Source organism: Prosopis cineraria, unplaced genomic scaffold, assembly GCF_029017545.1.
Source record: "Prosopis cineraria cultivar Desert tree isolate PC_DT_omini unplaced genomic scaffold, ASM2901754v1 PC9, whole genome shotgun sequence".
NCBI lineage: Eukaryota > Viridiplantae > Streptophyta > Magnoliopsida > Fabales > Fabaceae > Prosopis > Prosopis cineraria.
Window position 1 is genome coordinate 22,577,429 of NW_026555340.1, and position 144,179 is coordinate 22,721,607.

General features: G+C 28.8%; 8 protein-coding genes and 3 pseudogenes across 11 annotated transcripts in view; 4 read left to right on the plus strand and 7 right to left on the minus strand.

Moving 5' to 3' along the window:
* Positions 1-13,436, minus strand: part of LOC129320188 (LEAF RUST 10 DISEASE-RESISTANCE LOCUS RECEPTOR-LIKE PROTEIN KINASE-like 2.1) — a 15,416-nt gene extending 1,980 nt beyond the window's left edge. Inside the window, exons 1-3 of the mRNA XM_054965457.1 lie at positions 12,386-13,436; positions 9,765-9,797; positions 7,232-7,255 (exon numbers count right to left, since the gene is read on the minus strand). Of these exons, the coding sequence (XP_054821432.1) occupies positions 7,232-7,255; positions 9,765-9,797; positions 12,386-13,262 (934 nt within the window). The 5' untranslated portion in view covers positions 13,263-13,436. The remainder of the gene's footprint in view (positions 1-7,231; positions 7,256-9,764; positions 9,798-12,385) is intronic.
* LOC129320190 (rust resistance kinase Lr10-like) lies at positions 13,027-17,443 on the plus strand. Of its 2 annotated transcripts, none has more exons than XM_054965458.1 (3): positions 13,027-13,164; positions 15,370-16,140; positions 16,244-17,443. In XM_054965458.1, the coding sequence occupies exons 2-3, from the start codon at positions 16,029-16,031 to the stop codon at positions 17,338-17,340; spliced, it is 1,209 nt and encodes a 402-aa protein (XP_054821433.1). In that variant the 5' UTR covers positions 13,027-13,164; positions 15,370-16,028; the 3' UTR covers positions 17,341-17,443. The 2 variants fall into 2 exon arrangements, with proteins under 2 accessions (XP_054821433.1, XP_054821434.1); XM_054965459.1 differs by having other exon boundaries at positions 13,034-13,164; positions 15,581-16,140.
* Positions 17,444-45,371: 27,928 nt separating this feature from the next.
* Positions 45,372-54,508, minus strand: LOC129319681 (PR5-like receptor kinase; annotated as a pseudogene).
* Positions 53,518-58,708, plus strand: LOC129320189 (rust resistance kinase Lr10-like; annotated as a pseudogene).
* A 10,629-nt stretch (positions 58,709-69,337) lies between these two features.
* On the minus strand, positions 69,338-77,385 carry LOC129320279 (LEAF RUST 10 DISEASE-RESISTANCE LOCUS RECEPTOR-LIKE PROTEIN KINASE-like 2.1). Its single transcript, XM_054965645.1, has 4 exons — positions 76,572-77,385; positions 76,072-76,104; positions 75,013-75,036; positions 69,338-70,775 (listed from the first exon to the last, which is right to left on the minus strand). The coding sequence occupies exons 1-4, from the start codon at positions 77,383-77,385 to the stop codon at positions 69,526-69,528; spliced, it is 2,121 nt and encodes a 706-aa protein (XP_054821620.1). The 3' UTR covers positions 69,338-69,525.
* Positions 77,386-77,617: 232 nt separating this feature from the next.
* LOC129320280 (rust resistance kinase Lr10-like) lies at positions 77,618-79,746 on the plus strand (annotated as a pseudogene).
* A 12,225-nt stretch (positions 79,747-91,971) lies between these two features.
* On the minus strand, positions 91,972-101,438 carry LOC129319880 (LEAF RUST 10 DISEASE-RESISTANCE LOCUS RECEPTOR-LIKE PROTEIN KINASE-like 2.7). The gene is made up of 5 exons (XM_054964976.1): positions 100,571-101,438; positions 98,698-98,730; positions 97,602-97,625; positions 95,542-95,571; positions 91,972-93,335 (listed from the first exon to the last, which is right to left on the minus strand). Exons 1-5 carry the CDS (start codon positions 101,436-101,438, stop codon positions 92,065-92,067), a joined length of 2,226 nt encoding a protein of 741 aa, XP_054820951.1. The 3' UTR covers positions 91,972-92,064.
* Positions 101,439-101,447: 9 nt separating this feature from the next.
* On the plus strand, positions 101,448-103,916 carry LOC129319881 (rust resistance kinase Lr10-like). 3 transcript variants are annotated; one of them, XM_054964978.1, is made up of 3 exons: positions 101,448-101,647; positions 102,007-102,607; positions 102,713-103,916. In XM_054964978.1, the coding sequence occupies exons 2-3, from the start codon at positions 102,022-102,024 to the stop codon at positions 103,801-103,803; spliced, it is 1,677 nt and encodes a 558-aa protein (XP_054820953.1). In that variant the 5' UTR covers positions 101,448-101,647; positions 102,007-102,021; the 3' UTR covers positions 103,804-103,916. The 3 variants fall into 3 exon arrangements, with proteins under 3 accessions (XP_054820953.1, XP_054820954.1, XP_054820952.1); XM_054964979.1 differs by lacking the exon at positions 101,448-101,647 and adding an exon at positions 101,662-101,816; XM_054964977.1 differs by lacking the exon at positions 101,448-101,647 and having other exon boundaries at positions 101,868-102,607.
* A 10,424-nt stretch (positions 103,917-114,340) lies between these two features.
* Positions 114,341-115,853, minus strand: LOC129319884 (PLAT domain-containing protein 1-like). The gene is made up of 2 exons (XM_054964980.1): positions 115,765-115,853; positions 114,341-114,963 (listed from the first exon to the last, which is right to left on the minus strand). The coding sequence occupies exons 1-2, from the start codon at positions 115,837-115,839 to the stop codon at positions 114,535-114,537; spliced, it is 504 nt and encodes a 167-aa protein (XP_054820955.1). The 5' UTR covers positions 115,840-115,853; the 3' UTR covers positions 114,341-114,534.
* Positions 115,854-130,999: 15,146 nt separating this feature from the next.
* Positions 131,000-132,415, minus strand: LOC129319682 (PLAT domain-containing protein 2-like). Its single transcript, XM_054964773.1, has 2 exons — positions 132,341-132,415; positions 131,000-131,335 (listed from the first exon to the last, which is right to left on the minus strand). The coding sequence occupies exons 1-2, from the start codon at positions 132,413-132,415 to the stop codon at positions 131,000-131,002; spliced, it is 411 nt and encodes a 136-aa protein (XP_054820748.1).
* Positions 132,416-138,213: 5,798 nt separating this feature from the next.
* On the minus strand, positions 138,214-139,924 carry LOC129319885 (PLAT domain-containing protein 1-like). Its single transcript, XM_054964981.1, has 2 exons — positions 139,835-139,924; positions 138,214-138,830 (listed from the first exon to the last, which is right to left on the minus strand). The coding sequence occupies exons 1-2, from the start codon at positions 139,907-139,909 to the stop codon at positions 138,402-138,404; spliced, it is 504 nt and encodes a 167-aa protein (XP_054820956.1). The 5' UTR covers positions 139,910-139,924; the 3' UTR covers positions 138,214-138,401.
* Between the last annotated feature and the right edge of the window lie 4,255 nt (positions 139,925-144,179).

The following is a 144,179-nucleotide window of genomic DNA, read 5'->3' on the forward strand; positions in this document are numbered from 1 at the left end:
TTCCTAAATTCAAGAAAAATGGCGATCATGGGGCTTGAACACCAAGCCAAGATCATCTACAAATAGAGAAGCTCTCTCTCAATAGTCATCATCAATATCAATAAACTATCAGTCTCAAACTCTACGTCTATAGCTTTATTTTATTTTTTTCTTTTATCATGTAGTTTTAGTTTTTATTTTTTTGTTGTATGGCTGGAATAGCCTGTCATCTTTTTTTTAATTAATGTATCTCTGCTTCTATTTATTTACATTAATTTTCTTTACCTTGCATTCTCACATCTGGGTAAACTATGGTAAGGGAGCCCAAGTCCCCACGTTTGATTAAAAGTCAGGTTCTTCCATCCTTTTGAAACCTTGCATCTCTGGCACTTCTTGTGACACCATGCCTAGTAATTGATTGCTTTTCACTAACAATTTTTGGCATACCCGGTAGGACTCGTGTGAAAGGAATGCCTAGGACACATAAGGATTAATATGTTGTTGGAAAGAATAGACCTGAGTCTTACGACTCAGAGAATGTGGTTGCACACGTAGAACGTCAAGTATGAGCTAACGAAAGGCAAAGAGCTCTGTTGCAAACTTTGAAGGAGGGGCTAAGGAACATCTCTACTATGTTGTTTAGATCATTGTAAGAGCAAGCTCCAATTGGCTTGCACCTTCAGAAAACAGATGGACTCAGGGGGTAGTCTCCTAAAATGCCATTCGACTAAAAGATCAATAACGAGGACCGTTATAACATCCCTCAAAAGATAAATGGTAGGTCTAATTCAATAGCAGACCCATTCGACCATAAGGGTTAGAGCCATTGGAGCCAGCACCATCAGGGTTAAAGCCATTGGGGCCAACACCAGAGGGGTCAGAGCCACAAGGGCCAAAGTTATTGGGGCCAGTACCACAGGGGTCGAAGCCATTGGGGCCAACACCAGAAGGGCAGGAGCCACAAGGGCCGAAATTATTGGGGCCAGCACTATCGAGGCTAAAGCTGTTAGGGCTAGCACTAGAGGGGCGAGAGTTATAAGGGCTAAAGTCATTGAGGCTAGCACCACAAGGATTGGAGTTGCCGCCACCATCAAGGCCAAAGCCATTGGGGTCAGCACCAGAGGGGCTAAAGCCACAAGGGCTGAAGTCATCGAGGCTAGCACTATCACGGCCAAAGCTATTAGGGCCAATATTAGAGGGGCCAGAGCCATAAGGGCTGAAGTCATTAAGACCAAAGCCACAGGGGACAGCATCAGAAGGGTCGGAGCCACAGGGGCCAGAACCATAAGGGTTAACACCATAGGGGCTGAAGTCATAGGGGTCGCAATTAAGAGACCAGCACCACAGGGGTTGCAACCACAAGGGCCAACACCAGAGGAGCTACAACCATAAGGGCCAGTATTAAAGAGATTGAAGTCACAGGGGCCGCAATTATAAGGCCCAGCGCCACAGGGGCCAAAGTGAGAATGGTGAGTTTTGCAAGGGCTCTTTCCACGAGAGCTTTCTCTTAAAGGGCTCTCTCCACAGGGGCCCTATAGCAGCTAGATTTTATAGAACTAGTCCTTAAAGTCCAAAAACTCAAAAGGCCAATTCTAAAACCAGCTCTTGAGGTCCTAAACCTTGAGAAACTTGATCTTAAGCTAGACCACATAGTCCCTAATCCTCAACGACAAGAGTGTCCTTCAAGTAAAGTATCAGATCAACTGTCAATTAGAACAGGAATGAGCCAATCCTCTAAGACATATTACTCACGCAACGCTTGAAAATGAGGCCAATGGAAACATCTATACAAAATTGGCCTATAAAGACTTCGACCAATTTATATGCGAGGGGTACTGTTTGCACTCAAATTATGAATTTGGAGGCCTAGGTCCAATTCAACTTAATTGACTTTAAAATAATTATATAAAAAATATTTATAAAGCCTTAGTCATTAAGTCAAGACCATGATAGAGGAAGTGCTTCCTAAATTCAAGGAAATTGGCGATCATGGGGCTTGGACACCAAGTTAGGATTATCTATAAATAGAGGAGCTCTCTCTCAATAGTGATCATTAGCATCAACAGACTATCAGTCTTAGACTCCATATTTGCTACTTTATTTTATTTTTTTTATCATGTAGTTTTAGTCTTTATTTTTTTGTTATATGACCGGCATAGCCTGCCACCTTTTTCTTAATTAATGTATCTTTACTTCCCTGCATTTACATTAATTTTCTTTACTTCGCATTTTTACATCCGGGTGAATTGTGGTAAGGGAGCCCGAGTTCCTACATGTGATTAAAAGTTAGGTTCTTTTCTCCTTTTGAGATCCTACGTCTTTAGCACACCTCATGACACCACACTTGATATTTGTTGTTCACTCACGAACATAGGTCAACTATAAGATGATTTTTTTTTGCTAAAATGACCAAAGGATTATGAAAGAGATGGCAGACAAACAAAATAGCAGAGAGAAAGGTCAGTGTTCAAATGAGGAAATGAAGGTGTGTGAAGCATTTAAAACCTTGTAAACAGATAGTACTTCGAACAAGAAGTGCTAGTAGAGGTTCTTCTTTTAGTGCTTCACTGCTTCTTTGAAGAAGCAATGGCAAAGGATTAACCTTTTGTAGCGCTTCTTATACAAAGGACTAATCATTTTAACATGGTTAATGCTCTAGGTAAGAAGCGGTTACTAGATATTTTTAAGAACTTGGCAGTTTTTTTTTTAAATTTTTTACTTAGCCCCATTTTTATTAGTGTCTGCAAAGACTGTGTAGCATAGGGACATAATGGCCTTACAAAGGAATATTAGAGCATTCAACAACACAGACGTGGATGTCTCAGGTCATTAAGAAAAAACCTGAAACTTATAATTGAAAGAAGATGAGAAAGAAACCCATAGATCAAGAGACCACATGAAGATGAAGGGGAATAAAAGCGGTTAAGAAAAGAAAGGATAAGCATCCAGTAAGAGGAAAATCTTTTCTATTAAAAAAAAAAAAGGAGGAGCTCTTTAGAAGAATCATGGTACCAAACCATGTATTGTAGGCAGAATGTTTGCTATGGTTGTGTAAAGCCAAGGCATATGTAAAGAGAATGCCTTAGAAGAAGGGATAGAGACTCCTAGACTACAAGGCCAAGGAAGTATATTTTGTCGGACACAAGCTTGATCAAGGCATGATTAAGTTAATGACCAGACATGGCGATTTTCCCTAATTAATTGTTATGTTTTTATAATATTGACCTTAGTTAGTTAGATATATCCTTTAGTAGGTGGACTATTTGTAGCCTTTGGAGGTATCCTTATTTCTATAAATACCCTACAATTCAATTCTAATCATTATGATTTATCAATGAAGCTTGCGCACTATTTAGCCTAATCCTCTCCCTATGTCTCTCTAATTTCTCTTAATTCCTCTTCGTCCCTCCTACTTTGTCTGTTCTTCTGTTAATTCCCTCTATCCTTCCCTCATCTCTATCCTTCAGAATTATTCTGATACAACATTAATCTAGTTGAGTAAAGAATGTGTTTATATGATTTTATATCATGAGTATGTTTTCATTCTCAGATTTCCATTATCATTATGTAACATGCTTGCATTCTCTGTCCCCTGAGCGATGAGATGGCTGGCATTGTAGTGTTGTCTTGGCTACTAAGGGTTTCTGTTCTCATTTTTTATTTTCAAAAACTGTTTTATAATATAATGTTTAAAATTGTATTTAAACCAAAATAAAATGAAAACCTGTTTGGTTATGTTAATTAAAAAAGCAGTTTTAGAATTTAAAAAATAGACTGATAGTCATGGTTATAGGGAATTAATGGTGGTGATTAATAATAAAAATTAATTAAGGTAACTATAATTTTTAATAATTAAATGTAATGTATTTTAAAAACAAGAAAAATAAAAAAAATAAGTTAAAGTTATTTATATTTTTTTAAAACAAAAAAATAAAAATAATTTTAAAAATAATTAAATAAAAACTACTTATTCAAATAAATTTTTAAATTTTTTTTAAAAAAACAGAAAACAAATCGGCCTTAAAATTGCCCCAAAATGTCACCCATTGATACTAACTATATTAGGTATGGTAAGGACAAGGGTAAACAAGGTGGCCTCTTGAGTTTGAAACTTCGAAAAAAGTAAAGGTAGACAATTATTTTAGGATCTCATTTAAAAAGCTTTATAATGTTATGAGCCACGTTTGGGAGTATAATCCATTTCAATAGTCATTTGTAATTTTCAGAGACATTACTTTATGACCATAAATATTTATAAAAAAATTAATTATTTGGTATTTATAATTTTGATTTAATTATAATTTAGTATTGAATTTTAACTTATTGTAACTTAATCCTTATAGTTTTAACTTGATTGTGACTCAATTTCTAAACTTTGCTTCTTATAATTTAGTTCATATAGTTTCAACCACTTAAATTTTAGTCTTTACATTTTAAAAAATAAAATTACAAAGATTAAAAATATTTTAAACTTTTAATATTTATAACATTATAAATATTAAAAGGGTTTAGTAATTTAAAATATTAATAATAAATTTTAACATATTTTTAATTTTTATAATTTTATTTTTTAAAAATATAGATATCAATATTTAAGTGGTTGAAACTATAGAAATTAAATTGTAAGAGGTAAAATTTAGAGATTGAGTTATAAGCGAGTTAAAATTTTAGAGGCTAAGTTATAATGAGTTAAAATTTAAAGATTATGTTATAATTGAATTAAAATTATAAAGATTAAATAATTAATATTTTCATATTTATAATTGTAGTGTTGTGAACTCTGTGATCCCAACAGACGCTAATCAGACCATTGGCCCATGCAGATGATGGATCCCAGGGAGCCCTCATAGCCAAAGTGTGGGAAAGAGGAGCTAGAAGCAGCACGACCTTGACGGCGAGGACGGGACATTAATGAAGTAAAATAGCAACCAAATACTTCTGTATAAAATTTATAACAATCAATAATTAATTATTATTAAAATTTAAATAAATATTTATTAATTTTGGTTAATTTTTTATCAAAAAATATTCATTTAAATTTTAATAATAATTAATTTTTATTTATTTTTCATTTGAATTTTGACAAAAATTTGTTCTTAACTAATATAAATTTCATATGGAAGCCTTCGATCCTCCTCTTTTTAGATAGAGCACTCTCTCTATTTCTTTTCTGCTACATTTTCTATTCTGTTGCTTATGTTTGTTGATGTTTTTTGTTATTCAATCCTGTAACCGTCTTTATTCATCAATATACAAATCTGGGATTGAATATTATATTTTGATCATAACATGTACTTGTTGTTGGTTGATTGAAAGTATGAATGTTAGTTGATGAACTTTAATATTTTGAAAGAGTTATTCCGTACGAATATGATGCATTATTTTGTTTATATGGTAAATTCTAGCAAAAAAAAAAAATGCAAGTAAAGCAACTTAAATAAGGCAAGGTAAATGATCTAGATTTTGTTGCTTGATGAGTTTTGGAATTTCAAAGAGTTCAAGGGTCAAATGGCTTTGGAATTTAATAACTCTTTTTTCCCCTAGTTAAGGGACTTGTAGAGCTTTAAGATGGGTTCTCGTTCAAGCCATTTGCTGTTTTTCTAATTATTTATTTAATTTATTTTTATTTTACTCATTTCTATTTTTTTATTATTTTAATTTTTCCTCTCTATGTTTACCCAGGATGATTTTGAACTCTTTATAAAGTCCTTTGCAAATTTGACACTACTTAAAAGTAAAGAATTGCATCAAAATAAATTAATTTTTTGGGAGAATTTCAATAAAGACCCCTTAACCACACTTATTTAAATTTAAAATTTCTAAATTTTTAAAATTATACTGTAGTCCAAGGATACTAATTTGATATTAAATGTTTAAGAGAAATGACAAAATTATCCCTCATTTAAATTAATATCAGAACTTTCTTGCTTCACTTGTTCATTGTCACATTCACTTGTTAATTTATTTACTAAATGTTGCTAATTGCCCTACTAAACTTGTTTTTATTTTAAGTGTTTAAATCATCTTAAGACAACTTGTTGATTCCTATACTATATATTGTTTATTTATGGATTGTTATTCATTGCTCTACTTCACTTGTTCATTTCCTTGAAATGAACAAGTAAAGTAGGATAATTAATAATATTTTGTAAGTAAATGAAAAGTAAAGTAGAAATTTTTTATATTAATTTAAATGGAGGTTAATTTTGTTATTTTTTAAAAAAATTTAATATCAAATCAATACATTTGAACTGTAGTGAAATTTCAAAAATTAGGAGCTTTGAATTTAAATAAATGTGGCTCTACAACATCGTGTTTCCCTCTTGAGTATTCTCTTTGGGTAGTAGGACTTGGGCATCGACTTAGGTGACCAAGTGTTGCAACGCCTCCCTCTTCAGCTTCTGCCAGGTATAGAGGCATTTGTGTGGTGTCTCTAGCTTGCTGTCTTTTTTTTTTCCCATTTTTTAATGGCTTTTCTGATGGAAAGGCCATTTGTCAGTGTGAAAATAATCGAATCTAAGGGGCTTTCTAGCTTTTGTCTCTACTTGGAGGTGTTTTTGATGGGTAGCTGGACAGATCTGGATCTTAGCACTTTGATTCACATTTTTGAGACATGGAGAGCTTCGGCCATCTCTATTCTTTTTCGCTCTACTTTTCTATTGGCTTTGGATGGCTCTATGTGGTGGCGGCGAATCTAGAGTGCCAATGAAGGGACTTTTGCAATCTATTAGGCATGGTATTTTAGTTTGTGGTTGCCAATTCATCTTCTTCCTCTTCTTGTTTTTGCCCAATTAGTTTGTACCCATGCTTGTTTTGCTGGTATGGGTTCTCCTATGGCTCATCTTTTACAACATTGTTGGTTGCATCTTTGCCAATAAAAAGGGTGGTGCCACCCTTTATGGCCTTTGGCTTTTTCTTTCTTGTGGGTTCTAGTGAACAGGCAATGACAATTTTGTTTAGTTGGCGGCATTAGCAAGAAAGCTCCCTATGTTCTGTTGGTTAGGGTTAGAGTTCTTTTGTGTAGGCATGTTTATTGGGGCCTCTTTTGTGGGCTTTTTTTTTTTAGATTTGTTGCTTTGTTCTCTTTGTTTATATGAAAATAAATAAATATGATTAAGGAGTCTTTATTGAAATTCTCCCTAGTTTTTTCCCCTCTTTGCCCCTCGTGAATGGATAAGTTTGTTGAGAGGATAAAGTAATAATTAAAAGTATAAAATACAGAAAACGTATAACAAAAATCATAGAACCATACCTTTTCGAATCCCATGGAGATAATCTGTAAGAAAATTTTATATTTTACACAAGTCAACAACGGCAACAATGTGCATAACAAAACAAAATAACCACTGAATCTGAATAGATTGATGAAAGATATTTATTTTAAATAAAACTAAAATGGTGTGGTAGATTGTATGAAGTTTAATAAAGTATAAAGGTATATTTTTGTCTCTGAAATATTTTTCGAAAAGCACCGAGCACTCTAACATTTTTGTTGGAGCAATTTTGCCTTTAACGTTATCAAAATAAAATATTTTTTTCTCATTCAATCAAATTTTTTAATAGTCAATGTTTAAAGTTAACATTAGAATTTTGAGCTAGTAATGCACCTTTACCCTTTAATAAACTATGATAGTAATGCTAGGTTTGAGCTCTAGGTATTTTAATCACATTAAAACATGAAAGGGAAGAGTTAAGCAATCTTTGTGATATCCTTAATAAAAAAAGGGTAAAGGTACATTTTTATCTTTGAAGTATTCTTCGAGGAGTGCCAGTATCCTAAACTATTAATTAAAATAATTTTTTTAAAATAATTAAAATAGAGTTTTTCCTTTTTTGTTAAATTCTCTAATGGTCAATTTGACAGTGAGGGCAAAAATATTACATTTTAATTATTTAAAAGGTAAAATTTCTCCAACAAGTAGTTTAAGATGCAAGGGCGCTCCGTGGAGAATATATCAGAGGCAAGAATGTACCTTTATCCAAAAAAACTATGATAATATCATCGACTTATTATCTTGGGTCAAGTTATAATTTCTTTTTTTTTCTTTTTTTTTACCAGCAAGTTATAATATCTCAAATAAGCTAAATCATATTGAAATATAAAATTAATTATGCTTTTAATTTTTTTATTTGAGAATGGTAGAAGATCATGGCAAACATTCTTATAGCTATAGCTATAGTTATGGTAGAATAACGAAAAAATGTTAACGGGTAATTTTTAAGCCAATTTGAAAACATGTATCTTTCAAGATTATTACTTAAGATAATGAACTTTTAGTTCCTAAAGTATGTTAAGTTTTGATCCCTTAAATTTAATTTTTATCAATGTGATCTTTTAAATTTATCTCAATTATCAATTTATTTTTTATTTTTTAAATAGTATATAATATTATTAAAATTTTCTAGCATGAATAATAGAATATTGATGATAGCAATATAAATTAATGAAAAAATTTTAATTATTTATGTAAAAAAAACATGCATAAAAATTTTCAAAAACAAAAGAAAAAAAACACAACATAAGAGACTAAATTAATAAAAATTAAATTGATTTTAGGTTTAATTTTTTCTCAGTTAACTTACATATGTATGCCAAGTCATTAAAATAATTTACACATTAAATAATTTGTGAGTAAATTTGTTTCTTAGACCCTAAAGGACTAACATTATAATTTAAGAAAATATAAGGGACTGAATTAATAAAACTAAACTTGAAGAACTAAATTAATAATTAAGATAAAGTTAAGGAACTAAAAGTTTTATTGTCTTGTATGGATAACTATACATAAATAACAACTAGTATTGTATAGATAATATAAATTTTATAGATAACAATAATTAATTCTTTTACAGAAAATAACTAAGTCATTAACTTTATCTTGCAAAATATAAATTGGTTAATTTAATCTCTCAATATTTTTTTAATTCTTTTTGTCTCTTTACTGAAGCAAGTTGAAATGTCAGCCTTGATAATTAAGTTAATGAAGTTAATTAAAGGGAGAAGTTCATTAAAGGAACATGAATATGGCATTATTACAAATGAGACCCAAATGAATCTAAAATTTTACTGCAAGAATTTGGACTTGAAATGAAATTAAAATGTAAGGCAAAATGATTGAAATACTTCCTTCGTTAAAAAATATAACACATTTTTTGAAGGGTTGAATATTAAAAAATAAAAAGCATTTTTAATATTTCAAGATATAATTAATATTTTTTTCAAATGTACCCCTAATAAATAGATTACTTTATATTTATTTTAAAGTAAAATGTCCTATTAAATAGGAATAAATATAAAAAGATAGTCTTAGTTGAAAACAACTAATTACTTTATTGAGGGTAAAATTTAGTTAAAAATACTTTATATTTTTTAACAAAAGAAGTAACTTTGTTAACTTTACATGTTAATTCTTTATTATTACTTGTTAAAATCTTTACATGTTAATTTCCTGACATTATTTAATAACTTGTTAATTTAATTACTATACTTGTTAAGCATGTGTTTTTACTTGCTAATTCTCTATAGTTACTTGTTAAGATATTTACCTTGCATGTTAAGAAAGTTATCTCAGTCACTTTGTCTTTACATTTAATTTCATTTCAGGCTTAAATTCTTGCAATGGAATTTCATATTTATTTGAACCTCATTTATAATAATGTCACATCTATGGTCTTTAATAAAATTCTCCCTTAATTAAATTTGAAAGCACAAAAAAATGTTTACAATGCTTTGGTTAGAAAAATGTGTAAGTCTATTAACCCAAAATTTAATGGAAAATTGTTACCTTCGCCAAATATGCGCAACTTTGAGAGCCTTCCTGCATCATCACTCAATAATAACACATGATATCAACTGAATATCCAGAGATCATATCATAACAAGGTGAGAAAGTGCCAAGTAAATAAAAATTCATTAATTAATCAATTAAATTATATTTATATCCTGGCTAACAATAACAAATTGTTAAATCTGATTTGAATTAATGGTTCCTTTGGTTAATTTGGGAGAAAAAATATCTTTTAATTGGATATAATATATTTACACATATAATGTGACGTGTTCCTTTTTTATGTTCAACAAAAACTTTAAAAATAAGTTATACTATTGGTGACATATGAATACATTTACCTCTATTTAAATGATAAACTTTTAAATTTACATTCTAATCTTTCTTATAATTAATGATTATAAATATAAGTAATATTAAAAAAACATAATTAATATCATATTACGTACCTTATATTAAATACCAAAAATTTCTTCTAGAAGATATTTTATAATAGGGATTGAAAGGAATATGTGTGTGTGTGTGATTATTACCATTTATAAATGATGAATAATACCATTGGCATTGGGCTTCATGTATTGTAATGCCTAGTTATAAGGTCTTGTTTTTTTTTTCTTGGGGAATGAAAATGAAAATAAAAATAAGAATGAGAATAATAAAATATCTAAATTACAAAAATCATTTTCTAAATTATAATATTATATTAAATATTTTCATATGTTAAAAATACTCTTTTCTGATTTGTAAAATTATGTTCGTAATTCATTAAAAAGATAATATTTTATTTATTAATTGAAAGCACAAATAGGCAATTTAGTCGTTGTAGAACTCATTCTTTGGAATGATTGCCCATTCCATGGCTTCGGAATAGGCATTCCAGAGTTCCTGGAATCATCATCCACAGTTCACAGGAAAAATTAATCTGCATGTTTTTACAATTTATGTTAAGGTGTAAAAATATCTAGAAATTTTTTTCTCCATAAACTTTTTGTATTTTTAAGATAACAATAATATATGAATACTCATTGACTCTATAAAAGATACAAACATCCCTCAATTCATTAAAATAGCATAACGTTAACCATTAAGTTACAAGGATATAACTTAACAGATTAAGAGATGTTGGTCTTTTTTTATAAAATTAATGGATAACCATGCATTATTATTGACTGACTTAATGATATTAGTAGTTCCTAAAAAAAATTTATGGGTATTTTTAATCCTCATAATTTTCTTTAATTTTGAATTAGGTCTACAATTTATTTTGTTTTAATTAAATGTTTGTAGTTTAATTGATTAAATATGTTAATCTCTTGAAGTTAAAATTATTAATGAATAATTAAATTTTTCAAAAAAAAAACTTTTAAAATTTATAGAAAATTTAATTTAACACTTTTGACTAAAAAAATCTAATTTAATAAATCTTTTACATTTCTATTTTTTTTATAAAAAATCTATCATTGCAAAAAAATATTTAGAAGGCATAGCCTAATTATATTAATTTTTTAATAAAAATATAAAATTTTTTAATATCATTTTATAAAAGGAAAATTTCAAAGATTTTAACTTTCAAGGGTTAACATATTTAATTAATCAAACAAACAAAATAAATTACAAAAATTTAATTCAAAATTAAGAAAAATATATAAAGACATACAAATTAATTTTCTCTAATCCACAAATTAAACGTGTATTAAAGCAATGAAAACATCATTAAATTACTCAAGCCATTGATATGATATTCAATACTATGACACGTACATGCAGAGTCAAGGGTGGGAGGCTCCTCTTTCCTTTCCATCCTCTTCAACTTCTCTTCTTTTTTACCCACAAGATTAATATTTTGGACATTTGAGAATTGATCTTTTATAAAAAATTTATTTTTAGTTTTTGTATTCAATTCGATTTTAAATTTGTCAAATTAAATTTTAAAAATTTGAATTTGAATATTTATTTTTATAATTTAATATTTTATTATAATAATAATAATGATAATAATAAAATTTTATAAGAGATTCCTAATCAAAATAATTTTACAAGAGATTAAATTTAACCTTTCAAATCTTGATCTAATGATTTAAAAAAAAAAAGGGGTGGTAAAGGAAGATAAGAAAATCCTCACCCAAGTCCAAGAGTGGAAGCAGAAGCTCTATTTCTATATCATTTCTTTCCCTCTAATCATAACTAGCCTATCAAATTTATGGCTAAAACAAATAATACAATGATGATAATGGTTATGATTATGAAAGTGGAGGAAAATAATAAAAAAATAGAGGGTTAAAATATACTTCGATTCTCTAATTTTATATAATATTTTAATTTAATTTTTTGATTTGAAAAAGTATATTTTCAGTTCTTCAACTTTAATATTGTTAATTTTAAATGATTATTTTTTATGTTAATTATTATTATTTAAAAAAATTAAACTTTAACACAATAATATTTGAAAATGCTTAGTCATGTATTTTAAAAAATTAAAATAAAATTAAAAGATTAAATATATAGTTGAAAAAAGATTGAGTTTGAAGAATTCCATGTGGGATTCAACCAAAGGAGACGCTAGAGGTATACCACACTACTAATCTGGTAAAAATACTGAGAAAAGTAAAGCAACTTACGGCACGGGATTTCATATATTTCCATCATGGGACCGATGCAGAAGTTTAGATTCTGGATGAACGTCCGATTCGGAGTGCATTGCAGGCTTTTAGTTTCAGGGCTGAAATTACAGTCCTGATAACTAAATGGACAAGGAGGAAGATCAGCACAAGCTCGTTCCTCCCATGAAACCTCAAATCCATAGGAAAGCAGTCTGTGAATATCAGCATAGGAGAAGTTTCCCATATGTAGCAGTGAATCCCAATGTGAAGTAATGAGGGTCACCATTTTCACATCACACCCAGATTTGAACTGATTGGCCTTCAAGTCTCCAACCACAGCGTAAACATGACCTCCTTCGGATTCCCAATTTGCGTCGGCTACGACGCCTGTGTCTGTGTATTCTCTCCAGGCGAGTGAATCTCGGAAGAATCTGATCCGTTCCTTCCAAACTAGATCGCTGCAATTCAAATACACCACGTGCTCGAATGTAGGTTCACTGCTCAGAGATGTGCCATAGGGATGTTTGTATCCCTTACGGCTGAAATTAGATCGGAATAAGAAATAGCGAGGGAGGGTGGAGAAATTGTCCGCCTGAATGCCTGGATCTACGAGTCGGATTGTGTAATTGTTGTAGTTTATTGCCAGAACAGGGAATTTTCCGTCATATAAATGAAGGAGAGTGACGTTGTTTTCACAGGCTAACTCGTATCTGGGGTCGCCGCAGTTCGCCGGGTCATCTGGTAGTCGAAATGGATGTGAGATGTTTGTGATAATGCCGCAGCGAGACGGAGCACAGGTATTGTTCAGATCTTGAGAACTTATTACTCTTTGCGTTATTAGAAGCAGTGCGTACCACACTAAATTCCAACACATCAAGCCTTTCTCTATACCCATTTTTGAGAATGATTATGCAGCTGCTTCACTTCTTAATTCTGAGCCTCTAAAATCACGTATGATATAACTATCAAGACATGGAGGGTTTTCACTTTTGATCACATATATACGACTTTTCTTTGCATTTCCCCCTTTACCACCTCAGTTTCTGTATCCTCTTTTTTTGGCCAATACCTCAATTTTTATATCACCATTGACTTTTTCTTGCATAAACATTTTCCTTTGCCGACATCATATATTTCTACGCTGATTTTATTTTTTAGACACATATCATGGGTGATTTAGCTGTCAGGATATGGACATTAGAATAATTTAATGGCAAAATCTTTGAAAAGATTGATCAAATCAAATTAATAGTTTAATTTGTTGTCATCCACCAATTATTTTTCTATAGCCAAAAGCCACATTGTGCTGGTGGGCTCTCTAAAAGCAAAAGAAGCAGAGATGAAGAAGAAAGTTGTACATGTTTTTAAGGCATAAGTAGCACTTTTCTCTAGGCTCAATTCAGCCCACCTATTCCAATTTTTAAGTACAAATTGGGTTGATGATGAATTTCATTCAGGATATAATGAAGACTCTTTAGTACAGTTTGCATTATCAAGACTTAAGACAACAATAATTTTTTTAAGATAATTTGATTTTATTTGTACTGCACTCAAAGAATAAAGACAATAATTTGACTTTATCTCTTTCTTTTTGGGCCGATACCTCAATTTTTGTATCACTATTGACTTTTTCTTGCATAGGCATTTTCCTTTGCCGCCATCATATATTTCTACGCTGATTTTAGACACATATCATGGATGACTTAGCTGTCAGGATATGGACATTAGAATAATTTAATGGCAAAATCTATGAAAAGTTTGATCAAATCAAATTAATTGTTTAATTTGTTGTCATCCACCAATTATTTTTCTACAGTCAAAAGCCACGTTGTGCTGGCGGGCTATCTAAAAACAAAAGAAGTAAAGACGAAAAAGAAAGTTGCACACGTTATTTTCAAGGCATAAGCAGCATTTTTCTCTAGGCTTAATTCGCCACATCTATTCCAATTTTTAAGTACAAATTGAGTTGATGACAAATTTCATTCATGAATACCCTTGAGTATGGTTTGCATTACCAAGATTCAAACTAAGACGACAATAATTTTTATAAAGTAATAATTTGACTTTATCTCTAGTGCACTCAAAAATAAAGACAATAAATTTTAATTGATGGATCTTTTTTTGAATATCCTACATGAGTGATGGTAAGGGGTATTTATAGTTATTAAAGTGATACCTTAAATTGATACTTTTTAGAATATAAAACTTTCTTTAAAAGTTATAACCAACATTGGTTCATAGCCTATATATTGGTTCATAAACAACCTTATGTTAATTCATAGACATCCTTATCTTGGTTCATGAACCTATATAGTTTAACAATTAATGTTAATCAAAGGTTACTTATAATAACTTTTCATGAGAGGAAACATCTTTTTTAATTTGTAGAGAATTTTCTTGAAATATATTTCCTTTCATCAAGTGACACCTTTTAGTTTTATAATTCTCTAGAAGTGCCTTTAAAATTTTGAGAAACATAACCTTGATTTTCTACATAATCTTTTATAAAAATAATCTTTAATTTATAAAAACATAACTCTTTAATTTATAAGGACATGACTTTTTAAAAAGATAACACTTTATTTTGAAAATATTTGAACAGATTGTTTTTCTTCTTTATCCCTAGATTTTCGTTAATACCACAGCTTTTTCTTCTTTTCCTTTATATTTCCCACTGGAAAGTTCATTTGAAATTTCTGCCAAGTGACTTTTCATTGCATCTCCCTTTGCCATCTTAATTTCTGTCTGACTAGTGACTTTATAATTTCTACACTGATTTTATGTTCTAGACGCATATCAGGTGGGATTTAACTCTTAGGATAGGGACATTAGTATTAACTTAATAGCATTATATGAAAAGTTTAGTCACATATATCAAATTAATAATTTAGTTGTCTTCCACTCGTCAATAACTTTTTCCAATGCTATTATAAGCTAATTGTTTCTTCTTCTTTTTTGTTTTTCAATCTTTTTCTCAAAGTTGTCTTGATACTTCTGTCTAGATTGGAGAAATCACCTCCCCAAGTTGGAACCCCGTTCACATGCGTTCATTTTGGATGAGGCATGCGACATGTTATTTAATACTTGTGCAGACTGAAATCTGAATCCTTGTTTCAGATAAAGGGGAAAAACTTTCCCATTCAGAAAAAAAGGGAAAAGACTTCGATGATGATGTTTTGCCATTACAGATTGTTGTTGTTGGCTATAATTCAGGTATTGGTGTTGCTTCTGAAACTAGGCAATGGTGAAATTGTTCCATGGCATTTCAATGGAACGGCGATTGAGTTCCCATCAATTCCTGCTCTTAAAGGAGTAAGTCTCAAAGTCGTAGACATGTACTATGATTACCACGTCTTAGCCACAAGAGATCCAGAAGGTTGTCTTCCCAAACTCTTTCTAAAGCTCTACCACTCATCCTTTTATCCTTTCCTGTTTAATCTATTGTATCCTCGGACTTCCCAAACATTCACAAATATTACTTTCTTTGATTGTTCATCGGCCAAGTACTTGGAAAACGTAAACTTACCGCCAAGACAGAACGTGTCTGTTTGCCCCATTTTTGCCTTGGACTCAAATGATATTATCCTAGATTGGGACATAATTTTCTGCACCAAGATGGTTGAGTTATTTTCGCCAATAAGCGCATTGCCCCTTCGGGCGAATGAATTACGATTCCAACTACCTGTTGGTTTTTTTTTTGGGCCAAATCCAACTACCTGTTGTTGAAAAGCACAAAACCAGGAAGATATTTAGAGTTGCTTTACCAGCTACAGGTGACAATAGTTGACCCTGCTTTTCTGCTAATTTTTTCATTTGGTGTGGGATATTCCTTAGATTGAAACTGAATGTTCAATTGATGGACCGGTTTAACTGCAGGTTCAATTGTTCTGATGTTGATGTTCATTGCGTGCTTTGGCATATTTCGCTACTTCAAACAGAAAGGAGATGATCAAGCAAGACTCGAAAAGTTTCTGGAGGATTATAATGCACTGAAGCCTACTAGATTCTCACACGCTGATATCAAAAGAATTACAAATAATTTTAAGGACAAATTAGGTGAAGGAGCTCATGGAACAGTCTTTAAAGGTAAGTTATCTACTGAAATTCAAGTGGCTGTCAAAGTACTCAATAATTTAAACAACAATGGTAATGACTTCATTAATGAGGTGGGGATCATAGGCAAAATTCATCACATCAATGTTGTTCGTCTGTTGGGTTTTTGTGCTGATGGCTTTTACCGTGCTCTTGTTTATGACTTTTTTCCAAATGGTTCCCTCCAAAAGTTCATATCTACTCCAGACAACAAAGAAAATTTTCTTGGATGGTTAAAGCTACAGCAAATAGCTCTTGACATAGCCAAGGGGATTGAATATCTTCATCAAGGTTGTGATTACAGAATTCTTCACTTTGACATTAATCCTCATAATGTGTTATTAGATCTCAATTTTACTTCTAAAATTTCTGATTTTGGTCTAGCTAAATTGTGTTCTAAAAATCAAAGTACGGTGTCAATAACAGCAGCAAGAGGAACTTTAGGTTATATTGCACCAGAAGTTTTCTCTCGAAACTTTGGAAATGTGTCATATAAGTCAGATATCTACAGTTATGGAATGTTATTATTAGAAATGGTTAGTGGAAGGAAAAATGTTGACACAAGTAAAAAAACTTTGCAAGTTCTATACCCAGAATGGATCCATAATTTGATTGAAGGAGGAGATATAAATATTTGCATAGAAGATGAAGATGACATGAGGATTGGAAAGAAACTAGCAATTGTGGGACTTTGGTGTGTTCAATGGCATCCGATAAATCGTCCATCTATAAAAACAGTTATGCAAATGCTTGAAGGAGATGTAGATAAATTAAAACTGCCTCCCACTCCATTTAACTTTGGTGGATCAGCTAGTACAAGTACCATTGTTCCTCCGAGACACTTGAATTTAGAGTTAAAAGTGATTCATGAATTAGAATAAATATGTATATCATGGACGGGTGGTTTATCCTTTTTTACTTCGATTGAGAATAGTTTGTAATGTTTTTCATATTTATTCAATAAATGAACCCTTTTATCATCTATGTATGGGAATTTGTCTTTTATATTTAGCCTAAGTAATATCTTACACACTATTATCAAATTAATGTGGTAGATAATAGAATACAAATTTTAGTCTTTTATATATAAAAGAAATAACATTTATCTCTATATTTATTTATAATTCAGAGAACTTGATCATTATTATTATTATTATTATTATTATTATTATTATTATTTTATATGGTATTTATTTTTAATTTTTTGGATTCTTTTTTATAGTATTTTGGTCAACTAATAATTAAAAATAAGTTTTATTAAATGTTGAATAGAAAAATTATATTAAAAATGAATTTAAAATTTTAAATATTTATTAGGGAAAATTACATCTAGGTCTCGTGGACAAAAGTTTATTATCAAAAGGTCTCACAAATTTCACAAAATACTCTTAAGTTTCAAATCTTGCTTGACAACTTCACTAAAGATATTAACAACTTAACTAAAGCATTGACAATTGGGCAACGATCATTTACAACTTGTCGTTGTCCAATTATCAATGGCCAAAGACATTGATAATTGAATAACAATCATTTACAACTTGCCGTTGTCCAATTACCAATGGCCGTTGCCCTTATCAAGTTGTCAATGTATAGAATTTGAGATTTGAAAGTATTTTATAAAATTTATAGGACCTATCAATAATAAACTTTTATCCGTGGGATTTGGATGTAATTTTTCCTATTTATTACGGACTTGTAGTTTAAGGATAAAATTATCATTTAATTTTTTTTTTTAAGTTTTGAGAGATATCATTCATATTTACCTTAACTTATAATTCATTATGCAATCTTATAAATTTTGAGGTGCTAAAATTTTTGGAGGATTGATAATTTCTTTCTAACTTTATTTACTAGTTTGGAGGTCCCTCTTTAGAGGGATCTGGTTTCAGTGCTTAGCAGCTTGCTAAGCATTGACGTGCTCATCACCTAGGAAAACATCGCCTAGATTTTTTAATTTTAATTTTAATTCTATATTTATAAAAAATAAAAATTTATAAATTTTTTTATAAATATATTCATCATCAATCTGGACAGTATTAATTTAATTTGGATGGTTCAATTTAATGTTATAATTTTTATAAATTAACTATCTAGATATACTCTGGATAGTCCAAATTTAATATTAAATTTTTATCTACAAGGTATAGATTTAAAGTTTTTATTTTATTTTAATTTTATATTTATTAAAATAAAATATTATTAAAAAAATTAATATTAAATCTATCTTGTCCAAAGTATATCTAGAGAGTTAGTTTATGAAAATTATACTATTAAATTGAATCACCTAGAATCTCAGATTGAATCAGTACTGTTTAGGTTGATGATAAATATATTTATAAGAAAATTATAAATTTTATTTTTATAAAATTGAAATTGAAATTAAAATTAAAATTAAAAAAAAACTTAGACCATCTAAATTTTTTAATCTAAATGACCCAGATGTTTTCCTGGGTGATGAGCTGTTGTGCACCAAAACCAAATCCCTCTTTAGAGGGATGAATATTCTACATGAAATCGAAAACTTGACACTTTCATTTCACGGTCTCCAAGTATTTATTTTGGAGTACACATCATCATCCATTTTTGACATGCCTTATATAGCCCTATAGGAGACAAGTTTCCAATTATCATATTTGGATTTGGTGAGTGGTAGGTCAAATATCATATTTAAATTTGGTGAGTTATTTAGGTTCACTCACTCGATGACTTAATTAAAGTCATTAAATTTTATCAATATTTAAAAATTAATAAATATATTTTTTCTTGAATTTAAAACAATTTTCTAAATTAAAACAATCCTTACATATGTTATCCTCCAAAAATTTAAGATTTGAAATTTTTTGATTATTATATAACAATATTTGATAGATGTTCAATTAAATTGAACGATTGTTATTATATCATGTAAGACATTTATTGAATGAGCGGACTAATGTTAAAGCCCCTCCTCCTAAAGCCATTTTTCCATTACGCTTATCCAAACATTGAAGCTTTTCTCCATGCTCGAGTTTTAGACTTTTGCACAATTATTGGAGAGTGGAATATCAATTAGTTAAGCCATTATCTTCATAGAGATGTGCTTAAGCTTATTTTCCGTTGTGCAACCTCCTAATTCCCATGATGAAGAAGATGTTATTTATTAAAGACCTTCTAATGATGGTAACTTCACCATTAAATCTACTTATAGAGCTATGGAGAATTAGTGCAATCTTGCTAATTTAAAAATTTGATCTAGAATCTGAAAATGGCCAACCTATAAAAAAAATTAGTTGTTTTCTTTGAAAAGCTGCTTGGAATTGTCTCCAAATCAATTATACCTTCACTGATAGGAACAACTCTTGTCCAAGGATTTGTCCTTATAGTTGCAACTCCCTAGACTCCTCAATTCACATCTTACATGATTGTGAGGAAGCTCAAGAAGTTTGGATAAAACTAGTTAAGCTTTCTAAATTTAATATCTTTTTTTCTCTTTCTGTATAGAAATGGATAACTTGAGATGCAAAAAATGATATCAGATGTTCAAACTCAAGAGCATCACATCAGCAAAAACTTTTTACACTGTTATGTTGAAATATTTGAAAGACAAGATGCAAGAACATTTATTTAGAAGAGGATACACAAGATAGAGATGTAGCATTTATCAACAAAAAATAACTAGTCAATGATACCAATTTACAATCCAAGATCAATTGCTTATCAAAGGAGGTTGCAAGATATGAAGTAAAATGGAGCCCTCTTGAAATAGGTTGGGCTAGATTCAACATTGATGGATCAGTTAACATCAATGGGACTACAGTTTGTGGAGGCTTGATTTACAACACCCATAGAAATTGAATTAAAGGATTTTTTAAATATTAGATTAAAGGATTTTTCAAATATTTTGGTTATTACCCAAGCACGACTATTGAAGTACTAGACATTTTGGAAGGAATCAAGCTTTATTGGGATGCTAAACTAACTAAAATTAACATCTATTCAGACTCTCTAAAAGTTTTATCCTTAATTCAATAGAACTTCTTCAAGAATCATCTCTATTTTAATTATAAGATTAGAGATTTCGCTATTAAAGATTGAACAATTATTTTTGACCATGTGTCAAGGTAAGCAAATAGATGTACCGATTTACCAATGATAATTTTGAATTAATGATATTTCATGAACCACCTACTAAGTGTAAAAATATAATGTATTTTGATATGATTACATAGTTTTTTCCTTCTTGCATGGGTTTTCCATGGCGATATATTAAAAAAAAATAAAATGGACTAACAAATTCCCAATTTTCAAATATCAATGCCATGCGGAAACATTAGAGGCATTTTTTTAACCAGAAAATTAGAGGCATTAATTTGTTTTCGAAATCGTTGTCCAGCTATTATTATGGTCTTGTCAAATTATATTAAAACCTTTGAAATTTTTGTCATCATTTTCTAAATTTATTTTGTAAGTCTAAAAGTCCCTTTCTGCGTGGATGAGTATTTTGCAGACGTCGATGTGAAAAATTTGACATATCAATTCATTGCCCTTATCTATTACTCCAATATTATGAATGCATATTGAAATTTATCTGTAACATCAACGCATAAAATTCGGGTGGAAGATTATTCAATATTTTTGTTTTCCTCAGCAAGGAAGGTTGTTAATTGATTCCAACCTCAATTTTCCAACATCTTGTACGCTAAATTAGTCTGAGAAATATTTTACACAACACAAAAATGGGTTATATGTTCGGGATTGTTACAATTAATACCAATTCAATATATAATTTACAAGAAATTACACTATTTATAAATTAAAAATAGTATGCTTTTTTCTCAAATTTCATCTGATGCTTTTTTCCCCATTACAGCCTACTTTTTGAAGATATCTTTAATTATAAATTTATTTTGGACACACATCTAATTGTTTTATAATTCTATTAGGGGTCCTTTTAGCAGGGGACAAATTTTCAACCAAATATCAACTTCATGTAGAAAATTAGGGTCATCTTGATTGTTATGTCTTTTCAAAACAGTAATTTGAAGATCTTATCTCATCTCTTTCTAACATATTTTCAAAGTCTTGAGGTCTCTATTTTTAGGGACGAGTATGTTCTACGCACAACATGAAAAATGTGATATAATACTTTTGCCGTCATTGTTGAATAATATCATGATTTTTCTCTGTTAATGTCCAATGTTTCGAACACTGAACATGTGGGAGGTTCGATCATTATCCTCAACACCAACATGACAATCAACTATTGACAATAATATCATGACTTTTTTGCACCCAAGTTTTAATTTACACGAAATATTAATTATCATCCCTCTGTAACATATTTTTGTAATTATATGAAGGTCTATCTTGTAGACAAAAATTTTTTCAAAAAAAAAATAAACAGTAATATGAAGCAAAACTAGAGCATCTATCTTTAATGAGATCTACTACATATTTATTTATTAAAAGTAACATGGAAAGCCAGAGATATTTGTTTCCATTGTTGTTGTTTGATATTATAGTTTTTTTGAATATTCTTTTTCAAAAAAATTATCATTTTTTAAACTTGTTTTGTAAGTCTATAGGTCTTTTTTAGCTAGCATAGGATATGAGTTTTCTATACCTAATGTGAAAACGTTGATATATTTGTGGAAATCTAAAAATATTTATTTTCACACGTATTGTGGAAACTGAAGACAATAATTAGTCCGTCTTTGTTTGTTGACTGTCTTGTCTGACATGTCATACATCACTTTAAATTTTTGGATATGTGATGATCTCTCTTTCTAACTTATTTTGTAAGTTTTCCACACGTATTGTGGAAAACTAGAGATATTAATTGCTTCGTGTTTATTGTCAACTGTTTTATTTGAGATGTCATACATCGCTTTGAATTTTTGGAGATGTGATAATCTCTCTTTCTAACTCATTTAGTAAGTCTACGAGTCTCTTGAAATTATGAGATGGTTGGTATCCTATGTAAAAATTTTGATATACTCTTCGGTTTTTATTTGTAAAAAAAATTATTATTATTTATTATTTTTTATAAATAAAATCACATATTTTAATAAATATTTATTATAAATTTTTTAAATTATCCTCATAATTTATATCAATAAAAAATAATTAATGTATGTTTATATTGATTAATATAAAGCATTTTAGTTTAATTTTATTATTTTTCAATATAATTGTTATGGTTAATTAACTTTTTTTAAACTATGTAATATATATATATATATATATAAACGAAAGGAATATATGTTTTCATTGATATTATTAGTGTAATGATTTTTTTTTTTTGTGTACCAAACTTTTTTTTATACATATTTTTTTGCACTTAACTTGTAAATAATGTGGAAGAGGTAGAACGAAAGACTTACTTTTGTAGTCATTTCCCCAATTTTTGGGCCAATTTTATTTGTAGTCATGTTTAATTTTAATAATTTCTCAATGTTCTATATTTTTAAGAGAGATATTATCATCTATATTTCTTAACTAGACTATTACCAACCATGGAGGGCAATTCTTGCCGGGGATGAATAATTTTTACACAAGGGGAAAAGTCGTTGAGATATTTGTTTTTATTTGTTTTCTAAGTTATGACTACCTTAATTTTTAGACACATTAATAATATTGTTATGTCTTTCTAACATGATTGAGGTATGTACTACTACTAGTGACCAAATCTTATACACCTTTTGTCCTAATTTATAAAGCACTTTTAGACCAAATCATGTATATTAATAAAGTTCATTAAATAAGTTTACAACCTTATTTTTTCAACATAAAAATATAAATTTTTAAAAAATATTCATTTAATATTCATTTGTAAAAGAATATTATAGATAGAGAATATAATAAGAATGATAATATTAAAAAAGGATTATTAATGAAATTTTATTTTTGTCAAATTATCTTATATTTTTAAAATGATGGGACCTATTAATAACAAACAAACATCAGGGTGATAAGGGAGAGAATCTTTAATATTGAGAGACATAATTGACTCATAATTGAGTTTATGATGCCTAGTTAATTAAATGTTGGAATAGTTAATTTAACTGAGGGTAATTAAGTAAATTTAAGTAAAATTGGGTTAGGAGATGGTTCGAGAAGATTAATGGGCCCAATATGTTGTGGTTTGTAAATTGAGGAACAAGCTCAGAGTAAAGTTGGCCCATCAGGGGCCTACAAGGGAAAGAAAACTCAAAATGCCCTTTATTATACCACACATCGTAGCATATGTTGCTTGCATCATAGTGCTACGTGCTACGTGCTATGCGTGCTACGTGACTCATTTTATGCATAATAACACACATAATAGAATGCAAGAAACAAAGGAAAATAAAGAAAACATGAGGAAGGAGGCTAAGCTCTACAAGGATTTAAGCATTTCAAAGTTCTTGGGTGTTTTAAGCTTGAGTTTACTAAGGTAAGCTTTTATTAACCTTCCCCCTTCCTCTTTACTCCATTTTTCTGCTAGGATTTTCATTGGAAGAGTGATTTTTCTGACCTATAGTGTAACATTCTAGAACATTTAACCCTTAATTAGCTGGGTAAATGAGGTTAATTAGGTAAATAAATGTGGTGTGTAGTTATAAAGAGCTAACAAATGTTTTGGGTTGTGGTTTCAACTTTAGGTTAAGTCTAAAGCAAAGTCGAGCCACTCGAACATCAAACAGTAAGAAAGACAAAGAGAAATAACTCTGTGTCACATGTCACAGCGCATACACAACATGCTACAGTGCATGAACTATTAGAAAGTGAGGAAGGCTCCTTTGTACTGCATGTCGCAGCGTGTGGTGCAAGCACCCCAATGCATGGTTGCATTTTTGTAGAGATAAGAACGTGAAATTGACATAAAACATAGGAGAAACAAAAGAGGAAACAAGGAGCACATGAAAACCTCTATTAGGATTTGGGATTTGAAAGTATTGAGAGTATTTTGAAGCTTCTAAACACTAAAAGTAAGATTCATAAACCCTTTTCCTCTCTTTCCCTTACATTTTCTTGATGTTAGAAGTTAGAGTTTGCTTGAGAAAGATGAATGTCAATCCATAGAGGCTATGAGTCCAAACTCATTGACTTAAATAGAGTTAATGAGAGTTACTTGGGTTATTTAAACTATAATTTATAACATTATGAGTTTTGATAGTTATAGGGTAATAAATACCTGAAAATCTACCATAAATAAGGTGGTTAGAGCAATGAGAAGCCATTAATTGCTAGTTCAGAGTTTAATGAAGTTTATATGAGTTAGATGAAGCTAATAAACCCTATGAGTATCCTTGTACATAAGGAGACTGAGTTTTGAGAGTTTGGAAGTGTTGAATTAGATATTGAAATTATCCTAAAAGAGGTATTAATGATTAATGTTGTGATTAAGTGTAGAGTGACCACAATTTAGCACCATTCGAGCTTTGTGAAAACTTTAAAAGTGTGCAATTAAGGGATAAACCTTTGACCTTTCAAAGGTTTAAGGTAGTCATGGAAAAATCTCTCTTGTGCTTTTGCATGTTAATCAATTTATTAAATTATATTCTATAATTGAATCATGAAAAACTATTTGAAATGCAATAGTGGTATAAAATATTTGAAAATCAAAATTTGCATGAGATAGTGAAAAATGAATGCATGATTTTGTGAAGTTCAATTGTACGGTTTTGTGGAGTTTTATGAAATAATGTTTATGGAATTCAATGACATGATTTGTGTGGAGTTCAATGATAAGGTTTTTTTGGAGTTCAACAATGTAATGTCAGTAGAGTTCAATGATGTAGAGTGTAGTATAGTGTTGATATGAGTTGTATGTGAGTTCATATGTGACATGAGTACAATGATAATAATAAGCATGCATGTACATTAAGTGTTTTGCATGCCATGTGATATTACGTTTATACATCTATAATTATGAGAAGTAGGAATTCGCCTAGAAAGAGGAGTAATAAGTTTAAAATCCATGAAGTAAAGTTAACATTAGAGCCATGTTTAATTAATAGCCTACAGTTTTAGTCAAAGGTATCAGAAAAATATAAGGAATGTGTTAATCTTGCATAGCATCATTTATGTCATATGGTTGCTAAGTTTGTAATAGAATTATATTATGCTTAATAATGAAATTGTTAAATGGTTGATAGTTTTGTGACAGTGATATTTATGGTATTGTGTGATAACCTACATTGGCCTGCGATAATTGTGGCATGAGTTGTGTAGTTGAACCATAGATTACATGTTTTACTGCACCCCTTACATGTTTTAATATCAACTAACATGTATTTGTATAAAATATATATGTAGCTTAGTTACTGAATATTTATACGCACCCTTCTCTTTTAACATTTTATAGGCACTAGGTTTGGTTAAGATAAAGGAAAAAGCCTAAGGCTTAAGAATTGATAGTTCCTATTGTAATGCCTCTTATTTCTATTTACTATGTGTAATTAATAATGATATTGTCAATTAGGAATTCATTTTGAATAAACTTGCAATATCATCAAATGCATGGTTGCATTGTTGTATTTTAGGCTCTAGACTCATTATTGGGTAAATGGTATTATTCTAATATGGTTGAAATACTAATACAAGTATGGGTATGGTTATATTGATATACATAAATGATTTATATGAGAATTGAAATGGAATTTATCTTTACCTATTGTTTTGAGATTAAGGAGTTGAGAATTAAAATTAAGATTTATGTGTTATAAGATTGTGATAGTATATTGCATAGGTAGTCTTGAGTTTATTGAGTGTGACATAGGTGTTAGGTTGAGCTTTTGGCATATAGATTGAATTTTGGACTCCTTTGTTAAGATAAAGTGTGAAAAAGTCATTAAAACATGTTTGGGTGTTCAATATGAAATTGTTTGAGGTTAAAACCCATGCCATTAGCTAGTTTATGTAAAAAGCTTTCTATAGACACATAGATCACCTCGATTAGGTGTCGAATGGTGAAATGAAGCATGCCAGAAACTCAATCCTGTGCTATCAAGAACATGAAACGCACTGCGATACATCGTGCCTGCATCACAACATAAGGCACAAAGAGGACATGCCGAGATGCACGAGATCCACGCTGCAGCGCATCCTCTGCTTTGCTCATGCACTTTGTTTTCAACTAGATTTTTAAGGTTTTAACTTCTAAATGGTATCTTATACTTTCATATATGTATTTTCTCTGATTTACACAAGTCTATTTGTTTTTATATTATTCAATTTGATGAAAACTTAAGATTCTACTTTTATTATTTATGGCTTTAATTGATGCAGAATGGGGAAGGAGAAGGGGGAAGAGGATATGGAAAAGAGAGAAGGAGATTAGTAGAGAGAAAAAAAGAAGAGAAAAACTCAAAAGAGAGGCAAGATAACAATAATTTTTATTCAATCAAATATGTGTACCTATCAAATGAGTTAAGTTACTATTTATAGGCCTCAATGTAACCTTAAAAATTAATCATAGAAATTCTAAAATTAAATAAAAAAGATAACAATAGATGAAAAGATAATAATAAATGTTAAAAGATAACAATAGTTCAAATTAAAATAAAATATGTGTAATTAATATGAGAGCAAAATATCTTTAATTTTCAAATCTGCAATATCCTTATAATATCTTTACTTATTTCTTTTTAATTTTCTTTCCCCCTGACTAAAAAAAAAACTCCCCTTTGGAGAGGTATAGAATTGGTAAGACTCAAGCAAGGTGGGATCAATCTGGCAAAACTTCTCTTCAGCAATCCAAGTAGCATTTAAGTCTGAGAAGTCTTTTTAATGAATAAGGTAGCCGTAAACAAGACCATTGGTGGCTAATACAATTTGTTCATCCATGATCACATCAATCTTGTCCCTAGCGGGTGGAACATTTAGAAATAGAAGGGATTAGAGCATTGTGAGGTTGTATACCTACAGAATCATCACTAAACAGTGGGGAAGGCTCAAAAGTGCCTTTATAAGAAACAAGATCCTCAACATTAAAATTTAAAACTAATAGACATATCAAGAGGTAATTCAAGTAAATAAGCATTGGGACTAAGTTTCTTGAGGATGTGAAATGTCCCAGAAGCCTGAGTATGCAACTTTTTGAAAGAATTTTTACAATAACGCTCAAGGAAAATATGAGCCATAATATAGTCACCTTCATTAAAATTTTGAGTGTGACGATAAGCATTAGCTGATAATTTATATTGATTATTACTAAGTCTTAACTTGCACTTAATTTTAGCATATAATTCATAAAGGTAATATGCTAGGGATTCTGTAGGTTCAGAAGTATAGGCTATCACAGGGAGGGGTACAAGTCAATGGGTTGTGTAGGGTTAAAAATTTGGACTATTTCAAAAGGATTTTTTCCTATAGATTGATTGACTGAATTATTATATGCAAACTCAGCTATAGGTAAGATTAAATCATAATTCCCTGGCTTATCTTCGACTAGACTTCAAAGTAAGTTACCTAGACTATGATTTATCACCTCAGTTTGGCTATCATTTTGGGGATGAAAGGCAAAAGAGAATTTCAATTAGGTTCCAAAGAGTTTCCAAAGTTTCTTCCAAAAATAGCTAACAAATTTGAAATCTCTATTAGAAACAATGAAAGTAGGTAACCCATGCAAGCGTATAACTTCTCTAAAGAATAGCCTGGCTAAATGGGAAGCATCAGTGGTTTTATTGCAAGGTATAAAGTGGGCCATTTTTGAAAACCTATCCACGACAACTAGAATAGAGTCATGTTGTTGAGTAGTGTGGGGTAATCTTAGTACCAAGTCTATGCTAAGATTTTTACAGAGTGCATCGGGGATATATAAAGGAGTATACCAACCAATATTTTGTTTCTTAGCCTTAGAACTGTGACAAGTGTGATATTGTGACAAAATTTGAGTAATGTCACGTCTAAGAGAAGGCTAATAAAATCTATCCTCGACTAAAGCAAAAGTTTTATCTCTACCAAAGTGGCCAGCTAATCCTCCCGTATGAAGTTTCCAAATAAGGAAGTCTATCAATATGTTTGAGGAATACATAACTTAGTATCACAAAAGAGGAAATCATCCTTAATAAGGAAAGATGTGTGGTCATGATGAGCTCTATTACTAACTTCTTGATAAATGACTTTAAGTCAAGGCATGAAGTGTAGTCATCCTTTAGCCTTTTAAAGCCTACAATACTAACATTCATAGTGTGCAAAAGGTTAATCCTATGACTTAGAGTGTTTGCAACCTTATTCTCAATTCCTACACGATGTTTAACAACAAAAGTAAACTCTTGAAAGAATTCAACCTATTGGCATGTTTGGGGTTTAGATAGTGTTGATAGTTTATGAACTTAAGAGCTTGATGGTTAGAATACAAAGCAAATTGTTGAGGGAGAAGATAATATTTCTAATACTTAAAGGATCTAAATATGACATAAAATTCCTTGTCACACATGGAATACTTTTACTTAGCTTCATTAAGCTTTTTACTAAGGAAAGCTATAAGGCGACCATCTTCATTGAGGGCACCTCTAATTCCTACTTCATAAGCATCACCAGCCACTTTAAAGCACTTGGAGAAATTAGGGAGGCCTAGAACAAGGGCTTCGAATAATTTATCTTTAATATTCATAAAGGCTTGTGATGTAGTAGGGGTCTAATGGAATTTATCCTTTATAAGTTAATTAGTGATAGGGATCATAATAGTACTAAAATCCCTGATAAATTCCCTATAGAAAGATACTAAGCCATGAAAACTACACACTTCTTGAAGAGATTTAGGTTCAAGCCACTCACGAATAGCCTTGACTTTTTCAAGATTAGCAGCTAATTCTTTTTTAGAAACAATGAACCTTAAGAAAATAACTTGCTTTTGTAGAAAAGAGCACTTAGAAAGATTAACATAAAACTTTTCTTTCCTTAGGGTAAGGAATACTTGGCAGAGATGAGATAAGTGCTCATCTTTGGACCTACTAAAGATCAAAATATCATAAAAGTAGATAATTAAAAATTGGCCTAAGTAAGGTCGAAAGATGTAGGTCATAACCTTCATAAGCATACTAGGGGCATTGGTTAGACTAAAAGGCATGACTAGCCACTCATATAACCTATCTTGTGTCTTAAATGCAATCTTCCATTCATCTCCTAGCCTAATCCTAACCTGGCGGTATTTATTATGAAGATCAATTTTGAAAAACCAATTAAAACCTGAAACTAGATCAAGCATATCCTTAAGTTTAGGGATGGGAAACTTACTTAACAGTTATCTTATTAATAGCTTTACTATCCACACATATTCTCGAAGTTCCATCTTTCTTAGGTGTTAGCAAGGCAGGAATAGCACATGCACTAAGACTATGTTAGATATAACCCTTCTTCAGCAAACAGTTTTACTTGCCTATTAAGTTCCTCTCTATCTTTAAGGTTTATCTTATAGTGTGGCAAGTTAGGAAGTTGTGACCCTGAAATTAAGTCAATAACATGTTAGATTTCTCTTATATATGGTAAATTAGAAGGAAGCTCATCTAGGGTGATGTTCTTAAATGCTTCCAAGAGACAAATTATTTCTTTTAGTAGCTCAATCTTTATTAGGATAGTAATCCTATTAAAAAAATTAGAAACTACAACAAGGATAACATTAACCTCTTTGAACTCTTAAGCAAATTGTTGATTTGTCAGGAGGTGTAAGTCTTAGAGCTTTGATTAGGAATTCTTTGAATTCTTAAGACTCTTATCCTTTGATTTAGGTTTGGTAAGATGTAGTAGAATAGTTTTGCCTTCATGCCAAAACACGTAAGTGTTTGCTCGACCATAACTGGTGACATCATGATCATAAAGCCAAGAGCGTTCTAATAAGATGTGGGAAACATCTGTAAGGATGACATCATAAAGGATCTCTTCTTCATAATCTTCTAAGTGAACAGGCACATGACACCATTGAGTAACAAACAAGGAAGTATTATTAACCTAAGCTACACGAAAAGGTTTTGGGTGGGGTTCAGTCTTAAGGCCAAGTCAAGCTACTCCCTGGCCGAAAATCACATTCCTCTCACTTTCACAGTCAATGATTAGTTTACATAATTTATCTCTACATTTCACAAAGGTGTGAAAGATAATATTCCTCTTCCAAGAGTCCTTAGGTGCAGGGATATGTAATCTCTATGAGGTTAAACCACAATTAACTTTAAATTATGGTAATCCAGGATTTAACCCTTAAGGATTACCAAGTTGTGAAGCTTAATAAAAGGAATTTCTCAAAATTATTTTAAAGGAATCTCAATTTTTGACAGTTCAAATATCAAACATGATTTCAGGACTCCAAATCAAAGTTTCAGAAATAAAGCATAAACTTGAAAATAAATTGGGACCTAAATAATGAGTCAAATCTCAAAAAAATAAATTCTATCTAGAAAAATAACCTGTGTGCCGTGGCTTACAGCTCGTGTACCACAATGTGTCTCCTCTATGCCATGCGTCGTGGCGCATTGCACGAATTTTGACAGATCAGTGCTATCATTTAACAACACAGGAGTGAATTTCCGACGCGTCCTGAATCTCTGTCTGACGTTCGATTAAGGTGGTTTTGGTGTCTACACGAAGCTTTCTCCTAGATCTAGCTAATGGCACCAGTTTCACATTCAAACTCATTTTCTATAAAAAGTTAGACACCAAAACCCATTTTGATCACATTTTCACAAAATCTAAAAAATGGGGTGTCCTAACTCAACCATACGTGCCAATAGCTTACACCAACCATCTAATCACACTCAATGAACTCTTGTGGACTCGTGCAATACATTACACACAATTAAAAATACATATCTTATAAAATCACCGCTCGACCCTAATTTTCACAAAATAATAGGGGGAGAACAAGTTGCACAAAATCAACTATTTCATTTCAAATTTCTCAAAATATAAATGTTTCTACTTGCATAAGTATTTTAGCCCTATCTAGGGGTTTACAACTAAAACTCACTATTCCAGGGTATAAAATATACTAGTTAATCACAAAATCATGTAAGTAGTGCATAAATTATGACAATCAATTCTATTTGTCAATTACATTAACAAATATACATGTAAGTAACAAGAGAGATGCATATAGAGAATTACTACATAAATCCTAAGCTTCTGTATGTTTTTCTTGACTTGGATTCGATGAGCTAGGTCCTGAAAATATTAAGAATTAAAGGGTGAGTACAACTACTCAATAACCAAGTTTCATTTAACCCTTACAGTTACATATTAATTGTAAATAGATGCAAGACAAACAAGTATATGTATCACATAACACTAGGCCACGGTTCACAAAACTAACAACCATGTGACCGGACTTGTCACAAAATACTATATCATGTTATTTCATAAAAACACAACTTAAAGTTGCAAAAATAACAACCATGTGCCCTTAACACATGCCGAACTACAAAAATAACAATCATGTGGCTGGACTTAGATACATGATCATATGCCAACCTTATATCCTCCTATTACCTCCGACATAAAACTAGTGGCTATCTCGCAGCTATGTCCTTCACAAACTAACCGAGCCTTTCACTTGTAAGGAGCTACCGAGCCAAGGTTAACTCACTCACTTATGTAATCTGGTTTTTTCTAATACTAACAATCATAGGGTGTCATACCCCTAATCTAGCCTCTTTATGAACCGATGGAGACTAGTTAGGTTCGAGTCCCTCATAGAACAAGTGGGACAATATCGAAACAATCATGGAATAAGGGCTACCTCTTGATTTTAACGGTCGATGCCAAGGCTAGTTCCCGATTTTAACGATCACCGCCAATACCACGTGGATTTCAACCCATCTACTCTTCTCCCTAAGCGAACTCCCACCAATGACTATGCTATGCACATGTTTCACATAATATGCATTTTGATAATTAATTCATAACACATGAACTCACGTAACTTAATACTCCACAATTTAATACATAATACAATACAATTCTCTACCTATAGTAATACTTCACAATCAATTTTGCAAAACATCAAAGGTGGAAAAATCAAAGTTTTCTTTCCTAAAAACCATTTCATAAATCAAGTACTTTGCCAATATACATCATCAATTTAATACATAAATCACATTTTACAAACACAATTAGCATTCAACTATAAAGATTAAGTTTCCCTCGGTTACCTCAAACCTTTAAGAGGTCAAAGATTTACCCCTCACTATAACAACTTCTCAAAGCTTCAACAAGTTTGAATGGTGCCAAAAATAAACCTCTCTACATTCATACCATAAGAACATCATTATTATCTAACTCTTAAAGCTTTATCAACATAAAACTCCACACACATTATTTTTAACCAACTCATAATCACTACCTATTCATGTCTAATAGGCTTATTAAGTTCTACTAATGTACATTATCATTAATGACACTTCAAGCCATCATTAATGCACATTAACCTCTCCCAACTACCTCATAATTATCAATTTTTGGATATTAAATGCTCACATAGACCAACCGATTCCAAAATCATTAATGTGTATTTCAATACATTAAACAACTGTCATTAATCCCATTTTAACTAATGAAATCAGACCCATACTCCTATGGACTAAAAATTTATCTCCCAACTCAAATCCTACCATAGATCATCACAAATAAGGGAGAGAAAGAAAGAAGAAGGCACCATAATCTTAACTTAGATGTTTAAAAGCTTCAATCTAGCCTCAAGAGAACCCAATGCCGTGCCTCAGTAGAGCCAAAGTCAAGCTCTTCATTTCCTTCTTCTTTTTCTCTTCTATTTTTGCATAGCACACGAACTGATTTATTAGAATTTTGGCAATGCACCACGGCTTATGGCATAAAGGAGCCCGTTGCATTTAAATTATTTTTGTGCGTCATGGCAGACCAATTATGCACCGCGACGTGTGGCACATAAAATAATTCTTCACTTTTTCTTCCTCTTTCTTTGCCCGGATGGCTCGCCATCAATCCAGACCTACTTTTAGGGCTAAAATTACAATAATTATGCCAAGTTAAGCCCTTTGACCACACAGTTCATTAACTCACTAATTACCCTCATTAGGTTAATGAATCAAGGTTAACATTTTTTAGATGTTACAAGATAGATAGGAGACATCACATTACCCCAAAGTGTTCTGACTCATACTCTTTCGCAATAATCTCTTCATCCACATCAAAGTTACACTCAATGAAATCTGTAACATCCTGATTTTTATATAATAAAGAAATTGTGGAATTTAGGTTTTGAGGAAAAAATGATAATAATAGGAATTTATATTATTTGAGGTTATTTAGAAATGATATTATGGTTAGGTATTTAATTATAAATTTAAAAATTTAAATTTAAAATCACATAAGCAATATTTAGTTAAGATATAATACATAAATAATTTTTTATTGTGTGTTAAAAAAAAAGAGAAGGTAGAAGGAACAAAAAAAGAGGGGGTGGAAGGTTGTTGTTTCTAAGTCCCACATTGGTTAGATGAGGGAAGAGAAGAGGTGTCTTCATGTATAAAAAGGAGGGGGTGTGTGCATTAGGAAGCATGAGAGGCTAAGATGTAATTTAGAGGAAATTGCAACTTTTGGCCCAAAGGTTTGAATAATTAAATTCGAACCTATAGTTTTTTTTAATATAATTTTGGGACCACAATCCTATTTTTATATTATTTTTCTCTCTTCCTCTCACGTTGCTCGGCGTTTTTCTCGCAAGGGGGGATTATTTTCTTTTTCTTCAGGTATGTTCTAACTTTCCTGTTTAGATTAGCATTTAAAAATTTATTTAATTACAAAATTAATTTTATAGTTATTTTCTAAATAATATTAGCTTTCTAGTGATATGATTATTTTATAGGATAGAGTAAATATTCTGATTAGAATTTTTTTCTATAGGATAGTTAATCTGATGATATGATGGATTAAAAATATAGGTTAAAACTCTTAGGGATATAATAAATATTATAGAATACTTTCTTGAGGTTGAAACTCATGTTTAAGAATTTTTTAGTTAAAATCTAGATCTATATGGTTGAATTTATGTGGAATCTGAGATGTAAGGATGGACTTCTGATTATTAAATATTTATTTAAGTATGAATAGGTATTTTTGAGGTTATAGAAAGGTGATTTGAGGCTTCAGGATAATTTTAAAATTTTTAATTTATTTTTGGATGAATTTTTAGAATATAGAAGGATGAAATTGTGATACTAGAAGTGATTTGAGGATAAAATAGTTTATTAGGGTATGAGAATTTTAGAAAAGAATTTAGAAAGTTAAATGAGGCGTAAATCTTAAATTAGTGTTAATATGGATTATAGATCTAAGACTTTCTAACTATTTAAATTAGAGTTATTTATTTTAATGTAAAATTAATATATAGTATTGTGAAATAATTATGTAGATTATATTGACAAAGATAGTGGTGAAAAAAGAGTTGTGAAGGGGAACTTATTATTCAAGACACAAGGTAACCATTATTAATGTGTTGTGATGGGTGTGTTTGTGAATGGTTATGTGTTGTTTTGTTGTTTGGAAAAATTATGAATTATTGAAAATAAATACTGTATATACTTGTTTGAAATTATTGCCAAGTGGGTTAAAAATTTATTTTTATTTATCATGATGAGATATTATTGTTCGGATATATTCCTGTTTGGATATTTGAATGATGCATGACTTGTCAGGGTATTTTAATGTATGGTGTTAATGGGAATTTCTGTTCGGTTAATTATTACCACGTGGTAAGCCCTCATTGGACCCAATGAGTGGCGTGTCGCTTGGTCCAACTCACCTTTGGCCGGGTGATTTGGCGTCCGAGCATGGTGAAAGGAGGATATAAGGTGCAGTCATGCAATTAAATACTTGTTCGGTTTGTTTGAAAATATTGTTTGATTAAATGTTTTGTGTGCCCACTTAGCAATCGCATGATTAGTTACATCCGCATGCATCATTACATATTAATTTTTGGTTACTGGGACTTTTAAGTCTCATTCCCCATGGTTAATATTTTTACAGGAGCGAGTCCGGCCGAGAAAGCACCAGAGGTGTAACTATGGTGTATTAAACACCATCTTTTACGTTGCCTCTTATTTTGGATTATACAATGTATCTTGTGCCAACTTAGGACATATCTTCTTTGTGAAGCATGTAAACTCTAATCCTTTTTATTAAAAGTATTTATTTGACCAAGAGGATTATGTTTGTCCCTCTTGATTCATGACCTAATTTAAATATCATGCCATGAGAATCCTGTCTGTCCCTCATGGTTCTAATTGCTTTTTGAGATATTTTAAGACCTGTGGTATATTGTCTTGGATGTATCGCGGTAAGAAAATTTTCTACCATGATAATTGTTTTAATAATTTGCAAAAAAATCGGTCTGTAAATTTGAGGGTGTTACAAAATCTACTACTATATCAAGAATATCCTCAGTAATCACATCATCCTCTTACTATTCAAAAAGTAAGATGGAAACCAAAAACACTTAATAGCTAAGCTATTAGGACGAAAACTAGAACCTATAAATTCATGAGGCTTCCTTAAGTTGCTCCTAAAATCAAAGGTTTAACCAAAAGGAAGTTCAGAGCTTGATTTAAGGGGAAAACCTATAGTTCAATCAATAGAAGAAAGGTTTCAAGTTTGTCGAAACTTTGTGCGTTGCATGGTAGGTCACCTAATAGAGGGGTACCTAGATAAGTATTCTATCTCACGAGCTTTATGGTAAGATTTCTCAAGGATTTTAAGAAAGTTGTTCTTGAGCTCCCTTTGAATGTCTTAAATTAAGGAGTTGACCTAATAGTTGGCTCCTATAATAGGCTGGCACTTACTTTTCCTTCAACTTCATCTTCATTTCAGCCCATTTAGTTATTGACAGTTGACCTTGGTGATCCAGGTTTCTTTAACCAGTCTGCCAGTATTTTTGTGTGAATCCAATGATCATTTTAGTGAAACGTATTTGTTGGATGTCATTTATATCGTACTACTTAAAGTAATCCTGTAACATTCTCACACCACTAAATATTAACAAATAAAACTCATGATAATCAAAGGATTAGCTCAAAGAGTGATTACCAAGCTTTAATTCAAAAGTAAGGAATCCTATGTTTTCTAAATGACAATGAGTTTAAATCAATTTTGGAAGCATGGGATACTTCAGAGGAGTAAAAGAAGTCAAAAACAGTTGAAAAACAAAACATGTGCTGTGATATAGGGCAATGCGCCGTGGCTTGTGCACATTGCACTGTGACATGTTGCTCTCTGTACCATGCACCACGGGTCAGGTATTATGCACCGTGGCATGTTGTATGAAAATTTAACTGATTCTGCTATCATTTGACAGTAGAATTGAAAAACTTCCGACGCATCCTGATTCTCTATTCGACATTCGAATGACGTGATCTAGGTGTTTACGGAAAACTATTTACATGAACCAGTTAATGGCATGGGTTTCATTTTCAAAACAAGTCATACTAGAAAGTTGGACACCCAAACACATTTTAATTACTTTTTACAACTTTCACACAAAATAGGTGTCCAAAACCCTCAACAAGTACCAAAAGCTTTTCCTAACATCTGGACCATGTCAAATAGACCTAGGACTACTAGTACAACATGTCACAAGCACTAAAAAAATAGTATAATAAAAATTCACTCCTTAATGTCATTTTATCAAAAATAGAGGGGGAGATAAATTGTCATTGCATTTCACCCAAATTATTATTTTTATACTTGCACTAGTATTTTAGCCCTATAAACACACATATCTATCAACATATATAAAGACTAAGGGTCCAAAATATAAATCTAACATTTCCAATAATAAAATAGTACAAGTGCAATGGCATGCATCCTAGAATTGGCAAATCATATACTATTACACAAAGCAAACTAAGGAATATGCTAATTCCTAGCTTCTTTAGCCTTCTCTTCTTAGCACCAGAGCTAGAGCCTAAAAAGTATTAAATGAAAGGGATGAGTCTAGCCACTTAGTAACTAAGGTAAAACCTACCTTATGCAGTTATATATCAATCATAAACCAAGTACATGCATAAGAAACCAAGTATGCAAAACAAGCTCACATATATCATAATTTGTCCTTTATCATTAATTAACCTCTTTATCTCTCATAAATTAGGTACATTGTCACCATATTCTCGGATATAAGATATGACCCATTATTCACGCAACTTGCCACCACTTAGTATGTGTGACACGTCATATGTTTACTTAGGCAATGGTCAACCAACCTTATATCCTCCTTATTTCTTCAGACAGAAATCGTGGGCTATAACACTGATTAAAGCTCTGTTCGTGTGATTGGACTACTCAAGCTCACCAATTATAAGGTGTGACCCAGCCAAAGATCACAGCACTCACTCTCAGACCACGACTTCCCCTATTCTTGAATCACTGGGGTGTCTCATACCCTAGGCTATTCTCCTCATTGAACCGATGGAAATAGCTAAGTTTTAGTCCCTCGGTAAACTATGAGATAGTCCTTTGATAAACTGTAGGATAAAGCTATACCTCCATACATTGGAAGGCAATTTAAATACCATATGGATTTTCTCTACTCCTAGTCCCTAGGCAAACTTCCGTCACTGATCATGCTATAGTCAATACTCACTTATTTTAACATTTTCATTTTTGTTTACTCATAATCACAACAATCACGTTAGGCTCGTGACCATGTGCTACCTAAATGTGTATTCTCATCATCTTCTCAAAATCTATTACTTATTAACACACATCATTTTTTCTAAAGACATATGCATGTTCATATTTAAAAATATCTTAATTAGGCATTTGCATTTCAAATCACAATAACTTTATGCACATTCAATTTTTCATATACTCATCGAAACAAGAACATGCTTTTCACATTGAAAATTAACCCATACATGCCGTACTCATAATAGAAATCAATTTACAATCAATTAATATATAACTACCTAAAGTAGAGTTTCCCTCAGTTACTTTAAGCCTTTGAGAGGTCAAAGATTTATCCCTCAATCTACTAGCTTTCAAGCTTGAATTTTAAATCCAATAGGTGACCAAGAGCCAAACATTATAATCAACAAAGTTGAATTTCATCAACATTACCAATTCAAGCAATTACACCATCAATCCTTTACTTCTAAATTGCCCAACATTCACTCCACAAGAATTTGAGCCTATCCTTTGGGGTTAATAATTACCTTTAGTCCCCAATAACATTAATGAGTCATTAAATCTTCATTAATGGCATCACAATCTTTCAACCGCCCATAATAAATGGGATTTTTAGATATTAATGGTGTCCAACAACCCAAGACACTAAAAATTATTATGCTAGATTTAGATACTCTAATCTACTCCCATTAACTCCATTTGAATCAATAAATTCAAACCCATAACTCATATGGATCAAAAATCCACTTTCACTATCAAATCCTAACTACAAACTCATAAATATGGAAGAAATAGGAAGATTAATGAGTGTAATACTTATCTTGGGTGTTTGTAGCCTCCAAATTGGCTCTAAGGTCATCAGTATTAATATCACACTCATTAATCCTAACTACAAACTCATAAATATGGCTTTAAGGTCATCAGTCTTAATATCATTCTTAAGATTTGACTCTCTAATCGAATGGTCCATATACTCTTTCATAGTCCTTTCAAGGTTATGAAAGTTGTTAAGAGTGCTTTCATTGTTTTAGGTCATGATGGATTTTATAGTCATAAGTTCTTGGTCAAACAAGTCTGTTTATTAAGAATGTCTTGAATGGTCATCTAAAGCCAGCAGGTGTTATACTATTACGTAGGGTTTAGGGTGGTTCTAATATTCTATTAGATAAAAGGCCCTTAAGTTACCTATACCAAAAGGTGAAGACCCTATTTAACAAATTTAATCTTTTGGGAACTCAGAAACTCCTCAAGGATTATACTTGCTAAATAAGTAACTACTTAAGTGAAGTTTTATAGCGACCTTTGAGGGCCTAGAAACCCCTAAGAGAAATTGATAGAAACTTTAACTAACCTAGGGTAAAATTTAACCCGGGTGTAAGGCCAAACTGTGTGTGAGGTGGTTGTATCCTAGGTTTATAAATATGAATGACGTTGAATAATAAAATAACAAATTAAAATGGATAATAATCAATATAAGTTAAAAGAACTCAATAGGAAATGAAATAAAACTCAAAATTTTATGAAAAGTGACTCTCTCTCTCTCTCTCTCTCTCTTTTCTCTGTTTTTTTTACTCTGTTTTTTTGCCCTTCTTTTTTTTTTCTCTCTTTTTTTCCTGCCCTCTTTTTTTTAAAGTGCAAATCAAATGAAGAAAGGCAAGAAAAATATGGAAAATAATTAAATAAGAAAAGGAAGGGAACAAAACAAAATAAGAGCAAAAGAAAGAAATATGGTAAATGGCTTAAGATGAAGGAAAATTGAAATAATCAAGAATAATGAAAAAGGAATTAGGAAATGAAACAAATAGCAAATGAACAAAATAAATACCTCCAAAGTAATATCTAAAAGATCCAGAGATTAAAGTTTAGGATCAACGAACCTTACCAAGTAATTCAAGGAGCCTTAAGTTATAAACTTATCTCCTAAAGCATATTCGTATGATGATTCTTAGTGCTGAGAAGGTATTTTAGAGTGGGTTTGGTAATAGAAGTGGTGTGGGAATCTTGGCTTTGATATCAATTGATGCAGAACGAGGAAAGAGAAGGGGGAGAGAATATAGAAAAGAGAGAAAGGGATTAATAATTTTTATTCAATCAAATAGGCGTACAAATCAAATGAGTTAAGAAAATATTTATAGACATCAACCCAACCCTGGAAATAAATCCTAGAAATTCTAAAATTAAATAAAAAGATAATAATAAATGAAAAGATAATAATAAACGTTGAAAGATAACAATAATTCATATTAAAACAAAATATGCATAATTAATATGAGAGCAAAATATTTTCAATCTTTAAATATGTAATATCCTTGTAATATTTTCACTTATTTCTTTTTAATTTTCTTTTCATCACTAAAGTTTTAGGAGAATTTGGACACTTGGCGTTGTCCAAGTGGTCCCTTCTTCTACCATGGTTATACTGTTTTAAATTGCAATTAAATGATTTTGTAATAAGACATGGTAACATATTTAGATTAGTCCTATGATTATCATGGAGATTATGATTAAGTATAGGTTTAGTAAGGATAACCTTACACATTGACTCTTCGGGTAAAATTGAGGGGCATAAATAACCATGAACCCAATTTTTTACTTTAAGAAAGTGAAGGGCATTTAAGTAAATCGATGTCATTCTCTTAGATATAATGATATGTTTAGATTGATGGGAATTTGTATTTGGATATGAACAAAATCCTTCATTTGAATACATAAAAATCTATGAATTTGGATTTGATTCAAATCCAAATCAATTTCTTGCAATAATTTCTTTACAATTTAAAATTCTATCTACACCCTAGTAATTTGAAACTATAATCACTTCAAATATCTCTTTATCTTTACATTTTTACTATTAATACCTCTATGATTTTCATATCTTTTCTTATCTCTTATTGATTAAAAAATAAAAATAAACTCATCATATTTAATTTTTATTTTTCTTTTTCGAATCTTAACTCATTTCTTTTCTTTATTTGAAATTTTAAACTACCCAAGTAAATGATTTTAATTATGTGAATTTAAAATATAAGATTTAAAATACAAGATTTTAAATTTAAAATTTAAAATTTAAATTCAAACCCATTAATACAATCACTACCTAAAGTTTAAGTCTCTTAAAACTTTATTGGCGCATTTCCTCATTTCTTGAAACATTTTAATAGTTTTTTTTTTTAAAAAATATGCATGCACATCTGCGGCGTCATATAAGGATCACACTATTTCTGCGATCCTTATATGTCATTCTCCTTTAATAGTTTTAGTACATGTCATTACATCATATTTAAAAATAAAAATAACATGCTAAATTACTATGGAAAAATCCGTATTATGGCAATAATTGAAGAGAAAATGACGAATGGAGACTGTAACAATAGGGTCTGGAGACTTCTTGGTTCATCATGCTATTGCTCTAGGCACTCAAAACAAGTATATGTTCGAGCATCATTGACCAATTCCTTATCAATTTTGATTAATTTCAATATGAACAACACTTCAACAGATTCAATTGACTAGAGAATATAACAAGTACAGACTAAAAGAAGATATTTGTAATAAGTGGAATAAGAAAATTCTTTTAAACATAAACAATCTTTCACTTTCCCATTCACATGTACAACGGAATTAAACATAGATAGATACCTTAAATTTAGAAATTATAGTCAAGGCTCAGACCAAAAATAAAAAAATAAATTGTAGGCAAGGACTTTGGTTTTGGGTCTTAAAAATAAAATAAAATAAAATGTGTCATGACAAAAATAATGCTCTCCCTCCGCTCCATCCCTTTGCTACTGCCAACAACGAGAGATTGAAATTCCATACAACTTTCTTTCCCAGAAGATTACCAAAATGATGGGAAGCAAAAGTCAATGAGATTGAAAATGGATAATTTCGAGTCGATTCACTTTGGGCTCATTTATCAGCTCCTTTCTCTTATCAAGCCCATAGACCAAATCGTAGAAAGGTATTGCTTGATTTTGTGGGCCATTCCAACAGGAAAGTTGATGTATGATGACAATGTAAGTAGTTATGACCCTTTTGGCGTTATGGAATTGAGGGGATGGGAATGCATATGGAATTTAAATTTTTATATGTTTGGTTGACAAAATTGGGTTGAATTGAGCTTCCATTTCCACCAAAGCTTGGATCAATGGACCGTGAGATGGAATTTAAAAGATTTGGAAACCAAAACTTGTAGAATGTAGAAATCAACCCTGAAACATAAGCTTGTAGAAGCTCGTCCTCATCTTCTTCTCTACTTCCACGGTGATGATGGGGTGGGTGCAATGATGACGACGGCGATTATGTCTTTTTGATATCTTGATCTTCAATTCTTCCTCGTCTTTGACTTCTCTAGCTTCATTTTTCTTTGTCCATAGCCAGATCTTCTTATTCTTTAGGTTCTTCTTGTTCTTCAACCTCTCTGACTCATCTAGTCTGACTGATTTTATGGAAATGGTGGTTGTAACTTCCCAGCACATACGGTTTGATATTGGCAGGGGTTGATTACTTTCGTAGTGATGATGGTTGTAATAACCTCGAGTGGCGGCGGACTGGTAGGTTTCTAGCTTATGTTTTCTTTTCAAGAAAGGGTATCTTGGTCCCTTAACATTATAAATATATATTTTGGTCAAAGGTTATAAGCATTAACTCCAAACATATTTTTAAACACTATTCATATATATTTTCATTTCCATCAAAATCATTGCCAATGTACATATCAAGCAAGCCCTTTTCATAAATAAAATTATATTAAATTAAACATGTTTTTAAAAATTTTTATAATTTATATTTTTATTTTGAAAAAAATAAAATTGTAATGTCAATTTAATAAAAATTTTTAGTATATGTAATCTTACCTAAAAATATTTTATAAACTTGGATGGAGGGAATAGTAATTGCTTTTATGCCTTCAAATCAACTATAGTGTATATTTTCAGAACTTGCTAACTTATGTTTTTCTTTTGGTCAATACTTCTCTTTTGTATATAAAATATACACTTAAAATTTAAAACTTTAAAAATAGTACTAAATGTCATTATGTCAACACGCTCTTTTAACATGAATTTATCTTATATACAAATTCTCTATATGTGAGTATACTACATATATTAGCAAATTCCTAATGTCATTATAAAAACTAGAATACTGAGGAAGGAGGTATAGCATGATCCAGTAGCAACATAGCCACACTCGTAGGCCTCTGCACAAACTGAATAGGAAGGAATGTTACCATTATTACCACGCATCTGCTTCTGAGTGATCCCATTGTATAAGAACTGTGCCTTAAACTTGCCAATCTCTCTAGCTAGGAACATCTGTACTTCCATTACCACATCACACATTGTGTGTGTGTGTGTGTCTTGTATCCAACCAAGCTTTCCTTAAACTGAAATTTGATTACATCTAAGAAATCAAGTTGTTTCTACTTGTCTTCTGTGTAGTCAACTGCACCCTTGCATTATTTTATGACATTATGCTGCAATTCATATAGCTAATCTCACTTAATTAGTAAGACAAGATGGCTTTTTCTTCTTCGTTGTTGTATTACATGCCAAAACTTATGCCTGAGGTCCCCCATGTGTTTGTCTATGTGTGTAAAACAAAACCAAATAGCATTGGCTTAATAAAAAATATATGAATTGTTGATGAGATCAAATTGCTTTGACATAGCATTGGCTTCCTCTAACAAGTTCTATAAAGGCTCTATGGTAATATGACAGGGTTAGTTCAGTTCATGTTTTTTTCTTATTAATGTTGAGTTGATTTGTGAGTGTTTTTTGATGATATTACACGAAGAAAAAATTTAATTTCAAAACAAGCTATAGAAAACCAAATATATGGACTTTGTTTATATATATTATGAGTTTGAAAAGAGAGCTCACCATAAAAAATTAGTCTATGAAAAAAGAGAGTATAATGAACTTATTATAAACTCTACTTTTTATGTGTAGGAATATCATAATAGCTTATTTGTTTCTTGCATAAGAAATGGGTCAATATGAGGTTACGTGGGAAACTTGCATTGCATACAAATAAAGGAAATAATTTAGCAGTGCTTCTTCCAAAATTGATTGAATGTGCTCAACTCTCTAAGGTGCTCTGGGTTTTTGTGTGATAGTCTATAGATAACTCAGCTTTATTCCAACACTAATATAGTGCAAATGCAAATTGTGATGGTCCATGTCTCAAAGGAACCATCACAATGGAGGACTGAAGAAGATTTAGTGTTGAGAAACTGGCATCGAAATGACTGCTGTTACTTTTGACTTAGATAACTTTGAATATTTAAATTGTTAGGTTGATTTAGTTAATATTTTTATTAATCTTGTATTAATTATATATTTTTGGGAGATCATAAAAATAAGAGGAAACAAGCAAAATACTTTTTTTTTAAAAAAATACACTTACTACATTAGTTTTTAAAAAAACTCTACTTTTCACATCAATTATTTATTTAACCAATGTAAAAAGTCAATTTTTCACATTGTTTTTTTTTTTACACTTCTCACAATAACTAATATAAAAAATTCAAAATAACTAATGTAAAAAGTCATTTTTGTAGCAATGTATTATGAGAACAAGTATAAAAGGAGTTCTCATTCTAAAATATTACCTATGTTAAGAGAGAGAGCATCTTAAATTTACAAATTATACTTTTCAAAATGTAGGAACATAACAATTTATTGGTATCTTTCACGAGACATGAATTCATATGAACTAGCATACAAATGTAGGAAATTTAGCAGTACTTCTCCCAAAATTGATTGGATGTTCTCAAATCTCTTAGATATATTTGCATACAACTAATTCTACCTTCTTAAAGACTTAAACAGTTCGATTTGTTACATTACAAACACATAGAATTGCAAATGCAAATTGCCAGAACTCTAAAGGGAACCATTGACTCAAGAAGTCCATTCAAAAGCGACACTACTGATGATGCATATCCTAGAGAGGCGTGGGATTCCAAGAAGGATTCATATGAAAATTTAATGACAGTATCAAAATGGTGCCAATACATTAGATTCAATCATCTTCAAATCTCTCGTGTCCTAAAAGTACTCAGAGGTTTCTACTAATTAGTTATAATCTCTAGAGAGTTTTTTTTTTTCTTTTTTTTTTGACATTAAATGAAGTTGAAATGATATATTACATGCATGGCAGATTATTTGTTATTGTATATGAACTTGGGCGAAAATAAAGTGTTTCACATATTACTACACCATTATATAACAAAATGAAAACAAAATTCTAAATTATTACTGAAAATATCCAAATCATGGCAATAACTAAATCTTGCTCAAATACTAATTGGTAAGTGAGACTTAACAAGGTATGTACCACTTTTGACATCCATTTTGAATTGCAAAGTATCATTTTCCATTACTTGTGCCTTCACCTGAATTATTATGAGAATGTGAAGAGGTAGCGAATGTTGTTTGGGTAGAGGAGGATCCTTCATCCACTGTAACACTTTCATTAGGATATAGAAAAGGTTTTGGAGGCATTTCAAGACTTCTAATATCATCTACTTCTAACATCTCTATTACCTTTTTCATTGAAGGACGATCAGCAGGTTTTAGTTGTATACACCAGAGTGCTATCATAAACATTTTCCTTGCCAAATTCTTTTCCTCTCTTGTCAAATCTTCTAATTCTATATCTTTTTCTTCATCAAATTGGTCATAAATCCATAAGGGAAAGTAAAGTTGGCTTGAATGTTCTGCATGTGGGTTCAAATTCCTTCCTTCGACTCGCCATTTCCATTAAAAGCATTCCAAAACTATAAACATCAGCCTTATAAGAGACTCCCCCAATATTCTTGTAGAATAATTCAGGAGCCATTATCCTATAGTTTCTCTTGCTGCAGTCAAAGTGACAATACTATCATCCACAGAATATAATCTTGCCAATCCAAAATCTGAAATCTTTGGAGTAAAGTTGTCATCAAGAAGAATGTTATGGGGCTTGATATCAAAATGCAATATTTGTATATCACACCCATGATGAAGGTAAGCAATTCCATGAGCCACCCCTAATGATATCTCATATATTCTGTGATAGCTCAAGGAGACACTTCCTTCTTTGGAAAAAATATATTTATCCAAAGAGCCATTGGACATGAATTCATAGACAAGAGCACGCTTTGTTCCTTCCACAGAAAAGCCAACGAGATTTACCACATTATAATGGTGTATCCTTCCAATAGTTGCAACTTCATTGATAAATTCTTGGCCATTGGATTTGGTATTACCCAATATTTTGACAGCAACATCAATTCCACTCTTTAGCTTCCCCTTATATACGGTGCCAAAGCCACCTTCACCTAACTTGTTTTTGAATCCACCAGTGATTGCCTTCAAATTTTTGTAGGAGTACCTTATTGGAAGGAGGTTGTGAAGTCGTATAAAATCTTCAATGTTCTCATACATTGATAAGTGTCTTTTGCGACATGTGTAAGTTAATAGGACAATTAGGAATATGATACCAAACAAAAGCCTCGATGTGATGAATGGCAACACAAATCTACCAATGACTGCTCCTAATCGCCTGGCAATATTTGATCTGCTAAAATGACCATTTACAAAACTGGTTTTTTCTTTCCCACTATTTTTAATAGACCTGCACATTAATATTTCCACAAAGTCAATGGAACTGGTCAGTCTTAAAAATGTGACTGGTCTGATAAAGCCGATGTAAAAAGGTTTTTATATGAAAATAATTTTTTTTTCTCTTCTTCGCCGGTTACAACTAATAAGTATAATCGTGCAGAAATGTTTTTATATTTAAATAATTTTTTTATTTATTTACTTATTACACTAGTTACAAATATAACCAGTGTAGAAAAGTTTTTTTTTTATTTTTTAAATATTCTTTTATTTATTTACTTATTTTTTTTTGGTTTTCTAAACCAGTCCAAAGTACAACTAACTAATATAGAAAATGTTTCTTAAACCCTTTTCAAATCCTGCCCTTAAATAACTATAATAAATGCTTTCATATGATCTTCAATTATCGTTTTCTAGCTAAATCCTTTTTTTTTTTTGGGGATGAAATTGTAAGAAAAGTTAGTGGGCTAAAATTCATTTTGAAAATTTTAACAAGAAAATACAAACACTTTTTAAAACAAAGATTAAAGAAAGAGGGTGGGGGACAAAGGTCTTCCTTGCTATCATGTAAAGTTGTTCCTATAAGTTTTTGAAATAGAATGAAGTTCTATAATGTTGCATTATAAAGATAAAACTTAGGAGATGTTATAGTGTTTTTTCTAAATAAATTATATAATATATATATATATATATTACTTATGAGACTAAAGTAATAACTAAACCAATAAAATATAGATAAACAACGGCAATAATTATAATAACTGGACCATAAAACCTTACCATCACCAATTCCATAATCAAAATCTGCAAGAAGATTATACAAAAGTTAAGAACGACAAGGTAACATAATAACAAAATAACTACCGCAAAGAATGATCATCAAAAGATTCATTTTAGTAAAATCAAAAACATTGATATCGATGCTACAATTTATATTTTATTTCTAATTACAAATTATTCATCTATTGCAACTTCAGACTCTCTGTTATTGCATGAGAAGATTGTATGTAATTTACGAACATATAGCTATATTTTAAAACTAGACATGTAACATGATACATTGTATGATTTATTTTTATTTTTTTTAAAAAAAGAAAGTTATACTTCTCTTTATGTCTTGCAAACAGTGTAGCTTTTTTCAAATAAAAGTAGCTTTCTTGACGTTTTGTATGATATATTGATATTGACATAAATTCTGTATTATGAGTCAAAAGGGCAAAAACAAAAGAAAAAAAGAAAATTTCTTTTATACATTAGGAAAGGAAAAACACCAAAGTAAGATAGAACTCAAAGTTACATCACCAAGAATGCTACTGAGGAATTCAACAGCAATCGGGTGAAAAAAAAAGGATCACGATTGATATGAACCAACTCCACACATTTGAAGTAGAAGCTTGATGTCACACTCGCACACCAAAAATATATATATATATATATATATTAAAATATAGATATTTTAATAAAATATTATTAAAAAAATAATATTTTTAACAGTTGTTTTAAGCAGCGACAAAAAGTTGCCATAACGACACCTCTAGTACTTCTGTCGCTAATTCTATCAAAGGTAACAAAACCAGTCGCAATAGAATAATGTTGTCACAGAAAACAAAAATTCATTGCCATTAAAGAATAATCGTCCCTGAAAGTTAAGAATTAATAATAACAAATGTCACTGTTGAAACTATCAAAAAAGTTGCTGCTGAAAAAAAAATTGACAAGTAAATTCAAACATGCGATCACTTTAGGCAAGTGAAGAGGTGCATTCCTACCGCTGCAGCTGAAAGTAATCCTTGTCTTTATATAACAATATTTGATATACACTTATATATTAATCAATTATATCAAATAATAATACGTTGGACCTATTTTACACCTCAAAAATTGGGATCTATCTGATAAGTTGATATGACACTGGACGCAAATTTTAGCTGGAGGGTTTCTTTCAAGGAATTTATTTATACTTAAATATATGCAAATTTTTAGCATAATGTAATGGAGTTATTTTTTAAAACAACTAAACTAAAAAAAAAATAATGAGTATATAACTACACATATCTCTCCATTAAAGTTAAAATATATGTTAGATAAATCTCTTTTGTACATTTGATACTTCATTTTTATATATATAGCTGTTAGTTGACCGTTAAGTTTGACCTTTAAACTTTTAATTTTACCAAAATATATTGATTTTATTAAATAAAATTATATTAAATGTATAAAGCTAAATACATAAATCTTGCCTATATATTTGTATAAATTTGTGTTATGTGTCTATGTTAGTTTATATATAGCTTTTGAATTTACTTTCAATTAATAATAACTCTTAAGTAAATATTTTTGATTTGTTTTTACATTACATTTTACATTTTTAATTAGTTTTTATTTTTAAATGATAATTTATAAGAAACTTATACACATTATTATCTATTTTTTTATTATTTATGTCTCAAGATATTATCAAACAAAAGATCATATAGCCTAACATAGATTTATTTCATATATTCTAAAAATTAAATATAGAATTTTTAGTATCCCATTCATGATCTTCTTTTCATCTTTCTCTTCCCTACCAATAATGGAATTTGGAACCTTTAAACTAGTATCAAGCTTCAAAACTTAATAAATTTTAATTGAAAAATTAGATTAGTTGAATACACAAAATTAATATCTTAAAATGTTAAATATTGGATTAAACAAAAAATAAAATGATAATTCTTAAGTAATGTAATTTATTTTTTTAAAAATATAAAAATAAATAAAAATAAATAAAAAAATATAGATGATCATGCATTAGACTATAATTATTTATTTTTTTAGCTAGTTTAATTAAAATTTTATTTTATTTTTAATTTACAGTAACTCTTAAGTAATGTAGTTGACTATTTTTTTACACATTACTTTTTTAATTAGTTTTTATTTTTAATAATAATTTCATAAGAAAATTTTATACAATATTATCTATTTTTTTTATATTTATGTCTCAAAATAGCATCAAACAAAACCAATATAGCATTACATACATAGTATATTTCATATATTCCAAAAATTAAAAATAGAATCTTAAAATATTTCATTTCTCTTCTTTCTTATCATTAACTATTGAATTGGGAAACTCTAAACTAACATCAAACTTCAAAGTTATAGGAATTAAAAGTAAAATTTAAATTAAAAAATTTAGATTAATTGAAATATCATTATATGGATGAATAAATTTAACTATCACATGTATAATTATTACAAACAAGTAGTGTTATTATTTAAAATATTAATTTAATCATAAAACATATGAAAATAGAGACTCATTACCATATCATATTCATTCCAAATTAAAATATTAAACAATAGGTCTTTGAATAAATTTATTACTTCACATAGGGGCGTGCATTAGTCAATTCATGTTAATTTACCAAAATCAATAATCAAAATGGTATAAATAGTTGGACCGAATCAAATCAAACATTACTTGATAAGAAAGATTGACTTGAAATAATATGATTTGACTTGATTCTTTAATCCAATTCATTAGCATTAAATAATACTTTAACCTTTTTAAAATAATTTCATTATATTAAAGTTTCAATTTAACTATAAAATATATTAAATGAAAACTCATTACCTTATTTTATATATTCATCATAAAATTACAATAATACAATAAAATTAATGTATTAAAATTTAAATATTAGATTAAACAAAAAAATAAAAGAATTATTAATTATCATGAAAGTCAAACTTTCAACGGCGACAGTTAAAGTACTGAATGTCACACTTTTTGTGGCAACTTTAAAAAGTCTCTATTAATTGTGAACCTTCAACAGCAACATAATTTAAGACTTTTAGTAGTGACATGCATTTATTTCTATTGAGAGCTTGACATTCAGTGGCGACTTTGATTGTCGTCACAGAAGGTCAAACTTTTAATAATAACTTTTATTGTCATTGTAAATTGTTCACTTTCAATGCCGATTTTTGAAAGTCATCATTGAATTTTTTTTAATTATAGGTAAGAAATAAAAATAATTTCTTGAAATTTATTTGTAATTTAAATATTTAATTGATATTAATTTTTTTATAAAGTACTTATTTTGTTGATAATTTTCTATAATTTTTGAGGTCATTTTTAAAATTTCTGAACAATTAATAGTTAAAATTAATTAACTTTTGTTTACAGCATGTAACGATATAATAGCTTTCTCTAATGTTGACTATTATTTTTTAAATTGGTAAGAACCCTGCGACCTATAATTCACTCGATGTTTTTAAACCATTTGTTAGATATTGATTTAATGTATAAGGATCATTTATTCGATGTTTTGAAATCATAAAAATGAGATTAATGGAAATTAAAATATAAAGACTAAATCGTAAATTGGATAAAATTTTAAAGAAAAAGTTTTTGTCTTTCAAATTCATAGAAGTTAATTTAGCTTACTTTATAAGATGATGATGATGATGATAAATAAATAAATAAAAGGCCATTACTAACACACACACTATTAGAGTTCGTTATATCATTATATGTGAACCTAGTGTTTGTACTAAAATTTTCACAGAATCGTCCAAATTATAAGAGCACACTAGTGGTGATTCTTTCAATCGTTTGAAGAGTACACTAGTTTTTGAGAAAAATAATTATAAATTACTTGATACACAATAAAATAAGATTGATAAAAAATATGAAAACATAAGCTTGACAATAAAAATAATATTTTTGTCAAATAAAAATAATATTTATGTCATTAAGTAAGTTACTAGCTATGCATCTATCACTTAATAGAAGAAGTAAATAAAAATGGAAATATTAAGTCAAAATTGTTACCTTCCATTCGGTCATGGAGCCACTCTGAAAACGACTTTCCTGCATCACCCAATAATAAAAGATGATAGTAGCTCAAAATTAACATGCATTACAATGCATGTATATTAAGAGAGAGAAAAATGGGAGAGAAGGAATAATATTTAATTAAAAAAAGTAGGAAGAATTTTAATAAAGACCTTGGATCAGACTTATTTAATTAAATTCAAAATCTTAAATTTTTAAAATTTCACTGCAATTTAAGAATATTAATTTGATATTAAAATTTTAAAAGAAATAATAAAATTGTTCTCATTTAAATTAACATCAAAACTATCATACTTCACTTATTCATTACTTCATTTTAGTATGTGGTTAGATAATTTTTTGACTAATTTTTTGAGTTATTAGCCAAACACTTGAAAAAGCAAAAAATCAGTTTTTTGGTTAAAATTGAATTTTTTTCAAAAGCAAGGAATGTGAGCTTCTTCAAAAAATGAGCATTGGGAAAAATTATAAAGGAAGGCTCAAGAAAAAATTATAAAAAAAGGCACAAAATTTTATAAAAATAAAATCAAACTCTTTTCTTTAAAACCAATCTCTTTTCTCTTCTCTCTTTTTTTTTAGTAAAATTCAAACTTTAAATCCTCAAAAAAGTTATTAACATAAGTTCCTATCAACCACCACCCTCCACTTAGTACTTATTATAAATTAATTCAAATAAAATATTAATTGGTAAAAAAAATTAGTTTAAAATTTATGATCATTACAAATATTGTTGCAATGGTTCAAAAAGAGAGAGATTTTGTGTCATTTGTTATATTGTTAATTTTTTTATGTTGCTAAAATTTTAAGGACATGCTTAACATCGTCAAATATGGCTCATATTTATGATGTTATTAGAGATCAATTTATATATTATCATCTTCATTAGTAATTGTAAAATTAACGTTTGGTATTTAAGAATTAAATCTCTTTCTTTTATTAAATTTATTTGAACTAAGATATATTGAGTTATTTATTTACAGAAATTAAATTGTTAATATTAATGTAATTTAAATTTTTATAATTAATCAGATATGTAATTTAAATAATATATTTTACTTCTTAAATAAAATTTAATAAATTTGATAATATTAGATACAAATATATTAATAATTTAATTTTGAAAAGTAATGTCCTTTATAGTAGTTTGTATAGTTAAAATTGATTCTGAATAAATTATCCAAACATCTTCAATTTTGTTAAAATTAATTTTAGAAAAACAGTACTTAAATAGATTACGTTATCAATTATGATTAAAATCAACTATTCAGTCAATTATTTTCATAATCAATTACCTAACAAAAATTCAAACAGGCCCTCACTTGTTCATTTACTTGTTCATTTTTCTAGAATGGAATTAAGTGAAAGTCTAGCAATGAACAAGTAAAGTAGAGCAATGAACAGCAATTGTATCTAAATGAACAACATACAGTATATGAACTAACAAGCTATAGTCTTAAGATGAACACCTAAAATGAAAAAATAAGTTAAGTAGGATAATAAACAACATTTCATAAGTAAATTAACAAGTGAAGACAATGAACAGATAAAGTGGAGAAGTTCTAACACTAATTTAAATGAGGAATAATTTTGTTATTTTTTTCAAAAATTTAATATCAAAAACTGCAGCAAAATTTTAGGAATTTAAATTTACGGTCTTTATTAAAATTCTTCCTTAAAAGTATAAACATTCAGATGAATAATTTTAAAGACAAATTATTCTATAATTTCTAAAAATAGGTAAAATTATTTTATAAATAAGATGTAGTTTATATTTTTATTGAATGGTGTTGTGATTATGGGGGAAAAACGCATCACGTAATCTAATAATCAATGTAAAATATCTAAAAGAATCGATATAAAAAATCCTTGATGTAATAGTAAACACACACACACACTTACTATTGCTATAGCAGCAGAGGTTGTCCGGGGTTGAAATGGCAAAAAGTGCCGTCTGGACAATGAAGATCACAGGCTCGGTTCCACCAAGAAAGCTCAAATCCATAGGAAAGCAGTGTGTGAATATCAGCATAGGACTTGATTCCACCTGCAGGAAGCAATGATTTCCAATCTAAGTCGATGGGGGTCAGCAACATGAGACGACACTGAGGTTGAAACCGCTCAGCCGGCAATTCTCCGGCCACGGCATAAACATGTCCGCCTCCTTCCCAATTCAAGCAGGGAGCCGTATCCACGTACGCTGCGTCGCCCCTCACTGGATCGCTGCAGTTCAGGTACCCTACCAGTTTATTAAATAAAACATGTTGCTATTAACGTCAAAGCTATAATATCGTAAGGATCCCAATAGGTGAAGGAATAGCGAGGGAAGGAGGAGCAATTGCCGTCCTGAATGCCCGCATCTACAAGTCGGATTGTGAAGTCGGTGTAGTTGATTCCCAGCACTCTGTATGTTCCTGCTACTACCCGGTATGTTCCATTATAATAATCATCGTATAAATGAATGAGAGGGACGCTGTTTTCACAGGCTATCTCTAACTCAGGATCGCCGCAGTGGGGAGGGTCATCTTGTAGTCGGAATGGATGAGAGATGTTTGTGATAATGCCACAACGAGACGCAGCACAGGGCTCACTAGTTTGCTCTGCAGAACTCAGAATTTGATCCATGAGAAGCAGAGGCAACCACACTAAACCCAACAACTCTGTGATCTTCTCTCTCTCCCCATTCTTCTCTATTCATCTCAATCACTGCCTTGCTTCTCAACCCAATTCCATCTTTCCTTTTTATATCTCTCTACTTCCTCTATTCCCTCCTTCTGAATAATTAAATTGACTAACGATTTCTGTCTCACTTCCTTGCGTTTTCCTATTGTTTCCCACTTTTACCCCTTCCATCTTTCTTTCCCGACTTTCTTTCTCCTTTGCTTTTTTATAAATATTTTGGTGGCTTTATTTATTCACAAATTGAATACTCAATGACTTTATTAAAGTTAGAAATGTGTTTTTAGTCTTCCTAATTTTATAAGATTCTAGTTTATAAAACATCTTTTCGACTTTTACATCCTTAGTTTTAATGATGTGTTTGTGCCACTTGTCATTATTATAAAAAATTAAATTTAATATATTAATATTTAAGAATGTTTTGCCATTATTGAAAAATTTAATGTCAATATTTTTTTAATTAAATTAACAGTATTAAGGCGAGATAATTAAAAAAGTATTTTATAAAATTAAAAAATTAAAATAAAATTATATAAACAATAAAGTTAAAGGACAAAATGTATATTTTTTTGCTTTACTAAAATATGTAGTGCGATGGTTAACAAATCTTCCTTCAAAATTAATAAATAATAATATTTAAATTATTAAATATTAGACTATTAATATTTTAATACTATATTATTAAAACTAATGTAATACTCTCTTTGTTTAAAAAAACATGAAGCATTTTTAAAAAATTTTATTTTTAATAAAGTAGTTACCTGCTTTTAACTAATTCTATCTTTACATATTTATCTCTATTAAACACCGTATAATAAATATAAAGTCATTATAAATAGGGACATTTTTAAAAAAAAGACAATGATTATATTTTGAAAGACTAAAAATGTCTTGTATTTTTAAATATCTAACTCTTTAAAAATCTTATATTTTTTAATGGAAAGAGTATATCTTAATTACTTATTGACCTTTTGTCAAAGGAATTAGTCAAATGACATTTTTTTAATATTGATAAGAAATAACATTAATTTCTTAATATTTATTTGTAATTTTTCAGACTTACTTGGTGTTAATATTTTGGTAAGAAACTTGTTTGTAATTTCTTAATCCATCTTTTTATAATTTTATCAGTCAACTGACGCTACGATGCGCTTGACTTTAAGATTCCCACCTTGAAAAAAAAAAAAAAAGGTTCACGGTCAAAAATTGGAATTTAACCTTTTTTTTTAGCCGACTTTTTTGGGTCGTAATGATTTTTCTTTGCATTTTCCTTCCCCACTTTATTTCTGCCTGGCCAATGACTTTTCCATGCACATCTTCCTTTGGGGCCTTATTTCCACGCTAATTTTAATTATCCTCCAGACTTAGGTCATTTATTTGCTGGCAAAAAAACAGTAAAAGAAAAATAAAAATCAAATCACGTTTGATATATTTTTCTGAGTATTCATTGTTTCTGAATTCCTTGTTTGCTTTATTACTAGATTTATTTGATGTTTTAGAGTCAAATCTTATGTAACTGTTGATTTCAGTTTATAAAGTATCTTTTCAATATTCTAGATAATTTTCTATGCCACTTGTCATTATTATAAAAAATTAAATTTAATATATTAACATTTAAGAATATTTTTTCATTATTAAAAATTTTAATATCAATATTTTTGTTAATTAAATTAACAGTATTAAGGCTAGATAATTAAAAAAATATTTTATAAAATTAAAAAATCAAAATAAAACTATATGAATAACGAAGTTAAAGGATAAAATGTATATTTTTTCCTTTACTAAAATTTGTAGCGTGATGATTAACAAATCTTCTTCAAAACTAATAAATAATAATATTTAAATTATTAAATATTAAACTAGTAATATTTTAATACTATATTATTAAAACTAATGTAATATATCTTAATTACTTATTGAACTTTTGTCAAAGGAATTATTCAAATGACTTTTTTTTTATTGATAAGAAATAACATTAGCCTCTTAATATTTATTTATAATTTTTTGGACTTACTTGATATGAATTTTTTCGTAAGAAATTTGTTCTCAATTTCCTAGTACATCTTTTTATAATTTCATCAGTCAACTGACGTTACAATACGCTTGACTTTAAGATTCCAACCTTAAAAAAAAAGGTTCACGGTCAAAAATTGGAATTTAACCTTTTTTTTTTTTCCAAGTAAAGCCGACTTTTTTAGGTCAACCTTAATGATTTTTCTTTGCATTTTCCTTCCCCCCTTTATTTCTGCCTGGCCAATGACTTTTCCATGCACATCTTACTTTGGGGCCTAATTTCCACGCTAATTTTAATTATCCTTCAGACTTAGGTCATTTATTTGTTGGCAAAAAAACAGTAAAAGAAAAAATGAAAATCAAATCACGTTTGATATATTTTTCTGAGTATTCATTGTTTCTGTATTCCTTGGTTGCTTTATTACTAGATTTATTTGATGTTTTTAGAGTCAAATCTCATTAACCGTTGATTCCAGGACCCAGTCAGTTATTCCATCCTACAACAATAAATTCAAATCTTTGCTGTGGATCATTGCAGAGCTGTTACTTACGTACCGTAGCAAACAATTTAGGCTGATTCATCCTTTGGTTACAATGTTTTGGCATCACAGATTCTTCTTATTGGGGATAATCCAGTTGTCATTGCTACTTCTGAAACAAGGCAATGCTCAGAATCAGCATGTGCGTAGTGCTGAGAATCTTCCATTCCATCTCCATCTCCATGACGATGGCACTGGGGGGACAACGGTTGAGTTCCCATCTATTCCGCTCTTCATGGAGTAAGTCTCGAAGTCGTAGACATAGACCATGAATCCCACATCTTGTCGGCATATGATACAGAAGGTTGTCTTCCCACACTCTTTCTACAACGTCATCTCTACAATTCATCCAATATCCATCCTTTGGAGTATGATTATGATGTAAATATGGCCGAAAATGTTACTTTCTTCAATTGTTCTTCGGCTGGGTCAGAATATCCATCCAAGTATTATTGCCCAATTCGTGCTCTTGGCTCTGAGGACAACGCCCTGCAGCAGGACCTAGTTTTCTGCACCATGATATTATGGTTAAGTTCTCCAATACCCGCAAATGCTCTGCAAGGTGACTACTTGCGAATCAGATGGATCCAACCAAAGGTCGAAAAGCACAAGACCAGCAAGATACTCAAAAGTGTTTTGCCAGAAACAGGTGACCATAGGCTGTGATTTTCTTCTTTTTTTTTTCATTCATTAGGTTCTGGGATGCCGCTTTGATTGACATTGAATGTTCATTTATTGTGCTCATATAACTTCAGGTTTGATTGTCCTGGTTTTGCTGTTCGTTGTGTTCTTCTACATATGTCGTTACTTCCTAAAGAAAGGACATGATCAAGTTAGACTTGAAAGGTTTTTGAAGGATTACGAGGCACTTAAACCTACCAGATTCTCTTATGCTGACATCAAAAGAATCACAAACCATTTCAAGGATAAATTAGGTGAAGGTGCACATGGAACAGTCTTCGAAGGTACGCTATCGACTGAAATTCAGGTGGCTGTCAAAGTACTCAATAATTCAGACAATGATGGGCAAGACTTCATTAATGAAATGGGCACTATGGGCAAAATTCATCACATCAATGTTGTTCGTTTGTTGGGTTACTGTGCTGATGGTTTTCACCGTGCCCTTGTTTATGATTTTTTCCCAAATGGTTCCCTCCAAAAGTTCATATGTTCCCCAGACAACAAAGAAAAATTTCTTGGGTGGTCAAAGTTGCAACAAATAGCTCTTGGCATAGCCAAGGGGATTGAATATCTTCATCAAGGCTGTGATTATAGAATTCTTCACTTTGACATCAATCCTCATAATGTCTTATTGGATCATGATTTCACTCCTAAAATTTCTGATTTTGGTTTAGCAAAATTGTGTTCTAAAAACCAAAGTGCAGTGTCAATGACTGTAGCAAGAGGAACATTAGGTTACATTGCACCAGAGGTCTTCTCTCGAAATTTTGGAAATGTGTCTTACAAATCGGATATCTATAGTTATGGAATTTTGTTGCTCGAGATGGTTTGTGGAAGAAAAAATGTTGATACAAATCAAGAAACTTTGCAAGTTTTATACCCAGAATGGATCCATATTTGCTTGAGGGAGGATATATAAATATTTGTGTAGAGGATGAAAAGGACATTAGGATTGCAAAGAAACTAGCAATTGTGGGACTTTGGTGTATTCAGTGGCATGCAACAAATCGTCCGTCTATGAAAACAGTCATACAAATGCTTGAAGGAGATGTAGATAAATTGAGAGTGCCTCCTACTCCATTTAACTTTGCTCCATCATCCAATACAAGTAGCATTGTTCCTCCAAGATCATTGAATTTAGAATTAGAAGTGATTCATGAATTAGAATAAATATATACATGATGTGCTAGTGGTGTATAATTTTTAACTTGATTGCGAATATTTTGTAACATTTTTCAAGTTTATTAAATAAATGAATCCTTTAATTATTTGTGTATGCTAGCTTATCTTTTATATTTAGCCTAGTAATTATATGTTACACAGCATTTTCAAATTAATGTAGTAGATAATAGACTATAAAATTCTCAGTGCAGAGGAAGATAACAAATCCAATTAACATATGACATTTTTTATAGAAATTAATGTTATGAAAATTGGACCAATTATTAAATTGGTCGAGACACCTACTCCCAGTTTAATGATTGAATTTACACAAAATATTAATTATCATCCCTCTTGTAACATATTTCTACAATTATATGAAGTAGGAAACAAATTTTCCACCAAACATAGATAGTAATGTGAAGGAAAACTAGAGACATCTATCATTGATGAGATCTACATATTTGTTAAAAGTAATATGAAAAGCTAGAGACATTTGTTTTCTAAAGTTTAAAAAATAAAAAAATAATAATAATAAAGGCTTAAGGCTAAACCCTGAACTTTTTATATAAGAGTTAGATTTTAAAAAATAAAACATTTTAAAAAAATTAAACTTAAAAATTTAAACCTTTAAAAAACGGGTCCATAAAAGTTAAGCTCATAAGGGTTGATTTCATTCATTTTTCAACTTTTCATAGTTGCGTACGAGTTGATGAGAGACTGAAAGTGGGGCCCATAGAGTTAGAGAGAGAAGGCGAAGGGCTTCTCTCTTTTTTAATAACCTAATCTCCTTGCATCTCTTCTGTGGTCTATTCTTTCTATTATAAGAAGCTTGAGAAATAAATCATGCTCCCTCTATTTAAAATATAAAATATTTTTAATTAAACTTTTTAAATAAAATAATTATTTATTTTTAAACTAATATTATTTTTTTATATTTATCTATATTAAGCATCTCACAATAAATATAAAGTCATAATAGGGACATTTTTGAAAAAGAAATAATAATTACACCTCAAAAAATTAAAAATGTCTATATTTTTTAATATCTAATTCTTCAAAAAATGTCTTACATTTTTAATGGAGGAAGTATCATTTATAACTTAAAAATAATGTAATTTTTTAAATATATAAATGTATATAAATTTTCATTTTGTGTAAAAAATCATATACTAAATGAGACGATGAGACCTTTGAAATTGAAAAGCAGGTTAGAGAGGAGTAAAGTAATAATGTCTCAAAAAATCGGAGACATCATTGCTACAAGATATGGCGTTTTTTCTTTTTTCTTTTTTATTTTTAAAGTTATGGCATTAAATATATTCTGTTGTGTGGACTAAAATGTACAAGATGTCGGAAAATAAGGATTAGAACCTGCTTCTGAGGGGTAAAAAATGAATAATATTCCATCCGAATGCTATGCATTGATGTTACAGATAAATTTATATTTTCAAAAGTTTATATTTTTTGTAAAATATATTTAATAAATTTTATTAATATACATAATTTTATTTAATAGTATCTTTTAAATTGGAACGAAGGAATATATTTCGGAGGAAGTAATTCTAGTGGCTCTCTCTATCACTACACGTGCCCTTTTAATTGTTGTGGTCCGGTACATTGAATAAGTATGGTTTATTTAGTGATGTGACTTTTTCAGTGCAATGAACTTTTCTTATTATTTCATTTTGTTTATAAGATTCAGCTGTTTCTCTGCATAGGGGGCCTACCAAATTTAATGAGCAAAGAAAGTATGACATTCAGCTAACTGTGTTCTTTGCATGAGATTCATGAACTTGCAAAATAAGTTAGAAAGAAAGATGATCACATTTTGAAAAATTCAAAGCTTTGTCTGACACATCATGAAGGACTAATCAATGTCTTTAGTCTTCCACAATGCGTGTGGAAAAAATGTTTTTAGATTTTGACATAGAATATATATATATATATATATATTTAAAAAAAAGTACCAAACATTTTATATTAATAAATGAATTATTTTTTTAAATTATTTTTTTAGAAAATAAAAATTCCTCTTTATTAATGGAGGAAAATTTTTACTCATTTAAAAAATAATTTTAAAAAAATATCGCACTTATTAATATAAAATATTCATCATTTTTTTAAATACACTTTAATGGTTTTTTTTATAAATAAATCAACGTTTTCACATTAGATATATTATACTTATATATCAAAGGACAACAATGAAAGCAAAGTCTCCAGCTTTCATGTTACTTTTAACAAATATGTAGCCAGATATCATCTGAGAAATATGTTCTATTATTTATAATTTATAAATAGTATGATTTAATTGCTATAAATTTTATAATTGATTATAATTGACTAATTTAGCGTACAAGATGTTGGAAAATAGGGATTAGAATTAATTAACCTTCCTTGCTGAGAAAAAAAAATTATTGAATAATCGAATAATCTTCCTCCCGAATTCTATGCATCGATGTTACAGATAAATTTCAATACCAATTCAATATAAAATTTACAAGAAATTACAGTATTTATAAATTTCTAAAATATAAATAGTATAATTTATTTCTCAAATTTCAGGTAATGTTTCTTTCATTGCAGTCTAATTTTTGAAGATATCATTAATTGTCACTTTATTTTTGACACTCATTTAATTGTTTCATAATTCTAATTTACACACAAGTTTTAATTTACACAAAATATTAATTATCATCTCTCTTGTAACATATTTCTACAATTATATGAAGTAGGAAACAAATTTTCCACCAAACATAAATAGTAATGTGAAGGAAAACTAGAGACATCTATCTTTGATTGATATCTACATATTTGTTAAAAGTAATATGAAAAGCTAGAGACACTTGTTTTCATAGTTGTTGTTGTTTGATACTGTAGCTTTTTGAATATACTCTTTTCTTTAAAAAAATTATCTTTTCTTTCTACTTAACTTGTTTTGTAAATTTAAAGGTCTCTTCTAGCTAGCATATGATATGAGTATTTTATATACAATGTGAAAACGTTCATATATTTGTGGAAATCTAACAACATTTGTTTTCCACACGTATTGTTCCTCCAAGATCATTGAATTTAGAAGATTGCAAATCCAATTAACATATGATATCCTTTTTATATAAATTAATGTTATGAAAATCAGACTAGTTATTAAATTAGTCAAGACACCTGCTCCCAATTCAATGATTGAATCATCATTGAATATGAAAAATTTCATATATTATCTTGAATAATATATACTCTTTTTGTTTAAAAATATAAGTATTTTTTGAGGAGTTGTATGTTCAAAAATGTAAGATATTTTTAGTCTTTCAAGATGTAACCATTACCTTTTTTTTAAAAGTGCTCTTATTGACAATGATTTTATATTTATTATGGGTATTTAATAGGGGTAAATATGAAAAAATAGGATCAGTTTAAAAGTAAATAACTATTTTATTGGGAGGTGAGATTCAATTAAAAATACCTTATATTTTTTAACGGAAGGAGTACTTAAAATTTAAAAATAATTATCCATAATATTTAAAATAGTATATCTAAGGGCAAAAAATTATATGATAAAAAGGCAACATTAACACTCATTTGTCTTCATAAAAAATTTATATAACTATTTTATAATTTATAACTTATAGTTTCAGAGTAACTAATCATTATTATTTTTATATTGTACTTATTTATAATTTTTTGAATGATTTTCTAAATTTTTTGATCAATTAACAGTTAAGATTAACTTTTATTAATGATAAAGGTAAAATTATTTCATAATTTTTTTGTATATGTTGAACATCATACAAAAAATTGAATTTAAAGTCCCAGAAAGTAAAATTATATAAATTTTTTGTGTAAGTTTATCTCTCATTCATTATAAAAGTATTTTAATAATTAAGATTAAAAATAAAAAAAATTAAGTACTTTATTTTTATGAAAAATGAAAACTTTATTAATATATAAATATTTTTAAAAATGTGGCTTCTGTCTTTTTTTAATAACCTAATCTCCCTTTCATCGTTTTTGTGGTCTCCCGCTCTCCCATTCTCTCTATTATACGAAGTTTAAGAAATAAATCGTATTATTTATAATTTATAAGTAATGTAATTTTTAAAAAATATAAATTTTCATTTTGTGTAAAAATCATATACTAAATGAGACGATGAGACCTCCGAAATTGAAAGGCAGGTTAGAAAGAAGTGATAATGTCTCAAAAAATCGGAGAAACATGATATGATATGGTTTTTTTTTTCTTTTTTTCTTTTTTATTTTAAAGGCATGGTATTAAACATATTATTTTGTGTGGACTAAAATATTTCTGAGACTAATACATGATGTAGAAGATGTCGGAAAATAAGGATTAGAACCTGCTTCTGAGGGGGAAAAAATGAATAATCTTTCATCCGAATGCTATGCATTGATGTTACAGATAAATTTATATTTTCAAAAGTTTATATCTTTTGTAAAATATATTTAACAAATTTTATTAATATGCATACTTTTATTCAATAATATCTGTTAAATTGAAACAAAGGAATATATTTCAAAGGGAGTAATTCTTGTGGTACTCACTCTACATCACTACAAGTGCCTTTTTAATTGTTGTGGTCCGGTGTGTTGAACGAGTATGGTTTTTTTTGTTTCTCAAAAACATTAAAGTTAGTTTAACATTAATTATTTTTTAAGTTTTTAAAATTTTTAAAAGTTGGTTACCCTTATTAAACTTTTTATTTTAAATAAATACTCAAAATGGACAACAAATAAAATTTCTAATTCAAATAATAAACGTTAACATACTAAAACACCAAATCTTTATCCAAAGTTAAATAAATCAAACAATTCTTCTTGAAATCTCAATAAGACAATAACAAAAAAACATTACCAGCAACGTCAGCATCACCATTATGCAAACGAGCTCCTATTTCAAGTAATAAAATATTAAAATGCATAAATTTCTAGTTCAAATAATAAAATCTCATGTTATATAAGCCCAAAAGTCCTTTCTTTGTTAAAAAAAAATATAATTTCAAAGCATTAACCCACATAACATAAATCAAACCATTTTGTAAAGTCCAAATTAAACAAATTTTAAAGTTTAGAAGAACCAATAATCATCTAAATTGAACAAACGAGACCATACCATTATGAAAAGTTTAATTAAAAACAACAGAATAACAGCTAAATATTTTCATAATCATTTATAATACAAAAAATATCAATAAAATTAACATAATCAACAAATATTTAAAACAAATGGTAAAAGTGCCTGTGAAAGACGATGCAATTAAGCCATTATAAGCCCTTTTTTATTTGAAATTCAAAAATTTAAAGTTTGGTCTTAGTAATTTTTGAGCTTAAATAAGTTCAATTATTTTACCGACTCTAATAAAATAAAAGGTATGAAATTAGATAGTATTTTGTCTGAAATAATAAACACTAACGTGAAACAATTTTTTTTTTTCTAAAATGACAAATATTTTGAAGCTAACAGAGTACAAAAGATGGAAGGTGTGAAAAGTAGTTCCCATCACTGGGGTCCAATGTTTCATTCTCGGGCCGCTGTACGTGTGCCCTTTTTTGAAGTGTAATGAAAAAATTCATTCAACTCAGTGGGGAAAAAAAACTGTACAAGGTTCGAAAGTAAAACTTAAAAAACAAAATTTAAGAAAAATTACATTAAAGACTTGTAAGTAAAAAAGTATATTAAAGTGTGATTAACGATGGCGCCAATCTGAGAAAGGACACTGTGAAGGACAAAAACTTCATTAGATGGACAAATATTTTTGAAAAGGAGCGAATATTAAAAAAGAAGAAGAAAAGTTTGAAAAGTTATTTCCATAATTCCATTATAATGGTCCAATGCTAAACATGATTATATCATCGGCGGAAAGAGAGAATGTGACGACTCTGCTTACGCACTTGATGAATTATTTGTGGGGTCCAATATTTAATTTTTCTCGAATTCTTCACGCGCTCTTTTAATTGTTGTGGTCCAGTAACATGACCAAGTAGATATCGTTTATCTAATGCGATGACTTTTTCAGCGCAATAATGAACATCTTTTATTTGATTTTGTGTATGACATCCAGCTAGGCGTGTGTTCTGTTCCATTTACCAGAATTTTATTTGTTGAAAGTTGATTTAATAAAAATTAATTTAATAAAATATGATTGTTGTAATAAAATTTATATTTGAATATATTTTTAAAAAAATTAATTTAATAAATTAAAAATTATTTAATAAATGATGATTTATACTTTTGAAATGTACTTTTAAATATATATTAATTAAAAAAATTGATTTATGATGATTGTAATTTTTGTTATACAAATGTATTATATTAAAAATGTTTAAAAAATATCAAAAATTTAAAATAACATAAAATTTAATATGTTAAATTTTCATGCTTATTTACATGGGATTCTTTTTATTTATATGCTCATAATATTATAGAGCCATATAGGTTTAATTTAAATTTAAAAGAAAGATTAACATGATCAAATGTTTGATTTAAAAATTAACAATAATAATACAAAACAAAACACTTTAAGAGAAGTTAAAAAAAAAATAACAATCCCTAGAACAGAGGCACTTGAGCAAGCTTGGATGTGGAGTAAAAGGCGTATGTTGTGTTAGAGCATTTGATTGTGGCCTCCTATTATAGAAGGGAGGCAAAGCACATAAGAAAGAAGAACATAGTCGAGAGGGTAGCAAGGTAAAATAAGTAGTTATATTTCAAATTTGAGTTTCAAAAACTATCAAAAGTCATATCTTCCAAATCTACATTCAATCACATTTTTAATCCAGACAGCTTTTAACTTTTTAAAAGTGCCAAAATGCTTCCAACAAGTTAAATATAAAGTTCCCAAACAGTGCCTAGTTATTCTCATAGTTGAGTACTGCTATATTATATATTAAATTACAAATTTTGTAATATAAATATAGATAAAATATACAATTTTTTTTAAATTTTGAGGCAGTTGTACAGAACCTCCTTCACTTTCAAAATTTTAAAATTAATTTCCTGGACATTTTATTTTTTATTATATATTCCTTCAATTTATTTCTTAATTATCTTACTAATAAAATTTACAATGTCATATTAAGAAAAGACGCGTAAGGCTTATATAATATTTATGTAAGCTAGCTAATAATAATTTCATAAAAATTTTATTTCATATTTTTCTATTATTAGTAGTGCATAATTTTCTTATTTTAAAGGTCAATTTTTTATTTGTGTGATTTTTCTTTAAGTTGTGTTAAAAAATAATTAAAATATTTTTACCTTGTCAGGTGGCTTGCGTATCTCATTAATTTGACCTATCAAATTTTATTAATAAGAAAATAAATTTATTTGTGGTAAAGGGGCTTAAAAAATATTTATTGGCGAGTAGCTTTCAATTCAATTCTCTCTGTTTTTTTGGACCAACTTCAAACCCGTAAGAAAATTGAGGCCCAATCCAAAGGCCCAAACAAAAAAAGAGGATCAAACGTTGCTGGAATATTGAGATTGAGCGTGGGTGTGGCTAGTTTTTCATTAATCAAAAATCAATTTGTTAAAATTTTATTTGATAAAATTTAATTTAATAAAAATTAATAGTTACTGTAATAAAATTTATATTTGGATACTTTTTTTTAAAATTAAATTTGATAAATTAAAAATTATTTGCATTGTATATCATGAAAATACGTTTAAATGTAAAATTTATTAAAAAGAATATTGATTTCTATGATTTATAATTTTAGTCATACAAATGCAATATATATTTGAAATGTTTGAAAAATATGTGTAATAAAAATTTTGAATAACATAAAATTTGATATATTAAATAATAAAAATAAAAAATATAAAGCTAGATATATTGAATTACAATTATATAAATAGTTGAATGTACATTAATATTAAGAATTAACATGATTAATTTGACTAAATCATTTCTTAATTATCTAACAACAGATGTGACATAAGAGTTATTTTTTAATCAATTCTCATTTTTAATTTTTTTTCCTTTTTTACGAAGCCAAAGCATTTGGACGAAATGATAATGCAATATCACTCAAAAAGTTGAATGTGGTTTCGGAACGGTTCGAACAACAATTTCAGTATTCAAAAAGTTGAATATGCTTCCCAAAAGTTGGTTCATATAAAATTATAATGCCCGGATAACATGGGCTTTTAAATTGTGAAAAAGTACTTTTTGAATATTAAATGTAAAATAGCCAAATGGACCCTCAGTTTGGTTCAGTTGAAGGCGTGTACAACTTATTTATCACGGTTTATAATAACATTGTTTACGTGCAAGTTTTTGATAAATTAGTCTAAAGAATTATGAACTTTTTCTTAGTCTACTTTATATATATATATATATATTTACAATAAATATTTTTATCATTTCTCATGCTCTACTTATACATAATTAACATTGTTGACGATAGTCAAACCAAAAAAAGTTTATTATTGATGATAGTCAAATATCCCATCATATAAAGTACGCTACGAAGAATTCTAGCAAAAATTTGTCATAAATGATGAATTCTATATATTTTAAAAACAGAAAACACTAGCAAAAATTTGTCATAAATGATGAATTCTATATATTTTAAAAACAGAAAACACAAGCATTAGTTTTGATAGGTTTCATCAAGTTTTGCTTTTAATTTTTATAGTTTTTTAAGTGATTTCAGTGGCTATAGACATAGTTTTAGTGAAGATTGAGTGGCAGTTGTCCTGTAGATCCTTAATGATGTTAAACTGCAAAGACTGTAAAAATTGAAAACATTAAAAAAAGCTATAAGAATTAAGAGTAAAATTTAATAAAATTATAGAACTAATGATTATATCTTTTCTCTTGAAAAAATATTTTATAGGACCCATGCATTATCGTATAAGTACTTTACTAGTTATGGTTTATAACAACATTGGAAAAAACCAATGCCCTCTGCTCCATGGCCCTGTTGAGAGTGGAAACAACAATAATCTGAATTGAACTGTTATATTTATTATTTAATTTATATTATGATATGCTGATCCACGTGAGGAGGTACAATAGGCGTTTGTAAGAAAACAGAGAACAGAGATGGGGAAAGCAAAGATAATATACAAGTACTTTTTTAAAAAAAAATATAAGATATTTTTAATCGAATCTTATTTTAATAAAATAGTTATTTATCTTTAAATTAATACTATATTTTATATTTACTCCTATTAAATACTTTATAATAAATATAAATTTATTCATTTAGTAGTGACACTTTAAAAAAAAAATAATGATTACATTTCGAAAGACTAAAAATACCTTATAATTTTAAATATTTAATTTTTAAAAAAATACTTTACGTTTTTTAATTAAGAGAATATATACTAATGCAGCATATTTATGTAAAAGAGCCAAAAAGGAATCATTTCGCGTGACTTTGGAGATATAATAATAATAATAATAATAATAATAATCTTTGCACACATTATTGCAACATGATCAATAATGAAAATGAAATGCTATATTATGAAAGAAAAACCCAAATCTGGGCAAAACAACGATCATTCGATCAAGTTATCAAATACAAATTGATGACTGCCAAATATTATTGCCCATCACTTGCACCCTCACCTGGAATACTATGACAACAAGGCAACGAGCCATGATAACAAGGCAATGGATAGTGACAACTCTTTTATTTTATTAATTCAGATCACAAGCAATATAGTAATTCGACAATAAAAAAAAATATTAACACCAAATTGCCTTTGAACTTTAGAGCTATTTTCTCTATTTTGTAGGATTTTTGAGCAATAAGACTCCTTATATGGTACTCAATAATTATTTTCTCAGTTTCCCTAATATCTTTTTACGAACCACTACGGGCTTGTTTGGTAAGCAAAAATTGTGAGGAATGAATCAGAATTGGAAAAAGATTATTTGGTAAAGCATGTTTGATAAATGTGAGTCTTGATTCTTAAGAATTCATATTCAAAAAAATTTTCTTGAATTGGATTCTATCAACGTGATGATGGAATTGTTACAATTCTTTAAAATTATTTTCATTGTACCATTTTGCCCTTCTTCTCACTGCTAGTTTAAAATTCATATATTAATTAAAATTATATGAGGATTCTATCTTTATATCAAATATAATTTTAAAATTTAATTTTATTTCAATTTTGATTCTAATTTTATCAAAAACTTCCATCATACTGAATAAGCCTAAATGTTCCAAAGGCTATGAAATGTTTTGCTCCTGCCCCAATGTATTCTGTTTTTTTAGATGCTGTTCTTTAATTTAGGTTTAATTCTTGTGGAGAGCATTTGAATATCAAACTAAGAAGAAATTGAGTGTCATAAAAAAACATGAAAACCAAATTATACACAATAACGTTAGACCTCAGAGTGAACGGTGTACATTTTGATCATTTCAAATATAAAAATCAATCTGTAACTATTATAACTGGGAAATGAATAGCATGTGCTTGTATTAAAGATTTTCACTAGTGATTACTTTTTCAACAATACATTACAGGAGCTTATGAGCTTGAAAGAAATATTTGTAAATCTTGTATCATTATTAAACATAAAAAATAACATGCTAAATTATTAAAGCGACACCTAAAACAGGGCAATAATAGCATTGTTAAATAAAGTACAATTTGATAAGTGAAACTTTAATAGTAATAATGTACCTTTTTTTCCAGTTGCTAAGTGTATTACTTCACATCACTTGTATCTTCATCTATTAGACTGCTATAAGAATGACATATTACAGAGAAGATTATGAGATTGAAAGATATTAATAGTCATTATAAATGCCATTACATCATCATCAAAAATGAAACAAACAAAAATGCTAAATAAAACAATACCAATCAGGGCACTAACCAAGTATTGTTATCAAATACAAATTGAGAAGTTGAAGATATAGCTTTGACCTCCTTTTTTCAATTGCCCGCTATTAGCTCCCATCATTGGCAGCCCCATCGGGACTACTATGAGAATGGGAAGAGATAGTGGATGTTGTTTGGCCACTGTCAAATATGTCATCCATTAAAATTGTTTCAGATGAGTACAGAGAAGGTCTTGGAGGCATTTCAATACTATTAACATCATCCGCTTCTAACATTTGTATCACTTTGTTCATTGAAGGACGATTAGTGGGTTTTAGTTGTATACACCAAAGTGCGATTATGAACATTCTCTTTGCCAAATCTTTTTCCTCTTCTGTCAAATCTTCCATCTTCATATCTTTATCTTCATCAAATTGGTCATAAATCCATAACGGGAAGTAAAGCTGGCTTGAATGTTCTGCATGTGGATTCAAGTTTCTTCTTCGACTTGCCATTTCCATTAGAAGCATCCCAAAACTATATACATCAGCCTTATAAGACACACCCCCAATATTCTTGTAGAATAACTCAGGAGCCATGTACCCTATCGTTCCTCTTGCTGCAGTCAAAGTGACAATACTATCATCAATATCATATAATCTTGCCAGTCCAAAATCCGAAATCTTTGGAGTGAAGCTTTCATCAAGAAGAATGTTATGGGGCTTGATGTCAAAATGCAATATTTGCATGTCACAACCATGATGAAGATAAGCAATTCCATAAGCCACTCCTAAAGATATCTCATATATTTTGTGATAGCTCAAGGAGATGCTTTCTTTAGAAAAAATATATTTATCCAAAGACCCTTTGGGCATGAATTCATAGACAAGAGCACGTTTTGTTCCTTCTAGGCAAAACCCAACAAGATGTACCACATTGAAATGGTGTATCCTCCCAATAGTTGCTACTTCATTGATAAATTCTTGGCCATTAGCTTTGGATTTGCCCAACATTTTGACAGCAACTTCGGGTCCACTCCTTAGTGTCCCTTTGTAAACAGTGCCGAAGCCTCCTTCACCTAACTTATTCTTGAAACCTTTGGTCATTGTCTTCAATTCCTTGTAGGAATACCTTATTGGAATGAAGTTATGAAGTCGTATAAAATCTTCAATGTCTTCATACATTGATAAGTGTCTTCTACGACATGTATATATTAACAACACAGATAGGAATATGATACCACATAAAAATCTGGTTGTGATGACTGGCAAAACAACCCTTCCAGTAGCTATTCCTAATGTGATTCCAATATTTGTTAGACTAAAATCATAGTCACTATAGTGATGGTAAGTCCCCATCTTCACTATTTGGCGAAATCCTGCACTTACGTTATTTTGATTTAGATAATGGGTTTGGTTAGTCACAAAATATGACCACATCTATATCAAACAGAATGTGAAATGAAAATAAATTTAAGAAAAAATAAATAAATTTTATAGTCTTTGTAATTTACCTTAATATTCCCTATAATTTAATTATTCTTGAGTACGAGAATATTTCTTTAGAATAGTTCATTTCTGAATATTTCTTCTTGAGGACGGGAATATTCATAACTTTTCATCCAATTATTATAAATTTAGACCTAATTTTCAGATATTTCATCTTTAGCAGATGTTAAAATTTATATACACTATAACTAATTACAAATTATATAATTATGTTGGTTAAAAATAGAGTGCCTTTTCATTTTCTTCATACTGTTTTAAATGGCTGAAAATAGGGGGTACCGATGATGGGGAGCAACTTGTCGATCAACATAAAGACCAGAGCTACATGCTTTTATTATTTTATTTTTATATTCAATATTAAGTATTGATATTTTATTTGACCCATACCCATCTTAATAAATAGGGATGTTCAGCTTATACTCATTCCGATTGATTTGGTATCATCCCAATTATATCGGAATGAGTCTCATCTTAGCCAAAAAATAATTGAGATAAGACTTCGCGAGATGGGACAAAATAGGGATTCAGGATGTGATAGGATGCGAGATTACCATCATGACGTCTCATCTCGTCTCATCTCAAATATTATATATATTATTTTTTCTTTTAAAAATATACATTAAATATATAAATATAATTTATACTTATATTAATTATATAAATTATAATTTCAATACTTGTAATTCTTGTATAAAACTAAAATTTTTTATATTGATAATTTTAATGACATAGAGTAAATAGAGCGATATTTTTTTATAATATATGAATTATACTAATACAATTTATTCTTATCTATCTATTTAATAACTTTTATTTATATCGTATTTCTTATTTTATTTTTGAAAGATTAATTTAGCATAGCACATTTCAACTAAAGTAGAATAACAATAATTTGATGTTGTATTTGGCTTGCCTATTGTTATTGCTCTTATAGCCTAGAGATCATCTATAATTGCTATCATAATATGTAGTTGTGATTAATGTAATTCAATAATTGACTTTAAATTATTATAATTTATGTATTGGTGTTGTTTTGATTTTAAACTTAATAAATTATACTCCCTCCTTTGAAAAATATAAGACATTTTTTTAGGAATTGGATGTTAAAAATGTAAGGCATTTTTAGTCTTTTAAGGTATAATCATTGCCTTTTTTTCAAAAGTGCCTCTATTAATAATGACTTTATATTTATTGTAGGGTATTTAATAAGGGTAAATATGAAAAGATAGGGTTAGTTAAAAAGTCGGTAACTACTTTATTGGAAGTGAGATTCGGTTAGAAATGTCTTACATTTTTGAATGAATGAGTATGATTTAAAATTTTAATAAATATTATTATATAGATCTTTTTCTGACATTGTCTGATTTATAGGGACAACAGGACGTCTCAATCTTGTCCCGTGAACACCCCTATTAATAAGAACAAGAATAGCTAGATATGAATTCTCTCCTCTTCCTTCTAATCCTCTTCAATTCTTTTCTCTTTTTAGCCATTAAATCAAGATTTAAACGATTTATATTTGATTTTCTATAAAATTATTATTAAAATATAAAATTATAAAAATATAAAAAATAAAATTCAAACTATGAAAATTTAATAAGAACAAATTAAAAATATAATAAAAGTAAGTTGAAGGAGACCAAATTTAGATTATCAAAAATCTTAATATAATGAGTAGAAATTAAGAAAAGGAGAGAAAGAGGATGGGAAGGAAGAGGAGAGAATCCTCCCCTAGCATAACTTGTCAGGTTCCACCTATATGTGTATATTTAAAACACCAACCATAAACTACATAAAAAGAAAAATAGCAACACCAATTTTTTATTTGATTCATGCCTGCATATAATATATACACATTGGCTCTTATAAAATATACCTATCTTGCCTCTTATAAAAAATACCTATCATATATGATATACTTATTATACATGATATATATAATTTATTAGTTTATTAAAATATTTTTATTGATTAACATTAAGTTTTCAATTTTCATTGATAAAAAAAATGATGCGTGATGTTTATATGTACATATTAGTCTATTGTTTTCTTTTTCTTTTTTAAATTAAATCATTTGGAATAACACATGATTTTTAAGATTGTCTTATGTGTATGTCAAAATGTTTTGAAAAATTATATATTATATATGTTTATTTAATTTTTATAAAAATTTAAATATTTATTCTACCTCTCATCAAATCTTAATATTCAATGAAATCTAGTTCTACATAATTTATTATAAAATAATTTGGTGCTTGTTAAAAAAAATTAGGTACTTAAACTTATATAATTAATGTATCTTTTTTCAGTCTAATCAAAATAATCGAATTTTAAATATAAAAAAAATCAAAAATATAGATAGTTATAAGATAAAAGTGGTGACTTTAAAAACCATCTGATTTTGATAAAAAAATTGTGAATATAGGTTTAAGTATTAAAAATATTTTCTTTATTAATACTTAATTAATTAGTTTTAAATTACTTAAATTAAAAATATTTATTAAATTAAAAAACTTGGCACCCCTCAAATCTAAAGTCTAATTCCGCCCTTGTAGCTAGTTAAAGCTTGCAAGACAACTGGACAAGAATTTTTGTATACTTGACCATCTTCTAACACTTTTTAGGAGTGTGTTTGGTTGGGAAGTTTTGGAGGGAAGGGGAGTTAATTTTTTTAACTATTTTGCTTTTATCTATTTTTTAATATTTCAAATGTACCCAGAGCTAAAAAAAACTCTTTTTCACATTAGATTATGCTTTACTCCCAGACTTCAACTGACATCATTGGATTTTCTTAAAAAATTACAATTCATCATATTTTATTATATTTTTAAGTGAGTTATTTATTTTTTTATAAAAATGTTATCATTATAATTATTTATTTATTTTTTATTTACATATTGACAATATGATAGGATAGAAGTGAATTTTTAAGAAATCATGCAATTTAAATTGAGGTGTAAAATTATTTTCTACAATGAATAATTAAAAAAATTAAACTAATGTATAAGAATATAATAGTAAATTAATTATTACCTCATTTCTCCTCTCCTCTTAAACTAAATAAAAGATCTTTAAAAATCCCTCTTCTCCCCTCCCCTCCAACAAAATCAAATAAGATAATATTAAAATCTTCCTCTTCTTTCCCTTCCATCATCTCCTCTCCCTTCCTCTTGAACCAAACATACCCCAAAGGGTTGGAGGATAAGGAGGGACCTCCCCTTCTTGATGAACATATTGACTGTATCATAATTAAAGTGTAATGCATGTTTTTAGTTTCATTAAAAAAAAAAAAAGCTTGCGAGACACCTAGTTATTCTTTACATAGATTAATTCACATAAAAAATTAATTAAAATATTATGAAAATCAAAATAAAGGCTTAACACCAACTGACGCCAAATCAAGTAGTAAGAATGGGAAGGAGTATACCAAAAAAAAAAAAAAAAACAGAGAGACCTAGTTTGCTAGTGTTTTAGTTAGTCAATTAATTAATTAATTTAATTTATTAAGTTTTTAGTTTTAAGAATTTTGAAGTATTATGTAAACTTGGGAAAAAAAAGTAGGGAAAATGACAATTGGGAACCATCAGAATATTAATGACAATTACTGGCTGACTTAAAATTATTAAAATCTCATGAATAAATCATGATCTTTACTTGCAATCAAAAAATGCTAGTAGTCAGTTAAGAAATTAAGAAAATACAATAACAATTATTTATAATGTCAATTAGAAATTTACAAGAGGTGGTTATGAATCAGAAACCATTCACTTATAATTTTTTACCATCACTTGAAAAATTAATAAAATATATTTAAAAATATTTATAACATTAGCTGGGAATTTATAAAAGTTGATTATGAGTCTCAAGCCAATCAAAAAAAAATAAAATAACTATTAAAAATAAGGATGATGGTTTGTTATTAAAATTTTAATAATTTAAAGTCTGTAGTTATCATTAACATTTTTATGGGATTCCTAATTATCAGTTTTCCAAAAAAAAGTACTATACAAAGTTAAAGACAAATATGGCATAAATTAAAAGGTTGGAAATCAAATTAAAATAAAAAGTAAAAAGAAGGGAATAAATTAATGAATACCAGAATCTTACCTTTATAAATTCCGTATATATAATCTGTGAGGAAGTTTTGTAGAAGTCAATAACGGCATGGATAGGTATAAAAACAAAATATTAACTACTAAATTGAACGATGATGTAGTTTCTAAATTCTAAAACCCTCCCATTTATAGCCTTTGATAATATACTATTTTCTTTTTAAATTTACAAAAATATTGCCTATGTTTTAAACAACACCACTCACACAGAAATTTATTTTCATTTTAAGCAAATCTAACATAATTACTAAGAAACTTTATAGTTAACTTGCTTTTATTTCTGGCAAAAAAAAAAACTTGCTTTTATTTATTTTTAAAGCCCAAAAGTTAAAACATATTAGTACTGCACATTTTCCCTTAAACTTGCAAGGAGGCAGGGACCTATAAGTCAGACTTTAAATAAATAGGTCTAATTCCGACATGACTTGACTTTAATTTTTTTAATCATGCTTCTATCGTAATCTTATATTTAAAAAAAAATAAATTTAACTTATTTATTTTAAATAGGCTTGATTGAAAGAATAGGCTTATTTTTTTCATAAATAAGCCAGGGCAGTTCTAACCAGATCCGGCCGAAGGCTCCTTTGGCCTATTTCCACCTATGTCAATTAACATACAATTTTATGATTTAAAAGTAATTAAATATTTGTTATTTTTTAAAAAAATAGAAATTATTCATTTTAATCCCTCGATAACATCTTTTTTTCATTTATGAAAAAAATTGTCAGACTTAATGGGTGAATTAAAATAAGATTATATACAAATGCTCTTTGAGTCTATAGTTTAGTTTTAGTAAATTTTTTTATAAATATCTTTTTGTTAGAGTCAACCTTATTTAATATAGGATTACATATTAGAGGCATGTCCTGATCCTAGTAATCTGAACTCAAGGTATTTTTTTGTTAGAATCTATCATATTCAAGACAAGATCGAACACCAACGAGAATTCAAACATTAGTTCAACGTATTGTAAGGGATTAGTTTCTCCCCTTAAACCCAAACCTCATTAGTTATTAAATATAATATTAACTTAATGTTAATAGAACATAATTACCTTCTGCAAATATGCGCGTCTTTGGCAGATGTGCTACATCATTAAAAAAAAAAACAAGAAGAAGAAAAAAAAATAAATAAATGGCATAACATAATATCAACAAAAGTATATATTTCCATCCTGCTTGCATGATGGGAGGATGGGTGTGAATAAAGAATTAAAAAAAGGAGTGCAAATTAATCAGGAGTAACAGTATTTTTCATCTAATGATTTGTATGAATGAGAAAAGAAAATGAGGAAGATAGAAAAATAGAGATGGATAGTTTTTAAAAAGAGAAAAAGTAAAGCAAAGTTATTTTATTAATTAAATATAAAATATATTTAAAATAAAAGATGTGAAATTTGGGATAGTTTGTTCATTTGATAAGATCTTACTGTATTTAAAATGTTTATGAGAGTTTTTGGAGCAATTTCTCTCAAATATAATATTAATAAATATTAACTAAAATAAAGATGTAAAAAATATCGAGTAAATATAAGAGAAAGGAAAAGTGACTTACGGCAACCGATATTATCTATCGCCATGGGACTATTACAATTTGTCGGACGAGGCAGACATTGGAGGGTTTGAGCGTCAGGACCGAAACTGCAGTCATTGTTGTGTGGACAAGGAAGAGCGGCACAAGCTTGGTCGAACCAGGACGACCAGTCAATTTCAAAGCCATAGGAAAGCAGTGTGTGAATGTCAGCGTAGGACTTGATTCCACCAGGCACCAATGACTCCCAATCTGAGGCAATGGCGGCCACCATTTTCACACGACACCCTGATTTGAAGTCGCCTGCCGCTAAGTCTCCGGCTACGGCATAGAGATGACCTCCTTCTCCTTTGGATTCCCAATTTACGCAGGGAGCTGTATCCACGTACGCGGCGTCGCCCCTCACTGGATCGCCGCACTTCAGGTACACCACCTGCTTGAATATAGGTTCCGATCCATACGCGTCATAAGCAGCGTCGTAATAGCTGAAATTGGATGGTGATAAGAAATAGCGAGGGAAAGAGGAGCAATTTCCCTCCTGGAGGCCAGGATCTACGATTCGGATTGTGAAGTCGTTGTAGTTGATTCCCAGCACTCTGTATGCTCCATTTTTCAAAGGAAGGAGAGTGATGTTGTTCTCACAGGCTAACTCGTATTTGGGGTCACCGCACTTGGCTGGATCATTTCGTAGTCGAAATGGATTTCTGATGTTTGTGATAATGCCGCACCGAGACGGACTACAGGATTTGTCCTGCTCTTGAGAGCTCATAACACGATGCATTAGAAGCAACGTGGACCACACTAAACACCAAGGCCTCAAGCCTTTTTCTCTTGCCATCCTTCAGGATGATATGCAGAATACTCCGCTTCTGAGCTATGTGCCTCCCGATTCAATTCACTTAATGACTTTTCTTCCCAACTCAATTTCGTAGTACTTCTCTATTTATAATTCTGGAAGAGTGAGCAGACTTTCTTTTTCTTCACCGCTTAGACTATTTTAAGTTTTATCTCTCAACTGTTTGTAGTATATTGGATATTAGTAAAATATTTGAAAACAGTCAAAGATAACATTTTTTTTTCTTTTGTTTTTGTTTTTTTTTTTGGCAAATTGACTAGAAATATCTATTTGATTGGGTGAGTTAAAAGCTCAAAAAATACGTACCAAGTGACCAATACTTTCGTTGCCTAAAAAATTATATAAAACATTGATGTCTAGATTAGTCCAAATTTGTTGCTATAAAGTAGCAGAGAACACGGCTTTCATTTTGAATGAAAAGTGGGACATATTACTTCATACTTAGATAGGATTCCGAGTCCCAGTTTAGATTGGGAAGAAAGACAAAAAACTCTTGTTACAATGTTTTGGTATCATAGATTTTTGTGGGTGCTGATGATGCAGGTGTTGGTGCCGCTTATGAATCTGGGGAATGCTCATGAAAGTGCTCCCTTCCAGCTTAATTTTACAAATGAGAACGTGACCTTGGTTGAGTTCCCGGCAGTACCAGCTCTCAAAGGAGTGAGACTCTCCGTCTCATCAATAGACTATACGTCCCGCATCTTAGAAATATATGATTATGATGGTTGTCTTCCCAGACTCTTTCTACAACGTCTCTACAATTCATCCATTTATCCTTTCCAATTTGATTATCCCGATATATCCTACAATCTTACTTTCTTAGATTGTTCTTCGTTTGCGTCGAGCTCATTCTGTTCATCTAATATTAGTATCCCCAGCTTGTGCTGCTGTCCGATTTATGCTCTTAGCTCTGAAGATAGTGTCCTGAATTTGGACGGGGACCAATTAATTTACTGCACTTCGATGTTTCAATTAGTTTCACCGATCTCCGAAGAAGATTTTTTTTTTAACTCCTTGAGACTCAGGTGGCCTAAATCCAGCAAACCCAGCAAGATTCTCACGATTGTTTTACCATCTACAGGTGATAATAATTGACTTCGCTCTCTTTCTATTGGGACGTTCATTGGATTGAATTGAATGTTCATTTGTATGCTATTGTGTAAATAGGTTCCATTGTGCTTGTGTTGCTGTTCGTTGTGTGCTTTTACATGTGTCTCTGCTTCAAAAAGATAGATGATCAAGTAAGACTGGAAAAGTTTTTGGAGGATTACAATGCACTCAAGCCTACTAGATTCTCTTATGCTGACCTTGAAAGAATTACAAACCATTTCAAAGAAAAATTAGGTGAAGGTGTTCATGGAACAGTCTTCAAGGGTAGGTTATCTACTGAAATTCAAGTGGCCGTAAAAATACTCAATCATTCAGAAACTGATGGTAAAGACTTTATTAATGAAGTGGGGACAATGGGTAAAATTCATCACATCAATGTTGTTCGTTTGTTAGGCTTTTGTGCTGATGGATTTCACCGTGCACTTGTTTATGATTTTTTTCCAAATGGTTCCCTCCAGAAGTTCATCTCTACCCCAGACAACAAAGAAAAATTCCTTGGATGGATGAAGCTGCAACAAATAGCTCTTGCCATAGCTAAAGGGATTGAATATCTTCACCAAGGTTGTGATTATCGTATTCTTCACTTTGACATCAATCCTCGTAATATATTGTTAGATCACAATTTCACTCCCAAAATTTCTGATTTTGGCCTAGCTAAATTGTGTTCTAAAGATCAAAATACGGTGTCAATGACAATAGTAAAAGGAACTGTGGGTTACATTGCACCTGAAGTTTTCTCTCGAAACTTTGGAAGTGTGTCGTATAAATCAGATCAGATATTTACAGTTATGGAATGTTGCTACTAGAAATGGTTGGTGGAAGGAAAAATGTTGATACAAATCGAGAAACATTGCAAGTGTTGTACCCAGAATGGATCCATAATGTGATTGAAGGAGGAGATATAAGTATTTTTAGAGAAGATGAGGATGATATTAGAATTGCTAAGAAACTTGCAATTGTGGGACTTTGGTGTATTCAATGGCATCCAACAAATCGTCCGGCCATGAAAACAGTGATACAAATGTTAGAAGAGGAAGTAGATAAATTAAAGTTGCCTCCAACTCCATTGGACTTTGCTACTTCAAGCAATGCAAGCACCATAATTCCAAGAAGACATTTGAACTTTGAGCTGGAAATGATTCACGAGTTAGAATAACTTTATACATATATAATAGCTTTATATTTGTATGTGTTTGTATAAAATTTGAGAAAATCACTCCAAGTTTCTGGTAAGGATTTTAATTCTCAAGAGGTCTTATGAAATATATAAAATACTCTTAAGTTTTAAATTTTATGTAATTACAACTTGACATAAAAGATGATAATTTGACAAAGAAAAATGGCAATTTGATATTTAACTCGTAGTCAAATTGTCATTTGACTTTGTTAAGTTATAGTTGTATAAGAATTGTGACTTGATAGTAATTTGTACATTTATGGGATTGTAAAGTAATTGAAATTCTTATGTGGAATTTTTCAATTATTTTCCTTAAAAAATTTACTTTTGTTGATAATGTAGGATCTGTAATGTGATTTTTCAAGTTGATTTCATAAATAAATTGTTTTATCATCCATGTGGCAATTTATATCTTTTGTTTAGCATCAGCATAGTAATATTTCGCATAACATTATCAAATTAAAATAGTAGATATAGCGTTGGAAATACAGGTTGAGTTATATGAGTTGGCTTCAATAATCAATCATAAGGGTTGGGTTAGAAAAATATTAGCTTAAATAAAAACAAGTTTTTTCTAACTCAGATTATATAACCTGTGAATTATATAAGCTAACCTTAATGAGTTAGAGTTGACCTATTTGACTCATCATTTTTTAAAAAAGTTAAAAAAGGAGAAAATTTTATGAATATAAACCACATTAAATATGACTTGCTTAGCTAGATCAATTCATATATTTTGTACAAATATTATATATTAATATTTTGGTATGTTTAGAATAAATCATAAAGGAATATCAAATTGAAACTTATCATTTAGATATATTTTCTTTAAAATTTATGAAAAAAAATAAATAAGTTAGTGGGTTAGCCCATTTAACCTGTTAACCCTCAAATGTTGGGTTGGATTAAAATTTTTTCAACCTATATAAAAATAGATTGAACTCAATCTAACCCATATTTTTTTCAACCCATGTAATTTTGGTTAGGCTATATTGCCAACTCTAAGTAGATAATAGTAACCAACGAAATTGGGTCTAATTAAAAAAAAAAACTAGTAATAGAATTGCTTTTAATAAGAGAATAATCATGAGAAATAAAAAAGAGAGAGTAGATAATACTATTCTTTATAGCGATATTTCTTATTTTCTTTATTTCATTTTTTGGCTGCATAGGATGATTTGAATCTTAAAGACATTTACCCATGCTAAATTTCTTGTTTTTTTTTTTTGACCAACCCACGCTAAATCTCTTGAGTTGTGTTATATATTATTTTAAAATGACTCTTTCTATCAAAATAATAAAGAGTGCGACATTGTTCTTTTGAATTCAATGGAATGCTTAGGGACCCACCTAATTATCAGACAGAAGCCTACTCATAAATCACAGGAGCATAATTCACACTCAACTCTGTTTGATATAATAAAAGAGTTTTTAATAAAATTAAAATTAAAATTAGAATTGAATTTGAAAGTATGTTTAGTATGATGATGAAATCTTGATATAAATTTAATAAAATATGTGTACTTAAAATAAAAAAAGACCAAAGTGCCCTTTCCAAAATTTAAAAAAAAAAACCCTTATCCCCATCAGCCCATGTTGAATTAAAAGAATTAAAAGATTCATTTTTAAATTAAAAAAAACCTTAGAATAGGAAAAAACCTTATCCCCATTGCCGGATCTCAAGTAATTAGAGACTTAGACAGTTTAATTTAAGATCAAATTTTAAGGTATGCAGCAATGCAATGAAGTCAACATATTCAAATGCTTCAGGATATTGGGTGGAAAGGTAAAAAAAAAAATAAAAAATTTAAAAGAAACAACTGAAATTTATATAGTTAAAAAAATATAGCGTACAAAAAAGTCATGACATTAGAATTTAAAACAGAAACTAACCGAAAAAAGAGTCATATATATATATATATATAAAAACAGTACAATCAAAACTTGACATTATATTATTACATGAATATATATATATATATATATATTCATCCTTGCAAAAATATAGGCTTCCGTGTTTATAAGTCAAGTTAAAAATGCATTATATACTTAGTTTGAGATAAGACCTTCATAATCTTAAAAAAAGTTACAAAGGGATTCTATTATCCCGTAAATATTGGTGCACAAGAAAGTCACGATATTGGAGCACATAAGACAAGTGCAATAAATTGATATGTCAAATTTTCATATGGTAAAGAGACTTATAGACTTGCAAAATCAGTTTAAAAAATGATGACAAAATCTTCAAAAGTTTTGATACTTTGAAAAGACCTTAACAATAGCTAGACAATGACGTCGAAAACAAAAGCCTCTAATTTTTTCACATGATATTGATATTCTGTTGAAAACTTGTCTCCATAAAAGAATTATAACTCAATTAGAAAATGGATGATAATATTGTGTGTACTCCAAAATTAATAGAATATATAAGCAAATAAATTCACTGCAAAACTATATAAATTCAAAAATATTTAGAATTTTAAACTCATTTTTTTATTTAATATTTTTTTAAAATTTTTTAAAAACGGTATAATTTAATTTTTTCTATTAAAAAAAATTAATTTTAACTGTTAATTAATTAGAAAAGATAAATGAGAATAAATAATGACTAATGTCTCTAATTTTCACAATACGCGTGGAAAAACAAATGTTTTTAGATTTCCACAATTATGTCGACATTTTCACATTAGATATAGAATGCTCATATCCTATGCTAGCTATAGAATACCCTAAACTTTCAAAACAAGTTAGACATAATTGAAACGAATTTTTTCAAAAAAGAATATTTTCCAAAATAAAACTACAACATCAAACAACATTATTTACACCCATTTTAAAACTTTTAAAGAATATTATACTAATTGAAAGTTAAAAATATCAACGCAACTAACAGAGAAAACTTGTAATATAAATTTTCCATTTAATCCCTGCCTTTATATATATATATATATATATATATGTTCTTCATTTTTGTCATATAAAAAATTCGTCTTCTAGCACGCCCCCGATAATAGTGGTAGTTAGGGTGAACCTCCTTTTTGTTTCTCAAAATATTATATGACCATTAGGCCACTAATACTACAATTTGCTAATGTAATGCCAAAATATTATAGGAGAACAACTAGCCAGGTGCAAGATATCAATATTGTCAATTGTCACAAATGAAAGTTTTGTTGAAGTATTTGTTCTTGGGGAAAATGACAATAATAAAACTCTTTCAAATTATAAAAATAATAATCCAATCCTTTAAAATACCATAATTCTATTAAAATTTTTAAAAATTTATGTGTCAATAAATTTTAAATTAAAAAAATTATTTTATCATTATTAAAAAGTTATAATTTTTATTCAATTCTTGTAATTTTTTAAATATAAGTTTTTATTCCTTAATCAAAAATTATAATTGAAGCTTGTTATTTTGATATTTTATTTTTCAATAACAAAAATTATACTTGATAAGTTATACTTTTTTATTTAACTTTTGTGATTCACAAAATAAAAATTATTATTCTTTAAGCAAAAGTTGTTATTGGGATTTATTATTTTTAATAAAGGTAAAATAATTTTTTTACTTTAAAATTTATTAATATAAAAATCCTTATAAATTTTAGTAAAATTATGATTTTTGAGAGATTAATTTATAATTTTTATAATTGGGGAGAATTTTATTTTCACTTTTCCTTATTTTTTCTAACACGTACTCCCTTCGATCTTATTTATAAATTATTTTTACCAACTTTATCAATATCAATATAATAAAAATATAAAGAATAAAATTTAACAAAATTACAAACATAACCCTTAAAAAGTAAATAAATTATATAATATTTTTTTCTCTTTCTCTTACTTTTTAAAGGTAGTTTAGATATTTTATTTAAAATAAAACATTACTAATAATTCAATAACTTATAAAAGGGTATTTTCTCCGTTTAAAAATATAAGGTATTTTTAACTGAATTTTACCTCCTAATAAAGTAATTACCTACTTTCAAACTAACCCTATCTTTTTAAATTTATTTCTATTAAACATTCTATAATAAATATAAAATTATTATTAATAGAAATACTTTTAAAAATAATAATAATAATTACATCTTAAAAAATTAAAAATATTTTATATTTTAAATATTTAATTTTTTTAAAAATATTTTATTTTTTTAAATAGAGGAAAAAAATCTCAAGAGACTTCTAAACTTACATAATAAGTTAGGAAAAGATTCTCGCATTTCCAAGAACTCAAAACTACGCATGACAAGACAGATGACGCCAAACGCAGACTAATGACTAATTTTCCACAATACGCGTGGAAAACAAATTCAGCTTTCAACAAATATATCAACGTTTTCACATTAGGTATAGAATACTCCCATCCTATGCTGGCTGGAAGAGACCTCTAAACTAACAATACAAGTTTAAAAAAATCACAAAATTTCCAGGGAAAAAAAAAAGAGTCGTCGACATGAACAAAAACATGAATGTGTCTGGCTTTTCATATTACCGGAGACATTAGAGAAAAGAAAGACTGCTTCACAAAATTATATTGTAGATCTCATCTGAGAAATTAAATTTGTTCTATTATTTGTAATTTATGAATAGAATAATTTACTATAAATTTTATATTTTGTATAATTGATGATGAGACCTCCGCAATATATAAAAGAAAATAAAATGTCCACAAATAAAAAGTTCCCTGCAAAAAAAGAGACAACACATTGGTCAACAACAGTGAAACCAAAAACCAAAGTTTTCTACAACGCGTAAAGAATACTCATCATCCCCCATTGCATTGAAAAAAAGAGTCTAAAAATAATAAATAAGAATGACCAAGTCAAGTTAGAAACATGTGATTATCTCTCTCATGAATGAAGACCATTGACAAAGAATTAAAATTAGACATGACTAAACAAATTGGTCCAAATAGTGGAAAAATGACTACAAAAGCAAGTCTTTATCCATCGTTTCCACATTATTCACGCGTTAGTGCACAAGAAGTCAAGAAAGTTATAACATTAGCTAGCAACAATGATAACGAATATACCAAGGTTTTCATATAGGATACTCAAGTATCTCATTCCAAGAGACTTCTGAACTTCCAAAATAAGTTAGAAAAATATCGTCTCATCATTTCTAGAAATTTAAAGCTTTGTATGACATATCAGACAAGAGAGATGACAAAAAATGTTTTTAGATTTTTCACAAATATATCAACGTTTTCACAATGCTATAAACTTATATTATATCTTATGCTTGCTAGAAGAGACCTATTATTAAGTAACTAACAAAACAAGTTAGAAAGAACTGATACAATTCTAAAAAAACCGAGTATTAAAAAAGCTATAACATGAAAAAACAATAAATGAAAACAAAACGTGTTCGGCCCCAATATTACATATGAATTTCAATTTGCTTTGACAATAGATATCTACCATTCCCCGGAGGAAAAAGAAAAAGAATTTAGATCAAGCCTTACAAAAGTGGACCCCAAGAGCTAGAAAAATTGTTTGGGAGGGGGAATTTTAATATTTTAATATTTTAATATTTATTTATAATTTAATATATTTTTTAAAAGACTCATCAAAGGTTGTATTTCTCTCTTGTTTTAATAGAACTTTTTTAAATTTAAGACAGATTTGATAAGTTAATCTTCCTTCTTTGATTTCAATAAAATATAATTGAAAATGATTTATAAAGTATTTTTTTTTATTTTTAAGCCATTAAGTGTGCCAATAGCTTTTTCATTGATATATGGCGAACATGCTGGTAAATAGGGAATTAGAACACTAGTTTCCCCTCCAAAAAGCAACAAAAAAAAATCCCTGTGCGGTCTGTTGAAATTACAAATGAACTCTTGAAAATTAATCCACACAGCGTAAACACCAATTTTACGGAGGGAAATAAATATTTTTTCCTTTGTTTAGTTAAACTTATTTCACATAACGCATTCTTAATTTCTTATGCAACTCCATTTGGTACTATACAATTTTTTTTTGAAATAGTATTATGTTAACAATATATATAACATTTTTTAAATCTTTTCAATATAATTAATAATATTTTTAAAAATACCTTAATTAAAGGTATAATTAAGATTTTTTGATCGAAACATAATATCATATTAAATAAGAATGAATATGATAAGATTGTGTAATTTTAAATGATATTAATTAACTTATTAGAGGGTGTGAATTCGTTAAAAATATTTTATTATACAGGACAGAGGGAGTATTTAATATACTTAATACACACATAGAGTATCTATTAGGAAAAATAACAATAAAATCTCTTTAAATTGTATAAATGATAATTTAATCTCTCAAAATATCATAATTTTCCTGAAATCTTTAGGAACCTTTTTATCATTAATAAAATTATCTAAATTATTAAATTATCCTTGTTGAAAATAAATAATTCACAAGTTTTATTTAAATATTCACAACTTTCTTTCTTATATTCGCAACAATATAATAGCCAATAAGAAATTAACATATGAAATTGAGATTTGCTATTGTATTGTTGTAAATATAAGAAGAAAAATTATAAATATTTAAAAAAATTATTAATCATTTATTTTCAACAAAAATAATTTAATAATTTATATAAATTTATTAATGACAGAAAAATTTATAAAGACTTTAGAAAGTTTATAACATTTTAAGAGATTAAATTATTATTTATATATTTTAGAGTGATTTTATTGTCATTTTTTCTATCTATTATATCTATACATAATGTAAAATGTCCAATAAACAGTACTAATCAATCATGAAATATGAACAGTATTACTCGTTTTATTAAATTTTGTAAAACGCACAGATATTATCTCTTTCAGTCTAGGCTTACTCTCTTCATCTCTATGTATAAAATATTTTTAATTGAATCATATAAATTAATAAAAATTAATTATTTAATTAAAAGTAGAGTAACATTTTAATTTTACCTTTAATTATTATAAATAAAAAATAAATATATTTTTAACGTAAATTAATAAAGTATTTATTTATTTTAATTTAATAAGGGTCAATGTGAGTATGTTGTAAGTCTAGAGAGCTCTTTCTACAGGGACAATTATTCTACGCGCAATGCGGAAAAGAATTATTCTACACGCAATGTGGAAAATTTGACATAGCCCAACTGTACATGTTTCGTTGATAAAGATACTCTTGGCGCTGGTTTATTTGCAAATTAATCTCGACCTGTTATTAAAAGATGTGAGGGTATTGTGCCATTGCTTAGCTTTTTGGAGGGGAAAAAAACGGGAAAAGTATAGTTAAATTTTAAAAAAGTAAGTTTTTTTAAAAAAATATAAATATCAATTCAAATAATTATAAATTTAAAAATTTTAATTATAAATATAATATTTAAATTTTAAATATAATAATTAATTTACAATTCATATTTTTATAATTTAATTTATAAATTTTTTTATTAAAGCCTTAACTATCATTAATATTTTTAGGACTTTATTATTATTCTCCTAAAATTGTCGTTTCAGCTATTTCAAATTTGACTTGTGTGTATTTTGCCGTATTTTGATAGAATAAAATTATTCAAAAGTGTATCCAGCTATATTTTGCTTAGAAAACTTAATGCTGTGTTTGGATACACATGAATTTAAATTTAAATTTAAGTCAAATTTATTATTTGGGTAATTAATAATGTATGGATTTGAATTTGGGCCTTAGTTTGTTGGTAATTTAAAATTCTTTCTAGATCCTTATTATTTTAAATCTTAACTAAATTTTTTTTGTATTTTGATCCAAATCTATGAAGGCTTAATCAACTTACCAACAGTAATAGGACCGGACCATCGAAGTTGATGAAAACAAGTTGCCATTGTTGACTAGGATGGGACGATCGACTTCCATTAGGATTGGATAGACGGTGGCGATCGAGATGAGATGGCCGACTTCCATGATGACCAGATCAACAACGACGATTGGGATATGACAACTAACTTTCACAAGGACTAGATGTAACATCTTAAAACTTTAAATCTTGAAAAATAGATTAATTAAAGGATAAATTAGTTATAAATATGATTAATTTATTTAATTATATTTTTGAGTGGCTAATTAGATTTTTGGGTCATATTTGGCTCTAAATTAAGATAGGATGAAAGTCGGATCAAGTCGGGAGGCATCGGGGGGAGCAAAATCAAGTTGTTGCTTGTTGCGTCATGAGCCGCGGCTTGCGTGGCGTGCGCTGCAGCGCACGACACAGCAGGCAACTTAAATTTTCAAGAATCATCAAAAATTGACAGATTTTGGGTTGGAAAACCTAGAGCACGAAGGGGGTAACTTTGGGCACTACTAGGACATCAATTTGGGAGGATTTTGAAGATGATTTGAGTTTTCAAACTCTTGGGTAAGTTTCCTACCCTTCTCCTCTACCTTTTCATCTCATTTTTCATGGGATTTAGAAGAGTGAGAATTTGATCTGATTAGATTAAGCCATGAGTCAATATTTTAAAGATTTATATTGACTTTAAAGGTTTAATTTAGGTTTATTGATCTTGGATATGTGGTAATAGGAAGCTACTTTCTTGTTTGGTGAATTTTGGATCAAGCCCCAACTTGATCATAGGGTGTTGAAGTGTGATAAGTTGAGATATTGAGTTTTATGTTGTGATAGAGTTAGAAAGAGACTTAAAGGGATGAAGTGAATAAATTCTAATCTTGACAAGTCTATCAGAAAACTCATTATGGCAGCCATATCAACCACACGAATGAGAGTTCTTTGAAATGGGGCACCAACAGGAGAATTTAAGCCAATACATGACATTAGACAGGGAGATCTTCTTTTACCCTATCTCTTTGTTCTTTGTATTGAGCGATTAAGTCATAGCATTATAAATAGCATTGATAAAGAAGATTGAAAACCTATTAGAGTAACAACTAATGGTCCTCCAATTTCACATCTATTTTTTGTTGATGACCTGTTTCTTTTTGTAGATTCTTCTCTTGATCAAGCAAGGATCATCCAATGATGTCTCTCCAATTTTTGTAAAGCTTTAGGACAAAAAGTTAATTTTTCCAAATCCAAGCTCTACTGCTCCAAAAATGTCAACATTAATAGAGCCTTACAGATAAGTGAGGAATTAGGAATTCCCCTAACTGGAAATCTAGGAAAATATTTAGAGATTCCTATTATCCATGAAAGAGTTTCAAAACTCACTTTTGCTCCCCTGCTTGACAGAATCAACTCTTGCCTAACCAACTGGAAATGCTGCTATTTTAATAATATTGGGAAAGTTATTCTTATAAAGTCTTTTCTATCTTCTATTCCTAGTTATGCCATGCAAACTATGCTTTTATCTGATAATGTCCTGACTAAAATGGAATCTCACTCTCACAACTTCCTTTAGGACTCTACTGACAGGACCAAAAAGCCTCATCTACTATCTTAGGACTTGATCACCAAAAACAAAAACCAAGGAGGTCTTGGGTTCAAAAAGCTTAAGAGCCAAAATATGGTCTATATTATGAAACTTTGTTGAGAAATTATAACGATACCCAATTGTCTCTGGTTTCGTGTCTTGTGTGATAAATACAAATGCAATAATCCTATCATTCCCATGGTTTGCAAAATCAATTCTAGCGCTTACACATAGTTCAATATTTGTAAAGTCTGGGAGCAGTTCATTACTCACGTGGGGTGGAAGGTAGGAAAAGGGGATCAAGTTTCTTTTTGGTATGACAAATAGTGTCCCCTTCTAGATCCCTTTGTCAAATATGCTTCATGATTCCATCCTTCATGCTAGAGTCTCTGATTTCTGTGATAATAATGGTACTTGAAAAATAGGCCAATTATGCAGATATCTTCATCCAAAAGTCATCAAATTTGTCACTATTGTTCAACCTCTGACCTCTAATGTAGATGATGATGCTATATGCTGGAGACCTTTAAATGATGGCAATTTTTCTATCAAAATTGCTTACAAGGCTATTGAAAATCATTGCGACACCATTAGCTCTGAAATTTGGTCTAAGATTTAAAAGTGACCAACTTATGAGAAGATCAAATCCTTTCTTTGGAAAGCAGCTTGGGACGGACTTCAGCCTAAATTCTCTTATTCTAATGGAAATAATCCTTCTCTTAAAAATTTTCCTTTTGGTTGTAATTCTTTGGATTCCACCACTCATATCTTGAGAGATTGCAAAAGATCTAAAGAGGTTTGGTTAAGACTAGTTAAACATATTGAACTAAACACTTTCTTTTCTCTATCTTTACAGGAGTAGATTCTTTGGAATGCGAAAAAAGAAGCGGGTAAACACGTAATATCTCTTGGCAGAAGCTCTTCGCTCATGTGTGTTGGAATATTTGGAAAGAGAGATGCAAAGTCATTTACTCTAAAGATGATACCCCTAAGAGAGACATTGCTCTCGCCAACATCCAAGATATTCTTAATGATTAGTACCTTCAATCTAGAATCAATTTCTTGACTCAACAGGGTGATAGAACAAAAGCCAAATGGTTTTCCCTGAAAAAGATTGGGTAAGACTTGATATAGATGGCTCTGTCAACAATCAAGAGGCTGCTTCTTGTGGTGGTCTCATTCAAGATGATCAAAGCAGATGAATCAAAGGCTTCACTAAATTTCTTGGTTGCCATCCAGCATGGCAGTTGAAATTATGAGCATCCTTGAAGGACTCAATATTTGCTGGGTAGAGAAGTTTAACAGAGTAAATATCTACTCTGATTCTACTAAAACAATTATGCTCATATTTAATGAGTTTTCTAATATTCATCTGCTTCCTGCAATTATTAACAAAGTTAGAGATCTTCTTATGCATGATTGGTCAATCACTTTTGATCATGTTTTTAGATAGGCTAACAAATGTGCAGATTAGATGACCCATCAAACCTTTTTTGACAACTCAACTGTTCAGATTTTTGATAGTACACCTTCTAGTTGTAAAAACTTTTTGTACATTGATATGACTTAATCTGTCTATCTATACGGTTTTTTCGTGGCCTTCTATTCAAAAAAATACCATTAATTCTTTTTTAATAGATGAGTTATATATATATATATATATATGTATGTATGTATGTATGTATGTATGTATATAAAATGAGAGGTAGATTATAATTACCCAAGCAGGCCTAGAATCCTTTGTAATTGGACCAGACCACTTCTGACATTTGGGCTTGAGTCAGGGCTTAGCGTTCTTGGATTAAAACTTTGTTTGGGAGAACTACGCTAACAAAAAACCATGGAAAGTTATTTATATGAAAAAAGACTTTAAATATTTAAAATTATTCTATTAGATCAAGGTCTTTTTTTTTAAAAAAAATATAATGACTGAAATGCACAAGACAAATAATTTATGTCGTTTATCAGTCACACATGGAAAATTTAATACAAAGATAAAGAAGATTTAATAGTCACACGTGTAAAGAATTATATTTTTTTTGGATAAGAATAAAGAATTATATTTAATTCTTAATATTTTATAAACTAGGTAAATTTTTTGTTTAGGATTTCCTTCATAGTTTGAAAACTGAAAATAACTGTAAATAAAATATTTGTATATTTTGGAATAATATATTAATTAATGTGTGTATTTAAACAACTTATATCTAATATTTTTTATAAAGATTGCAAATACATTTCATCTCAACTAATAAAAGGACAAGTTTAAAGATATCATGGAGAAGAAAGAAGTCACAAGTTTAAGCTTAAGGAAAGGGGTATTCATAAATTGAACATGACAACTATAGGACCCTGTTTGGTTTAAAGAAAATATGGTAATGGAATGTTATGTAATAAAATGTAATATATGTTTGGTTTGCTGTTTAGCAACCAAGGTCTCTAGACGAAATAAGGCAAGAGAGAATCAAACATGATGGATGAAAGTGTGACATGCCTCTAAATCTTCGTTCCAATAGAAGGCATGGCGATGGAGTTCCAAATCTTAGTTTTGACTTTTGACCCTAAATTTCTTCTTCATTTAATATAAAATAGTCCCAAAAGATAAGACCTTCAACTACTTTGAGGTCCCAAGAGATGAAGAGATTTGTGAAAGCTATAATTAAGTTTCATGAAACGACATCTTAAGTCCTCTGTTCGGTGTCTCTGTTGAGTTAGTAAATGTGAGATGTCAGAATTAGCGTTAGTAAACAGAGAACAGAGTTGGAGGAAGCAAAGATACTATACGCATATATACTAGTTAGATGCAACATATTTATGTTAGAAGAGCCAAAAAGGAGCTATTTCATGCGTGACTTTGAAGATATAATGATCATAATCTTTGCACATATCATTAAAACATGATCAATAATGAATATGGAATGCTATATTATGTAAGCAAAACTCAAACAAGGTAGTGAAATGATCAAGTTATCAAATACAAATTGAGGACTACGAAGTATTATTGCCCATCATTTGCACACTCACCTAGACTACTATGAGATTGTGTAGAGATAATGGATGTTGTCTCACTGAAGTTGGAAGTGCTATCCATTAAAACTCTTTCATTAGGATATAGAGAAGGTTTTGGAGGCATTTCAAAACTCTCAACATCAGTTGCTTCTAACATTTCTATTACCTTGTTCATTGAAGGACGATCAGTAGGCTTCAATTGTATACACCAAAGAGCAACAATGAACATTTTCTTTGCCAAATTCTTCTCTTCTTCTGTTAGATCTTCCATTTCTATATCTTTCTCTTCATCAAATTGATCGTAAATCCATAAGGGAAAATAAACTTGGCTTGAATGTTCTGCATCTTGATTCAAATTCCTTCTTCGGTTTGCCATTTCCATCAAAAGCATTCCAAAACTATAAACATCAGCCTTATAAGACACCCCTCCAATATTCTTGTAGAATAACTCAGGGGCCATGTACCCAATTGTCCCTCTTGCTGCAGTCAATGTTACGATACTATCCTCAATAGAATATAATCTTGCCAAACCAAAATCTGAAATTTTTGGAGTGAAGTTGTCATCAAGTAGAATGTTGTGGGGCTTGATATCAAAATGTAATATTTTCATGTCACAACCATGATGAAGGTAAGCAATCCCTCGAGCCACACCTAATGATATCTCATATACTTTGCGATAACTCAATGAAACACTTCCTTTTTTAGCAAAAATATATTTATCTAAAGATCCCTTAGACATGAATTCATAAATAAGAGCACGTTTCATTCCTTCCACACAAAATCCAACAAGGTGCACCACATTAAAATGGTGTATCCTCCCAATAGTTGCCACTTCACTGATAAATTCTTGGCCAGTAGCTTTGGATTTACCCAACATTTTAATGGCAACTTCAGATCCACTCCTTAACTTGCCTTTGTATACAGTGCCGAAGCCTCCTTCACCAATCTTATTCTTGAAACCTTTTGTCATTGTCTTCAAATCCTTGTAGGAGTACCTCAAAGGATGAAGGTTGTGATGAAGGCGTATGAAATCTTCAATGTTTTCATACCCAGATAAGTGCCTCCTCCGACATGTGTAAATCAACAAGATGGACAGAAAAAATATACCAACCAGGAATCTTAGAATAATTAGAATAGTGAATGGCAAAACATATCTTCCTGTGATTTTTCCTAAGTCGAAAGCAACATGTGTTGAATTGAAATTGCTCCCACCGTTATGCTCAGCCTGGGACTCAATTGTTGAATACACTGAATCTGCAACTGCACGGGTATATTTCCAAAAAGGTCATAAAATTAATTGGTTTGTCCCAAAAATATGCTTAATTAACAAAGTCACTCAAAAAAATTCTTTTTAAATCTATACATACACACATATAAAATTTCTAGAAAGCCTTATTTTTCAGGTATAAGATATAGAGTACAACCTATATTTTAATTTAAAGAAAACATTTCACTATTACAAAAATAATTTATAAGAGTGCCCATTTCAGAGCGTGTTAATAAAAAAAAGCACTCCCACAATCCTCTCTACAAAGTGCTCTAGGCCTCCTAAACAAGAAGTTCGAAAAAGCCTATAGGAATGCTTTGTCCCATAAGTGCTTTCCTATATTTAGGGGCGTTGGCTGCAAAAATATTTTCATAAGTCAAAAGTAAACGGTCTAAAATATTTTTTTATAGCAGTGTTTTTTTTTTTCCTTTTTGCATGACCTATGCATAATTTATTTTTATAATTAAAAGGTGATAAATTACCTAATTTAATTTTTCATAAGCATATATATATATATATATATTACCCTAGTCAATTTTTGAACATATATTTATTAATACACTTATTTTCAAAATTTAATCACTGGATTGAGGAATAAAACATACTAAAACACTATAACATATCAGAATAAGGCTTGGCTATCATTTATTCTCCTAAATTTAATTATATCATCCCATATCTTCTTGTTATTTTTACTTGAGTAACTTGTAAATTGTTGACTTTTTTAGTACTTTTATGCTACATTCATCCATAGTCTTTTTGAACCCTGGAAAAAAGTAAAAGTTGTGGTAAAATTAATCATTTTGAAGTGCAAAAATAAAGTTAAGACACATTAATATATATAAAATAAAAATTAAATAATTATACACACACACAATTAGAATAAAATGACTGTTAATATAACTCATCGTTTATATGAAGATAATTTTTTAAGACATGTATAAAAACATGAAAGATAGATTCTACAACATGCAGTGACTTCTATTTGTTTATTATATTTATCTATCAACAAACACTTATAGTGGTGGAAAAAAAACGACAAAGATTTATAGTTAAATAATACTCCATTTATTCAAAAATGTAAGATATTTTTTAAAAAGTTTGATGTTAAAAAATATAAGACATTTTTAGTATTTTAAGATGTAATCATTGTATTTTTTTTCAATATTTTTAAAACCAGATTGAATATTAAATCGAAAAGGCTAGGGATTCACGGTTCACATGATCGAACCGATGACTTAATAATTAAATTAAAAAATTATATATGTATATAATAATCTAAATATAAAAATAAATATAAAATTGCTATTTAACTTAAAAATAAAACTAAATATTTTAAGTTTATCATGACTTAACAAACCACATGATATAATATAATATCAAATGATTAAAAAATTAATAAAAAAAGAAAAGGGTATTTTTTGAGCAATCTGATTATAAAAAAATGGGTCTTGTTCCTAGTCTGGCCATTGCCCCAAAGCCACCCAATCTGGCCCAACTTTGAAAAATTTTTCGGCTTGACTAAGTTGTTAGCCTAACAAGTCAACGATTTGACCGTCCAGTTCATTCCAATTTTTTAATCATTAATTTTTTTGAAAAGTGTCCTAATAAATAAATTATTTAATATTTATTTTAAAGTAAAACACCCTATTTAATAGGAGTAAATATGAAAAGATAATATTAGTTTGAAAACAAGTAACTTCTTTATTAAAGGGTGAAATTAAATTAAAAATGCTTTACATTAATGGAGAAAGTATATCAAAATAATTAGTCCTATATAATATTAAGGGCCAAAAATATTCAAGAAGTCATTGACCAGAAGCGTTCACTAACCTAAAGTGAAAAAAAATATATGAGTGCTCATAAAATTATTTTTTCAATGCATCAGTGACCAAATCGTTAAATTTCAAATCCAAAACATAACTACCAACGTCTTTGGCTTTTAGCAATTTAGTCATAGATACACCGAAAAAAATAACTTTATAAGCACTTGTGTACTTTTCCTCACTTTACACTATTAAATGCTTTTGGCCGGTAATTTTTTAGATGTTTTTGCACACTCATCCTAATATTGAAACTCTATGTCATAATGGAATATACTAATCTGGTTACCTATAAAAATTATATAAATATTATGATGCTTATAAATAAAAAAAATTTGAATTTCATATAATTGTGCCTATAGTTCAGGGATCTTACTCCAATGAATATCCTTAAAAAATGGCAAACCTGCAAGGAAAAAAAAGACAATATTCACGGACGTTAGCGTTCGAAGGATGCAATAATGTGTAAATGTTACAACAACCAAAGACATTTTGATATCTCGCACTTGCACTCACGAAGGCCCAATTAATTTTTTCCAAAGCGCCAAGTATAAGATTAAAACGTGAGTCCATCTTAAAATAATACTCCTTCCCATCCTAATTATAAAGGAAAACGAACTTCATAGTTTTCAAAGGTGTGTTTGGTTAGTATTTAATGGACTAATTATCTAGTCCCCTTCCCTCTAATTTGGGATTTTTTTGGAAGAGAGAGAATATTTCTGGACTAAATTATTCTTGTCCTATTGAAAATTCTAAACCACCGTTGATATTAAAAAAAAAACTATATTTTGTCTTGCCCTCTCTTCTATAATAAAATAAATTTTATCACTTTTTAAAAATTAAAATATAATTTTTTAGTGGATAAAATTTTAATATTTTTTCATTAGACGAAACGCTAATGAATTGTAGTTTTGATATTGATATATTGGTTCTTTAGGAAAAATATTATTAATTTGAAAATTTTAACATCCTTAAAATAAGAAATTAATAAATTATAAAATACTATTTTTCTACTGATATATCAAAGCAAAAATAAAAACCAACTTAAATTTGATAAGGATTGTCAACTTTCAGTTCATCTTCCTTTCCCATTCTAGCCCAAACAAAAAAAGTTTATTAAAATCCTTCCTTCCCTTCCTCTTAATTAATCGGAACAAAGGATCATTATCTTCTTTTACCAAAATAAAAAGATTATTATCTCCCCTTCATTCCCCTCCCATTCATTCATTCTCTCGAACCAAACACACTATAAAAAATAATAGTTAATATCCTCAAATTTGTAAAAAAGTATTTGACTTTTCATTTTTGTCTTTCACTAAAATTAATGGTCACAATAAAACGTGTCTAGAAATTATAATTTGACACAAATAAAGAGGGGTAATCTTAAAAAAAAATAACTATTATATCTTTGCCTTATATTTAGAATTAAAAAAAAAAAACTTCAAAACTTTGTCATATAATTAGAATATGAGGGAGTATCATGTTAGGTTAGAGGATGGGCTTTGGGCTTTTAACACCAACCCTCAAAATGCTCTTTGCAGTATATCAATTTCTTATTTTTCTTCTTCTTCTTTTTTCCTTTTGATCATTCTCTTATAAATAAAATGAGATGTATATATCTCAACTCTTAAGCGTTTTTTAAAATTTAAAAAAAATCCCTTAGTTCTGGTGAACCTCCAAACCCAATTCACTTGATTTTTGTTTTTAAATTAGAGGCATCACAACAATTACAAAATAATACGGTTTTGTTTTTTTACAATTTTGTAAAATAAATCAAAATTGAACAATTTTGGGTTTTTTTTAAAAATAAAGGATATAAAATTGCACCGTTCCGTAATTGCAAGAGCAAGATATATACCAAAATATGTTTTATTATACCTAGAAGCTAATTATCAAAAAAAAAATTCATTAAAGGAAATGGAATTTCGTATGAGGTATTGGATGAGTGGAATATTAGAGACTCCAAACTATTGGGAATACCTCATTTTTTCTTATAAAACTCTTCAATGCAGGGCTCATAATATTATCACTTATATTTTACTTAGTTAGACATTAAAACTTTATATATATATATATATAGAGAGGGGGGGGACGAAAGGCATCAAAACATGATTTAAATTTTATAAATTTTTTAAAGTTAAGATTTACAAATTTTTGTAAAGTTTTTCATTTTTAGCATATTTTTTCTTATTTTATTATTTTTTATAAAATATAAATTTTTTTCTCTCTTTCTTTAAAAAGATAAACTTCATGAAATTTGCCATTATAATAGGCCGGATGTATCATTTTAATTTGCGAACTTATTTGTATAGATTAAAATCAATCAATTAAGTAGAAGGCCTAAATATAATAGGAAGCTGATAGAACTTTAACAAAATAAATAAGTAACATAGATTATATAATAATATTTAAACATAATATGAGTTCGAGACATACCTGCAAGAATACCAACAAGATATGCTGCAAAGGAAATTTTATAGAAGTCAGATGTACGGATAATAGGTAGGTTTCCGAATTTAGAAAGCAATATCTGTAAGATTTTTATATTAAACAAATACAGGAAGGGAAGTTATGTTCTCGCTATTATTACGGTCCAGATCGATTTAAAAATAAATAAATAGAAAACTTATTTAAACAAAACAGCTAAAGATTATTTTTATTTTACAGTATGCATTTATTAAAATAAAAATTATTATTTAGGGTGAATGACCTTTCAAGACCTTACAAGGATATAAATATTAAGATTAAAGTCTATTTTTGTCATTAAACTATTTTCATAGGAACACCAAATATTCTAAATTTTTTATTGTAACAATGTTACTTTTGAAGTAATTAAATCATAGTAATATTGCTTTTAATATTAAATGAACAAGTATTGACCATTAACTTTGCTAAATCAGATTTGATGTCAGGGGCAATATCACTATGCCACGATTTAATTATTTTCAGATAACATTGTTATAATTTGAGTCAAATTTTTTTTTTTGAGTTAACAAAATTAATAGTCAATATTTGTCCATTTAACGTGGGGCAACATTATTATAATTTAATTATTTCAATGGCAATATTGTTATGATAAAAAATTTAGAATATTGAATTCTTCTACAAAAATAATTTAAGAATAAAAATGAACCTAAACCTAAATATTTTATCCGACCTCATCATAACTTAAGTTTCTAAAATTCAGTGTCAATGTTTTCTATTTTTACACTAAAAGTCTTTTTTTTTTAAATCAATATGTGTTGGCCAATTAAACGAATAATATATTAATATTTTCTGGTAAACCTTTGTTAAAATTTATCTTGAATGTCTTAAAATCATTTCAACAAAATCGATCAATTAGGATAAAGAATAATTAAAAGTAATTAATATTTAAATTAAACGATAATTAGCTTTTTCAGTATTGGTGTTTTCATGAACAAATTGAAAGGGCCACTCATTTCGAAGTTGTGAAATTGAAAATATATTATTACTACTACTGTTATTACTATTCAATTCTGGGGATTAAAAAATGAATAAAAAAATATATCACCTTGCACACGATAGCTCAGATGTGCCGCCTTTCCTGCGGTATGAAACAGTGAAACAAAATATTAACTCAAAATTCTAAGATCTTAACATGGAGTAGCACGTTAAAAAACATTTGAAAAAAGATGTTATAATTTTTTTATTTTTCAGAATAATTTTTGACTCTATCACTTTTATAACACTTTATAAAAAATATATTTTCAAACAATTTTTTTAAATATCAATAAAAAATCAAATATTGAATTATCTTCCTTGCACCCATCAAATCAGCTTTGCTTATTATTTTATTCTAATTAATCTGAGGGGCATGCTATCCTATGGTCTTTCTTTTTTGGCTTAAAGAGGAGCTGCCATGGTCTAGGCACGTCTTAGCGTCGAAATAATAGTTAAGGAGGTTTTTTTTTTTTTTTTTTGGGCCCACAAGTTAATGAGTTACTTATTCATAAGAAAAATAAGTTCATATAAATTTTGAAAAATAGTAAAAATAAGAATTATAAATAAGAATTATAACAATAAAAAATAACACAGAAAAAATGGAGACAAATGGAAGAAAATAAATATCAAATCAACATTCAAGAAATTTTATAAAAAAAATTTTAAATTTTTTCCTTGTATTGTTTTAATAAAATAAATCTCTTTTTCAGAAAGATAAACTTTAAAAAATTCATGGATTTTAAATTTTAGATTTAATAAAAAAAATCCTATTACTTCACGTTGAGTGTATGTTCTGGATGTAGATTCATCACTCATTAGCCTAAGGCCATGTTTGGTAGGTTGGAATTGTGAAGATAGAAATGGAATTGGGATAGGAATCTGAATAAAGTGATGTTTGGTAGATATGAATTACAATTCCTGAGAATCCTAATTCTATGGAAAAAAGCTAATTTTGATTCCTTATGTAAATCTATGGAATTGGGAGCAATTCTATGGAATTGTAATGTTTAAGACACTTTTGCCCTCATACAAATTCCAGAAAGACAAATTTGCCCTAAAAAAAAAAATAAAACCCTCATATGCTAGCAAAAAAAAAAAGAAAAAGGGAGTATAAAAGGGTGAATAATATTTTTTCTCATTATATATAAAGCGTTATAATATATATATAAGATGGTATTATATATAATATTTGTATATAATTTATATATTTATAATATTTTTTTGGTATAAGAAGTAGAATTGATTTGTTTGACATTTTTCTTCTAAATCTACATGTTAGTGTATTTATTTTAAAGTAGAAGGGATGGGAACCATTGCCAATTTTATTTTCAAGAAAATGTTCCCTCTGATGATAAAACTTTTTGTTTGGCCCAAGCTAGTGAATAATAGTTACAAATATAATCTATGATTTATATAATATTTTATTAATATATAAAATACATAAGAAAATTGGTACACAATTAAGTTTTTATTATGTTTTATTTTAATTTTTATATAGGGGTATTTTTATCTTTTAAGTATAATTCCATTTCCATGTCTTGCATACCAAACAAAAGTAATGCAAGGATTCCATCTAATTTTTCTGACATACCAAACATACTTTTATAATTCAATTCTATTCCAATTCTGATTCCAATTCTGATTCCAATTCTGATTCCAATTCCAATTCCAATTCCATCAAAAACTATTCCATCATACCAAACGGGGCCTAAATGTACTTCCACAAGTATTTTAAGTGACACAATAATAAATGTTAGATTTAATCAAACGCTATATGAAATTTTATTATATAATATTTAGAATATATTAAAATTTAAACTTTTGGGAAAAAACAACATTATAAAGGGTCGTTTGATTGTGAAAATTATTTTAAAATTTTTAAAAATATATATTTTAATAATTTTTAGGTACTGACAAAATTAAAGGGAAAAGAAATGACTTACCGCAGAAGAGAGGAAAAGGTAATTCGTTGAAACGGTAACAGTAGTACTCAGATTTTGTGCAAAGGACCTTCTGCTCGTTATTGTCGAACAAGCAATACTCGTTAGCTGGACAAGGAAGATCAGAGCAAGCTTTTTTCCACCATGAAATCTCAAAACCATAGGAAAACACTCTGTGAATATCAGCGTACGAGAAGCTTTCTCCTTTCAGGAATGAACTCCAATCTGAAGTAATGGTGGCCACTGATTTCACACGACACTCAGGTTTCAACCTGCCAGCTCCTAAGTCTCCAACCACAGCATAAACATGGCCTCCTCCTTCTCCTGCTCTTCTGGATTCCCTACCTACGCATGGCGCTGTATCTGCGTAGAGTGGATCGTCCCTCACCGGATCGCTGCAGTGCAGGTAAATGACGTGGTCGAATGTAAGTTTTGAATCGTTTGATGGTTCCACAGCGACAAGATAGGGATGATTGCTATCATAATCGTAGGAAAAGTTATAACTGTCGGTGAAATTAGATCGGGATAAGAAATAACGAGGGAGGGAGGAGCAATCACCCTCCCGAATGCCTGGATCTTTGAGTCGGACTGTGTAGTTGTTGTAGTTGATTCCCATAACCTGGTATATTCCTGAATACAGATGAAGCAGAGTGACGTTGTTTTCACAGGCTAACTCGTATACGTGGTCGCCGCAGTTCGCTGGATCATCTCTCAGGCGAAATGGATACGAGATGTTTGCGATAATGCCGCAATGAGACGGAGTGCAAGTTTTGCTCCGATCCTTAGTACTCATTGCTTGGTGTGTTAGATATAGAAGAGTGAGGAGCACTAAGCCCCAGAACCTGATTAAGCCTATTTTCCCTCTGCCCATTCTTTTCAGAATGATAGCCAATGCACCGATCTGATTCAGTGGCTTCTCATCTGAAATCAATCCAACCCGTTCTTTTTTAGTTTTTTATACCATGTTGCAGCCCATGAATAAATAATGAGCTCCTTTTAAGTTTTAATCCCCGAAGTTTGACTGGTCAATAACTCAAGATGAAGCAGGAAATTTTATATTTCTAATCGCAGCTCCCAAAGGTAGACATAAGTATACCTTAACCTCACCATTAAAAAAAATTATATGCTTTAGCCAATCACAACCCCTTAACCTCACCATTTCAGATTTTTCTTTTTGGAAAAGATTCCTGAGTCACGTGGTGGTTGTTTTTTTCAATTCAAAATTGGCCTGAAATTTTTGTCCGCTGCGGTAATGGTGTTTCCAAGTAGCATCCCCCTTCCCCTGTTCTCTTCCTCTACGTGATGCCACGTTATCAATACTTATATACATATATCTATATATGTATATATATAGGAATCTGAATTTAAGTTGAATTAAAAGAAAAGCTTTGGTTACAATGTTCTGCTATCAGAGATTTTTTTGTTTGGTGATAATGCAGGTATTGGTTCTGCTTATGAATCGAGGGAATGCTCATAAGCAGTGTGTTCCGTTCCGTCTCGAACAGGCCAAACTTGATAGTAGCAATCCTTGTTTTCTTCATACTGAAACTAACAACGTGGAGATGGTTGAGTTCCCGGATGTACCAGCTCTTGAAGGAGTTAGACTCGTCGTCTTATCAAAAAACTATAAGTCCCGGTTCTTAGAATTATGTGATGTTGGAGGTTGTCTTCCTGAACTTTATCTACGACTTTACAATTCATCCATTCATCCTTTTTTCCCATTTGAACCATTTATATCGTTATCATCCAACGAAATTTCCAGTCTTACCTTTTTCGATTGTTCCTCGATTGGGTCGAACCACTTGAAAAACGATGATTACCCGCACCAAGATATGCATACTTGCCCGATTTATGTTGTTGACTCCACCAGAGGTATCCTGAAGGAAGACGTAATCTTTTGCACCAAGATGCGTCAGTTAGATTCTCGATTAGACCAATATAGTATTCAGTTGAATAGATTTAAATTTAGATGGTCCCAACCCAAATGTGATGTTGAGCACAAACACAGCAAGATATTCCAATTTGTATTACCAGCTTCAGGTAAAAATAGATCACTTCGCTTCACCTTCATTTTTTCCCATTTCGTTTTTGGATGGCCGTGGATTGAAATTGAATGTTTGATTAATGTTCTCTGAAACCACTCAGGTTCGATTGTGTTTGTGATGTGCATTGTGTTCCTGATATATCGCTACTTCAAAACGAAACAAGATGATCATGCAAGACTTGAAAAGTTTTTGAAGGATTACGAAGCTCTCAAGCCTACCAGATTTTCTTATGCTGATTTGAAAAGAATTACAAACCGTTTCAAGGATAAAATAGGCGAAGGAGCTCATGGATCAGTCTTCAAAGGTAAGCTATCTAATCAGATTATAGTAGCTGTGAAGGTACTCAATAACTCTGATGACGATCGCAAGGACTTCATCAATGAAATGGGGACTATGGGTAAAATTCATCATATCAATGTTGTTCGTTTGCTGGGCTTTTGTGCCGAAGGTTTCCACCGTGCTCTTGTCTATGACTTTTTTTCAAATGGTTCCCTCCAAAAGTCCATATCTTCCCCAGACAACAAAGAAAATTTTCTTGGATGGTTAAAGTTGCAGCAAATTGCTGTTGGTATAGCCAAAGGGATTGAATATCTCCACCATGATTGTGATTACCGGATTCTTCATTTTGACATCAATCCTGGTAATGTGTTATTAGATCACAATTTTACTCCCAAAATTTCTGATTTTGGTCTGGCAAAATTATGCTCTAAAAATCAAAGTGTTGTGTCAATAACAACGGCGAGAGGAACTTTAGGTTATATTGCACCTGAAGTTTTTTCAAAAAATTTTGGAAATGTATCATATAAATCAGATATCTATAGCTACGGAATGTTGTTGTTAGAAATGGTTGGAGGAAGGAAAAATATTCACACAAGTCAAGAAGCTTGCGAAATTCTATATCCAAAATGGATTCATAATTTAATTGAAGGAGGGGATATTAATATTCACATGGAAGATGTAAATGACCATATAATCGCAAGGAAACTAGCAATTGTGGGACTTTGGTGCATCCAATGGCAGCCAATTAGCCGTCCATCCATGAAAACAGTGATACAAATGCTAGAAAGAGAAGGTGATGAATTGAAGGTGCCCCCAATTCATTTTGACTCCACAAATTCCATTAATGCAAATATGAATATTCCAGCAAGACATTTGAGTTTGGAGTTGGAAGTTATTCATGAATTAGAATAAGAAGCATCCTTATGCTTATCAATATGTGTAATTTGTATTTTTATTGGGAAATGTTTTGTAAGTGTTTATGAAATTGTGTTGTGTTGATTGCACGAATGAACTTTTGTTTGTTATGCATTTTTCAATGAATTTATTTTAATGTTAGCATTGCAACATTTTACATGCTGTATTATCTTCATAGATTTGGGAGTACAATCATGGGTTCGCAAGAAATTATAGAAATGTTTAATGAAAAAATTTAGTGAGAACTTGCCAATGAAGATTTGTTAATAACTAATAAGAGTTAGACTCATATTCTGTGATATTTAGGAATTATGGAAATATTAGTAATAAAATTTCTTCTTGTCTAGTATAATTAATGTGAAGAATCAATATAGTGGATGATAAATTACAAACTTCTCATTCATTTTTTATATGATTATTTGATTGGATTAGATTTCAATATTATTAGAGCTAAGTAAAAATAACCCTTTCAAATATGGTTTTTGCATTGATAAAAATTTAAACTTGTGACCTCGTGCTTTAACGGGCCAACTGTCTTTCATCAGAACTAACACATGTTGACACAAATTTTTTAGAAGAAAATTTATTTTGTATTAAAAATTATATAAGACAATTTATAAATAAAAATATTTTGTGGCAAACTCACTTGCCAGTTGCTGGTACGTTGATTAGAAATTATCCGACATTTTTGTGCTATAATATAGATGTATACAACAGAAAAAAGAAAAAGATAGATTGACCATTTTATAATCAAGTTTTTTTTTTTTTTGGGGGGGGGGGGCCGCGGCCCGCACATATATATAAAATATAATGACAATAAATTATAAGTTATGGTGAAATGTATTAACCTCATCTTTATTTTATCTTAATTATAAGTACCTTCCCTTAATTTATACAGCCACAAAATTCAAACGCTTCTCTCTTTTTTGAAGACTACTTTTTTTTTTCCCCCATCCAATTAACTGTTATTTGAAAGTGATGTTATTTGGGTTAAAGTGCTCCTCTTTGAACAGTATTATTGTCTAAAAATCATTTAAGTTATCCAAAAGAAATTTTTTTGGGGTAAAATTATATTTTAATTTTTTTATTATGTAAACTTATATATTTAGTAAGTTTTTAAAATTTAAGTACATGTGTTAAATTAAATAATATCTCAAATACGCATTGACAATAAACAAATTAATGAAATATGAATTTAAAATAACATGGGATGAATTAATGAGTCAATATAATTTATTTTTATTTTCTATTAAATTTATTAATTTTAACGCAATATTTTTAAATTATTCATTGAAATATTTTCATACTTATCATTTAAAGTTCTTTAATTGGAGGAGGGTAGACAATTAAATTATAAGAGCAATTTGGTATTTTTTTTAAATTTTAATATAATTATGAATAAATAATTAAGTACTTTGGAATTTTTAACAAAATACTTCTATACTAATGTTAAAAATTGAAGAATTTGAAAATAAAAAAATCTCGGTAAGTTATAATATTGGTCAATTGTTGCGTGCATGTAAGGATACGAAATCTTATGTGATGATTCGAGATCTAGAGATCCAACAATATTCAATCTTAGTTTAATTTATTTTGGCCAGCTGGCCAATCTTAATTTAATTGCAGCTGTTTAACTTTACATTTCCGGACAATTCCGTTGGCATGTGATAGTTAATTTTTATTAAATTATAAACAATAGACATGTGAGCTGTGGGGTCTAAAAAAGCCAATAGACATGCTGGAAAAGTGGTAATTAAGGACAGAGTTTTTACATTTACCAATGTGGAGATTTATTGGGGTGGGTGGGCCTCTGTTTTCATGAATTCAATTGTAGAAAAATTATTGAAAAAATTAAATCAATTTTGTAAATATGTAAATATCAATATTTTCAAAATCAAATTGAATATTAAATTAAAAAAGTTAATAATTTATAGTTCGCATGACTTAATCGAGTTAGATCAATAATCAAGTCGAAAATATAATAATTAAATTCAAAAAATTATATATATATATATAATAATTTAAATATAAAAAATAAATATGAAATTGCTACTTGACTTAAAAAAATTACATATTTTAGATTTATCATGACATAATAAGTCACATAATACAACATAACATCAAATGATTAAAAAAATTGATCATTTTTTAAAAAAATTTTAAAAAAAATTAATTTTTTTTTGAACAACCCAATACTTAAAAATTAGATTCAATTTTTAGTTTGATTTTGGTCTAAAACAGCCCAATCTAGCTCAACTTCCAAAAAAATTTTCATATATTGATCGAATTGAAATTCGAATGGGTCTAACCGTCCAATTCAATTTTAAAATCACTAGTAAATATTTTACAAAGAAGGTATAGTGAAAATAATGTAATAGATAGCCTTAAATCTTGTAAAAACAAAGAAAGGAAGACCAAAGGAAATATTTATTGAAGTTGTTGAATTAGATATCTTGATTAGTAATATTTATAAATGTTTGGTTGATGATAAAGCATTAGAATATTGTGTAATTTATATAATTGATCTTATCTAATAGAATAAAATTTGTTATTATTGTAAATATCTTAACCACTTCTTTGTAAGGAAAATAAATACATCTTTACCATTGGATAGAATCAACAGTAGTAAAGATTTGACTTCAAAGACAACTTGAGAAATGTGGCAGGAGATTATCTATGTTGGTGATTTAATCCAATGACAATTAATTAAACTATGTACAAAAGTACATGTTAGGTAGTTTCCCTTTTCCGTTCATGTTTGCTTAAAAAAAACAAAACAAAGGGAAAACATTACGGTGAATGAGACTTAGGTCGCAAACAAGTTAATTTAATATGAATTAGATATTAAAAGTAAATTGTTGAAAGATGAGCTAAAAATATTAATTTAAACACTTATAGTTAAGAATGAGAAGCAATAACTCAAAAATGGAGGGAGTGGAGAAACAAGTAAGAATAGTGAAATCACATTACATATTAACACAAAATCTAATATTCATTTTTTTATTATACATTAGTTATTAAAATTAATTTTATTCAATATGAAGCTTTCCATATCGTTTTAAGTTTACACACACTTGGATGGTGGAGAGGAAAAATGAGCATAAACAATAGAAAAACATCACATGTTAACTTAAAATCTTAAAGTTTAAATTTCTGAGTCCCTTTTCCTTTATTATACATATTAGTTATTGAGTTCATTTTCATCTAAGGTGAAACTTTTTACATTTTTTTAAATTCACTCGCACTTAGGTATCATAACACTTACAAATATGATAATCTCATTGGTTGCAAATACTTGGAACTAACCAATAAAACTTAAATGCATAATTTTTCACTAATCATTTGAATTATTTACAAGTCATATTTTAATTAAATTGTTTAAGTATTAGTTGTCATTAATTAAATTTTTTTAATTTGACTATTTGATAGGGTCAGATTTGAGTATTATTGGGTCCAATTAGTGATAACTCATCTAAAAACATTTTCTACTTTCACACAATATAAAATTACAATGAAAGTTTCATTCTTCAAAATGTTAGGGAGAATGACAGAGGTCTCCTTGATTCAATTTAAATTTCAAGTTTCAAACTTTAAAAATAATTTACAAGTTCGACTCTCAATTTTACAATTTTATTGTGATGAATTTACAACTAAAGTTTTAAATTTTATTAAAAAAATAAATTTATTTATTCTTTAATCATATTAAGATTTAGAAAATAAATTATAAATTTATCACAATAAAATTATAAAATTAAAAAACAAATTTTTAAATTTTTAAAATTTGAGACTTAAAGACCTAAATTGAATTAAATGGGTCCTCTCTATCATTCTTCCAAAATATTATTCCTGTCAAATCAGTTCTATTGAGATGCACCCCAAGGAAAACAAAAAAACATGGGCATGAGCTATAATGGAGAACAATAGACTTCAGGGAGGGGGAGAAATGAAAAAAATTCTGCAGAGAAGTGTTAAACATGCATGACAAACTACCTCCATTCAAATCCTTATAGTGCAAAAAATTAATTTTTTTGACAGTTAAAAATGCATTTTCATGACTTTACATAGACTGCAGTGCATTTAATAATTAAATTTTGCAACGGGTGAAAATGAAACAGACATCGTAAATGGGAATAATTATGGTGTTTGTTAATTGAGGGGAACATACGCCATAATTCATTTGCACATAATAACTCCCTCTTCTTTTCTAGCAATTTATAGAATTGCCATTCAATCTATTATTGTCATGCCCCTTTCATTTTTATATATAAAAAGTTTTTTAAAATATTTTTTTATTTCTAAATATAAGATATTATTAGCATATTTTTTTTAATGAATGAACTATTATACCTTTATTAAATTAGAAAGACAAAAAGATAAGTACTTTTATCAATTTACTTTGAAAAAAGAGATTTATTTTTTATTTATAATAATTAAGAGTAAAATTAAAATATTGCAGTACTTTTAATTAGATAACCAATATTTATTAATTTAAGTAATTTAATTAAAAACATCTTATATATAATAATAGAGGGAGTAGTTCTTTCTATAGCTAGCACTAAACTTGTGTCTTTAAATTAACTTAGTACGCTAGTGATATTTAACATCAAACAACTCATAAAAACTCAAATCCAATTGGGAGAATCTTTATCCAAAGTCAGAATCCTAAATGACAACCTATAAAAAAGCAAGAGAATGAAAATCAAAAGGTAAAGAGGTGTTAGAAATCATTACTTCAAAGATTTAGGACCACGATAACGTATAATGTGATGTTTTAGGCCGAGCTCCGTCACTTCTTGCGTTTAATTTCTTTTTGTTTTGTGTTTTTGCATTATGCATAATTGGTGACATACGCCACAAGAAATGTATCATGGCCGTAACGAACGGTACAGAGACTTGAAGAGATTCAATAATCAAGGCATGGTCACCTCGGAGACGGAGATTGAGTCCAATGCACTTGATGTTGTAACTATATTAGCATATCGACCCCAGGTTTTGAAACAAATCAAACACATATTGTCATAGCAAATCAAATATTTGGTTCTCAAATCTTGTTTTGACCCTTAACTATGTATCTCTCTATGTCAAATTGATCATAAATCCATAATGGATAAAAAACTTGTCATGAATTTTTTGCATCTTGATTCAAATTTCTTCTTCAACTTGACATTTTCATTAAAAGCATTCTAAAATTATAAATATCAGATTTTTAAGACACTCCACCAATATTCTTGTAAAATAGCTCAGAAGCAATGTACCTTATTGTTCCTTTTACTATGATCAATGTAAAAATGCTATCATCAACATAATATAAATATAATATTGCCAATCCAAAACTTGAAATCTTGGAAATGAAGTTGTCGTCAAGAAAAATGTTATGAGACTTGATATCAAAATACAATATTTGCATATCATATCCACAATAAAAGGTAGGCAATACTACAAGCCACTCCTAGAGTTATATCATATATTTTGTGATAACTCAAAGAGATGCTTTCTTGTTTGTAACACACGCACACACATTTATCCAAAGAGTTATTGGGCATGAATTCATAGACAAAAGCGGGCCTTGTTCCTTCCACACAAAAACCAACATGAGGTACCACATTAAAATGGTGTATCCTCCTGATATTTGCGACTTCGTTGATAAATTCCAACCCATTAGTCTTGGATTTACCAAACATTTTGAGAGAAACTTTAGATCCACTCTTTAAGAGCTAGGAATATGGTCAATTTGGACTATATAATGACTCATGGGTGAAATTCAACCTATTTTCATATGGATATGATTGAAAAAATCTCTATTCAATCTAACTCTCATGGATTGTTATATTAAATAGATTAACCTGTCACTTCATTTATTTTTTTATAATTTTTTTAAAAAATTATATTTAAATGAGAAGTTGTTTTATGATATTTCATACAATTAAAAGAATTTACATAATAAAATGTATGACATCGATCAATTCTATCATGATTTATTCCAAATTTTGCTTGCCCTACAGGGTTTTGGTGCTAAAAATCCCTCCATTTTTTATTTTTCAATCTTCTTTCATTTTTTTTATAAAATAGTATGGGTTAAATGAGTTAACCTTAACTTTTAAGGTTAATCTATTTGAATCACAGGGTTATTTTATATGAGTCAATATGATTTTTATATTGACTCATATAATTTTTATATGATTTTTATGAGTCAGGGTTATTTTTAATCTTAACTAGAAAAGATTTATTTTTATATGAGTCAATATTTTTCGAACCCAACCCAACTTTTATAACAAGGTGGCTGGGCCAACCCACATAACCCAACCAAATTTTCTTTAAACTTTAAAAGTGTTTCTATTTTGGGAAAGTTAATAATTCATTAATAATTTTAACATTAAGGATTGACATATCTAGTTGATCAAGCTATAATAAAGGTTAAAACAAAATAAACTCCATGGACTTAATTTAAAATTGAGAAAAAATGAGGATTTATGGGTTTATTTTGCCAAACCAAAATAACCAAATTGATAACTCCCACAACCGAACGAAACTGATTTATTAATGAAAACCAAACTAAAACCGCAATATTTAGGCCAGGTTTAGTTCAATCCTATTTTGTTTAGGCCTTTCGACTGGCCTTAGTTTTCTTTATCGGTTTTCTCTTGCCCGAAAAAAGAGAATTGAATTAAATTTTTGGCCTATGGCAAATATCTTTTTGCTTTTTGACCAAACGTATGGCAAAATATCAACCAAATGTAGATGCTAAAATTTCAGCAAAATAGGATGAATGCTAAATCAATAGCTATTGGTGGACTTAAAACTGAAAATCTATAGCATATATAATTGAATTCAACTGCAAATGCATCCCCTAATTTAAAAAAAAATTATAATTAGAGTATGTACACCGTGCAACTTTGCATTACCTATTCTTAATATTTTGCACCATTAAATAAAAAATATTTGGACTCATAGGCTTGTTAAATATGTAATATTTTAATAACCAAAATAAGATATGAAGATTATATTTAAATAAAAGATCATATGAACATATTCAATATATTTTTTTAGAAAAGAAAAATAATGATTTGTCTATTTATGTTATTACAGTTTTAGTCATAGTGTAATTATTATTTTTCAAAAAATATTAATTTTTAAATTAAATATTATTGCAAAGTTCTTGGTTCTACCACTGTATTCAACTAATTATTATAGAACTAAAAAATTGGAAGCACACATTTTAACTGGAAATTGTAAATAACGGAAGATTGAAAAAAAGTCATAATTATGACAGAAAATTAGACCAATAGAAAAAAAGGATAGGTATGACATGAATCATTGAACATTGCCTGATAAAATTCGATTGGAAAAATCTGTAAGAAAATTTTACAAAAGCCAACCATGGTAAGGGGAAAAGTCGCTCTTCACTCAATCTTTGAATCAGAAAATCACTTTGAATCTTAATATCGTTGGGGTGTCAAGTATTAGTTGACTTGACATAGTATGAGAAAAAAATCGCCCATCAGAATTGGGTTAGAAAAGAGAAATATGAGTAAAAATGATTCATAAATTAATTACTTTAAGGTTTTGGGTTGGAACGTAATATTATAATCACTTATATGTGTCTCGCTTTCAAGATACTCCTTGGACATGCTCCCAACAAATACTTGCAACCTGCTGTTTTAAGTCTTTCTTCTTTGTCTTCCTTTGTACCTATAACTCACTTTGAATCTAAAATTTTAAATATGTAAAATTGTTGCCATGAAGCCCCATTCACCTTTGGCACTTGGGGAATAACACTAAAAATCATTACTAATTAAAGTAACAACAACAAACAAAACAAAAGTCGTTCATCATAAATATATTATTTCTCTGTTCATGTGCTAAATATGAGATAAGGGATATATATAACATAAAACTTATCTAACCCATCATAAATTCATTACTTTAAGATTTTGGGTTAGAACGTAATATAATCACTTATATGTGTCTCGCTTCTAAGATACTCCGTGGGCATGCCCCCAATAGATACTGCGACCTGCTGTTTTAATTATTTCTTCTTTGTCTTCCTTTGTATCTATAACTCACTTCAAATCTAAAATTCTAAATATGTAAAATTGTTGATATGAAGCCCCATGCACCTTTGGCACCTGTGAGATTTTTTTTTTGGAATAACACTAAAAATAATTACTAATTAAAGTAACAACAACAAACAAAACAAAAGTCGTTCATCATAAATGTATTATTTTTCTGTTCATGTGCTAAATATGGGTTAAGGGATATATATAATATAATCCTATCTAACCAATGATGCTTGTCTGTTATAGATGTTTTATTTTGTTAGTGATAAGCTACTTGGAATTAAATTAGTTTGATGCACTGTATGATTTTTAATGGAAGGGGTTCTTTGTTATAATGTTGTGGATTTATAGTGATGTGTTAGGTTCTTGACAACTTTACATATTGTAATCTTATGGTAAGGACAAATAAAGGATATTAAAAGATTTGTGATGTAATCGTATTAATAATTAAACATATTGTGATTTTTTATCAAATTAATGTTTTATTTCTCATATATGTGTATTTTTATGTGTATTCATGTATATAAATATCATTTTTTAATTAATTATTATGTCAATAGTTTGATTGTCAATCTAATTAGTTGAACACTAAGAATACATGACTCGTTGATTTTTTTAATTTGACGTTTAGTCCAGGTTTTAAAGCATTGTTTAAAAGCATGCTGGCGTTATTAATCACTTCTCTCAAGCTTTCTCCATCTACATTCACACAAAACAAGAGTCACATATAGGCTAGCAGATATGCCAAACGCACATATGGCACATATTATATTATTGTTGAGAAAAGCCATGTTGGTTAGCTAACTTGTTTTTTGAAATCCATATACAAATTTGTTTTTAAAATATGCGTAATGTGCTATCACATGTTAGATAAGAATAAACATTCTTAGGCATATTTTTTCCTCTTGTTCGTATTATCAGAAAATTGATCCATGCATGTTGTCAAAGGCCGTCAACATTAGGACGCTACTTTTTTTTTTTTAATTCATCAATATTAATTTATATAGTTTAGTTTATTAGAGTTATTAGTAGGTCTGCATGTTATGCAACCCCTAGACAATTTTTAATATCCGAAATTGGTAAGATGACGAAGTAAAGTACTGTAGTAGTTATATATTTGTTGGTTAGGTATCTAATTTTGCTTAGTGTGATAATTATATTGATTCCTTCTTCTTCTTTTTTTAATTAGAGCGTGACGTAAAAGCTTCTGCATGCTCCTAAACATCATGTAAAATAATCGTATGATGGACCCAGAAATTAACTTTAGAAGTAATATTGTTAAATAAATTTGGAAATTATTTGTATATATTATACATATAAAATTGAGCAAAATAATTTTTTTTTGTGGGGGCACTTGCCCCCTCTATGTTGTGTGTAGGTCCGTCCACGGTATTGATATTGCAATCTCAATTTAAATGTATATCAATATTATTGTTGTCAAATTTTCAAATTGACTATTGAGTTTATCATTTTTTTTACATTTTTAACTTAAAAAATTATGTCAATTTAATTATAATAAATTCAAACTAGATGCTAATTCAGTTATATTTGCAAGTTGGCTTTTTGAATTTATTGTTTTTATATTTCTACCTTATAAAATTGGGTCAACTTGCTCATAAACTTAAACTAGATATAAATTTGGTTAAACTCACTAAAGTTGCTGATCCTTTACCCAATTAAACAAGTTAAGTGCATGTTGTAAATGTATAGAACTCAATGCATAAAAGTGATAGGACCTGGTTCAAATAAAAACAAAACTCAAAAAGAAAAAAAACTAATATTACTAAAAAAAATAAGAACTACAAAAAATAAGAGCCTGTTTGGTATCAGTTTTCATTTTTTTTTCATTTTTTGTTTTTAAAAGCTGTTTTGGAATGTAGTTTTAAAAACTGTTTTTTTTAAAATAAAAAATAAAAAAATATGTTTAGTTGTGTTAATTTAAAAAATATTTTTATAATTAAAAATTGATCGACAGTAATAGTCGCTTGTGACTTATGATAGTAATTAGTTAATATGACTAAAGTTTTCAATGATCAAATATAATATATTTTGAAAATTTAAAAAATAAAATGAAAACAATTTTAAGACATTTCAATTTTTTGTTTTAAAAAACAAAAAAAGATAATAGTTTTGAAAACAATTAATATTTTATGTTTTTAGAAATCAAACAAGCCCTTGTTACCATATTTTGAAATCTCTATTTTGAACATAATAATTTATTAACATTAGATGAATTTAATTTTAATTAATTATAATTTTTATATATTTAAATTAAATTATGATTATATCTTATATTTTAATTATTTAATAAAATACTTTTAATAGGTTTATAGAGATAAATTATTATGAGTTTAATATCCAAGTTTATATTTTTATTATGAATTTACTTAAATTCATGAGTTGAACAATCTTTCTCAGCATTAACAATTAATATTAATAATTATATAATGGCTTAAAGAAACTAAACACGTCGTCAGTTAAGTAGATAAGTTGGCATTGTAAAGGCCCAATATTATTGAAATGAAGAGGTACATGACACATGACACATTAATTATCACATAACATGATAGATGATACACGCAGGACACAACAATGTAACAAAACCAGATGGACACACATTAATAAGATTTTGGGAATAATTAATAACAAACATGCTAAAACATCATCAAGCTCAAGAATCCTGAGCTGATGGCATCCGAAGTAGCTTGCCGTGGCAATAGTCGACGGTGGCATACAGAGTATAAGGCTTTTCATCTTTAGCTAGCCATCGGTTCACCAAGAAATCCACCGTAGTAGATATGGTTGGGCCATTGACAGCAATTTTAACGTAGTCCAAGTACCACCCTGGACTACCCCCGGAGCCGTCGGACGTGACGGTGATGTAGCAAGGGTGGAGGCAAACTTGCTGGCCTTTGAACAAGTCAAGGTGGCCCTGCTCAAAGTAGTCATGACTAGTTCCCATGATGCCCCAATCTTCGAGGTTGTTCAATTTAAAGTCAGTGCCACGAACGTCCTTTACATAGAGGCTGATCTTGGAGTCTGTTCCTGCCTTTTTACGATCTCCTGTTTGAACGCTTATCACATACGTGCACTGAGCCTCCTGCATGCATGCAAGAGTCCCATTTGGATCAACATGACCATATATGCATACTCCCTCAAATCCCAAAGATAAGCATCTTTTAATAATAATTCATATACCAGCAAAATTCTTATTTTCATGAAAATATATATATATATATATATATTGTTCCCTCAGTGATAATAGGTTATATTCCTTGAATTTAAGCCAAGGTGCTTGTATCTTCTTGATATTTTGAAACCCTTTCATATTAATATATATATATATATATATTATTGTCCTCTTTTTATCCTTAATTCTAATTTATGACAAGTGAGAAGAACGACATAATAAATTCACATAGAGAAGAATCTAAGCTAATAAATACAAATGGTAAAATGGGAGGAAAAGCTTGCAAGTACTAAATTACTTATATTCTAGAACAAGATTAGTTGAGAAAAAAATTCTTATATTTTGGACTACAATATGTATGTATGTATGTATGTAAGTATTTGACTCTTATAGTCTTATTTATGAATAATTTCTAACATATTTCACTAAAATCAAGAAAAATCTTAAAACTTTAGTAAATACACATAAGTAATAAACTTTCTCTTTCCAACATTTAATGGAAGATAAAATAAAAAAATTGTGATAAAAAGTTAATAATAAGACTTAAAAAAAAAGAAGTATCCTATCTCAGTCCCATAAATAGGTTGGGAAAATGGAGTAAATAGATACAGAGACACAACCAAGGTACGTAGAAGAAAAGCTTAAGTAAGATGATGGGTGAAACTAATAAATAATATATAATGGATCAAGAGCTAGAATGGAGTAACTCACAGATGCAGCGATTGCAGCGAGAGTGATGAGTAAGAGTAGAAAAAGAAGAGAAGAGAATGCAACTTTGAAAGCCATTTGTTTAGCTTGTGGCGGTATGTACTGATGAAACAACCTATGAACCTATAATGCCTTTATATAGATATGAGTTTCACTCTTCTGTCATCATCTTATATGAAGCACGTGGAAACCATTTTTTGTCTTTCAAAATATAAAAAGCCAATTGTTGTCCTAAAAAAATAGTGACCGCGATTTTGTAAGTTTTATAATAAATGATTCTAAAACAATGAAAAATGTGTTATTTTCATTATTAAGTTAACTATTGCTATGATTTAACAAAAAATTATTATTTTTATTCTGTCACTCAGTATTATAAGAAACGTGTTCGCTCAAATTAATCCAAATCATCGTTGTGTGAAATTGTTATTACTAACGGTGACTTCACAAGTAGCTCAAGGATGTCTTTGGCTTATTTATTTAATACAACTATTTATTTTAGAACTCGAACTTGAGATTATAAGATAAGTTAATTTAACTCCCTCAATTAGTTGAACTAAGAAACTATCAATTTTAACAATTTTTATAATTATTTGCCAGTACAATTTTAAAAAGAAAATAATAATTTCTTAACACCATCAATGAATACTCTAAAATGTTTTAATAATTTTTTTAAATCATTAGGATTTTTCATATCAAATTAAAATTAATACCAATTTGTTTTGAAAGTTGATATCCACAATATATGGGTCTAGAAGTATACTTTTTGTATCATTTTATTTTGAATAATAGGTGGTTGTGCAAGTCGACTGGTGAGGGGATTGATATATCCAACTTAGTCAGAGTCTTGAGTTCAAGCCTTGAATATGTAGTAATGATTAAATTCTCATTGAAAGGTATGCCTGTTAAAGAAGTATCCTCAATTGCCGTCCAAATTAATTTAAATAAAAAATATTGAATACCTGAATTCACGAAAAAAAAATGTTTGATGTGAGTGAAGGAGAGTGAGTATGGGCTATGGCCTTGATGCTGTTTGAAGTCGCCCACTGTGGTCCCGTGTTGGGGACCACTGGTTTGTGTATACTTACTTCCTTTTAATGTTCTAAATATACGTGAAGGAGATGATAAAAAAAATATAATAATAATAATAATAATAATAATAATAATAATAATAATAGGTCCACATACCTGCATTTTGGTTTTAGTCTCTAATTTTATTTTGTTGTTTTCAATTGTTTCAATTTGACAACATTAGTTCATGTTGTTTTAAAAATGCACATGAAGGCATAAGTTGACACCGATTGAGTTAATTTTGTTGACTTATACTTAACTCTACGAACCTCATTGTCGAAATGTATTTAATCATATGCGTTCACCTCCCACATTCTATTTAATACAAATACACCATGAAGCTTTTTTTACTCCCTTATCTTTATTTTTAATCATAACTAATCAATTTATCTCTATGTCAGTATAAGGGCTAACAGTGTTACAATAAAATTGATTTCATCAGTTTCAGCTCATAGTCGTTATGTGAATTTTTGAAAATTATAGGGATTAAAGTTTCAAATAGATCAAATTAAAGGGACTCAAAACAACAAAATAAAATTATAGACACTAAAAATAAAACACAATCAACATATAAAGATCTACTGTTTTATTTTGCCAAAAAGAAAGGAAAATCCTTTGTAGCACCTTAATTGTGAAAAAGGAGCCAAGCATTCTGAATTTTTTCTGAAGTTCCTTGACATCACATTAGAAAATAAGATTGAAGGAGAAAAGATGGATTGTATGATTTTTAATGGAAGGGGTTCTTTGTTATAATGCCGTGGATTTATAGTGATGTGTTAGGTTAGTGACAATTTTACCTATTGTAATGTTATTGTGTGGACCACTAAAAAGATATTAAAAGACTTGTGATGTAATTTTATTAATAATTTAATATATTCTGATTTTTTTATTAAATTAATGCTTTATTTCTCACATACATCTGCATGTATTTTTGTGCGTTCGTGCATGTAAAAATTTTTAAATTAATTATTATATCAATAGTTCGACCGCCAGTCTAATTGGTTGAATTATGAAAACCTAATCAACTAATTTTTTTTTAATTTGACATCCGGTCTGCTTTTTATAATTAGCATAAGGGTGAAATGAAAAAAAAAATTGCTAGCACTAATGTTACTTTTATTTTAGAATAAGATTAGCTAGGATAAAAAATGCTTATATTTTATCCTTGGCTCTAATTCTGATCTCCTGTTTGAACACTAATAAAATACGGGCACTGGTCCTCTTGCATGCATGTAGTCCCGTTTGGATGATAGGATCAACGGGCACTGATCCTCATGCGTGAATGTAGTCCCGTTTGGATTAATAGTATATCTGGCTAGAATAGAATGATGGCATACTCTTTCCCAATTGTAATATAAGTCATTTTTTAAAAATTTTATTTAATCTAAAATATGAAATATTGAATAAGTATTTTTTTTCAATTACACCCTTATTTTATTAAGTAATTAATGAAAAATTCAAATATTATATGTATTACACTCAGGGGGCACGATTGAAAATACGTGAGAATTTTTAGAAAATCAAAATTTAAACCAACATTTTTTTAAAAAATAAATTAGTTAATAATAACTTATATTATAATTCATAGAGCACATAAATATACTCTCTCTGATGCAAAATATAAGCATCTTCTAACAATACTATGCATATATACCAACAAAATCCTTATTCTAATGAAAACATATATTGTTTTTTATTTTTTACCCTTGGTTTTAATTTATAATAAGTGAGAAGAAGACCATAATATATAAATTCACATACACAATATTCTAGGTTAATAAATACAAATGGTAAGATGAGAAATTTTTCTAAGTTATTTATATTTTAGAGCAAGATTAGTTGGGAGAACATGCTTACATATATTTTGGACTAGAGAGTGTATATATATATTTTTATAAGTCACTTTTAACTTTTTTCATCAAAATAAAAAAATTAAAATTTATTAATTTGTCTAAAAATTTAATAAATTTTGTAACTTCAACTGATTGATTCAACACTGTCTTCACTCTCCAGTCTTTTGTCTATTACTCTTCATGTGACAGCGACCTACTGCGATGAATGTCTTCACTACTTTTCACTCGACCTTTCAATCTGAAAACAACCTTTTTTGAGTCTTTCTTCTTCGTCTTCCTTTGTATCTATAGTTTACTTTGAATCTAAAACTCTAAGGGACTGATTGGTTTTTGTTTTTTTAAAAAATAGTTTTTTTTAAATCAAACTTTGTTTGATTGAGTGTTTTGAATCTAATTGTTTTCAAAACTATTATTATTTTTTCCTTAAAAAAATGGAAACATCTGAAGGCTGTTTTCATTTTATTTTTCTTATTTTTTAAATACATGATATTTTATTAATAAAAATTATATTTACCTTGATCAACAATTATTATAAGTCACCACCATTAACTACCAGTGACCATCACTATATATCAATTAATTTTTTAATTTTAAAACTGTTTTTAAATTAACACTACCAAACATATTTTCTTTTTATTTTGCTTTGAAAAAAACAGTTTTAAGAACTATATTGCAAAAGCATTTTTAAAAATAAAAATGAGAAAAAAAAACAAAAAGGTCCTAAATATGTAAGATGGTTGCCATGAAGCCCGTGCATCTTTGGCACCTGGGAGATAATTAAAATTAGGTCATATTCGAACAGCGTATAAATATATTATTTTTCTGTTCATGTGCTAAACATGAGTTAAGCGATATATATGATATAATCTTATATAACCCATCATGCTTGTCTGTTATAAATGTTTTATTTTGTTAATGGAAGGGGTTCTTTGTTATAATGTCGTGGATTTATAGTGATGTGATAGGTTATTGGCAATTTTACATATTGCAATGTTATTGTGTGGACAACTAAAAGATATTAAAAGACTTGTGATGTAACTGTATTCATATTTTAACATATTATGATTTTTTTTATCAAATTAATATTATTTCTCATGTATATGTGTATATTTTTGTGTGTGTTCTTGCATATAAATATTATTTTTTATTTAATTATTATGTTAATACTTTGATTATTGATCTAACTGGATGAACCGCAAGAACACATTGTTTTTTAAAATACTGTTTAAAGTCATTTTAGCATTATTAATCACTTCTCTCAAGCTTTCTCCCTCTACATTCACACAAAATAAGAGTTACAGATAGGTTAAGCAGATATGCCAGAAAAAGCCATGTTGGTTAGCCAACTTGTTTTTTAAAATTCATAAATAAAAATATGTTTTTACACTTTGTGTAATGTGCTGTGTATCACATGTTAATTAGATAAGAAAAAACATGCTTAGGCATATGTTTTCCTCTTGTTCGTATTATTAGAAAATTGATCCATGCATGTTACCAAAGGCCGTTAACATTAGGACGCTACTTTGTCTTTTAAAAAATTCATCAATATTATATAGTTTAGTTTATTAGATTTATTAGTAGGTGCTCATGTTATGCAACCCCTAGACAATTTTTAATATCCGAAATTGGTAAGATGATGATGCAAAATACTGTAATAGTTATTGGTTAGGTATCTAATTTTGGACTATATATATTAGTGAGATAATTATATTGATTACCTTTTTTTTCTCTTAATTAGAGCATGACGTCAAAGCTTCTGCAAGCTACTAAAAATCATGTATAATAATCCTATATGACGGACCCAGAAATTAATTTTAACTAAAAATCATGTATAATAATCATGTTAAATAAATTTGGAAATTATTTTTTTAGATTATACACATAAATTTGAGCAAAATGAAATTTTTTGGTGGGGTCACTTCTCCCCTCTATGTTGTGTGTTGGTCCATCCCTGGTATTGATATTGCAATATCAATTTAAATGGATATCAGTTTGACTATTGTCAAGCTCTCAAATTCACTTGAATTTATAATTTTTATATTTCTAACTCACAAAATCATATCAATTTAATTATAATAAAAACTTAGTTATATTTGCAAGTTGGCTCTCTAAGTTTATCATTTTTACTTTATAAAATTGGATCAACTCACTTATAAATTTTTCAAACTACATACAAACTTGGTTAAACTCACTAAAATTGTTGATTTGTTACCAAGTTGAGCAAATTAAGTATATATTGTATGTGTGTAATACTCGATTTATAAAAGTACACTACTACAAAAATGAGAATATTTGATGATTGTTTTACCCTATAAATGATAGTTATTAACCGTCATATATAAAGTCATCCTTTATAGGGGCATTGCAATTCAAACTATTATTTTGCCTGAATTGTCATAGAGATTTAAATGAAATCTTGTCTTCTTCCTCTTCTTCTTTTATTTTGTTGGCATCATCCTTGTAAATGTTTTCAAATAAAAACTCTTTGAACATCTTCTTCTTAAGCGGAGGTTGAGAACGAAAGCAAGAAGATTAGAGAAATTGATACGTTGTGGATACCACAAGTTTGAAAATAAATAATGTTTGGTCAAAACTGACGGGAAGGTGTTGGATGATCCATTTTTTATAGTTGATAATTTTTTCCACCACTAGATAATAAAAGCTATCCAATGCTCCTTAAAAAATAGTTTATGACTAGATTTATACCTTTATTTGTTGAAGTAGAATGCCACATGTCATTATTAGTCAAAATTTTGTGAGCCCCACATGAAAAATTAATGTCTGTCAAATAAAAATTAAAAGAGGCAGCTGGATGTTCTGTTTTTGAAAATTGAGAATTTATTTCACACTACCTCATAATATAGGCTATCCAATGCACCTAAAAAAAATAGTTGGTGGCCAAATTTACATATTTACCCAATACACAATCAAGCTTTTTTACTCTCTTGTCTTTTATTTTTAATCCTACCTAATCAATTTATTTTCATATCAGCATATTTTTATCATATCAGCAAAAGTTGCCCAAGTTACAACAAAATTAACTTCATAAGTGTCAACTCATGTTGTTATATACATTTTTTAACACTGCATATAGATAAAACTAAAAAGACTTAGAACAATGAAATAAAACTATAGGGACTAAAAACAAAACACAATTAAAGTATAAAAACTACTATTATATTTTCTCAAAAAAAAGGGAAAAATTTGTTGTAGCACCTTAATTGTGAAAAAGGATCCAAGCATTCTGAATTTATTCTGAAATCCCTGATGTCACACAAAAAAAAAAGATTGAAAGAGAAAAGATGAAAATAACCCTTTCGAATTTCATCTGATAGAAATATTATTTTGACAAGTATGCATATGGAGAATCACAAGTAAAACAATAAGGATAGAGAATCACAACAATAAGGATCTATAAATGTGGAAGAGGGGAGGACCCTTGACCTAAAAATGTGAAATTTAGGATATTACCATAAAACTTTTACAATTTATAATAATTGTACGAGAGAATTATATTTAGTTCTTCCATGACAAAGTTAAATACTAAAAAATCTATTAATAACACAGCATAACAAAATAATAAAAATTTTAGTTGCCATTTTGTTATACAAATACTCTTAGAATTTCACTAATTCTTTGTAAATCAAAATATAGAAGAATTATAACTTATCATAATTTGTTAATAAATTATTACTTTGTTTTTTTTTTTGCCCAAAATAAATTATTACTTGTTATCGTTGAGAAGACGTGGTGCGACGAAGGCTTCAAACTTTCGCGTTAACTCCGTAGCACCACATTGAAAGATGGGAAAATGATAACAAAGACCACTAAAATAAGTATATCTCACATGAGGATCATAAAATATTTTACAGTCTCTCTCTCCCCATTAAAAAAATAGAGAAAGTGACAATAAAAATCTTTTAAATTTTATAAATGACAATCTAATATCTCAAAATACTATAATTTCACTGAAATTTTTAGATACCTCTTTATCAATAAATTTTAAATTAAAAAAATAATTTTACTCTCAATGAAAAGTTGTGATTTCTTATTCATTTCTTATAATTTTTTGAATAAAAATTGTGATTATTTAAACAAAAGTTTTTAATGAAGTTTATCATTTTAAAAACTTATTTTTTAATAATAGAAATCACAACTTTTATTATATAAATTGCAAGAGTCGAACAAAAAATTACAACTTGTCAAATATAATTTTTGTTATTGAAAAAAGTTGTGATTGAGACTTGTTATTTTTAGTAAGGATAAAATAATCCTTTTACTTTAAAATTTATTAACACAGAGGTTCTTAGAGACCTGATTGAAATTGTAGCATTTTGATGAATCAAATTGTCATTGTATAATTGAAAGGATTTTATTGTTATTTTTTTAAAAAAGCAGTATTGGGTAAGATGGTGAAAAATGTTAAGCATTCTGAATCTTTCAAGCTATAATTAATATCTAAAAATATCCTTAATTAAGAATATAATTAATAAAAAAATTTAATTGAGACGTCTTATTAATTGAAAGGCGGTTATGGTATGAGAACTGCTATCATGTTAGTCAAAATCACCCTTTGTGGTGGCGACGTGGTGATTCTTATAGCAGTTTTAAGAATCTCTACTAGTAATAAAGATGGAGAAAATTACTGTAATAATGAAATTCGGCTTCAAAAATATGAACATTCCCTTTGTATCGGTTCCTATAAAACCATTACTAGTGGCAGACCCACATGCATTTGAGGCTGGGCAATTGCCCCCCTCAATTTTGTGATACATCTTGTAAAATATGGATTGCGTTTTAATTTTTTTCCCACTAATATGTTAGTTCTGAACCTGCTAATTGAGAGAGGAACAAAGGAAGAGGAAGAAAGGAGAGAGATGACAGTCACTTAGATTTAGGTAAGAGTTAAAGTGCAAAATTCATTAGAGGGAAGAGGAAGTATAATGGATATATAACTTTAAATTTAAAATATTAGAGGATTGAAGTTGACAATGAAATCATGAAAATTTGGAACGGTGGGTAGTGAGAGAGGATTGAGATGTAAAAATAATTTAAATATTATGAATGATTATTTTTTATTGAGACTTTTATTTGAAATTGTCTAATTCTTATATTTTAGTGGAATCATTTGTGTTTTTTTAATTTTTTTTATATTTTTACTATAATCATTTATATAGTTTAGAATAATTTTGATTTTTATATATTCAATGTGTTATTTGTTTTTTTAGCAAATCAAGTTGCTATATGTGGTAAGGATTTCATTATTATTTAAACAAGTAAATAATAATCCATGTTCCATGTCTTGTGCAAAATGAGGTGAGGCTCTTGAGATGTCATTCATTCTTTTTTTATTATACAAATCAAAGGCGAACGCCCTAGGCTACAAATGTTTTCCAATAATATTATCATCTTTAAACTTAAAGTACATTCTTCATATGCTATATGGAGTTAAAAACAAGCTTAATATGTTATCTTTGATGTTTGGATACAATACTTTGTTAATAGTTATAGACTTTATATTTGATATTAATCAATGATTTTGATGGGTTGGTTGTAAACTCTTTACTATTTTCCTATCTCTTGAATTGAAGTGCAAGTTAGATACGTTTACTTACATTGTTTTAAAAAATAAATCTTAATTACTATATATTTTATATTGGTACGTACTCATTTGTTGATTGAAATCAGATGCCTAGTTGAATATGAGATAAACTAAGCATTTTATACTTGTTCTTATTGTTGTCTCTTGTTTTTCCTTTGTAATGAGTAATAACAGTACTCTAAACCCAAATTAACTTCCGTTGGTTTGGGTCTATTTTGTAAATAGTATAATCTTATCAAACCCATCATGCTTGTCCGTTATAAATGTTTTATTTTGCTAGCGATAAGCTATTTGGAATCAAATTTGTTTAAGTTGATGTACTGCATGATTTTTAATAGAAGGGGTTCTTTAATTTGTTATAATGTCGTGGATAGTGATGTGTTAGGTTATTGACAATTTTACTTATTGTAATAATGTCATTGAGTGGACAACTAAATATGATATTAAAAGATTTGTGATGTAACTGTGTTAATAATTTAAGATATTGTGATTTTTTTAATCAAGTTAATGTTTTATTTCTCACATGTATGCTTTTTCGTATGTTGGTGCATGCAAATATTGTTTTTTTATTTAATTATTATGTCAACTGGTTGAATGCCACTCTAACTGAACCATGAGATGTGATCGCTGACTTTTTCAATTAAACGTTTGATTTGATTTTTAAAACATTGTTTAAAAGAATTTTGGCATTATTAATCACTTCTCTCAAGCTTTCTCTCTCTACATTAATTCACACAAAACAAGAGTTGCGCATAGGTTAAGTAGATATGCCAACGCACATATTGCACGTATTATTTTAAATTTGTTTTTAAAATGTGTGTAATGTGCTACCACACGTTATTTAGATAAGAATAAACATTCTTAGGCATATTTTTTTTCTATTGTTCATGTTATTAGATAATTGATACATGCATGTTGTCAATTAAGGCCGTCAGCATTAGGATGTTACTTTGTTTTTTTTTTTAATTCATCAATATTATAGAGTTTAGTTTGTTGAAGTTATTAGTAGGCGCTCATATTATGCAACCCCTAGACAATTTTTAATATCTGGAATTGGTAAGATGATAGTGTAAAGTGTATAAAGTTATTAATTAATTAGTTGTTTAGATATCTAATTTTGGACTATATTAGTGAGATAATTATATTGATTCCATCTCTTTCTTTGTTTTAACTAGCACATGACGTAAAAGCTGCTGCCGGCTACTAAACATCATGTAAAATAATCCCGTATTGATATTACAATCTCAATTTTATGTGGTGATAGATATGGATATCCAACAATATTCAATCTTAATTTAATTTATTTTGGCCAGCGAATCTTATTTTAATTGCAGCAATTTAACAATTACACTTCCGGACAATTCAATAGGTACGTGATATTTAATTCTTTATTAAGCATAAACAATAGACATGCTGGTAATTAAGGACAAACCGACAGAGTTTTCCAATGCTTTCTTGAATTCAAATTTTGAAAAATGATTCCAAAAATTAAATTAATTTTGTAAACATATAAATATTTTAATTGATACTTGACATTTGACAGAAATAGGACCGAAAGTAGGTTAAAATAAGGAATCTACAACTTAATTTATTTTAAACCAAAGGGTGAACAAAACTAAATCAAAATCAAAAATTGAATAGAACCAAATTTGGTTTTTTCTTTATAACTTTTTGGCTTAAACGGTTCAATTTGATCTGAAGAGGAAGAAACCATACAGACTAAACAAACCAAAATAAACAATATTTATTTTTGTTTTTTATAAAGATTATTTTTTGTTTTAAATTTATATTGAGATGAGATGAGCACCTTAAGCCCATAAGTCTAAAATATTTAATACCACTTAATGAAAGGCCCCATTAACTAGAAGCCCAGAAGAAGCCATTACCCCAAAACATCTAATTAAACCTAAGCCTCAAACATGAGAAGGTCTTTCATCTTCTACCTCACACCTCAGCCTCCAATTTCCACGCCCAAGCGATCAAGCTTCTTCCCCACATTGCCATTCTCTCCTTCAACCATCATGGTAGTCAAACACTCCCTCATACTTTCTCAGTTTTCCCTAGTTGTCACTACTCTCTCCCTCTCCTATGCTGTGTTTATTCTTCTCTTTCTCTTCAAGGTTTTTGTCATCGCGTTGATTCTCACTTGCTATAATAGCAATAATTTTGCAGGCTTGATGCTCGTTGCTGCTTCTTTTCCTCTCCTCTCATCTTTCATTGTCTTATTTTGCTTACATTTTTCAATTCCATTTTCACTTTATTTTGCCAGCGTCTCATTATTTTATATGCATTTTGCAACAATCGACTTAGAAAACTAAACCAAACCATCTTATTTCAATTCGGTCATGATTCGGTTGATAAATACAGTTCGGTGCAGTTTGGTCTTTAAAATGTATCACTCAATTGATTGGTTTTGGCAAATTTGACACCGAATTGATCATATAAAACCAATACTCACCCCTATTTAAGCTTGACCTGTCCATACTTTCACAAAGCATAGCCTACAAGTTTAATAGGCTAGCTTGTTAACGTAAATATTATATATTTGAGATCCGTCATGTATGTAATAATATATATATATATATATATAAAAATAATTATTTGGCAAAGAAAGACTTTGTAGCCATAATAAACACCTCTATAGCATTATCCTTTTCTTGACTTTATAGTTGACATTTGTGAATTTCTATAGAGTTTATCTTTTTAAGAAAGAAAGAAAAGTTTTTATATTTTACAAAAAAATAAAATGAGAAAAAAATATTAAAAAAACTTCATAAAAATTCACAAATCTCACAAATCCCGCTTTATATTTTCACGCAATTTCTTAGAGGATATATACTCTTCATCCAATGTTGGCAATCATTATTGACCCCTCGTCCAGGTCAAACCAGACTACTTCTTATACGTAAAGAAATTAAACGTGATCGCGCAAGAAGATAAGTTAGTACCGTAAAAGCCCATTAATATTTTCTGAATTAAAAATTATTTTTATCTTTAAATATACACGAAAAGGCATATATGTCTCTAAATTTAATCATGAGTTAATTTTATTCTTTAATTTTGAAGATTTTCTCCGTTATCACCCTACAGTTTTCTCACAATTAGTGGCCCCATAGATTTTAATAATTTTTAATTACAAATATTTGTGTTAAGGGGTAAAATGACCCTTTTAATAGAAGTTGAGAGGCAAAAATGACCTTTAACCTGATAAAAAATATTAAAAAATAGTGAGACCCACTGATGGTTAATGGATGTTAAGTGTTTTTAATATCAGGATAATGATGGAGTGAATATTTAAAGTTGAAGGACAGAATTGACTCATAGTTGAATTTGGAGGCATTTGTAACCTCCCGTGTACAGTTTAGAAATAAAAATAACTCTTAACTTTTATTTTTTTAATATATAATGGCAAGTATTGAGCTTGAGAAAAGAAATTAGAACACAAAATTGACAAAGAAAAGACAATTGGCTAAGTTCCAATCCATGCTTGTCTTCAATATAAGGTGAGGTGTTCATGGGACAGGATCGGACACTCTTGACTTGTGTCACGTCCCAAAAAATAATTGAGACTAAATTTTTATTCCTTGTTCCATCCCATCCTTAAAGTTATCCTGTTCTGATAGAAATCAGAATGAGATCAGGATGACTCACTATTACAAGTGATCTTTAGACTATAAGATCAACAACAATAAATAAGATAGGCACAACGTCACGTCATTATTTTTCTTTAGTTGAGATATGTTAAGCTATTGACTCTTTTGAAAATAAAGCAAGAAATACGATATAAATAAAAGTTATTAAATAGATAAGTACGAGAATAAATTGTATTAATATAATTAATATATTATAAAAAATATTACCATAGACTACTTACTCTGTATCATTAAAATTATCAATATAAAAAATTAATTTTAAATAAAAATTGCATGTATTGAAATTATAATTAATATATTTAATGTATAATTTTTAAAATAAATAATATATATGTGTATATATGTACTGTTTGGGACGTCTCAAGAGCAACCTGTGTCCTATCCCATCGTAAATCCCCTTCCCGTCCTGTCTTATAAAATTCTATCTTAATTATTGTTGGATAGAAATGGGATCCATCCTAATATGATCGAGATAGAATCAAGCCAATTAAAATTGGTACAAGTTGAATATCCCTAATGTCAAGCGTGGCAGTAAATAAGAGGTTGATTCCATTGCCGTCAAAGTGAGCCTTCCTGGCAAGGATATCTCTTTGAACATATCTAATGTGAAACATCCTAATCTGAATAAATTAAATTCCTTATCTCAATAGTTTCGATCCCTTATCTGATTTACATTAAATAAAGAGTTATTTTCCTACTGGTGCATAATTGTTTCTCCTCGAGATGAGTCCCTCTATCGGCCTCCACTGCTCGAGGCTTTTTCCTTGTCTTTCTGAACATTCTGACCCATCTCGCTCTCTCCCTCTCTCTTCGTTTTGCCTACTTTAGTCGAAGTTTCCCCTCTTGTATGCTCACTCCAATTTAATCTATAGAGATATTTTAAAAAAATTATGTAATTTCATTTATAAGTTTTTGTGAGACTTTTTAAATAATATTTAGAAAGTATTTTAAAAATTATCCTTCATAAAAAAAAATAATATGACATCATTTCATGAATTTATTATATAAAGACATATTTAAAATTCTATACACTTTTATTTTTTATATTTTTCTATATTAATATTGATGAGGTCGATAAAAATAAATTGTAAAGAGTATTAGGAGAGAAAACCTTGGGTAGTTGACTTTCTAACACTTTTTCAGAATGGGTTTGGGTGCTCATTACTGTAATAAGATCTGAATGGTCCAGATTTAAAACATTATTATATATTATATTTATTAACATAAAAATATATAACAATTTAAAATAATTTTACTAATTTTTTTATTTTAATATGATCTAGATTTATTTTAGAGGATCCAACTTAATATTAAATTTTTTATAATTCATATATATTTTATATAGGTCAAATTAACATCAGATTAAATAAGAACTATACAGAATACATCTAGATAGTTAATATATAATAATTATAAAAATTTAAATATTAAATTTGATCCTTTAAATTAAATCTAAATTATATTAAAATAAAAAAATTATTAAAATTATTTTAAAATTTTTATTTTAATAAAAATAAAAATATATAATAATCATTTAAATCTGACCAAACATATTAAAATTTAAATGGTTTAAATTTTACCACAGTGATTAACACTATGGCGAGCACCCAAACCGGGTCCCACCTTTAGTCTGTAAACATGAAACCTCTTTCTTAGTACAGTAAGCAATAGGGCATTGTTCCATGGTTGACACCAGTCATTAAATTCATACAGGGAAATAAGTACTTCTGGGTACAATAACTTCATTTGCTTTACCTCCTCTAATGGTTCAGGCATTGTCCGTGACTTTTTCAGAAGGTCAGATGAGAGTTCATCTACTTCCATTCCTGCATCGTTATTTGCAACACCATTAAACCCCAACATTGAATCATGGTATGAGACTGGTGGCTTCAAAGCTTCTTATTTTCCTTTTTCCAGCAAGCCTTGTCACTATTGTAGGACGTGTCTTGCATCTTATCTTCAATAGTAGTTACGCTTACCCCCTGATTTTCAGTCATAGACCAATCGATGACTTTGGGGGGAGGCTTCCTCTTTCTTTGTCTTTTTCTTGCTTCCTAAACGGAGAATGTCCGAGGGTCTGTCCGGAGGTTTTTTCTGGTGGTTAGGATTATCCATGAGAAAGTTCTAGTGCGATCAGCCAACTACCAAGAGAGAGAAAAGTTACTTTCCACCAAAAGTCGGTTAAAGGCCTATTATTCCCGTTATTATTGAAATGAAGAGATACATGACAACCGCACTTTATTTACATGACAAGATAGACTATACACGTAGGACACAACAGCAACATAACAAAGGCCAGATGGACTCCATATTCTAGCGGCTGGCTGCTTCTTGAATTTAAATCCTTTGAAATTCAAATCTGTAAATTTTTGTAAAGTTTACTTCTTCTTTTTTTTTAAAAAAAAAGAAGATTTTATATTTTACAAAAAAAATAAAATGAAGAAAAATATTTTAAAAATTTAGAGAAATTTACGTATCTATGTACTTCAAAGGATTTAAATCTTTCCTACTTCATATTTTCATATTCAATCTCTAAGTTGCTACTCTCTATCCAATTCATGACTACTTCTTATATAAAAAGAAATTAGTAGAGATAAATTTTTATAAATTTACTATATAAATTTATATTCCTATAATGAATTTATTTAAACTCATGAGGTTGGCAAACTTAATCAGTATCAATAGCTAATATTAATAATTGCATATTGGTGTAAGATAATCTAGTATTCTCAATCATTATATTATTGATTCCTTGTCCAGTTGCAACGACTACTTATTCTTTTATACAGAGAAATTAAACATTCTTTTATATTGAAATGAAGTTATACATGACGCACGGAACATTATTACACAACACGATGGACGATAAACGTAGGACACAACAACAATGTAACAAAGCCAGATCAACACGCATTGATAAAATTTTAGGAATTAAGCAAACATGCTGTCACACATCATCATCAAACTCTAGAATCCTGATCTGATGGCATTCAGGGTAGCTTGCTGTGGCACAAGTCGACGGTGGCAGACAGAGCATATGGCTTTTTATGTTTAGCTAGCCATCAGTCCACCAAAAAGTCTACGGTAGCAGATATGGTTGGGCCATCGATAGCAATTTTGACGTGATCCAAGTACCATGCTGAATTCTTCCCTGAGCCATCGGATGTGACAGTGATGAGGCAAGGGTGGAGGCCAACTTGCTCGCCTTTGAAGAAGTCGAGGTTGCCCTTCTCAAAGTAGTCATGACCAGGTTCCATGATGCCCCAATCTCTAAGGTTGTCTGGTTTAAAGATAGTGACATTAACGTCCTTTACACAGAGGCTAATCTTGGATTCTGTTCCTGCCCGATCCTTATGTTCGGTTTGAACACTTATAGCATACGTGCAGGTGCAGTTCTCCTACATGCATGCGTGCAGAATCAGATCATATCCATCTTGATCATGATATAAGTGGTTTTTTCAGAAGCTTTATTTGATCTAAAATATAAAATATTAAATAAGACTTTTATATATATATATATATATATATATTTTTAATTATACCCTTATTTTATTGAGTAATTAATGAAAATATTTTAAATAAGTTAAATGTTATATTTATAATATTCAAAAGGATGATTGAAAATATGTGAGAATTTTTAGAAAATTGAGATTTTAACCAATTTTTTTAAAAAATTGTGAATTAGTTAATAATAATTCATATTGATGTCCAGAAGGCTTTACATATATACTCCCTTCTGTCCAAAATATAAATACTTTTTAACGATAATTTGCATAATACTAAAATCATTGTTCTTATGAATATATATATATATATATATTGTTTTCTTTTTATCCTTATTTGTAATGTATGATGATTGATGAGTGAGAAGGCCATAATAAATTCACATGCACAAGAATGTATGTTAATAAATACAAAGGGTAAAATGAAAAAAAAAATTGCAAGCACTAAGCTATTTATATTTTAGAACAAAATTAGTTGAAAGAAAATGTTTATATTTTGGACTAGAGAGTGTAGATATATATATATATATATATACTTCTATGATCTTATTTATAAATCACTTTCAACATGTTATAAAATAAAAAATCTTAAAACTTATTAACTCTATTTAAAAAATTTAATAAATTATTAACTTTATCTTTATTAAATATATATATTTTTTGTCTCAAATATTTAATGGAGGGTACAAGAAAAAATTTGTGATAAAAATTTAATGATATTTCATATAAATAAGACAAAAAATATCCTCTCTATGCTCTATAAACATACCGGAGGATGGAATTAATAGATACAGAGACACAACCAAGTATGTAGAAGAAAGGATTACGTACAATGATGGGTCATGGGTGAAACTAATAAATAATATATGATGGATCAAGAGGTGGAAGGGAGTAACCTACAGAGGCAGCGATTGCGACGAGAGTGATGAGTGAGAGTAGAAAAAGAAGAGAAGACAATGCGACTTTGAGAGCCATTTTGCTTAGTTTGACGGTACGTACTGATGACACAGCCTATGTTCCCATAATGCCTTTTATACAGAGCTGAAATTCACTCTTCTGTCATCATTTTATGGAGCATGTGGAAAGCGAGGGTTTATGTGCTTGTATGTTGTGTGCATATGTGAGAATGTGGTCCAATCTAAATAAACCCGAAAGCTCAAGTTATCAAGGTTGGCATCTTTTATAAAATTAATGAGTATCTATACATCATTGTTATTGACTTTTGGATAACAAAAGCTCCTAAAAAAAGTTTATAGATATTTTTACATCTTATATTTATATCTTTTTTAAGAATCAATGTTAATAACGGACATTATTTACATTTTAAAAAAATTAAATTAAAAATAAATAATTAAAGCAAATTCAATTGAAACAAATTACCAAGTACAACCAGTTAAACTTGATTTTTCTCATTTACAAAATAAATTAAATTTATTTAAATTTATTATTATCATTTTATTATATATTTTTCTTAAATTATCATTTAAGAATTAAACAAAAAATAAAATTATAGATTAATTAAAATCTCCTATGACTCATAACCTAACAACTGTTTTTATGTTACCTACACCAAAAATAAGATATGAATAATCACCTAAGCTATGCCAAATTACTTTATATTGCTATATCAATCATTTAGAACAAGTAAATTTCGGATAAATCATATGACTCAAAAATCATGCAATAAAATTACTTTAATAAACAATAGCAATTAAAATATAAAATTTAAAGGTATAGAGAAAAGAAGAGCAAGTTAGAATAAATTAAAATCTTTCCACACTAATTACAACTTAGGGTTATAGTTTATGGTTGATCACACCAAAATAAATTAGTTCTCCATAGCTTTAAAATTCAAACAGCATCGGCCAAACATGAGGCTTGAGAGCATGAGAAGCCATCACTGGAAGTGAAGAAAAGAAAATGATGAAGAGTAAATCGCATTCGCCTCTGTTCTTTCTTTTTCAAATGTCACCGCGGCCACTCTGTTTCTATTCCTTTCCTTATTATTCCAAAATCTTTCAATTCAATTCAGAGTGATTTGTGGCGCTAATCGGGTGTTACTCATATGCTAAATAAACCTAATAATTTAACAAAAAGACAAAACTACACTTAACGACACTAATTGAAAACTACATTAAAAAACCCAAAATAAACATAAATAAACTTTCTAAGATTTCATTCCTTAATTTGATCTTCGAGTGTCTCTACATTCCTCTATCTAAAATATTTTCCTAAAATACCCTTAAATAGAGAAAAAATTAATAAAGTTTTCTTATTCAGAGAACCTATTAAATAGGGGTGAAGTTGAAAAAGTGTATAACTTTAAAGACAGTTGATTAATTCACTGGTATTATAATTTGATTAAAATTCCTTACAATATAAAACAGGGGAGAGCTTACTTTGAAGTTTTTTCGAGACTTCTCTACTATTAATGTTTTTTTTTTTATCAAATGGCAATATTATCTTTTTACCTACAGCACAAGGAGCAGACTTCGTTAATAGATGAGATATCAAGGACAAAGGGCAGATATCTTCTAATTAAGTTGCCATATACACAAGAGCTGATGTTCTAATCCCCAATCACTTATTTAAGTGATAAAAATCTTTACTATTTATATTAACTTTAATTGATAATGACAATATTATCTTTATTACTTTCTTTATCTCAAATTATAAGACACTTTTAGATAAAATTTTACATACCAATAAACCTCATTAAATACACTTAATAACTTTATTTTTCCAAAATAAAAATATAAAATTTTAAAAATATCCATCATTTAATATATTAAAAAATGAATAAAAATTAATTATAAAAAGAGAAAGAATAATATTAAAATTAATGTATTTAATAAAATTTTAATTTATTCAGAATACCTTATATTTTAAGATAATTTTTTTAAAGTGTTATATAATTTAAAATGGATGAAGCATATAAAAGAGGTTAGAATATGTTTCATTTCTCTATCAACCTTTTTGGCTCAGTCGCTCGGATATCGCAAAACAAGAAGAACAGCAATGGAAGGAGATCCTCTCCTCATCTTTTCTCTCATTCTATTCTCCTCATCCCCATCTCTACCTTTGGTCAAATATGGAGGGCTCAAATTTAATTATTTTATAAAACATTAATCATAATATTATATTAAAAATAAATAAATAATTTTAAATTGTTAAAATTTAATTTGCATAATTTATAAATGTAATAAAATAAATAAAAAGTTTAATAACAGTATACAACTATAAAGTGGACAAGTTAAATTTTAACAATTTAAATTTATTTTTATTTTTGTAAAATAAATAAATTTGGACAATTCATTTTGTCGAGAAGAAAAGGAGAGAAAGAATTATGAGAGAATCTAGATCCTTGCAACAATACATCTCCCCAGCATCAATTATTTTTTGGAGTAATTGAAATTGTTACTCCCTCTTTTTAAAAATATAACATATTTTTTATAAAATTAAATATTAAAAATATAAGATATTTTTAATCTTTTAAAATGTAGTCATTATTTTTTTAAAAGTATTTTATTAATAATAATTTTATATTTCTTATACGATATTTAATAAAATAAATATAAAAAATAGAAATAATTTAAAAGTACATAATAATTGTATAAAAAAGTAAAATTTAATTAAAAATATTTTATATTTTTGAAGAGTGAGAATAGTTATTACTTGAAATTGGATTGTGGGTCCGTTTAAATTTTAGTTGGGTATAATAGATTATAAAAATAATTAATTAAGTTGTAGATTTTAATCATAATTGATTATGTTATAAAGTAACGTGTTTGGATACTGTTTTTCTAAAATTAATTTTAACAGAATTAAAAATATTTAGATAATTTAATCAAAATTAATTTTAGTTATATAAATTACTAGATAATTTACTTCTTAAATATCAAACATTAATTTTTGAGGATACAAAATTTAAATTTATTAAAAAAAAAAGAGAGAAGAGAAGAGAATTTAATTTTATTTTTATTAAATTATGTGCTTATTTATAATTTTTTCGTGGGCTTTCTTTTATAACGTTCTCCAACGTTTTTTTGATAAACTTTTGACAAAAACTGATTCCATCATCTTCTGTAAAAACGCGCGTTATGTGTCAGAATTAATTTTTATCTTTTTTCAGCCGTTTGGATAATTTATTTTAAAATCGATTTCAGGCAAAAAAATCGATTTTGAAACCTAACCAAACGGACACTGTGGTTGTCTATCAAAATCGCTACCGTGCTATTCACGGTTTTGCAGAATCATGATGACATGGGCATGGAAATCAGAACGTCACCTTACATGGTGGTGACGTGGTGATCCTTGTAGCAGTTTTTGAAGAACCGCCGGCAATGACGACTGAGAAAGCAACCGTAATTATGAGAGGTGACTTCGAAAAATGTGAACATTCCCTTGTGACTTGTGTACTCATCCATTCATGATGTTGATGCCTTGATGGCAAACAGAATAATTAATTTTTTAAATAATAAATATTGCATTAATTTTTTTGTTATTTTAATTGTTTTGATGATTATGGGAGAAAGCTGCTCCACCCGAACCAGACAAAAGATCAATTTGGGCGACCTTTTTAAACGAGACTCACAAGTATAGGAATGGTCATTCTCCATCTTATATAGTTTCAGCAAATAATTGTAAGTATTGTAAATTAATTAATTCTATTTTATTTGTTTTATGTTTGTTTTCATAATTTCATAATTTAATTAATTAATTTTAATTGGCAGGATAAACATGCGAGAGCCTAGATGAGACAGGGATGAGCTCAGGCTAGCACCACGAGCACAAGGCGACATGTTGAGGCTGCAGGGACGGACAGAGGCTAACTTCGAAGGGAAGAACGAGCTGAGCACCAGACGGATCTCAGTTCCATGACACGACGACAAATGTTACGAGGCTGATGTGGGAAAAGCCAAGTGTGTGTTTGGATACGGTTTGTTGATCGATTTTTCAACCTAAAAAATCGATTCTCCACAAAATTATTTGAATACCCAATTGTTTAGTTAATTGATTTTTGGGCCAAACATTGATTTTTGTCAAAAGGAATCTGAACTTCTGTGGAGAAGCTTAAAAAATAAAAAAATTAATGTTTGATATTTAAAAATTAATTTTTTATTAAATTTATTTAAACTAAGATAGTATTGAGATATTTATTTATGTAAATTAAATTGTTAATATTAATATAATTTAAATTTTTGTAATTAATCAAATATGTAATTAAATAATATATTTTTTCTTTTTAAATAAAATTTAACAAATTTAATAAAATGAGATACAAATATATTAATGATTTAATTTCAACAAGCAATGTCCTTTGTAGTGATTTATATAGTTAAAATTAATTCTGATTAAATTATCCAAACATCTTCAATTCTATTAAAATCAATTTTATAAAAACAGTATCTACATAGATTGCGTTATAACATAATCACTTATGATTAAAATTTATCACTTAATTAATTATTTTTATAATCTATTATATTTAATGAAATTTAAACGGACACTAAACCCAAGCTGGCTGATGTTAGATATCATGATACCATCGCTTCCCAGTATTCTACCCAGATATCAAAAATATCATTATTTGTTTCTTTCTCCTTTTTTGAACTCTAGTGCAAAATTTCAACCATTCATTACAGCACATAATACACAATGGTCCCTCCTTTATGAGTTGCCACACGTGCACCATAGCAAATGTTGTGCACACCATGACGTATGACATAAGCCCAATCTCCATTGATTTTTCTCCTTTTTTAGATCTAAGTAACCCAGTTTCGCTCCGAACTCATATCTAGAACTGTAACCATAATCAAATACATTTAGTGGACTTTTCTAGCCATACATCACATTAAGTTTCTAAGTTATCCATATTTAGCCTAATTAACTCAAGTTAAATTTTCAGGATGTTGCATTCAAGAACACAATTGGAAACATGTGAGAATTTTTAAAAAATTAAGATTTTAACCAATTTTTTTAAAGAAACTTGAATTAGCTAGTTAATAATAATTTATATTGTGGCCTTGAGGGTTTATATATATATATATATATATGTATGTATGTATGTATGTATGTATATAATCTCTGGTCCAAATATAAGCATACTTTAATGATAATATGCATATATACTAACAAATTCTTATCATCATAAAAAATATATATTGTTTTTTTTTTTACTCTTAGTTCTAATTTATAATGTGTGAGAAGATAGCCATAGTAAATTTGCATATACAATAATCTAAGTTAATAAATATAAGAGATAAAAATGAGGACAAATTACGAGTATTAAATTGCTTATATTTTAGAACAAGATTAGTTGTGAGAACATACTTATATTTTGGATTGAAGATTATATATATACCCCTTTATATGTTCCTATAATGCCTTTATATGGAGCAAAACTCATCATTTTATTGAGCACGTGGAAACGAAGGGTTTATGTATTCAGGCAATGATGAAGGCATATGTAATTGAGGGGGGACATATGCCCCCTCTCACTAGGAAAAAAAAGACTTATATGAGTGTGTGAGATTTTATATTTTATAATTGCACCCTCTTCTTCTTATACTTTACTCTTCTTATTTTAATTTTTTGAACTTTTAGACTCATTTCAACCTTACTTTTTAATCTAAATTTAAAATTCAATTTTTTAACTCAAAGTTCAATAAATATCAATACATAATTTTTTTTATACTTAAATACTAATATTATTTATTAATCCAAAAGGAGTACATGGAGAAATTAAACACATGGTCAATTAAGCAGACAAGTTGGCACCGTAAAGGCCCAATATTATTGAAATGAAGAGGTACACGACACATGGCACATTAATTATCACATTACACGATAGATGATAGTTGATACACGTAGGACACAACAATGTAACAAAACCAGATGGACACACATTAATAAGATTTTGGGAATAATTAATAGCAAACACGCTGAAACATCATCAAGCTCAAGAATCCTGAGCTGATGGCATCCGAAGTAGCTTGCCGTGGCAATAGTCGACGGTGGCATACAAAGTATAAGGCTTTTCATCTTTAGCTAGCCATCGGTTCACCAAGAAATCCACCGTAGTAGATATGGTTGGGCCAGTAACGGCAATTTTGATGTAGTCCAAGTACCACCCTGGACTACCCCCAGAGCCGTCGGACGTGACGGTGATGTAGCAAGGGTGGAGGCAAACTTGCTGGCCTTTGAACAAGTCAAGGTGGCCCCGCTCGAAGTAGTCATGACCAGTTCCCATGATGCCCCAATCTTCAAGGTTGTTCAATTTAAAGTCAGTACCACGAACGTCCTTTACATAGAGGCTAATCTTGGAGTCTGTTCCTGCATTTTTACGATCTCCTGTTTGAACGCTTATTACATATGTGCATTGAGGCCCCTGCATGCATGTAATTTTATTATATTCAAAATTAATCATACCATGCTTTCTCTAGATTATAATATAAGTCATTTGTTTTAAAATTTTATTTGATCTAAAATATATGGCATTATATTAGGTAGGTGTTACATTTTTTTTCCAATTACAGTCTTACTTTATTAAGTAATTAATGAGAATGTTTTGAATAAGTCAAATGTCATATTCATTACACTCAAGGGCATAATTGACAGAAATTTTTAGGAAATTAAGATTTTAACCAACTTTTTTTCTTAAAAATGTAAATTAGTTAACAATAACTTGTATGTAATTTAGAATGTTTATATATATATATATACGCTCTTCGGTCCAAACTATAAACATATTTTAACAATAATGTGCATATAAACCAACAAAATCCTTATTCTCATAAAATTAAAATATATATTGTTAACCTTTTTTAGACTTAGTTCTAATTTATGATGAGTGAGAAGAAGGCCATAATGAATTACACAAAAATTTATGTTAATAAATACAAGGGGTAAAAGAAAAAAAAATTGCAAGTGCTAAATTGCTTATATTTTATAACAAGATTAGTTGGGAAAAAATATTTATATTTTGGACAGGAGAGAATATATGTACAATTTTATGTTCCTACTTATAAATTATTTCTAACATATTTAACTAAAATCAAGAAAACCTTTAAATTCATTAAATCTATCCAAAAAGTTTAATAAATTCTTAACTTTATTTTTATTAAATAAACATATGACTTCACTAACAGACTTTCTCGCTCCAACATTTAGTTGAGGAAAAAGAAAAAATCTGTGATAAAATTTGATGATATGTCTTATAAATAAGGTAAATAAATATCTCATATTTCTCTATCATAAAATAGAACCAAATGATGAAATAAATAGACACAAAGACACAACCAAGTACGTAGAAGAAAAGCTTACGGAGGATGATGGGTGAAACTAATAAACAATATAGTATAGTGGATCAAGGGGTAGAAGAGAGCAACTCACAGATGCAGCGATTGCAACAAGACTGATGAGTGAGAGCAGAAAAAGAAGAGTAGAGATTGCAACTTTGAGAGCCATTTGTTTAGTTCGTGAAGGTAGGCACTGATGAAACAACCTGTGTTACCTATAATGCCTTTATATAGAGCTGAGTTTCACTCTTCTGTCATCATTTTATTGAGCACGTGGAAACCGAGGGCTTACGGTGTTTGTCTGTTGTATCTGGGAAGAAGTTCAATCTACATCCCTTATTGGAGATAATGAAAAAGACAGCCCTTAAAATCTAAAATTTTATTGCACAATAAGGATAGTGAAATGAAATTAAATGCAAAACTAAAATTATTTCATTATTTTTAGTGGCTTAAACATGTTAAAAAGGCACTTTCAAATTTTTCATATTAAAGTTTTTCATTTCTTTTACTGATCCAGTTAGCTTTCCTATAGGAATTGTTTTATTCTTTATGCTGTTATTATGGTAAAAATAATTACAGGTTTTTTCATAGTGTAGTGTTCATTATCTATACTAAAGTGGTAATTTTTGTTAGCTATTTATGCATATAGTTTCACTAATTTTTATTTTTATTGCCATTATCATGATAAAAAAAGTTGTAAATTTCCTATACTATAGTTGGTCATTGTTCATACATATAAAATGACATAAACAATGAGGTTAATTTGACCAGAACCGTGTTAGATATGACAGAAACAGAAACTGCATGTATCGTGGACAACTACATTAGTACAAAGATTATGGCTGATTTCTAAAATACAAATACAATTTTTGAACAGTTATATAATGAATCATCATCGATATATTTCCGCATCGGTCAGTCATATTACCACCACACAAACTCCATGGATAAGACTCTTCTGCATTATTTCAATCTAAAGAAAAGAAGTAAATACGAGAATATCTGAGGCAATGATCATCGAGATTAAAGTTTTGCGGTTAACTAAAGAAGTTTATATATATATATATATATATATTTAAAGAAGGTTAACTGTATCATTTTCCTCAATGTTTTAATTTTATTTCACTACCCTTGATCTGCAATAAATTTTCATACTTAAGGGGGTCTCTTTTTCATTATGTTTAGACAAGGGGTTTAGACTGACATTTTTCTTATATGTATGTATATGTATATAGAATCAAAAATTCAAAAAAAAAAAGTTAATCCGCAAGTCGTTATGATTTTCCTTAATTTTAAATAGTACTTGTAATTTATTTTGTTTTAATTAAATTTTATAATTTGATCCATTATATATATATTAATCTCTAAAAATTAAAATGATTAATGAATAGTTATTATTATTTTTTGAAAAACAAAGTGGGCACCTTTTACTCTCTGCTGGAGAGGAAAGTGAGGGGGGAAGAAAAGTGGAAGGGAAAAGTGGAGAAAAAACTACTCTCTTTATTTAAAAATATAAAGTATTTTTAATTGAATCTCTCTTCCTAATAAAGTAATTACTTACTTTCAAACTAACCTTATCTTTTCATATTTATTCCTATTAAACACTCTATGATAAATATAAAGTCATTATAAATAGAGGCCTTAAAAAAAAAGGTAATAATTATCTTTGAAAGACTAAAAATACCTTACATTTTTTAACATCCAACTCCTTAAAAAATTTCTTATAGTTTTAACAAAAGAAGTAACATTTTCCTCTACTTGGCTTTGGAGAGAAAAATGGGAAGAAAATAACATGTGAAACCCACATATTTTTACTTTCAATTTTTCTCTCTAAATATGCAGAGATTTTAAAGAGAAAATTTTTTTTTAAATTTACCACCAATTTTTCCATTGTTTCCTTCTACTTCTCTCCATTTTTATCATGATATTTATAATGTAGTTACGTTTTAATAATAAAATTTTATTAAACAAGAAGTATATTTAATTTTTAGATTAATTAGATAAATATTAGTTTTAAATTTTTAGCTTAATTTTCAGTTAAGTATCTTATATTTGGTTGTATTTTCAAATTTTAATATTATTATATATTTAATTATTTAATAAATAAAATTTTAAACTGGATAACTAATTCAAAATTATATAGAAGACATGACGGACGTAATCATTTAAAATTAATTTGATCCATTATATAATCATTTAATAAAATATAAAAAATTTTAATTTCATTTTAGAAAAATAAAATTAAGAATTTTAATATTCATGGATCTAATTTAAATTGAAAGAAATTTTAAGAACTCAATTAAAATAAAATAATTATAAGGTTTTAGTTCAAAATTGAGAGAAACACAGACCGTGCAACTTACTCCCTTTGTTCCATATATAAAAAATCTTTTAAAATTTTTTTTTGTCTCTAAATATAAGATATGTTATCATATTTTTTTAATGAATGGATCACGATACTTTTAATCAAATTGAAAAGAGAAAAAAATAAATACCCTTATTAATTTACTTTAAAAAGAAAGAAGATTCATTTTTATTTATAATAATTAAGGATAAAATTAAAATATTGCTGTATTTTTAATTAAATAACTAACTTTGATTGATTTGTGTAATTTGATTAAATATCTTATATATAAAAATAAAGAAAATATTATGGAGGGAGAGATACAGACAAGAGCTATTCACGTGAAGGCAAATGAGTGGCAATGGCGTGGCAAAGCTTGGATGAGGGGAGATACGTATAAGAGCTATTCATGTGATTGCAAATGAGTGGCGATGGTGTGGCAAAGCTTGGATTGAGAGAGATGAGGTTGAGATAAGGATGAGGATGAGGGAAAGAGTTTTGGTGCTAATCACTTAATGAGTTTCTGGACTGTTTAGATTTTTATTTAGATGGTCTAAATTTTATACAATTTATTTCTTACTTTTATTTTATTTTTATTATAAAAAATTATAAAAATTTAATAAATTTATTTTATTATCAATTAAAAATACAGATTTAATGTAAATGGTTAATTTAATATTAATTTTTTAAAATAAATTTATAAATTAACTATCCATGTACTCTAAACAGATTAGATTCAAAGTAAACCTGGTTAGTCAATTTATAATTTTTTAAAAAATTAATATTAAATTAAACAATCCAAATTAAATTGTTTGTCCAGATTGATAATAGAATAGTTTACTAAACTTTTATATTTTAATAAATATATAATAAATATAAAAAAATGGATAAATTTGACCGTCTAAATTAACAATCTGAATGGTCCAAATTATTCATTAGATCACTTGATGAGCAGCAAAAATCGAACCCGAGGATGAGGGCGTCGGTTAACTAATTTGGGATGGGCTCACAATTGTTGATAGAAGTTGACAGGACTTAGGACCTGCAATTATTAATTTTTCCATAAAATATAAAATACTAATTTTTGTCTTAAAAAATATGACCACAATTTTATAAGTTTTATAATAAATGATGATTCTAAAATAATGAAAAAGGTATTATTTTCCTTATTTATTAAGTTAATTATTACGCTTTAACAAAACTATTTGATGTTAAACGGATAATAATTTTCCAGTACAATTAAGTATACTTTCTGTATCATTTTGTTTTGAATAATAGGTGGATGTGCATGCATGTAAAAAAAAATAAATCAAGACATGTTTTCTTTTTATAGAATATTATTCCATAACATCAAAATCCCTAATTAAGCTAATTAAACTCTTTGTCGGACAGTGTTGAGAAAGAACAGCTACGGTTAAGAAAAAAAAAAAGATCAAGGCCTCAACAATGAAAAGAATGGCCTTTTTGGTTCAATTTCTTTAAGATTGAAACCATCATGAAGATCACATGCTATTTCCTTTTATATACTCCCTCTAAATTATAATATAAGATATCTTTTAAAAGCTTTATTTATTATATAATTATTTTTAATTATATTTATATTTTATTTATTACTCTTTTTTTAAAAAAACAATGCATTTAAATTTTAATTATTATTATTAAGGTTTTTTATATAAATACGAATAAAATTATAAAGATATAATTTTTTTAAAAAGTTAAATATTTTAAGCTTCATAATTAATTACTAATGTGTTGTATTTAATTCGGAGAAAGTATTATTCATGCTGGCACAGTAATAGAAAGGGCACTCACTTCAGTCACATCAAAATTTTATTTGACCCCATCTAAATTATTGATGTTTTGACCGTGTGAGGGAATCTTCCTTAGAAAAAAGAAAAGCTCATATTTAAAATAAAATAAAAATCCCATCACTTTACTTAAATTTTAGTACAAATCCTTGCTAGTTCATAATTTTTTAGAGAATATTTGAGGTAGCATAAACAGTATCAATAATGTTATTTATCAATTAATATTATTAATTTTGTATTTATATGTCAACTAATGTTGATATAAAAAATTTTTAATAGGCAAAAAT

Excerpts from the sequence above, each read along its gene's own strand:
- LOC129320279 (XM_054965645.1), bottom strand. The coding sequence starts at position 77,385 with ATGGCAAGAGAAAAAGGCTTGAGGCCTTGGTGTTTAGTGTGGTCCACG. Across the intron at positions 75,037-76,071 it reads GACGCGCATATTTGCAGAAG|ATTATATATACGGAATTTAT; the intron begins GTAATTATGTTC and ends ACTTCCTCACAG. Across the intron at positions 70,776-75,012 it reads TATATACGGAATTTATAAAG|GATTTCGCCAAATAGTGAAG; the intron begins GTAAGATTCTGG and ends ACGTAAGTGCAG.
- LOC129319682 (XM_054964773.1), bottom strand. The coding sequence starts at position 132,415 with ATGGCTCTCAAAGTCGCATTGTCTTCTCTTCTTTTTCTACTCTCACTC. Across the intron at positions 131,336-132,340 it reads TCGTCGCAATCGCTGCCTCT|GAGAACTGCACCTGCACGTA; the intron begins GTAGGTTACTCC and ends GCATGCATGTAG.
- LOC129319885 (XM_054964981.1), bottom strand. The coding sequence starts at position 139,909 with ATGGCTCTCAAAGTTGCAATCTCTACTCTTCTTTTTCTGCTCTCACTC. Across the intron at positions 138,831-139,834 it reads TTGTTGCAATCGCTGCATCT|GGGCCTCAATGCACATATGT; the intron begins GTGAGTTGCTCT and ends ACATGCATGCAG.
- LOC129319884 (XM_054964980.1), bottom strand. The coding sequence starts at position 115,839 with ATGGCTTTCAAAGTTGCATTCTCTTCTCTTCTTTTTCTACTCTTACTC. Across the intron at positions 114,964-115,764 it reads TCGCTGCAATCGCTGCATCT|GAGGCTCAGTGCACGTATGT; the intron begins GTGAGTTACTCC and ends GCATGCATGCAG.
- LOC129320190 (XM_054965458.1), top strand. The coding sequence starts at position 16,029 with ATGAATTACGATTCCAACTACCTGTTGGTTTTTTTTTTGGGCCAAATC. Across the intron at positions 16,141-16,243 it reads AGTTGCTTTACCAGCTACAG|GTTCAATTGTTCTGATGTTG; the intron begins GTGACAATAGTT and ends GTTTAACTGCAG.
- LOC129319880 (XM_054964976.1), bottom strand. The coding sequence starts at position 101,438 with ATGGGCAGAGGGAAAATAGGCTTAATCAGGTTCTGGGGCTTAGTGCTC. Across the intron at positions 97,626-98,697 it reads TCTGAGCTATCGTGTGCAAG|CATATCTTGTTGGTATTCTT; the intron begins GTGATATATTTT and ends TTTCCTTTGCAG. Across the intron at positions 95,572-97,601 it reads TCTTGTTGGTATTCTTGCAG|GTTTGCCATTTTTTAAGGAT; the intron begins GTATGTCTCGAA and ends TTTTCCTTGCAG.
- LOC129319881 (XM_054964977.1), top strand. The coding sequence starts at position 101,965 with ATGTTCTGCTATCAGAGATTTTTTTGTTTGGTGATAATGCAGGTATTG. Across the intron at positions 102,608-102,712 it reads ATTTGTATTACCAGCTTCAG|GTTCGATTGTGTTTGTGATG; the intron begins GTAAAAATAGAT and ends GAAACCACTCAG.